The 141289-nt window shown below is 58.0% G+C and overlaps 1 protein-coding gene across 12 annotated transcripts; it reads right to left on the reverse strand.

Moving 5' to 3' along the window:
* Positions 1–18632: 18632 nt before the first annotated feature.
* ADGRB2 (adhesion G protein-coupled receptor B2) lies at positions 18633–119984 on the reverse strand. 12 transcript variants are annotated; one of them, XM_048825679.2, is made up of 32 exons: positions 119571–119976; positions 91468–92272; positions 75028–75111; positions 71542–71706; positions 66014–66178; positions 62344–62508; positions 58006–58170; positions 57328–57429; positions 56496–56602; positions 54561–54755; positions 53937–54005; positions 52929–53037; positions 52550–52696; positions 51759–51834; positions 50047–50149; positions 49391–49434; positions 44879–45005; positions 42343–42446; positions 39944–40046; positions 36677–36827; positions 35935–36004; positions 35645–35711; positions 35198–35283; positions 34181–34279; positions 27688–27859; positions 26005–26100; positions 25230–25269; positions 24251–24903; positions 22397–22432; positions 21503–21607; positions 20874–20927; positions 18633–19531 (listed from the first exon to the last, which is right to left on the reverse strand). In XM_048825679.2, the coding sequence occupies exons 2-32, from the start codon at positions 92255–92257 to the stop codon at positions 19361–19363; spliced, it is 4620 nt and encodes a 1539-aa protein (XP_048681636.2). In that variant the 5' UTR covers positions 92258–92272; positions 119571–119976; the 3' UTR covers positions 18633–19360. The 12 variants fall into 12 exon arrangements, with proteins under 12 accessions (XP_048681636.2, XP_074977479.1, XP_048681637.2 ...); XM_075121378.1 differs by lacking the exon at positions 119571–119976 and adding an exon at positions 118955–118978; XM_048825680.2 differs by lacking the exon at positions 119571–119976 and adding an exon at positions 118229–118593.
* Positions 119985–141289: the final 21305 nt, after the last annotated feature.

Consider the following 141289-nt stretch of genomic DNA (forward strand, 5'->3'; position numbering starts at 1 on the left):
CCAGAGCCACCTGGGGAATAGGGAAGGGAGGCTGGGGCCAGGATCAAGGCAGGATTGGAGGGGGCAGAGCTCCTTCAGTGCCAGGCGGTGGTAAGGCCTGGCTTCCCCTGGCCCATTTCTGCCCTCTCCAAGCCATCACAGGCTGCTCCATCCCCAGCCCCACAGAGGGTTAGAGGGCGCCCTGCAAGTGGGAGGTTGTTTCTGCAGCAGCCACTGGGCCCAGACCTTGAGTGCCCGCCAGGCTGGCTCAGAGGCAGGAGGACTTCACACCTCTGGCTGGCAGTGGCATGGCCTGCTCTCTTCAGGCGTCTCCTCGCTAGTGCAAACTCTGGGCGCAGAAGGGGTTGGTCTCAGCCGGCAACACCCCTTCAAAACGCTCCATGGTTTTAACAGCCCTCCATGGACTCGCTCCGGCCAGCCAGAGACCCAGTCTGTCCCTGGACCCCAGCTCGTCTCTCTGACCCCTGGTGGCGAGAGCTCCTTCTCCCCTGCAGCTCCCGCCATCTGGAACAGCCACGTTCCAAAGCCCCCTCTTCCTTACCTCACTTGTGTCTCAATTTCTGATCCCTACGGCTGAATATTTCCACGGGCGGGTCTCGGGTCTCCAAGAGCAGCGGGCATTGGCTGCCCACAAACCACCTGAAATTCCCTGGGCAGAGAGGAAAAAATAACCGGCCTGTGTCCCAGCCAGCAGCTAGAGACACCCCAGGGGCTGCCAAGCCATGCACTGTACTCCTGCATGTGTCTGCAGATTATACGGAAACTGCATCTGATGTCACTAATTTGCTCATCGATTAATTACCACGTGATTTGCGGTGTTTAGCTCCTGTGACAAGGCAGAAATAACCAGTGAGCGTCTCCTTGCCATTTGCACAGCCTTGGCCTTGGGACCCTTTGCCCCCGCCTGGGAAGTGAAGGGGAGACGTGCAGAGATGGCTGAGTCAAGGGCCAGTGTTAATTTAAATGCCGCTGTGACAGTGACGGGGCCAGACTCCCTGCTGGGGTCACTTTGCATTGCTCCGTGGAAGTCAGTGAAGCTGTGCCCTTTCCACCGGCAGAGAGTCGACCCGCTCCCAGGTTATCACCCTGGGCCGTGGAAGGATAATGGAGCATTGATGTGGATCCTGTGACCTGTCTAAACTCCAGTCGGACCCAGAGCCAAACCCCAACCCAGCTCAGAAATCCAATGGGAGTCTCCCAAGACTTCCAAGGCCAGGAGAATCAGGACCCATTGGGAATCCACCCATCACACCCTGGAGGGACAGGCCAGGTTCTCTAATGGGCTGACCCCACCGTGTCATCTCGAGATCCATGCACCCTCCCCTTCCTCTCACTACCTCAGGACCCCAAGCTCCCCCTCATCACCAGGAACCCCACCTCCAGCCAAGCCTCCGCTCCCTCCAACATTGTCTGGGGGAGGGTCTGGTTCCAACCACCCCCACAGCTCCTGACTCCCGAGTCTCCCTGTTCCACCTGCCTTCCCCTCTCATCAGCTCTCATCTCAGCATCCTCTCCCCCTGCGTTTCCCATTATTCTCCTTCAGTGCCAGCTTATTCATTGCAGCCCCATTATGGAGCTGAAAGCCAACGCGGCAGCACCACCTGCCTGCAAATTGGCTCTTTTTTTGAGTCTAGATGCTAATCTAATTGCTCTTCGGCAAAGAAACTTTTATGCAAAGGGGATGAGTTTTGAATTCAGGAGAAGGGAGCTGGGGGGAGGGGGGTTCATGTCTTCTGAGAGCTCAAGCTCTGCTTTGCTCAAGGGGGAAGAGCCAGGCAGCCGCTCCCGTAAGCCAGAGGCAAGTCTGTGCATTTGGGGAGGAATCCCACAATGCCTGGGGCTCTGAGCCACTCCCAGCTGCAGAGAGCCCTGCAGAGGCCAGATAAGCAGCATGCAGTGTCTGGGGGGAACATGGGAGGGGAAGGGAAATAACTGGTTGTTGCAGGAGAGCTGCTGGAGGCTACCGTCAGAGATGAACTTCCATTGTCCAAGACTGACCACATCTTGCAGGGACACTGAGGGGCAGCTATTCCCAGGGGGCACCAACCCGTAGTCACTCGTGTCTGCAGGGGCCACACATCCAGCAGAGGTGGGAAAGATGGGCTTGGGATCCAGGCACGGGAAGGAACTCAGGCAAACCTGGGCTCTGGGGCCAGCTTGGCCACAGATTTCCTGAGGCTCTGGGCCTCAGCTCCCCATCTGCGAGTTAGGGACAACCCTTCCTTCCACCCTTTAGACTGTAACCATGTTGCGGCAGGACCCTCTCTGGCTGTCTGGGCAGCACCAAGCAGGATAGAACCCCACTCCCAGCTGGGGACTCCAGCCACGACTTCAATACAAATACCTAGTGCCCCAAGATACAATGGAGTTTACAACTAGGACTACGGGGGTGGGGAGCTGGGGGGGAGAGGACCTCGGCCCTATTTGAAGTGTAGGGGAAGAGCCTAATTTAGTTTAGTGTCAAGGGAAATCCTGTGATGGGGGCTCTCTAAAGCCACATCTACACTCTCGGCACCATGTTGCCACAGCTGTGCCGTAGCAGACACTTCCTACAGCGTGGGAAAGGGGGGGTTCCCATCCCTGTAGGAACTCCGCCTCTCCAAGGACGGTAGCCACAGTGACAGGCATTCTTCCATCAGCCCAGCTGCATCTACACTGGGGTTGGGAGCAGCGTAGTGATGGCGCTCAGATGGTGGAGTTTTCACGCCCACACCTGCCATAGCTAAGCTGACCTCACTGAGGGATTCGGTCACAGAGACCCCCTTGGGACTGTCACCCGATGTGCAGAGACTACCTCTGAGCCCATTTTCTCTGCCAGTTCGGGACTCCAGAACCCTGCCTTGTTGAGCCAGACACCAGCCTGCTGCAACGCTGATGCAGGGTCTGAACCATGTCCCCAAAGCTGCAGGCTTTAACTGAAAACCACTCAGCAGGTACTCCTGTCTCCAGTGCCCAGATACCCAGCTCCCAATGGGATCCAAACTGCAAATAAATCCGTTTTACTCTGTATAAAGCTTATACAGGGTAAACCCATAAATTGTCTGCCCTCTATAACACTGATAGAGAGATATGCACAGCTGTTTGCTCCCCCGGTAGTAATCACTTACTCTGGGTTAATTAATAAACAAAAGTGATTTATATTAAGTATAAAACGTAGGATTTAAGTGGTTTCAATTAATAACAAACAAAACAAAGTAAGTTACCAAGCAAAATAAAACAAAACATGCAAGTCTAAGCTTAATACATTAAGCAACTGAATACAGGTAAATCTCGCCCTTAGATGTTCCAATAAGCTTCTTTCACAGACTAGACTCCTTCCTAGTCTGGGCCCAGTTCTTTTCCCTAGTACAATCCTTGTTAGTTCCAGCTCAGGTGGTAACTAGGGGATTTCCCTATGACTCAAAAAGAAAAGGAGTACTTGTAGCACCTTAGAGACTAACCAATTTATTTGAGCATAAGCTTTCGTGAGCTACAGCTCACTTCATCGGATGCATACAGCCTCTTTGTTCTGTTCCACCCCCTTTAATAGCTTTGACACAAGGTGGGAATCCTTTGTCGCTCTCTGGGTTCCCACCCCTTCTTCTAAATGGAAAAGCACCAGGTTAAGATGGATTCCAGTTCAGGTGACATGATCACATGTCCTGTGAGATTTCATTACCCATTGGCTGGCACACAGGTATACAGGAAGTCATACAAATAAACAGAGCCATTTACAACCAATCGTCCTGGTTAATGGGAGCCATCAAGATTCCAAATAACCATTAATGGCCCACACTTTGCATAATTAAAATAGGCCCTCAGAGTTATATTTCATATTCCTAGTTTCAGATACAAGAATGGCACATTCGTACAAATAGGATGCACACACTCAATAGATAAGCTTTGTAATGATACCTTACAAGAGGCCTTTTGCACAAAGCATATTCCAGTTACATCGTATCCACACTTACAAACATATTTTTATAAAAATATATGGAGTGCAACGTCACACTCACTTCTAAGCGTAGAGCACCGGGGTGACTTGTGGGACAGTCATTAAAGCGGCAAACCAGATGGGCCTGTGGAGATATCACAGGGACTTTCCATCAGCGGATGGGACAAAGCCCTAGAAAACAGACTGGAGGGAAGGGCCTGGAGCTGACGAGGCAGAGCTCTGTCCTCTCTGGTTTCTGAGCTCAGATATCTGTGTGGAATAACTTGGTGCACAGCCTTGTACTGCCCACTAACCCGTGGGTGCTTTGGAAATGCTTGGTATTTCCCACAGCAATTAGAGTCTAAGCCATGACAGGGAATGTAACAGGGCAGCTTACTTTGTACCGATAAAGGGAGGTGCAGCTCTGTCCCCACAAGGTGCTCATGCAAATCTCAGCTCTTCCATTTCAGCCTGTCGCGTACATTTAGCTATAAGCCGTGGCAGAAGTGCATTGTGGGGGTGCGCGTGCAGGCTATGGATTCTGCATGCCAGCTCCAGGTAGTGCAGGACATGCTCCAAGGGAAGGACACCAGTTTACGACTTGAGAGACGTTGGTCCGCCACTTCCTGTGTGACCTTGGGCAAGTCACTTAGCCTCTGTTCCCATGCAGCGATGGGGGCCAGCTACTGACATCTCTGCAGTAGCGGCAGCTGCTGTAGCACGAGTTTGTGCAGGCAGCCCTCAGACAGGTGCTCAGCGGGGCATTGTCCTGCGCCTGGCCCAAGCCCCACTGCAGTCACCGGGGGCAGGCAGCTCCAGGAGCTTTGGACCAGGTGGCGGAGGCTTGTACCTAGCACAGCTTGGCCTGCTGGGGCTCTGCATCCCGAGATTCAGCCATTATCCAGGCTGGAGCTGGCCTTGCAGCAGGCAGACCTCCCCTCCCCCGCAATGCCCACTCTCCTGCCCTGCAGCTCTGAAGTAAAATCCCTTCACTTTCTTTAAAAGAAACAGCCCAACAAAAGCCGCGTGGCTCTGGGCCTCTCGCCCCTCTCTCTCCGGGAACCCTCTGAAATATTCAACAAGGCAATTGTATCTCAAGGCGCCAAATGCACTTACGTTTCTTTAGACAACGAGCCGGGCCAAGCCCCCCCCAGAGCCCACCCGTCCATTAGGGCCAAGATGGAGCCGCTCGCTCCTCTGCCATTTGAGAGGGGTCAGCTCCTTCCGTGGGCAACGACCCGCAACTGCATTTCCCAGGCAAAATGCTCGGCCTGGCTCTGCGATTGGACAGGGACCTGCCAACCCTGCAAGGGCCCCCGGAGCGAGGGGAGACGGGGGCCAGGGATGGGAAGTTAAAGTGCTGGGGAGGAAAAAGGAAGACTGGGGTGGGGGGGTAATGGGGAGCTTGCTGAGGGGCTGATGCTGCAGAGAAGTTAGCCTGACTCTGTGCAACAGGGATTGTGACCGCTGGCCTGAGCTCCTTCCCCGTCTCTGCTGCGGTCTCCGGGCTAAACCCTGGGCAGGTCACGGGCCCAATCTGCATAGGGGCTACTGCAATTGATCTGGGGACCCTCCTGAGAGCTTTGCACCTGGATAAGAACCTTGGGGTGGGCTTGTCTATATGGCAGAGGGGAGCCCAGAACTGAGCCCTGCAGAGGTAGGATCCAGGCGTGCTCTGGGGCGGAGAGCAGGTGAGGGAGAAATGTGGAGGGGGTCAGCACTTCAGATGCCTAGCCAGAAGCAGGCAAACTTCCCCAGACCGCTAGGGAGCTGCAAGCTGCTCTGGAGACCTCCTGAGGGCAGGCTCCATTCAGGAGCTTGCCACAGCGCCCTGCTTGAGGGCAGGCCGCAAATGCCGCATAGGGTGGGCCGGTCGGTGCTTCAGCCCCTGTGCAGAGCTGGGGAGGCCCAGGGGAGAGGGAGGAAATGGAAAATGCTGATGTGCCCCAGCCCCCCAAAGTGATGAGCGGAGTTCAGACCAAAGGCCCAGGTCAGTTCTTGGGACATCCAGGCCCATCGCCCTCCAGGCAAGATCCCAGGCAGCGCCCGTCAGCGTCAGAGATGAAGATCAGAGCTAGACCCTCTCGTTCAAACGCCCCAAAATTTGGCTCTGCCTCTGGATATGGCCACCCTGCTCCGGCCGGGCATGGCTGGAGGTGGCAGCACCTACCGAGCACAGCCGGCTGACGGGGCCAACGTGAAATCCCATCAGTGGGTCTCAGCCCCCTTCCCAGTGGAGCAGGTGTCCCCATAAAATGCCACGGCCACAGCTGGCACCATTTGGCAGCCTGAGCAGGGGGGCAAGAGGCTGTACGGGCCACAGAGACAGGCTGGCTGACACCTTGGTGAGGGGCCGGGCACGCTGGCGGGGCTGCCCGGGGGGAGACTCATGCTGGTGCTGAGCCCTGCTCTGAGGCTAGACAAGAGGCCTGCTGCCTCCAGAGGTGCCAGCCTGGCACGGAGACCCCCAGCTGGTGGCGTTGGCGACCAGAGGGTGCACGTCACCTGCTGTATCAGCCAGCGCTTCGGAACCAGGAGACTGGAGAATCAGGGGCCCCTTGCCTCTGCCCTGGCACCTAACAGGGCCCCCTGCACATTCCCCTCCTGAGCAGAGGTCTCCCTGGCTGCCATAAGGTCTGTCCAGTGGCCCTACGCCCAGCAGCAGGGCCGTGTCCAGAGCACACAGTGCTGGGGTTGTTCTTGGCCTCCCAGGGCTCGGGGAGCAGAGCGTAAGTGCTGGCCGACACCAGGAAATTAGATCAACCCAGCTACATCACTGTGGAGACAGTGCTAGGGCGATGGAAGAATTCTTCCGGCAGCCTAGCTACTGCCTCTGGGAGAGGGGGGTTAACTCCAGCAATGGGAGAACCCCTCCTGGCTCTGCAGGGAGTGTCTGCACTGAAGCACTAGTGTGGCACAGCTACCGTACTCCAGCTGGGCCACTGTACCGGTTTAAGTGTAGACCTAGCCTAAATTAGAGCAACCCTGAGGCTGCTCTAAGTGACACTGGGGGCTGTGCAGGGCAGTGCAATGTAGAGAGCACAAAGGTGGCTTAAGCAATTTATTCCCCACTCTATCCCTGCCCTAAGTGCAGGGACAGAGTTTGCTGGCAAAGGACAGAGGGGCCACCCAGCAAACCCTGCTCACGTTGGGGGCTGCCTCCCACCCCCTTTCCCAAAGGCCCCTGATTGTGCAGCAGTATCACTGCCAGCTTCCTTCAAAGGAAATGTTCTCCTTCCATCTCCATGGTGCTGTGGGCTATTTCCCCCGGGCTCACTGCCAGGATCAGAGTTGGGAGTGAATTGGCCAGGGCCCTTTCATACACTTGGCCTCTCGCTTCTGTCTCCATGTCCATCTCCATTCAGCCATCAGCAGCGGAGCCAGCCTTACCCCCAGTAGGCCCAGTCCTATTTAACAAATTTGTAAGTGATCTGGAAAGGGGGGTAAACAGTGAGGTGGCAAAATTTGCAGATGATACAAAACTACTCAAGATAGTTAAGTCCCAGGCAGACTGCGAAGAGCTACCAAAGGATCTCACAAAACTGGGTGACTGGGCAACAAAATGGCAGTGAAATTCAGTGTTGGTAAATGCAAAGTAATGCACATCGGAAAACAATCCCAACTATACATACTAAATGATGGGGTCTAAGTTAGCGGTTACCACGCAAGAAAGATCTTGGAGTCATGGTGGATAGTACTCTGAAAACATCCACTCAGTGCGCAGCGGCAGTCAAAAAAGCAACCAGAATGTTGGGAATCATTAAGAAAGGGACAGATAAGACAACAGAAAAGATCATGTTGCCTCTATATAAACCCATGGTACTCCCACATCTTAAATACTGTGTGCAGATGTGATCACCCCATCGCAAAAAAGATACATTGGAATTGGAAAAGGTACAGAAAAGGGCAACAAAAATTATTAGGGGGATGGAACAGCTTCCGCATGAGGAGACATTAATAAGACTGGGACTTTTCAGCTTGGAAAAGAGACTACTAAGGGGGGGTATGATAGAGGTCTATAAAATCATGACTGGTGTGGAGAAAAATAAATCAGGAAGTGTTATTTACTCCTTCTCATAACACAGGAATGAGGGGCCACAAAATGAAATGAATAGGCAGCGGGTTTAAAACAAACAAAGGAAGCATTTTTTCACACAATACAGAGTCAACCTGTGGAACTCCTTGCCAGAGGATGTTGTGAAGGCCAAGACTATACCAGGGTTCAAAAAAGAACTAGATACATTCATGGAGGAGAGGTCCATCAATGGCTATTAGCCAGGATGGGCAGGGATGGTGTCCCTAGCCTCTTTTTGCCAGAAGCTGGGAAAGGGTGACAGAGGATGGATCACTTGATGATCCCCTGTTCTGTTCATTCCCTCTGGGGCACCTGGCATTGGACACTGTCAGAAAACAGGATACTGGGCTAGATGGACCTTTGGTGTGACCCAGTATGGCTGTTTTTATGTTTTCACAGCTCACCGATCTGTGGGTGCAATGAGGCAGCTGGAGACACGCAGCCTCCCTGAACACCTGCAAGCGAAGGCGGCTAGCAGGGCACCACGACATCCCAACAGAGGCTGTGGAATTGTAATGGCTGGATTGGAGCCTGCATTGGGCCCTTTTTGGTCGGGGAGTTTCAACACCTTAATGTCTCCCCTGCCTTGATTTCCCCCACCACTAACACAGCAGCGCAGCAGTCAGGGGTGAGCGCACCATTGGTTTAGGAGCGTGGGCTCTGCGGTTTGGAGGAGGAGCTGCTGGGCTTTGATGGGATGCAGCTTGAGCTCTGTTCCTGCAGCTGCAGCTAGTAAGACAGACACTAACAGGCACTAAGAGCTGGGGTAGATCAGCATGGCTCCTGCTGAACCCCCCGATCTACACCAGCTGAGCAGCTGGCCCAAGGTGTTACCATCTAAGTGCGGCTCAGTGCCTTGGACCCAAACATAGGAGGAGGGATTTGGACTGTGAACTCTGTTGCCGGGAGCTCTCTCTAGAATGAGCTGAGACCAAATCCCAGCTGGGAATGCACCAGATCTTGGGGCCCATCTGTACTTCGGGTTGGTAACTGCTGTGGGATGCAGTGTTCTGTACCAGGCCTTGCTCCCCAGGGCCTCCCTCCCCATGGAGCTGAAGGGTTTGGACAAACAAGCTGCTGCAAAGATTTGCTGTGTGTGAAATCAAACACCCAGCAATGGCTAGTCACAGATCAGGGCAGATCCCAGTGCAAGCTGGCAGACGGGGATGGGCACTGTCTTGTGAAGTCGAGATGCCAATGCAGGCCAAGGCTGGGCATCCCCCTCCTCCCCGGTTTGTAGATGGTCTTGTACAGGAGGTGCCCAGATTTCTGCCTAAGGGAGGGCACTAGCTCTGCATTGCGGTGCTCAGATTGGCACCCAAGTACCCACTGAAAGTGCCAACCTGACAATCTGAAAAGGGACAAGGCAGGGCTCCATATCCCTTTGCCTACAGAGCCCACCTTGGGTACAGCGTTAAAAGACACAGTAACTGAGCACACAGAGGGGCAGGGGACAGCCGCATACGAACAAAGGGGAAATCGTCCTTGGCGCTGCTTATGGCCCATTTCAGCCCCATGCGGTGGAGGGAGAGCGCGCCGTCTGCTCTGAAGCTCTCCGCTCCCAAGGGGATACGTGCAGGGCTCCCTCTCAAAAAGCCTCACAGAGCAGAGGAAGCCAGGCAACGGCCTTGCGGGCACCTGGCCTGGTCCGTCTTTCACCTCTCGGCTCAGACTGCCAGCCAGGGGCACGCGAAGGGGGGGAAATCTACAGGAAGGACCAGCTCATTACAAAAGCAACGGGGGCAGCTAACAGCCCTGTCACTAATTCTAAGCCATCCTAACGAGCTGGGACCTCTCCATCTCAGCCCGCTGGCTCCAGTGCGGAGCCCCAAGCACTGTGTCACCCCCTGAACTGCACCCAGCTGCCCGCTGAGCTCCTGGCTCCTCTGCTGAGTAGCTGGAGTAAGATCTGGTTGGAGGCGCACCGGGGCTGATAGCAAACATGATGTCCTCTGACAAGCCCTAGTGTTTCCTTGGCAATTAGGACTTCCTTGGCTCTTCCTCTGGCTGGGTTACATCGCCCTGTGCTCCCGGCAGCCAGGCACGAGAAAAAAGCTTTTGTCAACACTTTAACGCACTGTTTAGCAAACAGAGGCTTATTAACTTGTCAGCACTGGGGTTGGAGTCATGCCCACCCCTGGCCCCCGCTCTTCATTTCATGCTATTTTTGCCTGCATGGGGGTAGGGATATTCGTTATGCTCCTGTTGAACTTGGAGGGGGGGCAAACGAACCGAGAACAAGAGCAATGGCAGGGCCGGCGGGAAGCTCCTACATTTAGAGGAGGCGAGATTTGGCTGGTGGCGCCTGGAATTGGCGAGTGGGTTGTGCCGCACGCACAGAGCTTGAGCGCGATCAGAATCAACTGCCCGAGCGGATGCTGGGCAAGCGCCAGATTTACACCGGGGCCACCAGAGCGGAGCCCTGAGAGCTCACGAAAGCGCCCTCCCCCTGCACAGGCATCCTTGGAAAAATAATCCTCTCTTGCTCCATCATCAAGATCCTAGACCCTCCCTACTGCCCCATCAGCCACCTTTAGAGAGTCCCTGGCTGGTGGCAGATGGCCTCCCTAGCACAGCCAGGCAGCCCCAGGGAGCCTTTGCACCAACATGACTAAGAGCTGTTTTGCACCCAAGAATGCTGGGAAGAGAAGGGAAGCCGGGGTGAAGTCAGTGAGCAGCTGGAGTCCCCAAGAGGTGAGTTCAGGAGCAAGCGTTCACTGGGGCTGGGTGTAGGCCGGGCTGCTATTACCCCGTCTCCATCCACATCCAGGCCTGTGCCAATCTGCCCGCACCCCCTGCTCCTGCGGAGGTTGCTGGGGAGAGACACACGCTGCTCGTGCTCAGCTCTGTGGGGCTGGGCGGCTGGAACGTGACTGATCTGTGTGTGCAATTCGGGCCCCTGAGATGTGGGTCTATGGCATGCAATGCCATCTGTGTACCCTTCCCTGCTGCACTGAGGCTGCGTGGGTAGCACATGTCCCCTGGAAAGAGCTGGGGACCCTGCACAGAGACCAGAAAGGACCCCATGGCTTTAGCAGGCCACCAGCTCACATTGTGGCTGGCAACCAGGGTGCCCGCCCCCTTGCACCCAGAAAGTAACTTCATGCACCAGCCAGCGCGTTCAGGGGGGTCACCTCATCACGTGTGCATGACGGCACCCTGTAGGGGAGGATAAAAGGCCTATTACGGCTAGCAGCTGAGGGGGAATCTCCTCTAGCTCAAGGACTTCTGAGTTCTCTTGTCAGTTTTGCAGTTGACTCGCCTTGTAGTTTGGTTGGGCCACCAAACCCTCCCTCCATGCCTCAGTTTCCCCTTGTGCAAAAAGAGAACCTTACGGCTGGGCTTGTCCTGGAGGCACTGTGGGGCGGGGGAGAGTGTTTGTAAGGGGGCCCAGGACACAAACACCCTCTCTGACGATGTGATGCAGCAGGGAGGGGGGGAGTGTTGACCTGGGAATGTGCCCTGGGGATGGGAGACCTGAAAGCCTGTCACCTGAGCCGGGAGGGGGAGGTAACACCTCTGCCCAGGAATGTGAAGACAGGCTGCAGGAGAGAGCCTGCTGGGGGAGTTTAGTTTCAGTTTGGGGCTGGGTGGAGGAACACAGGGAACCCCAGGGCTGGGGTCTAAGCTCCCTGCTCCCCCGGAAGGACTTGACTGAGTCATCCTGGGTGTACCCACAAGCTCTGTTTTGGACTGTGTTCCTGTTGTCCAATAAACCTTCTATTTTACTGGCTGGCTGAGAGTCTCAGTGAATCCCAGGAAGAGGGGTGCAGGGCCTGGACTCCCCCACACTCCGTGACACCATCTCATCTGGAGGCAGCCACCTGTGGACAGATGGAAGACCTGCAGTCCGTCAGCCAGGCCCATGAGCGATGGCTTAGCAGGGCTGCAGGCGTCGGCTGCCTCCTGATCCAGCCAGCCAGAGGGAAACAGACTGTTTGGCCTAGCCGGGGTCTGAAAGACAAGTGCCAAGGAGCCGTTCATGCTGCCATCTGCAGCTAGCTTAACCTTGAGCTCCCGTGGCCATCTGCTTCATGGGAGAGCCGAGCAGAAACACTGGCCCTCTTGGGAGCCTTCATTTCGCTGGTGATGGCTATTGGGCCAGGGAGCTAGGGATCAAGGGTGAGGTTTGGGAAGAGGGGATTCAGAGAGGGGAAATGATGATGCTAATTAAGTCATGCCAGGTGCATTGAGATCCTTGGATATAAAGCGCTAGAGACAATGGAAGGTTATTTAAGCACTGCCCCTGCAACTAATGATGGGGAAACGGAGGCACAGACCAGTGAAGTGACTTCACCCAGGAAGTCCCTGGCAGAGCTGAGATCGAACCCAGGAGTCCTGACTCCCGGCCCCCTGCTCTACCCATCCGCCGCTGGCACCAAGGTGTCTCTCTGGGGCGGAGGTTCCGCAATCCCAGTCGCTCCAGCTGCCCTCGGGGAACGGTGCGTAAGGAGCGCTCCGCAGGCGGTGGGGGGGAAGGGTGATGGAAAGGAGGGTCCAACCCCTCAGCCAGAGCCGTGCCTCTGTCACACCCTTCCAGCAGGTCACGCATACATTGCGGCTCGCTCCCACCCACGTTAAGGCAAGATGGGAACAACAAATGGCTTATTATGAATGCTGCATTTCTCGTTAGCTCGGCGGGGGGCAGCAGCCGTCAACAGCAACACCGCGCTCTTCTAGAGCCTTCCATCTGTGAAGAGCTTGACTGAGCCGTTCTCCACAGACACATGCGCCCCCCCTCCACGGGTTGGGGAAGCATTGCTCGCTTTTTGCAGATGGGGAAACTGAGGCAGGGGGCAGTGACTTGCCCAAGGGCACAGAAGATGTTGACACCGGACCAGGGAATAGCCCTCAGAGAGATTCTTGGCACCCAGATTGGTGCTCACAGCCTCAGGCCAACCCTCCCACTCTTTGGCAGACCTTGTACTCCACGGTTTGTCTAGCACGTGATCACTTTGGAGCGCTGCATGTGACCAATTCCTAAATTCCAGGGGCCGCCCTTGGCACCGATGAGCCAAACAGTGTTGACCTGGGGGGCAATCAGAAAACCAAAGGGGGGCTACAGGGTCTCCTGCCATCCGTTTAGCACAGCCGGTGCTTCGTGCACCTCTGCAACGGTTTACAGAGCCAAAAACTGCTCGACAGCCCCATGAACACCGCCCAGCATAACCAAAGCCCTGCTCAGGCTCTCGAGAGTGGGCACCCGGAATGACTTATTTCCCAGGCAAAAACAACAACGGGGGAAACACAGGCACTGGGGTGCAGATGGCAGAAGGGGACCCTACTACAGGGAGAATGGAGGGGACACAAAACCTCTGACAGGGGGAAGGAGGTGCACAGAGCCCCGGGTATCAGAGAGGAAGGGGGGCTATGGTGGTGGGGACACTCTGGTGTGGGGGAGATTTGGGGACATGGGTGTGAGGCTAACAAGGCATGGGGGTGCACCAAAACTCCAGCCATGGGGGACCCATGCACAGGGGCACAGCACACAGCACCCCTGAAGAGGGAGAAATGGGGGAACTGGACAATAGGGGGAACTAGGGGAGCTGCAGGGAATAGAGGGAACCAGGAGGGTGAACACAGGGAGATCATGGGAGGAACAGAGCAGGCAAGGAGCCCAGGCATGTTCAACCAGCTTAGCCAAGAGAAGCTACAAACCCTGCAGCCCTCCAGTATCACTCCACTCTCCTTGTAATTCATCACACGGGACATTTCACCTGCTTTTCCAGCCCAGCCCCTTGCTTACCTGCAGCTTCCGCCCAGAGCTGTCTGCTCTGCTGGGCCGGCTGCATTTCTCCCACAGTTCAGAGGTCAAGGCTCTTTCAGGAGACAATTTGCTCAGCACAGACAGGCAGGACTCTTAGGGACAGGGGGGGTGCCTTAAACGCTCTCCTTTTATACAGGCTGCCTTGCAAAAGCTCCGCCTATTGGGGTGGAGCTTGGAGCAGTGAATCCAATAGAAAATGAAAACAGGTGGATTCTTTGATCCTATTGGCTAGAAGAGGCAGGGAGGGCTACCCACCATATTTAAAAGACACAGGTCGGGAGAGACTGGGGTATTGACCAGCTGCAATGTCATAGGAAGCCCATGGGAGGCCAGCATGGCTGGGAAAATTAGGCCCAGGATTCCCAGCTGCATAGAATGCTTGCCCAGCAAGGCCTGCGTCTCCCCTCGCGTGCCCCAGCTGGCTTTGAGGCAGTTCGTTCTGATTTACGCCAGTGCCCGTAAGATCAGAATCAGGACCACAGTCTTTAAAGGGACAACAGAGCATCAATACTGCTGAGACCAGGGTGCCTCCCTTGTAGATGTATCATGGGGGGGAGGGGTTAGTTATTGAGGGGTGTCTGTTCTATTTTGGGGGGGGGGTTCTATATAAAAAGAGATCTCATCTCCCTTTGGGGAGTGGGTTTCCCATTTCCCCCACTGAAACTATTGTTCTGCCCTGTGTCCCTGCTAAGCATCTGTCTGTCCAGCCTAGATAGTGGGAGCAGGCCCATCACTATGGTATTAGACCAAGGCCTGTATCGTTTGTCAGGCCAACAGAATATCATTGACTTGAGCTGATTCCTTAGGCATTTGTCTGTCTGAGATGCTTATACAGCCTTCATGCGCTGAGCCTCTCACATTTACCCTCACTACGCCCCTAGGAGGCAGGGCAGTGCTGTTATCCCCACTGTACAGATGGGGCAACTGAGGCACGGAGAAGGGAAGTGATTTGGCCAAGATCACACAGGACATGTGGGGCAGCATAGGGACTTGAACCAGAGCCTTAACCACTGGGCCAGTCTTCCTCCACTCAACCTCTGCGTTGGGAGCCGGGGTCTGGGATGGCAAACAAGGGATGTATTTTGTACGCTAGCCCCCAGCCCTTGGCCGAGTGCTCTTGCATTTGCATTCCTCTCCCATGTTGAGCAGCCTCCTCCTACCCCGTTTTCCGCCCCCGCCCCACTGCAGCAAAGCAGTGGAACGCCGGTTACATCGGAAAGGGCACGTGCAGCTTCTCAGCTGGTATGGGACGGGGTGGGAGAGGAGCCGGAGTCCTTCTTAACAAGTTAAACGGGAAGCGATAAGTCACAGGGCTGCCTGGCTGGGCCCAATGGGCCCCCATCCCTCAGCCCCACAGATGGGCCAGGGGCCCCCAGCCGCCTTGGCCCCGCAGGCTGCAATGCCGAGACAAGCTTGGGGGCAGCACAGGCCCTTGCTGAGCCGCTCCCAGCTCCATGACGGTGCGCACCCCCACCCGTGTTCAGCGGGGCAGAGCTCCCCCGCACTAGCTAAGGATGGGCTGGGTTTGGCGAGCACGCACGGGACAGTCCCCTTGGGGTCAGAGTGCCCGGTGAGCCGGCAGACCCCCCCGCCCCGGCTCTGCTGGGGCCGCTGGCAGGGTGTGGGCCTGGAGCAATCACATGGGGGAACCACAAGAAACATAAATCCCTGGGTCCCAGGGCAAATATCCCACCATCTGCAGGGAACCACGGAAAGGACCAAGTCGTTTTAAGGGGTCGTCCGGGGCTTGGCTTGCAGATTTGCCCCCGTTCCGACAGCAGTGGTGCTGGAGGCGTGCAGCAAAGTGATCAGCTCACAGCTTGGGGCTTGCTGCTGGCCACAAACGAGCCCTCAGCCCTGCCAGGACCTAGGGACCACCACCCAGCCCAGCCCTGCCAGCCCACACGTACCCCGGGCCATGACCCAGCCACATCCCTGCCAGGACCAGCCCACACGTACCCCGGGCCATGACCCAGCCACAACCCTGCCAGGACCAGCCCACACGTACCCCGGGCCGTGGCCCTCACCTCTCTCTCAAATTACGCGTTCCTCCGCTTGCACCCCTCACACGTACCTACGCTGCAGTGTTGAGCCCCTTGGCCTCAGCCCCAAATCCCGCGCCCTGGCTGAGCCCAGCCTCTTCCATTTCACACCCTGCCCCGCCTGCGGGCCTGTCCCCACCTGCCTGCGCTCGGCGGGGTGAACGTGCCCCCAGCAGGGGCAGCGAGCCGCACGGCCCTGGGGACAGAGGGCTCACCCTGTGCTGGGACGGTGGCTTGAGGCAAGCAAATGAATTGGACGCAGCCGCAGCCTCCAGCCACGTTCCTCCGCCCGGTGACTGCAGAGGCCTTGCGGCAGAGCTGGGGCCCGGCGAGAAAAGCAACAGCAGGGTTCCAGGGTAGCTGCCCACTTTCTACCTGCTCTGCCCCTGCTGAGCAAGCACTTTCCTGGGCCTCCAGCCACCGAACAAAATGCAAACTGTCCTGGAGACTCCCAGCTGTGGGGAGGGATCAAAAACAAAGGGTCCAGCCAGTCCCGCTGCAAAGGAGCCAGGCAATTCTGTGGGCATGAAATTGCCAGAGGTAGCAGAGTGGGGCTCAGCGAGGCACGTGTGTGAAGCAGGTTGCATCCCCCTGCCGTGGACGGGTGCTGGGCTCCTTGCGCAGGAACCCACGCACCAGCTGCAGGGAGCAGGAACCCAGTTCAGCTTGTCAGGAGGTTGGCCACGTGGTTAAGGCACAGGTCAGGGCGCAGTGCCCCGCTAGGCCACTGACTCCATGTAACCCCAGGCCAGTCACTGCTCGCTGCCTCAGTTTCCCCACCTATAAAACGGCAGCATGGCTTCCTGCATGACCATGAGGGCTCGCCAAGGCTTTGAAGCTGAAATACGCTAGTGAGGTGCTCCAGCTTGATTCCCCAGCTCCCAGGAGCAGGGAGGATCTGCAGCCCTAGATCTAGGGCAGACCATGGGTCCCTGCTTTCAGCCACCGTATGATGGGAATGCACAGGGGCACTTCACAGCAGGAGAGAGAGAAACAGGCTGCTCAGTGGGGTTTTAGGAACAGTTTTTTGGCTGCCCAGGGGCCTGTGCTGAATCCTGCCTTCCCCAGCCCCATGTATGCCATTGGCACCGGCTTCAGCTCCCTCTACCAGCAGCCTTGCCCACTCCAGCTGCTGCGCCCTGCCTGGAAACCAGCAAAGGGGCGTATGGATGGTGCATAGCCTTCGGGTACCAGAGGGATGGAAGGAGCGGGACAGGGAAGGTGCAGTCCCCGATCCCGTCCCCGCACAGCACCAGCCCTGCAGGATGATGGCGATGCTCCTCGCATGATAATCCCGACACGTCAGCCCACCGGCCTTTGAGCATCTTCTCTGGGCTGTACCCCCCTGCAGGCCCAGTGAGAGCCGGCGGCAGGAGTGAGCAGATGGGGGGAGCATTCACCCCACAACATGCATGTCTGTACTGTAGGGAGAGCAGGTGGTGAGGACATGGGACTAGGTACCTTTGCCTGGGTTTGAACCCAAGAGCTCGGTGCTGCAGGGAGCAGGGCGGGGCTCAGTGCAGGGGGCTCTTCCCCCACACGGTCAGGACTGACCCCAATTCCCCAGTGCAGTGCTGGAGTGCTGGGGGGGGAGGGCTCAGTGGGGGCGGGGCTGTCCCATCAGTCCATGCTGACCCCAATTCCCCAGTGCAGTGCTGGAGTGCTGGGGGGGGGGAGGGGGCTCAGTGGGGGCGGGGCTGTCCCATCAGTCCATGCTGACCCCAATTCCCCAGTGCAGTGCTAGCTGGCACTGTGGCGATGGTGTGACTGATGATACAGCAGGGGGCACCCTCCCCCAAGTCAGTACCAGACCCACTGCCCCAGCATGGCACCGGACATGCCACCCTGCCGGAAGAGCCGCCTGTCCCGGGAGGCCCTGCCCACTCATGGCTATCCTAGGGGCATGGGACATTTCTCCAAAGGAAGCAAAGCGCCCACGGGGCGTGTTGGTGGAATTCTTGGCAGCTCACCAGTGGTGCAATGGGCATCCCCACGATCGGGCTCAGGCACTATCAGGGTGGCAGCACCACCAGGCGGGGGCCGATGACAGCATCTCTCTGACCCCCCGCACCCTGTGTCTCCGCTGCAACCTCCCCCGTCTCCCACCCATCACAGCTCCGTGCCCCAAGAAGCTGGGGGTTCCCTCGCTCTCCCCTTGGGCAAGATGCCCTTTGGCTCTGCAGGCAGGCGGGCTGTGTCCAGCACGAGCCCTGCGCCCACCCTCTCCAGCCGGGGGTGGAGCTGGATGCGCCTGAGCCTGTCTGCTCCTGGGCAGCCTGGAATTGGCCCCAGGAGAGGCAGCTGGAAATGGGCAATGGCTGCAAGGGGACACGTGGCAGGAGCTGTTTCCTGCCAGGCTAGGGCTGTAGAAAGCAGCCCCGTCCTCTCACACGAGCACCAGGGGGCGTCTCCTCTTCCCACCCCAGCCTTGTGCCTTTACAACGGGAGAGCCGCAGGGGGGGGTGCAAAGCGGCCCGAGGAAGTAAAGGACGCAGATGGCAGGGGCAGCAGCAGGGCACGTGCCCCATGAAGCGCCCGCAGCTGGAGTGCAGGCCGGGAGCACATGCAGGTCACCCTCCTCCACCCATGCAGCGGGAGCCGGCTGGCAGGGGCTCCCTAAGCAGGCAACCAGGGCTCTGCTTCCCCCGCATCCCCGCCTGGCACTGCATGAGGCTGGCGTGTTGCAAGAGGGAAACCAGCCCCGCCAGCAGCACCCGCTCCACCCCAGCGCAGTGCCCAAGGCAGCCGTGGCTGGCGCCTGGCCCCTGCCCACCCCAGCGCAGCACACGACGCCCCACACCACGCAAAGGAGGCCAGCGCCCCCGGCCGCAGAGATCCACAGAGAGTGAACTTTTATTTTCAACAAAGACAGCGCCTGCCCCATGAGATAGAAAGGGGGGGTGCAGGGAGGGGCCCCTCCCAAGGTGGGCTCTGGAGTCTAGGGGATGGAGAGAGCCCCCTCCCGCCTGGGGGGAGCAGGCAGAGCGGAGGTGTGAAGAGGAAGAACAATGGCGGGCGCAGCGAGCGGCAGGGCGGGCGCCCCCCGCGGCGGGCAGGGGGGTGGGGCTGCTTCCATGGGGCGTCGGTCCCAGGTGCACACGGTGCACTGCGTGAAGAGATGCCCAGGTACAAAAGAGTTCGGAGCCGGCTCCCCCGCCAGGACGCGCCGCACAGAAGTCGGGTCCTGCCAGCGTCCGCAGAGAGCGGAGCTGTTGGCACTGGCGAGGCAGCAGCGGGCGGGAGGCCGGTTGGCGTGTGCGTGTCCGGGTGTGCGTGGCCCTGTGTGCGTGACCCTACAGCCGTGGGCGTGTGTCTCCAGGGGTGCGCGCGTCCCGTCGGTGACGACGTCAGAAGGGAAGAGAAGAGAAGAAAGCCCACAACAAAAGGCGAGAGGAGGATGGTGTGCCGGGGGGAGGGAGGGAGCACGGCCCCCCCCAGGCGGGGGGGAGCAGAGTCCAATGGCCGAACGAGGAAAACAAAACCCCCCACAAAAGGGAAACAAAATCCGATTGTCCTTTTGTTTGCTTCTCCCTTCTGCAGCGCAGCGTGGGGCTCCCCCCGGCTCACACCTCCGTCTGGAAATCCCCTTCTGACACGTCCAGGTTCATGCACGGGGGCTCCCAGCTGGCGCATTGCAGCTCCAGCTTCTCCCGCTGCTTGGGGGGCAGGGAGCTGAGCGTCATGGCCTTGAAGGTGCTCCAGCTCGTCTGCTGCTCCTCCGGGCTGGTCACTTCCTGTGCAGGGCGGAGGAAAGAGACGCATCGGGGATGTAACGGAGCAACAGCACTGGTCCCGCTGGGGCTCAGCTCCCCCTCTGGGCCTGGGCAGAAAGAGAGCTCCGTTCTCCCACCCTTGGCCTGCTCTCCACAGGCTGTGATCACTGGGGCTGTCTGTCTCCCTGGGGCTTGGCAGCTGGGTCCCTGGGACTCGCTGTGATATGGTCATTATTAGGAACAGTTTGGCTACTCAGCCTGGCAGCACCTGCAGTGGAGAACTGGGGGGCAGGCCCCCTATGCCAGCCTGGCAGGGTAAAGGGGCCTTAGACTGGGCAGGAACCCAGAAAGCCACTCGGGGGAGGCCACGGCTGGCGTAAGGGCTCTGCAGTAGCCCAGGCCCCTGTGCAGGGTTGCCGTGAGAGTGCACCGCACCACGGCCAGAGGGGGCCCCGAGCAGCAGCACGGCCCTGGGCAGAGAGGGAGCAAAACGCAGCCAGCAGGATGTTTTGCACCCATTTTGCGCAGTTTCGAGGGGACACCTGAGGGGCAGGGCAGCGGGGACCCAGGGCCGGGCAAGGGGAGGATGGAAAGTCCCCCGCTCCCCTCTGTGTTCCTGTTCCCTTCGCAGGGACCAGCTAGCAGGCAAAGGGCCAGAGAGCAGATGATTTGGAAGCCACCTGGAGAGAAGGACAGGCCAGGGTGCACGGCCAGAGGACAGGTGGGTGGAAGGCCTGGGCGTAGCCAGAGGGCAGGACGGCGGGAAGCCAGGACACACAGAACAGCCAGAGACTGGGCAGGATGGATGGGGCGCGTGCCCGAGGGCGGGCGGGCAGGACAGGGTGCACAAGGGCATGCGGATGGGCAGAATGGATGGGGCGGGTGCCCGAGGGCGGGTGGCCAGCATGGGAACGAAGCCTGGGACAACATGCATCTGAGCCCCAGGTGCCTTTGCCTGAGATGAAGATGGAGCCTGGGGAGGGGCCCCTGGACGAGAGCCAGGAGGGTGTGGAGACAGCATGCTGGGGGGGAGAGACATATGACACAAGGGGGTGGAGATGGGGTGGGGGGGCGAGGAGGATGGACAGACAAGCTGGGAGGCTTTGTATGAACTACAGGGTCACGCCGGGCAGCACCGCGGGAGGCCTTCATCCTGGGACAGAGCGAGGATGAGGATGGGGTGAAGACGCTGACGTGCCAGGATCCCTGTGAGCAGATGTGACGAGGACTCAACGGGGGGGGATCTGCGGGGGCACAGGGCTCCCGAGGGGCAGCAGCTCTGCCCAAGGCCCCCGCCCAGGGAGCCCCCCTCCCCAGGGGCTGGTGCTGCTGGACCCGCGGCTGGGGGTGTCCAGGCTCTTACGCTGGATGTGCTCTTCTCCGCCCCGGCCGAAGAGACGCTCCACCGCTTCTCTCTCTGGGGGGAAGCACAGGAAAGGCAGCTGGCGTCAGACACTAAGGCACAGGCCCCCCCTCCCCGCGGCTGAGTCCTATGGCACCGGCTACTGGACGTCACCCACCTCAGGTGCCTTATGGGTGGTGTGAGCCCCCAGGCAGCCCCCCGGCTTGGGGGGAGGGGTGGGCTGTGACGCGCAACGATATTGACCTCACGATTCGACCATCTGCCTAAGCAGGTGCCCAGGGGTCCCTCCCAGCAGGGGGAGATGAAGGGAACGGGGTGAGCCCCCCAGCCTCCGTGGTCCCAGCCTTCCCAGAAGGGAACAGCCTGGCAGTGCTGGCTGCGGCGAAGCGACTCAGGCCAGCAGGAGGCGCTGTGCAGCACAGCTAACCGTGCGCGAGCGAGGTACGGATGGTCATGGTGCCGTCCATGCGAGACAGCCAACACCGGCCGGGGAGCGACAGTGAAGGGCTTCCACAAAGGCCAGCGACCGGCAGCTGCCTAGGTCAGTAACGCAGCCCTGTGCCCATCCCGCCCGCTGCTGCGCGGGGATGTAGGAACAGACCAGCCCTGCCCCACGCCGACAGCCTTACCTTGGCAGCATTGGTAGCAGGTGCCCGGTACCGATCCATCGTGTGGAATTTCTGGTTCAGCTCACGGTAGAGTTCGGAGTGGCGCTTCCTCGTGTGCATGACTTTCTGCAAAGGGATTGGGGGACGGGGAACGTACATACGTCGAGTCAGTGCCGTTTCCACGGATACACAGCATCATCCCCCTCACCCCTGCTCCTGGCCTATGGGAATAATGGTTGTTACTTTACTCGCTACAGCAGGGGAGCTCACACACTGGATTTCTGTAGGACCCACGAGAAACAGTCGCTATCATTGGTTTGTGTCTGACGTTTCTTGGCAACAGAGTGGCAGGAGGGACTCCAGCCCCCTTTCAGGACTCCCCCCGTCACCCGCCCCAGCAGACTGAAACAGTCACACACATGCAGCAGGTCAAAATTTAGGTGCTTAAATTCCTCGGCGGTTCCCCCTTCCCACCAGCTGAAATGACCCTGCCTGATTGGGAGCATCAGCTCCCTCCATGAACCTGGCGAAAATATGCCCAGCACCCCTCCGGCGTTTTCATCAACTGTGAGCGCTCTTTATTGCCTGGTATAAAACTCCCCAGAGCGCAGCTCCTATTTCACCGGATTCTGCTTCAATTGGGCCAGGGATGCGGTTGCAGGAGGGAAATAAATAAAGGAGATTTTATTTCCCAAACCCAGCCGAGCTCCTTGCAGGGCTCCTCCCCAGCCCCCACCTCTCCGCAGAGACCAAGCACCAACCACCCTCGATCCCTCTCGGCTTCGGGCAGGACGGCGCTCACCGTGCCACGGGTCCCCCGAAGCCCAGAAGGGAGCTCCGTCACCGCGTCGGTGCCAAGGCACCAGGAATCGCCGCATGAGCAGCAGAAGTGGGGTGGGTCTCAGCGGCGCTTACCTCGAAATCCAGATCTGAGTATCGTAACCGCTTCCTCTGGGGGTGAAATATACGCGCCAGCCAAACCAAACCGAAAAGGGGGAGGGGGAAAAAAGAAAGATCTTTATTGGTCTAGCCGGCAAAGGGGGGAAGAGCATGCGCTGGGGTGAGGGGCTGGGAGAAGGATGCCCATTTACACCTGACTGAAGTGACTGCTATTCTCACTGACGTCAGCAGGAGACACCCCAGTCTGCAAAAACTCGGTCCCAGGACCGGAGGGCAGCAAAGCTCCCCCTTTTGGCTGGATTTCCCATCGCGGCTCCCTCTGCTAGGATGGCCCCTCCCCTGCCCTCATCTGCATATGTTAATTAGCCACAGACCCCTGATAGGCTAGCAGCTGATATCTGGGCTGCCCAAAGTGTTAGAGGGGTGGGTACCACCGCTATGGCAACCGTTACTATAGCGTCTGTCCATCTTTTAATGCAGTTAGCCTCCCAGCCCCACTCTGATGTGGAATGTGGGTAACAGCTACGACCTCATTTTAGAGCTGGAGACTGAGTGACTCGCCCCATGTCACACACCCGGTCTGCGGCAGAGCGAGGAATTAAACCCAGGTCTCCCACGACCCAGCCTGGCGCTCGAAGCACTGGGCCATAGCAGCAGACGCTTGACCCGTGCTGGGGTGAGGATCACTCCAGCCCTGGGGGCTTTGTGATTCCTTGTTACTACCTGGGAGGGACGCTAGGTACCTGGGCAGGCCCCAAATCGGACCTGCTTTAAAAGAGCACCCAGCAGGGAAATGTCCTCTAGCCATGCGGCTTCTGTCTCTCTTTGGCAGCAGTCACTCTGTCACCAAGAAGTTGAAAGCGATACGAACCCGTTACTCACACAGTGCGGGCGCCGTTCATCGGAGGAGGTGAAAGCACCAGCCAGGTATTAATTTAACCTCCCCGGCCAGGCCAGTAGCATTATCCCCACTTGGCAGTTGGGTAAACAGTGCGGTGAAGTGGCTTGCACAGGAAAATTAGTGGCAGAGCCAGGACGAGAAGCCAGGAGCCCTGACTCCCGCAGACCCCACTTCCAGCCGCAGACAATAGCCACCATTTTGACGTGTCACACAGAAAAGGGATGTACAAGCGCCCCCTGGTGCTTTGCAGCCAGTGGTTAATTAACACACACTATTCCCAGAGTGGGCCTTTGTTCGAGGGGGGACACCGGCCATGGGGATGGGGCTCAGCCAGGCGAATGCACCGGCTCCTTCTCCTGTTCAGATGGACGTTGGGGAAAAGCAGTGAGCTAAAGGGAAGGTAAATGCAACAAGAGACAAGTGCTGCCTCCGGGCTCCTCCCAAGGGATGAGACACACCCCAGAGCTGGCAAGGAACTGCTCAAAGCTGGGTCACCGCACGGATGTGCACTGGGTGGGACAGTCCTGGGTACAAACGAATCCCAGCAAGAGCAGGAACAAGAGCCCCCTGTGTGTCACAGCACTATCAGTCCCTGAGACGCAGCTTCGCACACCCTGCTGTGCACACGCTCGCTCTCGCACACACCTTTGCACGTGGCCTTGCACACGCTCGTGCATGCGGTCGGTCACGCATGCTCAATAACGTTCACTGTCTCTTTCATATACTTGTTGCTGTTTTGCACATGCAGTTACCACTTGTGCACTCTCACACACCCACACCTGTGCATTCTCTTGCACAAACACACGTATTCACACACACACACTTTCTCAAACACACACAGTTGTGCAGCCCCTTGCATGCACACACCTCACTACAGATGTGCACACTTTCGCCTGGTCCCGGGCCCACCCGCTCCCCCTCAGCCACCCAGGGCAGCGGGCTCTGGGCCCGGGAGCGGGTGAGCTCACCTCGAGTGACCCCACTTTCATGGCGGAGCCTGGCACCGTGCGCGGCATGGTGCGGCTGCGCTCCGTGAGCTCCGAGGCCAGGATCTGCCGGACCGTGGGGTGCTGCTTGAACTGAAGGCCATATGGGTGCTTCACCGTCCCGTAGGGCTGGTTCAAGTTCACATTGATGTGGTCCACTGAGACAAAGCCGGGGTAGACCTCCGACTCGGCCGCACGGTGCCCCTTGCCCACGTGTGGCACCTCATCCACCTTGATGTTGAGCTTGCCCTCCTCCCGGCCGAAGGGCTTGAGGCTCACAGTCCGGCGGGGCAGCACCATGTAGTCGCTCTCTAGCGCCGGGTCCGGCGCCCGCATCCAGCCGTAGTCGGCCTGCCGCAGGTTGCTGTCCGTGCACAGGTAGACGGGCCCCCGGCTGTCCAGGTTGACGTCCTTCTTCGCGGGCAGGTCGCTGAGTTCGTTCAGGCCCTTGTGCGTCAGCTTGGGCACCTGCACCAGGATGCCGGTGGGCGGGATGTTCCCCGGGAGGCTGGAGAAGCCCAGGCTTCCCTCAGAGCTGGGGTGGAGCTTGGGATCCTCATCGCCGTCCAGGGAGATGCGTGACAAGGTGCCCGTGATGGTGGAGGGGTTACACGCGTTTACCTCCTTGAAGAGGACTGGCCGGGGCAGGGAGAAGAGGAGACGTGGGTCAGACGTGGACAGGCAACGTGAGGGTGTCTCCCAACCTCCAGGGACACTGGGATGGGGTCAGACTGGCCCTGACCTAAGTGGTGTTAATACCAGGCTGTTAGCCCCGTACGGGGGGGTACCCACCCCCATGGCGCCTGGCTGGCGCTGCTCCTCTTAGCTCCTCCTCCTTGATGCTAAGCCCCAAGGGATGGCATGGATCTTGGCGATTCATGTCCCTGGCTTGGGGGTGGGGAGGGGACACAGCACTGCCCTCCCTCCCAAAACACCCCACAGGAGCAGGACCAGGCCTCACCTGTCTGACACGCCAGGTTAACGTCCTTTTCAAAGTCTGTCTATAAGAACAGAGAAAGAGGGGGAGAGAGACAGAGCAGGGAGAGAGAGGGAGACCCGGAGGGATGAATGCATCACAGGCGGCAAGCAGGGCCAAAGGAGCCTGGCAGCAGGGTCCCCGGGGGTCTGGCTACACTGCAGCCGGGAGGGGCGATGCCCAGCGTGGGCAGACAGACGCATGCGAGCTCAGTGCGAGTAGTGTGAATGTTACGGCCCTGGCTAGCCACCGAGTCCAAGCCCTCCCGACCCGCTGGGTACGAGCTGGGGTGGCTAGTCTGAGCTACCGCCAGGGCCACAGGATCCATGCTGCTCGCGCATAGCCCAATCTGCACGGGCTCCGTGCTGCCCAGTCACCTCTGACCAGGGCCGCATGCCGTCTGCTCGCCCAGTCCTGCCCAAGCCCAGGCCCTGAGCTGTCTGCTTGTCCCCTTGCCGCCCCAGCCCGAGCCCCGGGCCGTCTGCTCCCCTGTGCCACCCAGCCCGGGCCCCGTGCCGTCTGCTTGTCCCCTTGCCGCCCCAGCCCGGGCCCCGTGCCGTCTGCTTGTCCCCTTGCCGCCCCAGCCCGGGCCCCGTGCCGTCTGCTTGTCCCCTTGCCGCCCCAGTCCGGGCCCTGTGCCGTCTGCTTGTCCCCTTGCTGCCCCAGCCTGGGCCCCGTGCCGTCTGGTCGCCTGGTGCTGCTCCAGTCCAGGCCCTAAGCGGCCTGCTCGCCCGGTGCTGCCTGGCTGATGCTCACTCACCATGATCTGCACCTGTCCGTTCTTGCAGGAGTCGGGCGAGTTCTCGTTCTCGTCGCTCTTGCACACGCCGATCTGGCACTTCACTACGTCCTGCACCTGGGCGAAGCAGAGGCCGCGGTTACTGCCCTGGGGGTTGGCAGTGAAAGAGGACCCCTGCTGCCCTGCCCCACTCACAAATGATTACTAGGATCTGTAAGCCAACTGGCTCTACCCCAGCCAATCCTCACGCCCCGCCCAGATCTGCCCCTCTGATCCCCAGCCCCCCCGCACAGCATCCCCTAGCCTGCTGCTGGGCAGTAACTGGGGGCAAGGGGAGGTCAGTCTCCATATGCTCTTTGAGGCCTTGGACCCTGGGCTGGGGCTGACAGCTGGAGATCCAGGGGCATGGACACTTGCCCGCTTAGAGCTGGACTGAGCCCCAACCCCTGCAGAGGAGCCAGCGTGAGGGCAGGGCCCCCTTAGCCCCTCCATGCAGAGGGAATTTCACCACAGGTCACCGCGGTGTCCTCGCAGCCACCTCTCGCTCTCCTGCATCTTGTGGGACCTCTGCCCCGGCATTGCCATGAGCATCTTTCCTACGCCCTCCTGGCACCTGGGCAGTGACAGCCGCTGGGCCCCTGCCCTGATGGGAACCTTCCACCAGCAGCCGGCCACAATCTCTCCCTCCCTGAGCTCCATGCCCATCTGTAACGCTGACCAGCTCCTGCTGCCGTTTGAGCTGTTACCTTGGAGATATTTACAGTCTCTCCAGAGACTCCTCTTTACTAGACTCTATAAATCCTACGGCCCTTGGCTCGTCCTCCTGACCCTCCGCTCTGGCCGCCCTGCTTGGCATTCCAAGGCGAGGCTGCTGTTGCTAACTTCCCCAGGTGGTTACAAGGACGGGGCCATTAGGCCATCCCCGGTTTGCGACAGGACAGGCCAGACGCACGTAACGATAGATCTTGCACGCGCACTCTCTCGCTGGCCGCATTTTGTGTTTATAGAGCTGCCTTCACAGTGCATCATGCTAAGATAAATGGGCAACCCAAGGGAGCTCCAGAATGCAGAGGGACGGGCTCGGAAGGACGTGGTTCTCTCCAGGCGGATGATGGACAGAAATCCACCCCCTCCCACCCTTGGGAGCTGGGCGACTCCATTAAGATTTAGCGTTGCATTTGGAGCAGAAAGCCATATTTTGGACTGGTCTGGGATAGCTGCCTCCAGCCAGGACCGTGGGCTTCGATTACGCTTTGCCTACTGTCTCCACAACAGTGCGTCGTGCTTACACGCAAAGGGCCCCCTTTCCACAGTGGGACCCCGCCCTGCCCCTGCATTCCCACCCGCTGTTTTGCACAGTCAGCGGGTGTGCAAACCCTCAATCGCTGGCAATGGGGTGTGCACAGAGCGCAGGGCTACTTGTTCCGCCAGGGGTGTGGGGACAGACTCACTGAGACCCCTTTTTCTGCAGAAGGAGTGGAAACCATTGTGCAGCCGCTGGCGTGTGCAAGGCCAGGGGTTTGCACGTGCAAATCTGCGTGTGCAAATCCAGGGGCAGGCCGAGCCACAGACAGCTGGAGGAAGGGAAGGACAGATGGAACCTTAGCCCCCGGATCAGACCAGCAACGGAGTTAGAACGGCCCCTGCCAGGGCTGTGGGCGTGAGCGCTGATGGCGGGGCAGGGCAGGCAGCGCGGGGCCCCACCTCTCGGCGTAGGAAGCAGTGCACCGTGATGATGACGAAGCCCTGCACCGAGTTGAAGACGGCGAAGAGGACCTGGAAGAGGATGGAGCGCCGGTCGGTCATGGCGAGCACGGCCGACATCCAGGTGAGTGCCAGCAGGGGCAGGACCACGCAGGAGCTCCACAGCGACGCCCTGGGCGGGGAGAGGAGGGACGAGGGTGAGACTGACAAGCCCCGGCGCCAGTCGGGGGGGAGGCTGCTGTTTAAGAGGAACGGCGGCCGTTCCCGAGGGAGCTGCGGGAGCCCAGTTGCCAGCGCTGTGGGGGGCTGAGCCAGTGTCCCAAGGGCTAGGAAAACCAGTGAGTGCTTTCCGCCTGCCCTCACTGCAGTCTCGCTGGTGAGAGCTGAGAGATCCCGCCTGTCAGCCAGGCTGCAGGTTACAGTGCGGGCACCATCCGACAAATCTCCCGCTCGCAGCCCCCCTGGCACTGTCCCTCCAGGCACAGCCCAGCTGGTTCGTGGCCTCTCTGCCTAGTCTGCCAGACTGTGAGCCAGCTTCTCTGATGGGGGCATGGAAGAGAGACCCAGCAAACGCATTTCAGGTAGGCCAACACCATCGTTCTCAGATTGATCTGGATTTGACCCAGGCTCCTAATCCCATTCCCCTGAGCTGTTCAGCACTGCCTTCCCAAACTGCATTAAGGCCCAGAGTTTTAAAGGTATTTAGGTCTAAATCCTATTGACCATCAAATGGATTCTGACTCCTAAGTGCCTAAATCCCTTCTGAAAAGGAGCCGGAGGCTCCTAAATCAATTAGGCGTTGCAATGCTGAGTGCAGCAATGCTTAAACACCTTTAAAAATCTGGGCCTAAGAGCCCCATCACCTCCTGGGGTGAGAAAGACCTGCATCTGCTGAGGAAGCTTGTAGCTTTGCCTGCAACGCCAGAGCCCATGCCCCAGCTTGTGTGGATGAAGCATGCAAACTCCTGCAGAAGTGAGCCAGGCTCTGCATGCAGAGGACAGAGCGGCAGGGGGAACGGCTCATGCACTCAGCTCGTTAGATTTAACTATCTTCTCATTCTAACCTCTCCTCTTGCTGCTCTGTTCAGCTGTTGAAAACTCATTAAGTGACAGGCAGAAGGCAAAGCCTCCCGGAGATTTAAGGGAGAGAAGTTGCAGAGTTGGGAACGGAGAGCCCGGCCTTCCTTGCCATGATACGGGTCTCAGCTAGCCCCGGGACTGCATACGGCCCAAGGCACTCAGATCCTGGGCTTGGATTACAGCTAAAAGGTCCTTCCCCACCCAGCTTTAGGGGGAAGCTGAGATAGCAGGAGGCAGGGATTTCCCTACACCCCTGCATGGGGTGTTTACCCCCCCGAATTTCCCCAACCCCCACCCCCGAGTTTTGTGAACTAGTTACATGTTACATGCAGTGTTGCCAATTTAGTGATTGTTTGGAAATTTCATTTGAAACTAAAACATGTATACACACTTTAAAAGCATATACAGTGTATGATAAAATACATGTATCTGAAAAAGTAGAATAGATTTGAAAAGTATGAACATAGACTAGCTTCCTTGTACAGCTGTTTATGACAATGTCAGTGCATTCATTTCGGTGATGTTGGCCAACCTAATAATTTCAAATTATGATTTGTAAGCAAAGTCTAAATGAGCTCTCCCTGACAGCCAGTGATGAGCTGGGAGGGAAAGGCTTCAGGATTGGATTGTATTTACATGCACACCTAATCTACCTAGGTATCCAGCAAACAGAGCGGTGTTGCCCAAGTGATAGATTTTGGCTGAGGTTGGGTTACAAATCACTTGAATGCAGGGGGTAGGGGGGGAATGAAATGTTGTTATTCTTATTGTAGGAGTAAAGGGCAGTAGAATTGTCCTTAGCCTGTGCTGATTGAGGGCATCAAGAGAGAGGGTGGGGACAGCTGTTTTGCTTGATGGTCTGCCTGAGTCCCAAGTACTGTTTGACCTGCCCCTCTCCGCTGTTTAAAGACAGAGATGATTAGGCTCCACAGATAGTCTTTGTTTTGTTAAGTGACCACTACAGCTGAAATCACTGAGAATCAGGCCTAAGTGCTTAGGCCAGCTGTGGGACAGTGTTTCTGTGGCAGAGACGGCCCAGTCTGCACTTGCAGCGAGGTTCCCCCGCTGAGAGCTCAGCTGAAATCACGGAGAGCCGGGTGGAACCTCAAGAGACCAACTCTCAGAGGTCACAGCGGCAGGTGGCAGCCGAAGGTGACGGCGCAGGGCCATTGGCAACAGAGCGATGGAGTGAATGGCGGCACAACGAACAACAGTGGCCAGAGCGAACAGTGAGCAGCTGGAGGAACGAGCGAGGCGCCTTCTTGCCCCCCACCTGGGAGGTGAACTCATGTGAAAGCACCTCTGAACGCTGAGTCTCCACTGACCAAGGACAACACCGGTGAGTGTTAATGAGGCTGTTAAGAATGCTGGAGACACAACACAGTTCATGCGAACAAACATGCCGTGGCCTCCTACTTTCTATTTAAGCAAGAGATACCACACACTGCAGACTGGAGGCCAATGTTAAGTGCATTGTCACGTGTTCATCCTGAAGTTGAACGCTGGTTCCGAACACGACCAGCAAATGCTCACTGTCTTTCTGCAAGAAACTCAACTGACTGGCTAGACATATGTGGTGCAACAGTGAAAGACTCAACAGTTGAAAAAGTGAAGACCTCTCTCACCACATTCAGAAAATTTGCATACATGGCTGACGAATGCACCAGTGCAAATGGTCATCAAGTATTAAGTCATTGTGTATGTTGATGTCAGGGGTAGGCCAGTAGATACATTTCTAGATGTTCAAGTGATAGAAGAAAGATTGGCTGCATCTGTGACAATCCACATCTTAGAAGAGTTAAATGCTTGTCAATGGGACCCCAAACAGATGGCTGCTTGTGCATATGATGGAGCTGCAAACTTCTCTGGAAGACATGGTGGAGCACAAGCTTTGCTCAGAGAAAAGAGTAACCCTGGTCTCTCCTATACACACTGCAGAGGCCATCTACTCCAACCAGCGCTAGTACAAGCTGCAGACTCTTCAAAAGACATTAAAAAAGCTATAAATTTAATGTCTTCATTATATTCTTTTTTCAGCAAGAATCCAAAAAGACTGAATATCTTGGAAGATACAGAAGATACACTGGGACTGAAGTTCAAATTAGTCCAACTAGGAAAACCCTCTGGCTTTCTCATGAGCGATCCTTGACTGTTGTCTCAAAATTACTCCAGACATTATTACTGGCTTTGGAAAGTATCTAGCAAGATGGGATGGAACTAAGTAGTGAGGTTGATGGATTGCTTTTGCTACTACCTTCAGAGAAGACTATTGCCATTCTCTCCCTTGTAAGTCTACTGTTGAAACCACTTGGGTCACTAAACAATGCCATCCAGGCATCTGCTACAACAGTAGTAGATCTTTGTCCAGCAATAGAAGCTACATTTGGATCAATCCGAGAGCTATCCACTGAAAAAGTACTGGAAGAAGCAAAGACTTCAGTCCAGAAGTTGACTAATGAAGGCATTTATATTGAATCCTTAAGTGAAAAGGCAAGAAGTGTTTGTTAAGACAACTGAAAAAGTACACAGACTTGATTCTTAAAAATCTACAACGACTTCTAGATTCTACTCAACCTCTACGTAGCTTTTACAGATCCCTGTCTTATAAAACACGACAGTTGAGTGGAGTGAGGCACTACCAGCAAATGGGCTGCCATGTGCTCAGGACAGAACAGAGAATTTGAACACAGAGTGGAATATCATCCGACGAACGAATGAAGATTTGACTTCAACTTCTCTTTTATCATCACTAGTGGCTCGACCCGATCTTTACGCTCTGTTTCCTGGGCTGAAAGAAGTAGGAATGCATCTCTTGCTACTCCCAGTCACAACAGCTACAGCGGAGCGTTCTTTTTCATCATTGAACAGAATTTTGTGTTTTGAAAGAAGTCGCCTTCTGCTTGGTCATGTGAATGAACTGATGAGCATATCAATGGAAGGAATGGAAGTACCGGACACATGAGAAGCCACCAAAGATGAACGCATTCAATTCAAGAAGTTCATTAACAGAGTTGTGCAAAATTATAACAAGAAACCAAGAAGGATGTAGATGGAGTGCTCCACAGAAGGCTTGAGTAGCTAACTTTAATTTGTGTGATGATTTTAAAATCTAATAAAATGGTCATGAAACATTTTTCAGTTTTTACTCTGGTGCCACACAGCCCTCCTTCACCCTCACGGTCTCACCCCTCATCGGCCCTGACCCCCCCCCCCCCATTTTAATTCCTGGGGAAAACACTTCCGGGAGGAGAATGAAACCTGAGGGCCAGGTCTGATCTCGAATGCGCTGGGCTCCAGTTCCAAACTGCTCCACACCTTGGGCCAGATGTGCAAGGAAGCGCTTGGTGCACTTCAGTGAGCTGAGTCATCATTTATACCAGTGCAAAATGGGCACAAAAAGGCCTTTTGGGCCGATGCAAAAACATGGACAAGGTGCAGAGCAGGGCTGGATGAGACCCACTGCATTTACACTGGTGTGGCTACTGGCTGGAGTCACTCCTGATTTGCACCAGCATGCGAGAGAATCGGGCCTGCTGGGGAAACCAGCAGGAGGGCCTCCCTCCTCATTTCTGGTGGCTATTGGCCTTTCTTCCACTGAGCCCTGTATTCCTGAGACAACATTCCAGGCGGAAAGCTGATGCCAGATGCCATTAGCAGTGATGCAAGATAAGCCAGGGGATGGCACAGAGTGTGCGCGCACGTGCCTCTCTCTCTCGCCATGAATAGCAGCAGAATAATGAGAAAGGATTCGGGGGAGGACGCGGGGGAACGAGATGATAGAGCACAGACAGATTAACCATGAGAGCAGCCTCTGACATGGAGATAGCCGGCTAGCAGCTCCCCTGCACCCCAGCCATGCACATGGACTGACGATGGCGGAGCACGCCCCCACGCGGGGAGTCTCCAGGGGTTCACTCCAGGCCTCTGGGGCTGGGCTGGGACCCCACAAGCATCGTGAGGATTTTGGATCAGGGGGTGCAGAGCAGAGCCCAATGTGGGAGGGTGACGCATGGGTTAGAACAACGTGTGTGTGCGGGGAGCGAGATCTGGGGGAGTGTGTGGGGGCTGCGGGGTGCATGATGCATGCGGGAGTGCGGGGGGCTATGGGAGGTGTATGGGGGCACATGTGGGTGCAATGTAGGTTTGAGAGCCTGAACCTTCCCATTCCTGCATTCTCTGCCCAAGCACAAGGACTTCGATCTTTAAAAAAAGGATTTTTTACATTGTGCTTTTGGGGAATTTCCCCAACAACGTAAGGCCCATTCAGTGTGGCCATGTCGCTCCCCAGGGTCTCTGGCTGCTGTCAGCAACCCCACCACCAGCGTCCCAGTGTAAGGGGTTCTGGCACCGGCAGCCCTGCCCCGGGGCCTGGCTGGGAACATTCTCATCAGCTGCTGGGTTCGGCCTCCGGTCATGGGGAGCGAGGGTCCCCTCCCGCTGGGGTGGCCGGAACCAGCCTGCATCCCAGCACAGCCCAGACAGCGCCGGAGACTGGACTCAGCTTCCCTGGTTTCCGCACATGCTGCCCTCCCTCAGAGGGCAGCCAGGCCCCCACGGGACATGTCCTCAGCCACCTCTCTGCTGTGATTGCCCTGGGGATTCTGGTGGCAGGAACCACTCGGCCTCTGGACTGTGACCCACCAACCCCCAGAAACGGACCGTCTTTTCATCACTGCTGCCATGGGCAGGATTCAAACCAGTGGTGGAGAGGGGAACGGCTCTGTAAGGCACTGCCAGTCCCCCTGAGCCATGGAAAAGGAACTTGACCTAGCCCCCCACTCCTGAGCCCCATGTCCCACCACCACATGGGGTACAGGCTCCCTGCAGCAAGGACGGGGGACGTATCAATCCCCCGGAGCTTTTTAGCTCTTTGCTACCTTCCCACACTGGCTGCCCTCTTCCACTCGCCCCCAGCTGGTCCCGACTCCCCACCCCTGCTCATCTCCTCGTCCCCTCTTCCCCATCACTGATCCCCTTTCCCCCACAATCCGCGCCCTCCCCTGGGTCTGGGACCCCACCCCCTTAGAAACCCTGCAAGGTCCCAACATACAGAACACAAAACAACCCAGCCTGGAGATCTGGCTGGTCATGGCTGCAAAGCCCCCGTTCCCCCATTCCCACCCCTGCCCAGGGAGGGAGGGGGGGCGAGCCCCGCCCCACGAAGGACCTGCATGCACACACACACACAGCCCCAGGCCAGCCAACGCAGGCCGCGGAGCAGCCCCGAGCACACGGCATTCTCCAGCCCCGGGGCGGCAGTGAAACGGCTGAGCGCCCACCAGGCAATGCCCCCTCCCTGCCGTCCCCCTGCGCCCTGGCCGGCGGGAGAATGCTGCGCCCCCAGGTCACGGGCAGCGTGGCCACACACGCGGCAGCGCGAGCGAGCACAGAGAGGAGCCAGCGAGAGACTAACATGGCGCTGCTGGCGGTGGCGGAGGTCAGGGCGGTGCTGGACACCACGCCGCATTTGGTGCATTTCAGGAGCAGGCGGCCGCAGGCGGGCTGCTTCCAGCTGAGCGCCCCACCCCCCACGGGAGAGCCATGCGCCGGCCAGGGGGCAGGGAGGGGCGGGAAGCGAGGGCACGAGGCAGGCGGGAGGGGACGGACGGACACATACACCAAGCAAATGGGAAAAACAGAGAGAGAAAGAGAGAGAGAGAGAGAAATTGTTAGTTGCAGGCCGGCACGCTGGATGGTTAGCGACAAGCACGGGGCTGGCAGCGCTCGCTGGGGGGCTCTGCAGTAGGATCCCCTCTTTCCCTGTACGACGGGCATGCCCCCGCCCAAGCGCTCCCCGCCCCTCCCCCGTGGGGGAGAGGTTCGGCAGCCTGGCTACCCGCTGGTAACGGGTGCAGGGCCTGGGCAGGAGCCGTGGGCACGTCTGGGTAACAGACAACGGGGCAAACACTGCCCACTTGCTGCGGCAGTCAGCTCAGTGCCACCCCCCATTCTGTCTCCCCAGGCCTCCAGCTAAGCCTCCTGGGCGGGGCTGGGGGAGAGGGTGCTGATGGGTGGCTTGCGTGTCTCTCTTAGATCGGAGGAGGGCTCATCTGTAGGGTGGGGATGGCATGTCGCTGGAGCTGGGGGTGAGGGGCAGCTCCTGGAAATCCACACTCCACCCACCCACCCCGCTTAGCTATGTGAGCTGGGAGCCTGCTGAGGACTGGGCAGACTTCACTTCACTTGTGAATGGCTGGAGCCGAGCCCAGGTGCAGCCAGGGGGTGTACTGACACAGCCAGGGTAAGGAGGGGGGGGCTCTTAACACCCTGAGCCTCCAGCCTCCCAGAGCAAACGGGACATGGACTGTCTGCCACTGCCCCCACTCCTCCTGACTGCACCTGGGCCTCCAAGGGGCAGAGGGTATTACCTGCCTGTATGTGCCCTCCCGCTCGCCCGCCCCACCCGGGGGCAGCCCTGGGGGGCACTTACCCGGCCCGCTGCTTTTTGGACTTATCTGAAATGCCGTCCCGAGACATGAGCTTGTTGAAGACAATGATCCCAATGAGCATGTTCACCTGGATGCGGAGGGAGAGACAGAGACAGAGCCCAGGTGAGGGGCAGGGTGGTGACCCCACACAGGGGACCCAGCACTGGGCAGCGCCCTCCCCTCCTGCTCTGCCCCCACCCCAGGGGAAGGGAGGGACTGGGCTTTGTGAGGATCATGGGAGAGTTCAGAGAGATTGTGGGGAGAGCTCAGCGGCAGGGTCTGGGCTGGGAACGGGCTGGGGTCAGGGGAGGAGAAACAGGGTCGTGGGGTGCGAAGGGGAGGGGCTCCCTGGGGCTGGGGGGCGCCAGGGCCCGAGGGGGAGACGGCAAGAGACAGGGGTTGGCTCTTTTCTTCAGCCAAAGACGTGCTCCCAAAGGGCAAACACCTACCAGCACGATGACAGCAGCGGGGCCGACGAAGGCATAGAGCAACCCGCCTTCCAGGGAGAGCCAGCAGCTACAGCGGGAACACAGCGCCATTAGGGGAGATGGAATTCCCTCCCTATGCCGCCCCGTCCACTCCCTGCCTCCCCACACTGACCATGGCCCATCTCCTACCTCGCCCCGCCCCGCAGCCCCCAGCTCTTGCCAAGTCTGGTGTCCCTCGCAGCGCAGAGCCGGGGAGCCCCTGCGGCCCCAGCCCACCGTGCACCCCCAGCCGGGCTCATTCCAACACTCACTAGCTTGCTGTTCCGTAGCCTTTGGTCCGAGTGAAGCCGACAGAGACTGCAACCACCAGGGCTGGCAAACCTGGGGAGGGAGAGGAGACAATGGCCAAGATCTGCAGAGGGGCTCAGCACCCACCTGCCCCACTGACACCACTCCCTCCATTTCCTCCCCACTGACACCAGTGCAGCATCCCGCCCCCGTAGCGAACAACTGCCCTGCTGCCCCCCTGAACAGTAAGAGCTGCTGGGAGCAGAGCCGGGGGAAGATCTGCCCCTGCCTGTGTCTATAGACCCAGGGCAGCAGCTGGAGAGCAGACAGAGCATGCAGTGACTGATGCACCAGCAGGGGACCCCAAGCCACCCAGCAGCGATGGGGGACTGGGATGTCCAGCTCCAGCACGTCTAGACGTGAAACAGCGCAGCGACCCACGGCGCCTCTGGGTTCAATCTGCCCTGATGAGAGCGGGGCTCGTCGCACGGCTCAGGGGCTGGGGTGAGGGTCAGAGCAGGGACTCCTGGCTTCTATTCCCAGCTCTGCCACTGGATTTGCTGCGTGACCTTGGGCAAGTCACTGCCTTGCTCCGTGCCTCAGTTTCCCCACCTGTGAAATGGGAGTGATCATCCTTAGCTCACCCCAAGGCGGGGTCTGAGTGTGACCACCATTAACTCATGCGTGCAAGTTCTGACCACTAGACCCCGCCCCTTCCTTAAGCAGGACCCGCTGCTCGCGGGGAAAGCGAGCGAGGCCCCTTACCCCATCCCAGGCATAGGAAGCGCTTCCTGACCAGGCGTGTACGGATCCTGCCGATCACAGCCAGGTAGGACTGCCAGGCCTCGGTCAGCACCCAGCAGAAGGACGAGAGGAAGAAGAAATGCAGAAATGCGGCTGTCATGGTGCAGACGCCCTGCAAGGAGAGAGAGATGGCAATCAACACAGGCACACCGCATGGAGGTGTGGGGTGCTTGGCGCCTCTCGGGATCTGGCCCGAGTAGAGCGCTCGGGCTCCCCACACTCCCTGGCATTGTTAATAATGGGCTGGATTCCCCCTGAATTAGATGGCGTAAATCAGGAACAACTCCACTGAACCCAATGGGTAGGAGCGGTGTAAGCCAGAGGGGAGCTCAGCCCAGTGCTCTCATGGCTTGGATGCATCGGGCACTCAAATCTCTGGTAACAGGTGTGACGCTGGCAGGTTCCCACGTCGAACACTGACAGCTCCAGAGCTGGACTCCGTCTGGCTCACCTGTGTGTTAGCACGGCTCCAACAGGTATGAGATTGTAAGAAAGCTTGTGAGTCGCTGCCTGAATTAACCCCACTTATAACATCCGTATCCCATACTGTACGGTAATATCTCAGTGGTTGTATTCTGAGACTCTGAGACTGTGTAAATCACCAGACAGGAGAGAGACATTAATTAGTGTGACATTAATTAGGCCGGTCTTCCCAAAAGGAGAGGTCCATGGATACCAGACGGACCACTGGGGGATGGTGCACCTGGAATTTCCCTGCCTACCCTCCACAAGAGAACAAACGAGATTTCAGAGTAGCAGCCGTGTTAGTCTGTATCCACAAAAAGAACAGGAGTACTAGTGGCACCTTAGAGACTAACAAATTTATTTGAGCATAAGCTTTCGTGAGTTACAGCTCACTTCATCGGATGCACAGAATGGAACATATAGTAAGATATATATAGATATACATACAGATAAGTTGGAGGTTACCATACAAACTGTGAGAGGCTAATTAGTTAAGATGAGCTATTATCAGCAGGAGGCAAAAAAAAACTTTTGTAGTGATAATCAAGACGGCCCATTTAGACAGTTGACAAGAAGGTGTGAGGATACTTAGCTTAAAGAAATAGACTCAATATGTGAAATGACCCATTTCAGAGTAGCAGCCGTGTTAGTCTGTATCCGTAAACAGAAAAGGAGGACTTGTGGCACCTTAGAGACTAACAAATTTGTTAGTCACCTTATAGACTAACGGACGCATTGGAGCACGAGCTTTCGTGGGTGAATCCCCACTTGAAGTGGGGATTCACCCACGAAAGCTCATGCTCCAGTACGTCTGTTAGTGTATAAGGTGCCACAGGACTCTTTGCTGCTTTTACAGATCCAGACTAACACGGCGACCCCTCTGAAGCTTGAATAAATATGTGGACATATTGACTCTATTTCCTTAAGTAATGACAGGTTTCAGAGTAGCAGCCATGTTAGTCTGTATTCGCAAAAAGGAGGACTTGTGGCACCTTAGAGACTAAGTGAGCTGTAGCTCACGAAAGCTTATGCTCAAATAAATTGGTTAGTCTCTAAGGTGCCACAAGTCCTCCTGTTCTTATTTCCTTAAGCTAAGTATCCTCACACCTTCTTGTCAACTGTCTAAATGGGACATCTTGATTATCACTACAAAAGTTTTTTTTTCCTCCTGCTGATAATAGCTCATCTTAACTAATTAGCCTCTCACAGTTTGTATGGTAACTTCCAACTTATCTATATATCTATATATCTTATTATATGTTCCATTCTATGCATCCGATGCAGTGGGCTGTAGCTCACAAAAGCTTATGCTCTAATAAATTTGTTCGTCTCTAAGGTGCCACAAGTCCTCCTGTTCTTTTCGCAAAAGAGATTTGGTGCCCTGCTCTCCTTCTCCTCCCCAGGAAGATGAGTCATGTGATTCCTCCCATCAGCGGAGTTTGCAGCTCAGGGCACATGGCAGGAGGGGGATAAAAACCACAAACAAAAGGAACTTGGTCTCTCTGTGCTGCTTGGAATCTGGGAGCCAAATGTTTCTAGGCACGCGCAAGAGATCCCCAGGGACTCAGCCTGGGTTAGCCCTAAGGGACATGTAGAACATGCTCATGATAGAAGCTTTTATTGCCTTTTGAAACTTAAGATTGTAACTCATTTGTGTGTCTGTTTAACCTTGTCACTGCGTCTCTGGTTTCCTTTTCCTAGCTCATAAATCTTTAGCTAGTTTATTACAGGACTGGCTACAAGCGTCTCTTTGGTGTGAGATCTGGGGTGCAACAGGGGTCCTGCTGCAGCTAGATCCCAGTCCTGGATGGGCATTGTGTTTATGGGGGGGAGTGGATGGTGCATTCCTAATCCCTGTGGGCCACCTCTTTGGTGATATACACTGTAAACACACACCCGAGCATTCGGCAATAAGGGAGCACTGTGCCCCATCACTGTGGCAGTCCACCCTTTGTGTAGAGACCAGGGGCTGCTCTCTGGTCCCCATCGCTGCAGTGTCTGAGACCCTCATGGATTTATCCTCACACCCCTTGTGCAGGGAAGGATTATCCCCGTTTGGGGAAACTGCAGCACAAAGAAGGGCAGAGATTCAGCCAAGATCCCACAGCAAACCAATGGCAGAACTGGGGACAAAAACCAGTTCCTCTGAGTCCCAAACCAGGGAATCATCCACAAGACCAGCAAATCCAACCCTCTCTGAGAGACAGCACAAGCTCAGCATTTGAGGGGTTAATCCCCTGGCACCTAGGCTGGGTTTGCCCAGTGTGAAATCCACTGGACGTGACAAAGCCTCCATGAGATGTCAATCCCACACTGACTTAATCCAAATCCCATCTGCCTCTCCAGCCAGCGAGGGAATCCGGGGAGAGAACGCGCGGTCCTGGGGCCCAAGCCACGCCACAGAGATGGTATCTTGCTGCGACCATCAGCACACAAATGTTTCAGCACACAGTCCTTCCTTACTGCAGGCAGGGCCAACACACAGTGCTGGGACACACACTAGGACGCAGGTGCATGCTGCAAAGCAATTCAGAACAGGGGACTGTTCAGCAGGATGCATCGATTTAAAGGCCACATCCTGCCATGCCCACAGCTGTCCGGCTGCAAGGCCCCAGGGAAACGTCCACCAGGTGCCTGTCTCTCTCCCGCTCCCCTTGCCCTCTGCAAGGAACACGGCGTGCCCTCACCAGGTGCCCAGCCGGGCAATGCCCCTTGGCAGCTGTAATGGGGCAGAAGCCAAGGAGGCCTAGGCCGGACTCTCACCTTACTGAGCATATGGGACTGGCCCACCAGGATCAGCACATTGGAAGCCAGGATGGAGACGCAGAAATTCAGCAGGATGATGGAGCGCTCCGATTTGATGAACCTGCAGGGAGGGCAGAGGGAGGCAGGTTGAAGGGGTCCTGGGGCTGGGCCCCTTGCAAACATTCTGGCCTGGTTTCTCTCTAGACCTAAGGTGGAGAATGCAGGAGATGCTATGATGCAATAGACTAATGGCCTAATCAGTCTGGTAGCCCGTCTCCAACAGCGGCCAATGGAGATACGTTAGAGGGCAGCACAGACCTTCACATAGTGCGTGGAGTGTGTTAGCAGGCAGGGGACTCCGTCCTGACCACCCCACCCCCACTGGGGATCAGTTTATGTCCTGAAGCATGAGGATGGAGAGTTTATTTTATCCTAGGGAGTGTGACTCCAGGGGCTACCCCATTCATTTAACAAATACCCAGGCTGGGATGAAACACCTGCACTTCCACGGCACCTCGGGAACACACCATGCTACACAAACGTGAACCAATTAGGCCTTCCCACATCCCTGCGAGGTATGTGAGGGTAGGTCTCTGCTGCAAAGCGAAGGTATGACTCCAGCCCAGGTAGGCATACCTGTGCCAGCTTTAATCTAGCTGGTACCTAGGGTCCCTGGCGGGCTTGTGCTCTAGTTGCCAGCCTGTGCCAGAACATCTACCCTGCTACTCATATCCATGCTAGCTAGATTAAAGCGAACATGGGTATGCCTACCCTCGCTACCATCACAACTTCACTTTGCAGTGCAGACGTACCCTTAGGGACACAGGGACGGCTTCACCTCTGGCGGAACTACAGCCCCTTCTGAAGCGGAACGTGGCAGCCATGTGAGGGTGCCCACCAACACAGCTCAGAGGCGATTTAGGGAAGCAGCCGATAAAATTTCCCTGAACTGAGATGTAAAAACGTTAAATACTAATTTCAGCTCTTTGACTTAATAGCATCCAGCAGCAGAGAGTCCCACAGGTGAACGATCCATCACAAGGGGAAGAAACCAATTCCTCTTCCCCCCCATTTCAGATGTGTCTGAGCCCTTTTACTTTCAATTCCAGGACAGAGCAGCGAGCCCCACAGCTCTTCTCTGTGGCAGGCGTCGTTTGTTGATAAACCTCCACCCTAACCGTCTCTTCCTCTCCTCCTTCGCAGACCGAGGTGCTCCTCCTGCAGACACTTCCGTGCATGCTTCCTTGTGCACCTAGGTGGTCCCATCGCATTCCCTAGCAGGGGTGTGTGTGTGTGGAAGGGACTGCAGGATTGGGAGCTAACCTGTCCTAGGTGGAGCTTGCAAAGCTGACGAAGGGATTTGGACTCCTGGTTCCCGTTGCAGTGAACAGCATCAGCACTGAAAGCCTCATGCCTGTACAGCTCCTAGCACAACGGGTCCCCGAACCCTGCCCGAGGTTGTTAGGTGCCACTGTACATTAACGGCCCCCTGACTCTCTCCTCGGGTGGACCCTCCCCCCGCATCTCCGATGGTACAGCCTGGGGATCTCAGACCTTTTCATGCCTCGGCAGCAAGGGAGGGCTTGATTCTGCTGTCCCTCTTGCTGGTGTAAATCGGGAGTGACTCCGCTGAGCGGCACTGCTGCAAGTGAGGCAGGATCAGGCCTTGCAGAGCCCTCCTGTCTGTGCCTCGTGCTTGTGATAGAATAGCCGTTCTAGCAGGGCACTACCATGCCCACCATTGTCTTTCATGTGCTAAGAGCTTTGTTCTTTTCCTGGAACAATACATTCAATCACGCAGTGGCTAAGCTAGTGCTCTTTCCCTCCCCACCCCCTACTCCCGATGTCTCTTCCTCCCTCTGCTCTCTCGGCACACGCTTCCCGGCTGCCCAACCCTCATCTCTTCCCCTCCCGTTGCATCCTTCCTGCCAACGTGGCCTCTCCCCCACCGCGCCTGCTGCGCAGGGCCCTGCTCGAGGAGCACTGCCCTGGTCCTTGCTGGCACCCATCTCTGGGCCTTGTTCTGTTTCTGCTCAGTCCCTTGGGAGCCAACGGGGCAAGGACGGGCCCCCCGTTCATAGGGCACCATGACGTTCTCTCTATTATCGCCCATCTCCTTTCCACTTGATCTGGCCCCTCGGCCGATTTGACCGTCTCCCCCAGGATGCCTGGGGCGATGCTCGGCTCGACGTCCCGGCAGGTTATAGCTGACTCGGCCACTGTAGAAAACCTTGACACAAGCTCGGAGACTGACACTGCTTCAGTGCCCCCAGCCCAGCCGGCTTCCACCAAACAAAAAGCTGTCAACCGTTCCCCCCAGCCACCCAGCGGCTGTCCCCTCCTGCTGGCAATGCCCCGGCCTCTGGGCTGGTGCGGAAGAACAGAGGGAGAAGGGTCCGGGGATGGGGCCGACCTACCTCCAGAAGGTGGCATAGATCACCAGCAGGGTCAGCAGGGCCATACAGGAGACAGCGCAGCCGATCATGAGTGGGACGGAGGGAGTGCCTGAGGGGTCCATGGCCTGCCCGGGAGGAGAGAGGGAGAGAGGTGCTGAAAACGGGGAGGGGGGAGACGTCCCGCCGGAGCCAGGCTCAGAGGCTGGAAGGAGGGAGCGCCCCTGAGCAACAGGGGATGGAGCTGCCCAGCACGGGGGGGGGAAGGATGGGTTCGTTGCTGCCACAGGGTCCGCGCTGCCCCAGGGCTGTATCACTCGCGCACAGCCAGTGTCCCTGGGGTCCTGGAGGCTGCTCCCTCCCCACCCCAACCCCGGGAAAGCCCAATGTGCCCATCACACACCTGAAAAGCTCCTTCCCCAGTGAATGGGGCAGAGCCCAAGGCCTACGGCACCAGGCCTCTCTGCCCACCGCTCCCCAGCCCCAGGGGCCCACCGGCTTCCCGCACGCTGGGGCTTCGGGGAGGGGGGCTTCACCGCAGCCTCTGGGCTGCCCAGGCGCGTTCCTGGGGGCACCTCTCCATCGCCCTGCCAACCGGGCACGCTCCCAGAATACCAATGGCCCAGAGCGGCCCCAGGGAGCTGGGTGGCGCTCGGCTTCGGGGGGCGGGGGGGGGAGGGAGACCGCCCCGTCTGTGAGCGCTGGAGGGGGGAGCAGGCCTCCCAGACATGAGGCAAGATGGCTCAGTTCACATCCCCTCCCACCCACCCCTCCCCTCCTCACACGTTACCGCCTGGAAGACCTGCTAATGAGCCTTATAAATCCCACCAGGCAGCCTGCCTGTGACTGGTGCAGAGCTCTGATCTCACCACACGCTGCAGTGCGGGGGGGCTCCGAGGGGAGACCAGAGGAGTGTGGGGGGAGGGAAGAGTGGGGGCACTTCCCCACTCTCTGCACAGCTGCCCCTGTGCTAAGGGGGTCTATTCATGGGGGGTGGGGGGAGGCTGGGCTTTGCATGACGGGAAACCTCCACGCAGCTGGGCATGGGACCCCTTCAGCATAGCTGGCCCCCCTCTCGCTATGGCCCTCACCACCGCCGGCCTCTCCGCAGCGACAGGGCAATGCCCCTTGGTGTGAATTCCAGTGCCCCGGTGTCCTGTCCCGCCCCTGGGCTCACAGCTCTGTGCCAGGGCTCACTCTCCTTTGCCTTGCCGGCTGAGCGAGTCCAACGTTCGGGGCCTCAGACTGAGAGACAGCACCTGGCTCTAGGGCTAGCAAAGCCATCGGAGCAGAAGCACGGCCCAACAGTGGTGGGCTGATCCAGACCCACCACTGCCACAGGACCAGGACCCATAAAGCATCCCCCACCCTGTACCCATAGCCCCAGGGGAAGACAGGGACACAATGCCCTGTCTCCCCACCCTGTACCCATAACCCCAGAGGAGTTCAGGCCAAAATGCCCCCCACCTCCCGCATACCCATAATCCTGGGGGAGGACAGAGACACAATGCCCTGCCCCCACCCCCGTACCCATAACCCCGGGAGAACAGGGACACAATGCCCTGCCCTCTACCCTTTATCCACAACCCTCGGGGAGTTCAAGGCCAAAATGCCCTGCTCTGCCCTCCTGCCCCCCGTACCCATAACCCCAGGAGACAACAGGGCCAAAATGCCCTGCCCCACTACCATTTGCCCATTACCCTAGGAGAAGACAGGGCCAGAATGCACCCCTCTCCCAGCCCCTGCACCCACAACCCTGGGGGGAGGCTGAGCCGCAGCAGGTGCCCTTTGTTGGTGCCACCCCCACCCGCCCCCAGTGGGTTCCTGGGTGCCACCCAGCTTGGGCCCATTGCTCTCAGCACGGGATAAAGCGGCGCGGGCTGGGGACAGGCGGGGGCCTGCGAGGAGCACCGAGCCCAGGCCCAGATTCTCCACCAGCCTCTGGCACAGGGAGAGAGCCAGAGCCGGGGAATGTGAGAACAGCAGCAGGAGAGAAGGGAACAGGAAAGGCTCAGCGGAGAAGAGGCAGCGGGATGGCACAGGGGGCATCCCGGGGGGCCCAGCACAAGCAGCAGCTGTCCCCTTCCCAAGCTCTTCCCTCACGCACGATTCCAGCCTGTCATGAGCAACGGGGGACCCCCCATCTTATCCCATCTCCAGCCAGAGCATCAGCTCTCCCCAGAGCCTCCCGCAGGCCCCGGCAGACAGCACCGCCCCCTCCTCCCCACTCCAGCATCAAAAAGCCACCACCATCCTCCCACTGGGGTGGGGATGGCTGGTGGAGTTTGTGCACGTCCCAGCCGCACTCTCCAAGCAGGGAGGGGTTATTGTTACAGAGCCCCAGAGATCCGCGCTGGGTCCCACCTCCCAGCATGGCACTGTCCCTGCGACGCTTCGGGACCACCCCCTACGATCAGACCCCCCTCCGCACACAACCCAGCTGGCGTTCCCGACCCTGCAATCCCACCCGGCTCTGGCTGCCGGTTCCCGTTCAGCCCAGGCCCCGCGCCAGCCAAAGACAAGAAGGGAAATTTGAGGGCGCTGGACTGGAGTCACCTACCAGGTCCTTGGGCAGCTGGGCAAGCACGGCGTAGGTGGACAGGTGGCTACACAGGCATTTGGTGTGAGCCGGGAGGGTCTCCAGCGTTTGGCAGCTCTCAGTGTCCCAGTTTCCAGAGCCAGCATCCCTGATAATGGAATGGGAGAGCAGGAGAGAGAGTGATTTAAAATGATCAAACACACAGAGCGCCCCCAGCCCCTCGGCTCCTGTGCCGACTTAACCCTTCGCTGGCGCTGCCCACCCGACGGCCGCATTGGGTCCTGCGGGGGGGTTTTGTCTGAGCGGCACCAGGGCACTGTCTGGGCGGCTGCTTTCGCTCATGACCCAGATGCTGGGGCAAAACCCTGCCCTTCCCCCCTCCTTGCCCCGGGCTGCGCTGACGAAAGCCAGCTCAGCTCCATCCCCCTCCCGCTCTTCCCCGCCCCCCAGATGATGATCCCTGGGGGAGCTGAACACTGCACACAGGTCTGATTTAATCTGAAGGCTCAGGTTGCTGGCTGGGGTCGGGGGCTAAACTCCAGCGAGGAAGGGAGGGGAGCCCTGTCCCAGGAAGGGTGGATGGAGGCCAGCCAGGGGTCAGAGCCAGCTCTCACCCCTGGGCTCTTCCATACCCCACCTGGCTTTGGGCTTTTTTTTGTTCAACCCACATGTATTGAAAGCTAACGAGAACAGAGGGGAATTAAATGAGCCAGGCCAGGATCCAGGCAGCTGAGCCCTGAGTGACGCCGCCCAGGAGGGGGAGCACCCGTGCAACAAGGCATTACAGCGTGTGTGTGGGCAACTGCACACGGAAGAGCACACCTGCGAGGCTGCGCACGCGTGTGATACAGGGCACGATTCCCTGCACGCACGGGCTCACAGACACGTGGCTGGCTGCGTGCAAGGTCAGAGGTGTGCGCACAAAGGTATGCAAAGCTGCCACTCCCAGCCAGCTGGGGACACCCCTCCGCCCCCGATCAGCCTGGAGTTCACCCCTGGAAATTCCAACTGTGGCCTGAGCAACGCTTGCCCGTTCTGGTTACTTTAACCAACGGCAGAGCCAGCACTGTCCCCCCCGCGGGCCGGGGGCTCCCGGCATTAACTGAAGCGGGTGGGGCACCCTGTGCTGAGTCAGCCAGCCACCGATGCAGCCAGCTGGGAGATGCCTCTTCACCCCCACTTCGGCTCCCTCTCTCCCCCGCCCCCTGCACTTGCTCTGCTGTTTAGAAAAGAAATGGGAGGGAATGGAGCCAGCTGTACCAGGCCCTTTCCCCGCTGTCTGGGTCTAGGAGCCTGCCCGCCCTACCCACGTTCCTGCCCTGCGTGTGTTGCCGGTGCCAGTCACGGGCTCAGGAGCGCTGGTGCGATTGCCGGGAGGGGGGGCTGTTTCTGGCGGATACATTTTGAGCGTACCCACCTTCCTGCAAACCCTACTCTGCCGGGAGGGGCCATTCCACAGGGTCTCCTGCTGACCGGGACACGCCCTGGTGCCCCGGCAGAAATGTGCGATAGCATCAACTTTGAAACACAGGACACCAAGGGCCCGCGGGCCCATGTGTCGGGCGGGTGTGCGAAGCCCTGCATCTGGGCATGCGAAACCAGCAGTGAGGGGCAACGTGAGCCCAACGCCACCGGTGCCCAGGGCTGGAGCCCCCAGGCTCACCCTGTCCCAATGGCTGCACCCCATTCCCTAACAGGGATGAGCATTTACAGCCCAGAACCCACGGCTGGCGTTTGCAGAGGTGCCAGGTGCCTGCAGTGCCCGTTCGCTTCTACTGGCATGCCGGGTGCCCAGCTCCTCTGGGGACCAGCCTCTGTGACAGCAGGCATCATGGACAGGCCCTGGGCCCCACTGCCCCTCACTCTGCAGAGTACACAGCACTGCCATGCGGTAACGGGGGGTTCAGGGCTGGGGGAGCTGAATTCAGAGCTACCCAGGGCTGCTGGTTTAAGAGGCACCCGGGCGCCAAGCGCTACCATGGCTACGGCTGGGGAAGATTTTACCCTCCTCCAGGCAGGCATCCCGGCCTGGAAGCCTGCAGCAATGGGCCCCTCATGACTGCTACCAGAAGGGACTGCAGGCAGCCGGAGCTGTGGGATCTCCCTGCAGCTAGGGCAGGTTCTGGGCCTTGGTGCCCCTTCTGAGCTGGTGCCAAGGTTCCTGCCCCTCTGACTGCCCAGCCCCCCGCCACATCGAGGGGTTGGCAACTACCCACTCCGGGCATTAGAGAGCCCTTCCTGGGTGTTGACTAGCGAAGGTGCCGGCCCATCACTTCAGAGATGCCAGCGATACCTGCTCCCTGCGGTGGAGCGTGAGCCGTGGCTGCTGTGGCTTGCCACGGCTGACAGCGTTGCAGCGAGGTTGCTCTGGCAACCCGAAGGGAGGCTGCAGGGCCGGGAGGCTGCGCTTGGCTAGATCCAGAGTTAGCGAGGGCCAGAAGGGACCCCCGGGATCATCCCGCCCGACCCCCTGCCACGCAGGCCACCGAACTCCCCTCAGGGACAGAAAGGGGCAGACAATAACGAGGTGCTAAGGCCAGGAGCAACTCCCCCCCCCCTTGGTACGGCCCCACTGGCCCCCAGCTCAGGCAGCACTGCCATCAGAGTGCACGGCCAGGACCAATGGAGGCCGCTGGCTCCCCCTCCCCGTCTCCCCCATGCCACAGCAATCTGCCCCACTTTATCGCTCTCCCTCCTAGCGCCGCCCCGCCCTGGCTCTCTGCTCCAGCCCATCGCTAACAAACTGCGTCTGGCAAGCTGCAGGCACCAATCTCCGGCTGCAAGCGGGTGCTAATCAATACTGATGTTAGCAAAATTAACCCATGGCCACAGGGGGCTTGGCCTTGTTCCAGTCTCCTCGCCCTTTAAATGCGGACATGACTGCCCAGCCAGGACAGGGAGAGGAGCCCGTTTGATCTCGCCTTGCTGTATAATAACCCGGGCACCAAGGATAACAAGATGGGGAGCTTTGCTCGGGGCTCTGCCCGGGATAACAGGGGAAGTTTCAGCTCGGGGGAGCGGACAGCACCACACAGGGCCCCCCACATCTGGCTCACTGGCTCCCTCCAGCCAATGGCCAGTCCCCTCCTGTCATAAACCTACAGCTAAGGGTAGCATAAAATCCCTCCTTTACTTGTGAAGGGTGAAGAAGCTCAGATAACCTGGTTGGCACCTGACCAAAAGGACCAATAAGGGGAGAAGATACTTTCAAATTTGTGGGGGAAGGTTCTTCTTTGAGTTCTCTCCGGAGACAAAGAGAGAGACCAAGCAAGTAATCTAACTCCTACTGAATGATACATCTAAACTTACAGAAATAGTAAGTAATAGCAAGGAAATGCGTTAGAGTATCTTTTGTTTTAGCTTGTGAATTTTCCCTGTGCTAGAGGGAGGGTTATCACTGTTTTTTGTAAATTTAAAGTTTTGCCTAGAGGGGAATCCTCTGTGTTTTGAATCTGATTACCCTGTAAAGGTACCTTCCATCCTGATTTTGCAAAGGTGCTTCTTTTACTTTTTTTCTTTATAATAATGTTCTCTTTTTAAGAATCTGATTGGGGTTTTTAGTGTCCTAAAAACCCAAGGGTCTGGTCTGTGCTCACCTGATTTACGTATTTGGTTGGTAGATTATTTTCAAGCCTCCCCAGGAAAGGGGGTGAAGGGGTTTGGGGGGATATTTTAGGGAAACAGGAATTCCAAGTGGTCCTTTTCCTGAATCTTTGTCTAACTTACTTGTTGGTGGTGGCAGTACCCATCCAAGGACAAGACAGGATTTGTGCCTTGGGGAAGTTTTTAACCTAAGCTGGTAGAAATAAGCTTAGAGGGTCTTTCATGCGGGTCCCCATACCTGTACCCCAGAGTTCAGAGTGGGGAGGGAACCCTGACATCCCCAAACGCCAATGAGGTTGCGGTGGGGAAGGCACCAGAGCAGCGGAGGGATTTACACCCCGTTAACCCTCCAAGCGTGGGGGTCCCCTTCTCATCCTCCTCTCCTCCTGCCAAGAAACCACAGGCTCGCCTGGCTCACCCACGACCCCCCTCACACAGTCCCTGGTCCTGTCCAGTCAACCTGCCTCTCTGTATGGGGCTCAGCAGCCAAGGTGGGTGGGCAGTGCCTGTGGGGCGCCTGGGGGCCCTGGCAGCGTGTGGTGTAGGGGGGTCGGGGAAGGTTTGCAGCAGCAGGGGGGCAGGGAGCCTGCCCTCTCCACGTCACCCGCCGTTTCCTGTCGATTGCGCGCGGCCCGGCTGACACTGCAGGGAGGGGAGGTGGCTGGCTCTCACCACCCCGGATGTGCATCCATCTCCCGCGTTCTGCGGTGGGAGGACGGTGTGTAGTGAACGCCCTGCAGAGAGCCCGGCCTCCGGCACCGAGCCCTCAGCTACCCAGGAAAGGCAGGTGGGTACCAGCTCCTGACCCTGCAGGGGACCAGGCTCAGGTCCTGGTGCAAGGGCCTGCCAGGGGCTGGAGAGACCCTTTGAGACCCCGCCGCCATCCAGGGAGGCCCCCGAGAGACAGGCCAGGCCCAGAGCTGCACTCACGCTTTGGAGTAGTCCCAGGTGACGCACTGTGGGTGCGAGGTGCCCTGCAGACAGACAGAGCTGGGTTAGCAGAGACCCGGGGCTGGGACAGGGATGCCCCTTCTCTCCCCGCCCCCACTCTCACCTGCCCCTCTCTGGCTCCGGCCATGGCGGGCGGGAGGCGCTCTCCGATCTGAGCAGGGCCTGCTGCCCCCGCTAGCCTCATGACTACCTGCCCGCCACAGCACGGGCCCCTAGAGAGTGGCACAAGGGAGGGCACCAGCAGGGGCCGCGGCGTCTGGTGTCACAGCAGCATTGAAGCCAGGCAGACTGGTAACACGTGGCCATGGAGACTTCCTCCGCAGGCTCCAGCTAGGGCAAGCGGCAGCAGCTCCGGCCTGCGCCCCACTCGCCCAAGGTCAAGCCAGCCTCTGTGGGTGGGGACTGAGGGGCACTGAGGACCGGAATAGCCGGTGGTATGGGTCTGGATGGCAGAGCACTTGCACGGCTGAGAGGAGGGGCGGGCACACAGGACTGGGACAGCAGGAAGGCTGTGGGTGGAGCAGGTGCCCACAATAGCAGGGCATGCAGGGGTGGGTGACGGGTGAACATTTCTCTCCCCTCACGATGGGGCCCGGCGGACGGCTGAGACCCCCCTCGGAATGCACGGCACTTACATTGAGCATGTGGGACAGGTCCACTGAGATCAGGGGCTCCGTGGGCTTGGTCAGCGGGCGGACGGTCACGGTGAGCACTCGGGACGTGACGGCCAAGGGGCTCCTGTGGAGACAAGGGAACGGGCTGGAGCCAGGACACAGTGCAGGGCGGTACAGGTGTCAGGACAGGGCTCTCTGGGGGCTGGCACGTCCTGCTGTTGGTCACATGCGTGTGTGTGTGAGCGTGTGTGCACACAGCGTTACAGGACTGTCTTTGTCCAGACAACACCACGTTGTATGATCTGAGTGTGCATCTCATAGATATTTAGGTCAGAAGGGACCATTATGATCATCTAGTCTGACCTCCTGCACAACGCAGGCCACAGAATTTCACCCACCCACTCCTACAAAAAAACCTCACACCTATATCTGTGCTATTGAAGTCGTCTCCTTACACACAGGATGTATAAATGGTAAGTAGTGAAGGGACCTGACCTCTGCCGTAACCCAGGCCATGGGACTACCCTGACTTTAATTCCTGTTTGATCTAGACCGTACGTTTTAGAAAAACTTCCCAGCTTGATCTAAAAATTGCCAAGGATGGAGAATACACCACCAGCCTGGGTAAGTCGTTAATTACCCTCACTGCTTTCCAGCCGGAATTTGTCTCACTTCAGCTTCCAGCCATTGGACCTTGTTGGATCTTTGTCTGCTAGACTGAAGGGCCCATTATCAAATTTCGGCTCCCCGCGGAGGTACCTCCAGACTGCGACTGAGTCGCCCATTCCCATTCTCGGGGTTAGGCTAAACAGGTCAAGCTCCGGGACCCCAGCCCTCTAAAGCACGTTTCCCAATCCACTCACCATGCTGCTGCATATACACCACTGGGTTTGGTTTTCCTTGTAGCTGGGCATTGTGTATGAATGTACGACTCCTTGATTGTGCGTGTGTGTGTGTGGATATACACACCTCTTCTGTAGGTAGGGGTGGAGGGTGTGCACAGGTGCAGTTTTGTTTGTGCACGGGTGAAGTGCGTGTGTATATACACACACGCACGTGCCCATGAGCGCATACAGCCCTCTCGGCTGCCCCACATTTCAGTCCTGAATTTTCCCCTTCCCACACAAACCTGCTGCTTCTCTCTCTTTCTCCTTCCTGTTTTTGGCTACTGACAGCAGAGGCAGGTTGAAGGAACCCTTGTTTGAGAGGCACTGGCTCCCCGCCTTGCATCTCTTGTACAGCAGCCGGCTAAGACATGGACTGCGGGAAGGCACTGCCTGGGGATGCTAAGTTACAGAAACCCAGACAGGTGCCTGCTCTCATCTGCTGCCCCCTCGCACCTCCAGCACCCACCTCCTCTAGGAACCAAAGCCTCTGCCCACATATGGCGCCATCTGTGCTGTCTTGTACCCTCCCCCAGCCGATTCCCCCAGCCCCAATAGGGTCCACCCTCTCCCTTACCCGCACTTGATCCTGAATCCAGGAACTAGATCTGCTCAGGGCTCGATTCTTCCCCCTAGCCCCTCTCCCCACACACTCTCAGGACATGCAGCAATAATTCCAGTGGGGTCACAGATCAGGGCCCACGGCTGTGGATCGCCCCCCTGCAGGGCCCAGCCTTGTCTCACCCCCCATGGCTCCATTTCAAGGTAACGAGTGACTCGGGACCCCACCATCCCCTGCCCCATTTGGAAGCCCTGGTTACTGTCCCTACGCCCCAGCCACCCACCCACCTGGGAGGAGGTAAGATGAGCCCCAGAGTGCGGTACAGGATGGCCCCGATCACGAAGTACGATGACTCGTCCATTTCTGCAGAGAGACGGGAAGGGGACAGAGCCACGGTGAACAGGGGTCAGCACCCGTCCCTGGGGTCCGGCTCCTCCCATGCCCCCAGCCTGGGGACAGGGACCCAGCTGGCCCTCCTGGAAAGGGCTGCAAGTCGTTACGTGCCCCCCTTTTCCAATGTGCACCCTTCCTCATGGCCTGGGAATGCAGACAGGCCCCTTCCCCTGCCCTCCGGCAGTTGGAGGTGGCTCCATCCAGAGGAAGAGGTTACAGTGGGGGAATGGAAGCCAGGACTCCTGGGTTCTACTCCCTCCCTGCTGTGACTTGCTAGGGTACGTTGCTGAACGGCTCCATGCCTCTCTTTCTCCACCTGTAAAAGGGGGTTAACGGTGCCGACCTGCAGCAGTGAAGTGCTGGTAAGGGGAAGGGCTTTTAGCAGCCGTCCCCAGCTCCCGCCCCAGCACATGCCAGTCCAGCCATGTCTGTGTCCCAGGGTGCACTTGGCTACCCAGCCTGCCTCTCTTCCAGGGCCCACACATGAACAAGGACACCTGCATCATGCACACGCACATGGGGCTGCAGGCACACATACGCATTTGCAAACCTGCATGCAAACACAGACCTCACCCCTGTGCACACACAAACCTACACACTCGTAATCACATGGGAACAAACACACAGACACGCACAAACAACAGCCCCTGCTGCTCTCCTCCCGGGGGCCCCGGCCCCGCCTTACCAGAGGAGGAGAGGCTCAGCACCGACTTGGGGATGAAGAGCTTGTCCTCCGAGTGGCGGGCCCAGTCCTTCATGCCCCGGCGCCCCTTCATGGGGAAGTTGATGTCGCTGGAGACGGCCGAGACGGGCTCTCTCTGGATGCTGATCACTGCCAGGGCGGGGACAGGGAGAAAGGGTCACTTCCAGCTCACGCCTGCCTGGGCACATTGGCCAAGCTCAGGATGCCCCGGTGCCCCTGCCCACGGGCCTCCTGACACCTCCACGCCCCCAGGCTCCCAGCCTCTCTGCTGCTGCACTGCCCAGCGCTGCACTGGCCTGGACCCCTCATGCCCCCCTCAGAATAAAGCAGCCCCAGGCCCCGCCCCAGCCTGGCCACTCACCCAGGTTGTCGGTAACCACGAGGGAGCTCTGGAAGGCCTTCAGCGCATCCCCCACCAGGTGGATGAAATCTTCCACCACCTTCATGAGGTGCACGGAGCCGGGGGACACCTGCGGGCACAGAGAGGGGGAGAGGCTACCGCAGGGGCCCAGGTATGGCGGGGAGGGAGGGTAGCTCCTTGCCACTTGCCCCCACTGACAGGGAATGGGACCTGGACGATTCCAAAGGGTCCCCCCAAATCATCCCCCCCAAATCATCCAAAGGGTCCCCCCCATATCATGTGCAGGGACACCCCAACTTCCCAGAGCGTGGGGGAGGGGGGAGAACAGGAGCTAGCGCTGATCCAGGCCATGCTTAGCTTTAAGGGAAGGGGGGGTGCTGTGGGGAGGGGGTTCCCTGCCCAGGCAACAGCCCCAGCCCTTTCATCCAGAGCTGCCTCCCCCTCAGCCATGCCAGAAACTGCCCCCCACAGCTCCAGCGCGCCCCGGTCACTCCGACCGCCCAGGAGGCTCCGGCCACCCACAGGCAGGGAGCTGGGCTCCCCCAATTCCACGGGGCCACCAAGTTGATACTGGCAGAGCCAACCTACTCCCCCCCCCCCCCTCCGTATAGCTATTCAGAGACCCCGGCCCATGGGCTTCCCCTCCCCGCCAAAGCCTGGACCCCCTGCATAGATATGCCCACAGCTCCCCCTCAGCCTGCCCCACCTCCCCAGGGCACCTCAAGCCAGAGACCCCTCCCCGCAGGCAGCCGCCAGCCCAATACCTCCCACAGCCGTAGACGAGGCCCCAGAAAAGCTCCCAGACCAGGTGCCCTGTAGACGGGGCTCCTCCTCGCCCCTCTAGCCTGGGCAGGGCACTGGAAGGGCAGCCCCACAAGCTAGGCTGGCAGCACTGGCACCATGCCGCCCCCCGCTCTGTCGAGAGCCTGTCACAGCCACAGTTGCATGCGCCGGCCAAGCGCCTGCCTCCCTGGCCGGCTGGCGCCCGTCCCTGAGCAGCCGGCTCACCTGCTGGGCGTCCTCCCACTTGTCTCTGTTCTCTGAGTCCACCATGTAGCTGACCACCTGGAAGAAACGCTGCAGGGAGCGGAGAGGGGGCGTGAGGGGGTGGCTCTGCGGCGCACGGGGGCATGGGACAGGGGGCTTCCCCTGGGCACGTCCGGAAGCCTCGACATTCCACTGCCCTGAGAGTACCCGCACCTGCACGCCCAGGCAGCCCTGTCACCCACACCCCCAGACGGGACCCCCCAGCTCCAGCTGGGATTCTTCCTGGCCCACCTTGGTTGCTCCCAGCCGAGGGTCACCAACTCCCCCCACCCTCCCGGTGGATGCCGAGCATCTAGACCAGCTCCCCCCGCACCAGCTCGGATCCAGGCCACCTTTGGCTGCTGCTTGTCAGCCAGGCAGCGCCAGCCTGGGAACGGGGCACCCCAATGCACAGAAACCACAGAGTCAGACACAAAAGGGGTCATGCCAAGACACTAGGGGTGAGCCCCCCACGACAATGCCAGACAGAGGGCAGGGAAAGGCAGCCAGCAAAGAGCCCACGTTGGCCTTTCCATGGTGGCCCGGCCTCCCGTGTGGGACCTGGGCCGGGCCCCCGGCTCTTCGCAGGGGCTGGCCGGGCGGTACCTGCACGTCGTCGGAGGAGGGGATGTAGGTGGCCCTCTTGAAGGTGTCGGTGACGTTGCGCAGGATCTCCACCGAGAAGAGCAGGTCCCCGCTGTAGTACGTCCTGCGGGCCATCAGCTCCAGCAGGCTGCGCACCACCTGCGACATGCCCTCGCCCGCCAGCATGCGCTGCCCTTTGGCCAGGTGCTCCCGCAGCTTTCCATGCAGAGGGACAGAGATGGGGGAGGGGGGAGATTACCCAGCAGCAGGGGGTTCCCCAGGTCCCTCTCCCAACCCACCCTGAGGCAGCAGCCGGACAGGATTTCTGTCTGGGAATAGCACAGACATCCACAGGAGCCATCAGGGTGGTTACCCATGCCCCACACCCCCCCACACATGGCCCGTCCCGGGGAAGTTCCCTGTGTCCCACCCCATCCCAGGAGCCACCATTGCAGGGCCCAGGGAAGGAAGGTGCCATACCCAAGCCAACCCCTCTCCAGGCCCCACACCGCAGCCCCTGAGCCCCTGTGGCCCCCCAAAGGTGGGCGTGGGGCCAGTGGATTAGAGTAGGGGCCAAGGAAATCAGGAACATTGGGTCCTAGTCCAGCTTCTCCATTGAGTCACTGTTCAGGGTGAGTCACACCCCTAACCTGTGCCTCAGTTTCCCCATATGTCAAATGGGGATAACGCTAATCAAGGCAGCTCCTTGATCTACCGCATCAGAGCGCTTGGCCTTGCCAGGGAACGGGACAGACAGCAAGAATGGGGAAGATGGCAACACAGAGGGATAACTAGCATCAGCCCCCACCTCTAACCCGGGGTGGGTGGGGGAGGGAGCCGGGGCAAGGACGTTAATTAGGTTCCATTGCAATGAAATATTCATGCAAAGCAGCAATTTGGCTGGCGGGAGTCAGGGGCTGCTTGGCTGCTCTGTACTGGGGGAGCTTTTGTCTGCCAATCCCGAGGGTCAGCCGGTTTCTGAGCACACCCTCTCTGGGAAAGGGGAGGGGGAGGGATTGGACATGGGGGCAGGCTGGCTTTGCAGGGGCTCCCCTCTCTCCCTTTAACAAGGCATACGGTGAGGACGAAACGGGCATGGGCGGGTCCAATGTGCGTGGCAAAGCCACACAAGGCCAGGAGATCAGAGCCCATTGCGACAGGCATGCCTGCGAGGTCTGCCTGGCGAGCCCGGCATCCTGCCCAGCCAGCGGGATTGCGGCCAGACTGGAGTCGCGGGTCAGTCCCCATAGCCTTGAGCTGCAATGGCTCCTTGGGCAGCTTGTGGGACTGGGGAGGGAAGGGGGCAGACAGCAGCGATCCAGGGGCTGGAGGGACTGATGAGGAGGGTCGGGTCACAGGGGATGGAGACAGCTGGGGCGCGGGGCTCCCAAGGATGGAGTGGGGCTCAAGGGCTGGGAGAACTGGAAGCCAATGGAGGAAGGACAGATCTGACAGCGCATCAGCGGCCCCAGCCCAGGGACCTATCGGCCCAGCGGGAGCCCCGTGGCCAAGGACACTGGCCCGGGGGGCTCGACCGAGGGGACGAGGCTGATCCCGGGGAGGAGGAATGAGGCACCTTCTCCTGCAGCAACGACTGCAGCAATCCCCACCTTTGGAGAACGCCAGATCAAAGCCGCCCCCCGACCAGCCACTTCAAACCACGGCCCAGGCACCCGAACCCACTGCAAGCCCTGGGAGCCCCCAACCGGCCAAGAAACAAGAGCCCCCTCAAGGAAATGGCCCCTGCAGTCAGGTGGCTGGCGGCACAGGGCACACGGGGGGCGCTCAGCAGAGCGGGCAGAGCGGGGGGGAGGGGGCTGGCTGGGCGGCTCGCTCTGTCCCTGTGCAAGGGAGGCTCAAAGCAACGCGGCCAGCAGTGCCAAGGCCGTCCCGGCACGGCGCCAGCGAGAGAGGAGCGGGGAGAGAGCGCGTGGGCCCACCGGAGCGTGCACCTACTGAGAGATGTAGGTATCTGTACTCGTGGGAGATGCAGCGGGCAAAGCTGGGCACGCCCCAGTACGCCACCCCGTGGGCATTCAGCAGGCACCGGCGGCTGGCGGATCCTAGACAAGAGGGGAAAAGAAGCATGGAGCACCCAGCCTGTGCAGCCCGAGCGCCCCCAGCCCCTGCCCCCACGCCGCCCCCCAGCCCCAGTGCCCAGCGCTCACAGCCCCCACGCCCAGCTCCAGCCCGCAGCCCCATTGCCCATAGCCCCTGCCCCCCAGCTCCAGAGCCCACAGCCCCAGGCTCAGCTCCAGCCCTCAGCCCCTGCCCCTCAACCCCAGTGCCCACAGCCTTCCAGGCCAAGCTCCAGCCCCAGCAACCACCTGCAGCCCCTGCCCCCCAGTGCCCACAGCTCCCCAGTGCGCCAGCAGCCCCTGCCTTCCAGCCTCAGTGTCCACAGCCCCCAGGCCCAGATCCAGCCCCAGTGCCCGCAGCCCCCCCCAGAGCCAACGCACACAGATTCCCCCAAGTCCCAGGACCTGCCCCCAAGCTCCCAGCCCTAGCAGCAGCCTGCAGCCACCCAAACCCCACCCAACAAGGTGCCATGGGGAAGCCAGGCCGGGGAATCAGCTCTTCTAGGAAGGCAGCAGAATTACTCAGGGGCCAGCAGCCTTAGCTCAGCTTGTTCTGGGGAGTGCAAGGGGGTCCCGGGGAGCAGGCAGGGTCATGAGAGAAAAGAGCCTGCTGGCAAGAGAATCCCGTAGCCCACATGCCTGGCCCCCCTCCCCATTCGGCTCTCAGCCCAGGTGGGAGCTGGGGCAGAGATGGTGCTGTGGCCACTCACCGGTGGCGTTGGGTGGGCATTTGTTGTAGATGATCTCGCCAGCGGCTGTCTTCTTCCAGGTCATCAGCATGACGTACTCGTCCTTGCACATTTCATGGTAGGCTGCCAAGGGAATGCGAGGGTGAGATGGGCCCCCGGATGGCTGCTCTGCATGGATGGGCCACTAGACTGGTGCGGGGGGAGGGGGGTGCCTGCTGGGCAGGACTAGCAGGTATGTGGCCGGTCAGCTGGTGGGGTGGAGGGAGGACAGGCTTGAGAGAGGGAGCTGGACGGACAGCGGGCGGCTGGAAGGACGGATGCAGAGACGGTGGGTGGGTGGAAGGACAGCCAGACAGGTGGAGAGATAGCGGGTGGGTGGAAGGACGGACAGACGCATGGAGGGACAGCGTGCGGGTGGAAGGACAGACAGACAGATGGAGGGACAGAGGGCGGGTGGAAGGATGGACAGAAGGTGGGTAGGTAGAAGGACAGATGGCTACAGGGAGCGCAGGCAGGTGGAAGGACAGACGGACGGGCTGGCTGGGTGTCAGGGCAGGACAGAAGGAGGAGGAGCTGGCTGGACGGAAGGCATCACACCAGCTGGTCAGAGAGAGGCAGAGTCCTTGGGTCCCGAGGCAGGGGGAGCCCGCGTGCTGGGCTGGAGGCTGAGCAGGGGTCGGCAGACTCTCCACCAAGTACCTGGGCACTTCTTCTCATTGCACGTCTTGACCTCCTCTCCAGAGCCCTCGCACGGGTAACCTTGCATGCCCGTGCCCTGGCACATCCGGAAACGTCTCTGCCAGCCCGTGTCGCACGTCTTGGAGCACAAGCTCCAGTGGTTCCATGGGCCCCACTTGCCGTCGGCTGCGAGGGGGAGCAAGAGATGCATGTTAGGGCCCTGATGCAGGCAGGGCAGGGACCAGACAGACAGACAAGCGAGAGGGACTGCCAGAGACTGGGACACGGCCGCGCCAGCCCATAATGACTTTAATCAAATATTCTACAGATTATTAAACCCATTAATCAATCGTTTCAGCTTCATTTCAACCAAACGAGACAAATGTCCCCTTGTGTCCCAGGGTGTCCTCGGCTAATTAGCACCACCCCCAGCATTCCTGTCCTTTCAGTCCCAACACCCCCGCGCCCCAAGACCCACGCTCCCACCCTCTGCCTGCTGTGACGATGTGACGCAACAGGGAGGGGGGAGTGTTGACCTGGGAATGTGCCCTGGGGATGGGAGACCTGAGAGCCTGTCACCTGAGCCAGGAGGGGGAGGGGGAGGTAACACCTCTGCCCAGGAATGTGGACGGAGGCTGCAGCAGGGAACCTGCTGGGGGAGTTTAGTTTCAGTTTGGGGCTGGGTGGAGGAACACAGGGAACCCCAGGGCTGGGGTCTAAGCTCCCTGCTCCCCCAGAAGGACTTGACTGAGGGGTCCTGGGTGTACCCACAAGCTCTGTTTTGGACTGTGTTCCTGTTGTCCAATAAACCTTCTGTTTTACTGGCTGGCTGAGAGTCTCAGTGAATCCCAGGAAGAGGGGTGCAGGGCCTGGACTCCCCCACACTCCGTGACACCTGCCAATCCAGGGGAGCCCAGACATAGCCTGCCTGCTCTCCCCAGGACCCCCTCTGCGGGCCCGGCTCCAGCCACCTATGCAGCTCCCCATCCCCCCTGCCTCTCCTCCTGATGCTCCCTGGTTCAGCCCATTGGTTGTACCCCTGCAGGGCTGGGGGGACCTCCACCCCCAAAGGGTCAGGGTCCGGTGCCACAGCAGAGTCCAAGGAGACGCCGCTGAGGTTCGAGGCATCGGCCAATGGTGGGTCAGTATCGCTGCCAGCCTTGCACAGATGGGGAAACCAAGGCACGGAGCAGGGAAGCGACGCACCCTGGGACTCTCAGCGAGGGGGGTGGGTTTCGAAGCCAGGCTTCCCGCCTCCTAGCCCAGCGCCCCAGGCTTTGGGTCACGCCGCCCGGCCTCGCCACTGGCACCCAGATCCAGGGGGCGGAGCGTGCAGCCTTCGAGCGGCCCAGAGCGGCAGGTTTGCAGCGCCGCCCGCCGATCTCGGAGCCTTGTGGGGCTCAGCAGCTTGGCTCCGGTCTCCCTCCCCGGATTGTCTCTCCCCCCTCCGAGCAGCCTGGATGTGCCACGTGACCTGCCAGGAGCCGGCGCCCCCGACCTTTCCATGCAGCTCACGGCAGCCAAGTGACATTTAAAGGTCAGCAGGCACGTGACAGCGGCTGCCCTTGCTTTGCACTGGGCCGAACACCTGCCCTCCCTCCAGGGCTGGGTGCACAGGGCCTGTCTGGACCCACCCGAGGGGCCGGGGCTGACTGGGAATAGGGGGAAGGATCAAGGCCAAGCCAAGAGCATCGTCAGGAGACCTGCCCGCCCCTGTCCCGGGGCCAACTCTCACAGACCGGCTCACCCCGCGCTGGCTGTCAGGTGCAGGCTGGCAGGAAAGGACCATCCTCTGCACCGAAGGGCCACCCGCGAGCGTGAAAGCGGGAGAGAACCCTGGGTCTTTTGGGCCGCCTGCTGGACTGACAGCAAACCTCCCCCGGCTAGCGGCACGGCTAAGGGTTAAACCTCTCTGCGCGGGAGCCTGGAGGCTTACGCTGAGCCAGGCCAGCATCTCCTTGGATGTGTCCTTGGTCCTGGCAGCAACTGACCAGCCACGGGGCCCTTCGTCAGGGCATCTGCTGCTGCTGCACGCGCGCACGAGTGGTTCTGGGCGGTTGTGAAGGTTCACGCCTACATGTTCAGCTCCCCACGCTACCGGGCGTGCTCGTGCATGGGCGCATTCCCAGAGCTACGTGCCGAGTCCGTGCACCTGGGCCAGCGGGCTCCTAGTGCCATCGCGAGCGCTCGCACAGATGCTTGTGCGCCCCCCCCCCCCCCCCCCGTGGGAGCCATGGACCCCTGGCAGGCCCACGATGCCGCCGTGCCATGGGGCTAGCGCTCGAGCCCAGCTGGGAGCCACAACTATCACCAAGCGAGCAGGAGCCCCCAGGAGACGGAGACGGGTGCTCCCCAGCTCTGGACGTACCCTGTCCCCCAGCTCCTCTGCTTTAGCTCTCATAAAAGCTGACCGATTAGCTCTGTGGCGGGGAGAGGCAGCCGGGGCCCATCTGTCACCGTCGCTTGCTGATGGGCAGCTCCATCCCCACTACTTGGGGATTAGCGTTCCTATGGAGCGCAGCTGGTGCCGCAGACGGGTTCACGGGCCCTGTCTGTGGCTCAGTTTAAATGTGTTTATGCCGAGTCTGGGACCCAGCCCAGGGCCTGCCATGGAGCAGAGATGCCAGCTGCTGCGGTGGCCACAGGCTACGAGGGACAGCCGGAGCTGCTGGATGCAGAGATCCCGAAAGAACAGCTGAGACCGGGATCAGAGACCCAGGACAGCAGCGGGCTCGGGGAGCAGGACAGAGCCCATTCTACAGCGAACACCGCACAAACCTGGATCCGGGAGACAGGGCACCCTGCACAGAGGGTCAGGCAGCTCCTCCCACTGCACATCAGCAGTGGGGCGGCTCAGTGTGAACAAACCCCCACTCACTGGGCAAACCATGCCAAGCGTGAGGACACATGGACCCCCCCCCCCACCCCTGCACAGCACCGCTGCTCACACACATTGCGACGCCCGGGGATCCTCCAACATGGCACCACCGCTCACACCCACAGTGACGCCTGGGGATCCCTGCACCCCGGCACGGCACCGCTGCTCACACCCACAGCGACACACGGGGATACCCCCACCCCAGCACCGCCGCTCACACTCACTGCAGTGCATGGGGATCTCCTGACGCGGCACCGCTGCTCACACCCACAGCGACACACAGGGATACCCCCACCCCAGCAACGCCGCTCACACTCACCGCAGTGCATGGGGATCTCCTGACGTGGCACTGCTGCTCACACCCACAGCGACACACGGGGATACCCCCACCCCAGCACCGCCGCTCACACTCACCGCAGTGCATGGGGATCTCCTGACGCGGCACCGCTGCTCACACCCACAGCGACACACAGGGATACCCCCACCCCAGCAACGCCGCTCACACTCACCGCAGTGCATGGGGATCTCCTGACGCAGCACTGCTGCTCACACCCACAGTGACACACGGGGATACCCCCACCCCAGCAACGCCGCTCACACTCACCGCAGTGCATGGGGATCTCCTGACGCGGCACCGCTGCTCACACCCACAGCGACACACGGGGATACCCCCACCCCAGCAACGCCGCTCACACTCACCGCAGTGCATGGGGATCTCCTGACGCGGCACTGCTGCTCACACCCACAGCGACACACGGGGATACCCCCACCCCAGCAACGCCGCTCACACTCACCGCAGTGCATGGGGATCTCCTGACGCAGCACCGCTGCTCACACCCACAGCGACACACGGGGATACCCCCACCCCAGCACCACTGCTCACACTCACCGCAGTGCATGGGGATCTCCTGACGTGGCACCGCTGCTCACACCCACAGGGACACATGGAGATCTCCCCACCCCAGCACTGCCGCTCACACTCACAGGGACACCTGGGGACCCCCCAACACGGCACCGCCGCTCACACCCACAGTGACCCACAGGGACCCCACCCCCAATGTGTCACTGCCACTCACGCACCCCACGATGCACGGGAACCCCCCCTCGACAGGGCACTGACACTCACACCCACCAGGATGCACGGGATCCCCCGACACAGCACCACCACTCACACCCAGGGCAATGCAGGCGGCCCCCCCCCCAACACAGCACCGCTGCTCACACCCAGCTACCGAAAGGGGGCATTTACCCACGCAGAGGTGCTCCTACTCTCCCGCCAGAGTCCCTGTGCAGGGGTTGGGCCCCAACATGCCAGCACCTGCCACATGTGGACTAGTCTGCACCAAAGCAACGCCCAGCACGGTGTCCCCAGCTTCTCCGAGCTCTGACGCCCTCCCCGTGGCCTGTCCCAGCCACGCCGCGCCCTGCTGCGCCCAAGCCCCCTGCCCCCACACAGCGTAAGGAGCGCGCGTGAGCCTTACTTGGGCAGTTGGGGCTGATGCACTCCCTGGCGTCGGCGTGGGCTCCTTTGCACTCCGCCCAGCCGTGGCCCGAGAGGCTGCATTTGCGCGTGCGCTGCTGGGTCCCATTGGAACACGACACCGAGCACCGGCTCCACGAGCCCCACTCCAGCCACTGACCTTCCACTGCCGGGGAAAGCACAGGAGAGAAGGTGGTTAGTGCGAACAGGAGCTGGGGGGACGGGAGGCAGGGGCAATTCCTCTTGGCCCCGGTGTCCAGATCCAGGCACGAACCTCGTCCTCCCCTATCCGGTTATGAGCTTCGGCCACACATTGGCAAAGTGTGCATCACATCCCGCTCTAGTGGCTGGCCGGTTAGAGGGTAATGGCCTACTACTGCTGCCAGCTAACAGCTGCTCCTAGAGCTGAAACTCCAGCTGCCTGTGTTGTGGTGTTCGAGGTTCTGGGTTCACCTCCTGCCTCCCCGCGGTGGTTACGGTGCTGCCACCCAGGCAGGGGTCACCAGGACTCGGCCCGCTCCGGTGGCTCTTGTTCCCCTGCACGCCAACGGTGCTACAGTTCTGCAGAGCGCTGCCGGGTAACAGCCTGCTGCTCCCGCCGTGGGCTGCCAGTGCTTCCGGCGAGAGAGCCCCAGGCTCCAGCCACGGAGGGTGGGGGGCGCATTGCAGGGGGACTCTCTGCCTTAGCCCCAGGAGTGGTCCCGCTGCAGCGGCTCAGCGGACAGCAGGCCAAGACACACTTCGGCCTGCTCCCACCAGCTTCTTTACAGGAAGCACTGGGGGGTGGGGGTCTGTGGGCATCCCCAGGGTGACCCCGGGCTGAGACGTGTGAGCAGCATCTCCGCTGCACGGCAGAGCCGAGATGCATCCGGAGAGCGGAAGGATCCTGCCCTGACTACGCCCCCCCACTTCCCCCACACCAGCAGAGCAGGATGAGCCATGAATCCTCCCGCTAGCCCTTAGCAAGGCCCTTACTGGGGTGCAGAGCAGACGCGACTCCTCCCCTCTGCAGCTCCCGGTGGCGCTCCGACCCGGCATGGATCTTCCCCCGGGGGGGCAGAGGGGGTGTCCTGCCAGGCCCAGGTGGGAGGGAGCGTTAACGAGCCGCCAGGCAGCACCCGGGAGAGCTCCGAGCCCCGGCAGCCCAGAGCAGCAGGCTGGCTCTGCAGGAGCACCCGCAGGTCATCTAGGCCCCCGTCCGCCTCCTGAGCACCCAACTCCCAGCCCCTGGCCTGACCCGTGTCCTAAAACCACCACCATGGAAATGCAGCGGATCCGCTCACTGAAACCAGGAAGGAGAGAGAAACTAACTGACGTGGGGCTCGGGGATGGCCCTGCGCGCCAGGGGATGGATCTGGGAGACAGGCCCGGGTGGGGCAGGGTGGAGGCTCAGAAACAAGCGAATACGTTTCCTCCCCATCGCTCTCGATGCACTCCTGGCCCCAGGCCCCTGTTGGGATCACACAGCTATTCGCCCTCCCCACAGGCTGGTACCAGCCTGTCTGGCCTGTCAGCCGCCCAACAGGGCAGCGAAGAGTCAGCTGGCAATCTACTGCCACAAAATCAATAACTGGATGAGAGAGAGAGAGAGAGAAAGCGCTTCGGGCCAGTGACGGGGCGGGCAGTGGAGCAGGGCCCATCGACCCCAGCTGGGGCAGTTGTTCTTTGCCTCCCCTCATTCCCGTTTCCTCCTGCTGGCTCCTGGTGGGCACCGTGGGGCTCTGGGAGGGTTCCCACCCCGGCATGCCATGCCATCCCCCGCCCTGGGCCACTGCCCAGCTCTGCCCTGGAGGGAATTGCTCGTTAGCCCTGGACACAAAGCTGCTTACAAACGACCCACCTGCAGCCTGCTGGGTGCTACTTGTCAGCTTCCCCCCCCCCGACAGAGATGAGCGACACCCGCCCACCATGCTGGGTCAAAGGCAGAGCCCGGAGTGACCCACTGCAGCCCAGGTACTGTGGGGCAGCAACCCTCCACCCCTGGGCCTCTGAGCTAGGGAGACACCCTGGAGACATGAACAGCGTTCAGGGGGAAGAGCCCCCACATCCCTGATCTCTTGGGGAGTATCCCAAGGGGCCGTGTCAGGACTCAGCACGGAGGTGGGGGTTCCACAGAAAGGGGGAGCCCCTCGTCCTCTGCTCTCCCCCGGCCAGTGACGGGGCGGGCAGGAGTCACCGCTGACAGAGCTACACGCTGCCCCTCCTTTAAAGCAGCAGGCACAGATGGGGCGGCCACCCGCAGCCTCGCTGGCAATTTCACACCTCGGCTACGTCCACCGGCAGCCCCCGCCCGCTGGGGAGCTCTGGCTGCTGAAAGGGAACTGGCAGCAAAGTTCCCTGATGGGACAGGCCCAGAGCCCCCCTATGCCTGGCACCGCTCCCAGAGGGGTCTACTTACAATCTCAGCTGGCCCATTGTATGCTCCTGCCCCTATAGGGCCCCTTCTCCGAATCCCCACAGCTCCTCCCCCTTACTCTGCCCTATATGCCCCCTCACCCATCCCACAACTCCATTCTTGCCCATAGAGCTCTGCGTACCCACATCTCATGCCTCACTACAGCCCCATCACATCACCCTCCTTTGCCCTCACACCTCCCTCCTCCAGCGCCCCAGGGAACAGCTGTGGCCTCCCGGCGCGCACAGGGCCTGTGAGCTAACAAGCCAGGCTGGGGCATAGCACGATATGCCACCCAGATGTCTCACAGTCCTGTCTCAGGAAGACTCTGCTCCCGTTCCTCCTCCCCAGCCCCTGGGGCTCTCCCCCTCCCCACAAGGGGCTGGAATCAAGGCGACCCTCTGGGGACGCTCAGTGTATTTCACGTGCATCCCGCACGCACACAGAAATGTCACTTGCTGAGCCCACCGGGGCCCCGGCCGAGCTGCCACATGTAGTGAGATGGCTGCGTTTGCTGCTAGCCCCCGGATCACAGGCACTGGCCCCATCGGGAGCTGGATGCAGGCCATTCAGCCCCAGAGCTGGGGAACCTGGGCTTTAATGTGGGGGGATGTCTGTCTAAGCTGGAGTCACGTATCCCCCTCCCAGTCACCCCAGCCGCCCTCTTCGCTCGCACTCACACCTCGCTCCCCTGGGTCACCCCCCGCCGGCCTCATTCTGACCAAACTCCCGTCCGAGTCCCCTTCCAACCCGCTGTCCTAGCTCAGGGAAAGGAACAAACGGGCATGCCTCGTCCGCTCCCCAAATCATCCCTCTCCAGCACGACATCTGCATCCCGTGCCACAGCCCTATCAGTCCCCCCGCCCGCCCCTCGTGATCCCCCCACACACACACACGTTGCTCCCTGCGCTCTGAGCCTGCATGCTGGCTAGCGGATAGCTGAGGGGCAGCCGGGGGACGGAAGATGACCTCGGTACCAGTCTCTCTAGGCTGTTCCCAGGGCTCCCAGCCCCGGGGGGAACCTAACGCATAGGATCTCAAAAGGTCTTTGCCTTTGATTTCAGTCCAAGCTGGGAGCCTAAATACCTTTGAGGATCAGAGCCTAAGTGCCCTGAGACCGCCCAGGGACGGGAGCTGCCTTTTCTGAGCGTGGCGTGGGGCTGTCTCTGGGGGCGAGGCTACCTGAGGGCTTCGAGGGATGGCCAGGGAAGGCAGGCAAGCGGGAAAGCCGAGCGGGAAAGCGCGGAGGAGAAGAGCCAAGGAGCAAGTTACTAACCAGGGCAGATTGCGATATTGCAGGGCTTAGTCTGCACCTCGGGGCCCTCGCAGGCCTTCCCGCCGTGCTGCGGAGCTACGCACTGCCGGGTTCTCGTCCTGGCCCCTCGCCCGCAGGTCACGGAGCACAGACTCCACGGGGACCACTCCTCCCACAGGCCGTGCACTGCAATACAGCACACAGCAATCACGCCTCCGGCCCAGCCCGCGCGCAGCAGACGGCATGGCGGGGGACGGGGATTGGGGGCGCTCCGTCCCAGGAGTGCAGGCCCGCACCCAAAGCAGCGCCCCCACGGCAGAGGGAAGGCCTGAGCTGCTGCACTGAAGACCTGGAAGCACTTGTGAAACGGGGCTCAAATCCCACCGTGGCCAGGGAGGCATCACAACCTCGTTCTACGGGTGGGGAAGCTGAGGCACGGATCAGTGATGTGACTTCTCCAAGGCTACACAGTGAGTCAGTGGCAGTGCTGGGAACAGAACCCAGGAGTCCTGACTCCCACTCCCCTGCTCTGACCACTGGAGCGCTCCTCCCCCCCCGGGACTCAACGATCACAAGAAATGTTCAGAGGGCAAGGGGGCCACAGAGATAGCGGAGGAGCGAGGGTCTGTCTCCCACACAGCCAGGTCAGACTCTCCTCCAGTCCCTAGTCTCAGCCACACCCCCTAGTATAACCTCCTAGCTAGAGCACGTTAACCCAAGGCAGCCTTTTCCTTCGGGCTGGTTCCAAAGGCTGCGGTGGCAGTGAGGTGGGGCCAAGAGTGATTAAAAGATCCCAGTGAACGCTTGACATGGTGGGAGATCAGCAGACTCCAAGGCCCAGGGGATCTTTGGGTGATGGCCACCACACCAGGGGGTGAACCGGGGACCTCCTGAGCTAACCGCATGAGCTGCCACAGCAGAAGTCAGGACTCCTGGGTTCTATTCCCAGAGCCGCCACTGACTCGCCATACGTCCTGGGAGGAGTCACTTCACCTCTCCGAGCCTGTTTCTCTCGCTGAGCCTATAACAGACCCACATTCTCTGTGGGCATTGCACAGGGGTGGAGCTGTAAAACGCCCCCCACTGGGTTACAGCGGGCACCTAACGCCCTTCGGGCCTGTCTACACAAGAAACGAGCACTTATCTAACCTCAGGTGTGAACTGAAACCGATTTAGTGCAAGCTCCTGTGCAGACACCCTTAGTCCAGTTTCGCTTAAGTCGATTAGGAACAGGTTTATTTACGCCAAAATAACCTGAAACCAGAACAGCCACATGTGGCTTTGCTCCAGTTTAACTAAAGTGGTTTCAAAGCCTATTTAGATTAATAAAGCCTAAGGCTACAGGGGACCTCTGTGATCCTCTGGTCGGCCTTCCTGTGTAGCACCAGCCAGAGAAGTTCACTGAAATAAGTTGAACTAGTGGCACCTTCCCCTGCAGACAAGGCCTTGAAAACCTGAATGTCCGGCTGCAATCTGATGCGTGTGGATGGATCCACGTGGGACCCCACTGGCGACCCCAGGACCCTGCCTAGCTGTGAGAATCCGGTCACAGACTCCGATGGCAGGACCACACACTAATCGGGTCACAGGGTCATGGCCCGCTTGGGACTTATTAAAAAAAACATCTGATGAAATGAGTAAACATCTGATGAAGTGAGCTGTAGCTCACGAAAGCTCATGCTCAAATAAATTGGTTAGTCTCTAAGGTGCCACAAGTACTCCTTTTCTTTTTGCGAATACAGACTAACACGGCTGTTCCTCTGAAACCTAAAAAAAAATGGTTATTTTTCAAAATTCCAGTTTCTGATTTTTAAAAATAATTCAGGTTTGTTAAAAATAAAAGAGTCAACAAAGGAACTGAAGGACTTGTGGCACCTTAGAGATGAACTAATTTATTTGAGCATCAGCTTTCGTGAGCTACAGCTCACTTCACCGGACGCATTCAGTGGAAAATCAACATCCGATGAAGTGAGCTGTAGCTCATGAAAGCTGATGCTCAAATAAATTGGTTCGTCTCTAAGGTGCCACAAGTCCTCCTGTTCTTTTTGCGAATACAGACTAACACAGCTGCTACTCTGAAATAAAGGAACTATTGCACGGGGGGCGAGAGGGGGGATGCTCCTGCTCCTCCGCTGATGTTTATAGGGGTCTTGCCAACCACAGTGAAACCAATGAACCAAGGAGGGGAAAGCAGTGAAACCGACTAGATGCAAAGGGCCAAGTTTCCACTGGTTCAGCACCGGCAGTCAGAGCCCTCGTGCTTTACATTTCCATGGCTCCGCAGGCAGTTTCAACACCTCGCCCATCTTCAAAGCCTTTGCATAGCATCTTTAGTCCTCAGGGAAGTGAAGTGAGCTGTAGCTCACGAAAGCTTATGCTCAAATAAATTGGTTAGTCTCTAAGGTGCCACAAGTACTCCTTTTCTTTTTGCGAATACAGACTAACACGGCTGTTACTCTGAAACCTGAGCTTTCTGAGAATCAAACAGCAGTTGGGAGGGATAACCTGAAAGCTCCGGGAAGAGGAGGAGAAGACCGAGCCATCACTGAGCTAAAAGCCTTCAGCCTGGAGAAAAATCTCCTCCTGGACTAGAGGAGGGGACACAGCCCGCGTCAGCCCGTGGCTGGGGAACGCAGAGGAGAGTTATGACATGACAAGCAGACTCTTTCTGCCCACGCTGTCATTTTATGACAGCCAGGAAGCCCCCAAAGGGGGCCAGACAGGACCATCAGATTGGACTGAGAGAGAGAATCCAGCTGCAGGGAAGCAAAGGCCCTGATCCTGTAATGACCGTGGCTCCTTGAGCCCACCCGCAGCTCATCCGAGGCCACGGCAATAGGAAGAGGTCAACTCTCAGAGCAGCTCCTACCCCCGCCCCCACACAGCCCTCCTCTTGCTTGTGGGGATTGAGCCCATGACAAGACTGTTGGGTTTTTTATTCCACTAGCACTTGCAATGAAATGAAGCCAGGCTTGGCAATCAGACTGGGAAGATCAGGAAGGGCCAGAAGGGTAGAAGATGGGGAGGCCCTGTCTGGACTAGGATTCAAGGCGTGGTCTTAGCACACACCTGCTAACACATATGGCAATCTAGGGCGGACAATAAAAATAACACCGAGCCCTTTTCGGCCCTAGCTCCCATCATTATCCCCACTGTGTCGAGGGGGAAATCGAGGCAGAGAGCTGGGAAGTGACTTGCCCAGGGTCACCCAGCAGCGGAGCTGGGAATAAAATGAAGGTCTCCTACATCTCAGCCCAGGGTTCTACCCACTAGGCCACACATGCCAGGCTGACTGAATTAAAGGCCAGGCTCCCCAGTCCCCAGGCTGTAAGTCAGCCAGTTTAGCACGTGTGAAAGGCTCTCGCTTGTAAGGTCACACCTCAGTCCCTGGCCTGGACAAGGCCCCTGGGCAGGTGGCTGAATGAGGGAAAACACCGATACCACTCACAGGTCTGCAGCAGAACCAGTGTGGTGCCTAGCGTCCTTCCCAGCCTTGGAGCCCCAGACCAGCCAAGGCCAGCGACATGCTGGGCCCAGTCCTCTCAGCTGACGTCTGTGGGAGCGGAAGATGCTCAGGACCTGGTCTGGCAATTCAAGGGGCTCCCCGCGCTGCTGGCCACTGAGCCTAGGGGGACCAGATGTCCCGATTTTACAGGGACAGTCCCGATTTTGGGGGCTTTTTCCTATATAGGCACCTATTACCCCCCACCCCCATCCCGATTTTTTACACTTGCTATCTGAGCCTGAGCCGAGATGGATCACTGAGCTGGCTGGGTGCGTGTCAGGTAGGGAGACTTGCCCCTACTCGGGAGAAGCTGCCCACCTCTCTCTGAGCTCCCAAAGACAACACCACCCCGCGGGGCGGCTAGGCTAGCCCAGTACGGAGGCAGGGGGTCGGGTGGGTCTGTAGTCGGACGGCCAGCCCGAGCCGCCACGGACACAGGGCTGTTTTTGGCACCTTCGCTCGAGCAGAGCATGCCTGGACACATCTACCCGAGCAGGGAGTCACCCTCCTGGCTGCTGTGTAGACATGCCCTGAGTGTAACAGCACAAGGCACAGGACCAAGATGTCCCTGGCAGCCAGGGAACCTCCTCCCAACGGGCTGGCCATGCACAGCCAACACTCCAAGCTTCATGTGCCGGCTACCTGTGCTCTAACCCTGCAAGCCGGTGCCGGGGACACGGGAGCTACAGGCCCCGTCCTTCCACGCCACCGCATGCACCATCTCTATGGGATCCAGACAGGCGCCGTCCTCCCCCGATTGAATCCCTCCTTCTACCCAGGCAAAGACTCGTTCCCTACCCTAAAATACCTTCCTCCCTGCTGGGGGCCTGTGTGGGGCATTTCCCGCAGCAGAGAGACACCACCTGGCAGGGGATTGCTGAGCGCTTTGGCCGGGTCGCCAGCCCTGGGAGTTTCAGTTCGTGCCCAGGTTCAGCAGGGGAGAATCAGGGCACGCCTGGTCCCTGCCTCACTCCCCACTCGGGGGCTCTGGTTCTGTCCTGTGGGTGAAGGGAGCTCAGCCCCATGGCACTGCCTGAGCCTGCAAGCAAGTGTCGCGATGGTTTTTGTGGGTGCCTGTCTCCACTCGGAGCTGGGCTGAGAACCCACCTAACTCACCGCACCAACGTCATCATCAGGATTATCTGCTTAGCATATCAAGATCCCGGCTGGTCAGCGTAACGTTAGAGATAAATACACCACGCTCACACATGTCAGCGCCTCGTGCGTGAAGCCAAGGTTCAGTCCTACAGAGGTGTCCCCTGGGGGACAGGATATGGGCTACACCCTGCGTCCTGCACGTCTCTCGCTCAGGCCAACGGATTAACTACACTGGTGTAAATGAGAAATCACTTCTCCTTACCACGACAGAGTCACTCGGGATTCACGGCAGCATGAGCCAGCTCAAAGCCCGGTTCCGCATCCCCTTTGAGAGCTGGATCGGGATCTAACCCCGCCCACGCTGCACTGCCCCAGGACAGAATCCCTGCCCCGCGCCAGCACCTTGTGAGGGGCGGGCCGGGGTTTGGTCTCACATGCCCCAGGTCAAGTGGCTGTCCTGGAGCCAGTGGCGTTTCACCCCTCCCCGACACAGCTGAGATCAGGATCCAGTGGGCGGATCCCAGAGCAGGAAACCAGGCGTAGAAAGGACAGGAGTTTCTCACTTGGCCCTTAGGATGTCCTGCTGCTGCTCCCCCAGGCAGGATGGGAATGGCTCACGGGGAGGCTGGGTCCCCCATGGGAGGGTGGTGTGGGGGCTGGGAGAGAGACCATCACTCCAGCTCAGGAAGGGGGAAAGAGAAGCCTAGGGTCACCCCGTCCCTGCCATCCTGATCCCCACAGCTCACCTACCTGGCAAGCTGACGCTCACTGCAGTCTGGGACGGGTGGCTTTGCACATCCTAGCGATACAGCATCTCTGCACCCCCATGGGGCCAGTTTGTGCCCGTGGCACAGCCGGTGGGTGAGAGGTGGGGGCAGGGGACCCTAGTTATGAAATGGAACCAAGTGCCACAACTCCCCCCTCCACGCTGCCAGCCCCCCTGTACCTGGGCAGGTGGCTGTGTTATTGCATATCCGCGTCTCCCGCAGCAGCCCGCTGCACAGCGTCCCGTAGGGAGACGAGACGCAGGAGCGTGTGCGCACCTGAGAGCCCTGCCCGCACGTCAGGGAGCAGACGCTCCACTGGGACCACTCCTCTGCAGCGGGGTCTCCTGTGGGGAGAGAGGGAGAGACACGCGTTGGCCAACCGGCCTCTTTCAAAACGCAGTGTGTCCCCCAGCCAGACACAGACACGCACACAATGCCCAATTGGCCTGCGGAACTCACTGCAACATGCTGTCATTGAGCTTAGCAGGGTTAAAAATAAAGGGACTGGACATTTATCTGGAGAGCGAGAGGAGCCAGATTTACACTGGGGAGGCTTAATAAAACACAGGAGCTTTGGGAAGGAATCAAAGCCCTCCTGCCCCAGGGCTAACCTCTAATGGTTCTAACTAATAGGGGTCAGGAGCGAATTTCCCAGGGGGCAGGTTATCCCGGAGCTGCAGGGTTTATTGCACCTTCCTCTGAAGCAGCTGCTGCGGGCCAGTCGGAAGCAGGACACTGGGCCCTGATCGGATCCAGTCTGGCTCCGTTCCTAGGAAAGCTCCATGGCCAGTGGCGGTTGGGCTGGCAGGCCCAGCAGCTGTTTGGCTGCGTGGGCCCAGGGCTCCATTTCTCTTTCTCCCGTGAGCAGGTGTGATATTGACATTTACAACAATCCGACTCTTATTAAGCTTGATGATCCGTTTGAAGTTACTGGACAGGCCAGCAGTAGGGATATCCATTCAAATTAAGAGTGAACGTACGCAGGAGGCCTGGGAAGGGGATTATTATTTGCTGGAGACAGAGAGAGCGGAGATTAGCTGGAACGGGGCTCCCAGCAAGGTGCTCACACACTCAGTCAGAAATTAAAGGGTGGGATAGAATTTTGAGCTGTTATTACCCATTACAGGCTGGGTCCTGCTCTCAGCTCCGCCGGTGTAAATCAGAAGTAACATCACCGAAGCCAGTGGAGTCAGCTAGTGAAAATCAGCATAAATACTGACCTCAAAGGAGCTGCGCAGATTTACACCAAGTGACGATCTGGCCCGCTGACCTCAATGGAGCTAGGCCAACTTACTGGGGATCTGGCCCACTAGATGCAGGGTATCCGGTACACCACCTGATTCGTTCCATGGTACTTGAACGCCAGTGTGTTATCTGGCACGGTTTATTATCGTAGGGTTGCTGGTGAACAGTGGGGCTGTGCCCTTAATTTACTACAACTGTAACAATCCATGGCACCTTGGCAGCATTTTTAATCCATGTATCTCAGTGCCCATCGGCTTGATTATCAGTCGTTTGTTATTGTAGGGTTGCGCGTACGCACCACTTTGTTGTTATGAAGCTCCTAGGCAGGAGCGCTGGGGCCGGCCACACCACTGCAGGGCTGGACGCTGGTTTGTTATTGTCGGGTTGCCAGGGCCGCACACACTCTTGTAGTACTGTAGAGGTTCCCGTCCCAAACCGGGAGCTTTAATTTACCACAGGTCAGTGCATGTTCGCGCAGCATCAGGTTCTGTTCAGGTCTCACAGACAGCGAGACACCCAGACAGTAGGATAAGGACCCAATCCTGCTCCCAGCAAAGTCAATAAGTTTGGCTGCTGACTTCCACAGAGACAGGACTGAAAGGGGCAGGGAGGTGTCTGCTATAGGACAGCAGGGCTCTTCTGCGGGCCCAGCGTGTTGGCAGGCATTGATCTCACTGGCAGGGTGGGGGACTCGTTAATGCCAACCTGAGTACAAGGAGGACGAGCAGGAGCCAAGACAGAGGAAGTCCTGCGAGGGAAAGCTGCTCCTGCCCCTACCAAAGCCGGCTGCAAACCCCCCCTTGGATTTCAACAGGGACAGGATCAGGCCCCTACATGGGAGCGATCTCCAAGCCGTGGGCATGGCAGTATCTGAGATCCGCAAGCCAGACTCACTGCACCCTGATCACTCCTGCCGATTCAGGCTCCATCCAACTTGCCAAGCACAGAGCAGCCCACAGCCTATAAATCCGGGAGTGGGCAACAAGAGGCGCTCAAATGACCCCGTTGAATTCGCTAAATAAATACGTTTGAACTAAACAATTAACAGATTTTTTTTTTCACTCCTCTAAGGAAGGTGCAAAGAAAATACAGACATGGAGCAAATTAAGTGGGCGCACGGGCTGGGAACAAAGGAACTCGCTCCATCTCCAGAGATCGCGCAGGGCACATGTAAATGGAAGCCAGACAGTTGTTTTTAAACTGTCAGGGTTTTCTCCTTAATTAAAACGCACAGAGCTATCATCATCCCCGGGCTGATTTATGGGACAGCCCGGTGGAGAACTGGCTTCCCGTCACACACAGCCTGCTGCAGAGTGCCACTGAGGCTGGTCAGTTTGGCCCCTGCTCCATCCCAGAGGTGGCTGCCTTACAACACTTAGCATTAATGTTCAATGAGCTGTGCAGACATGAGCTAATTATACCTCACTGCAGCCCTGGGAGGGAGGGAAACAGTATCGCCCCTGGGTATTTTCTTGGTTTTACACATGGGGAACTGAGGCAGAGGGGCAGCGGCCCAGATCTGCAAAGGTACTAAGGTGCCTAATTCCCAGAGTGATGTGACAAGGCCACACAGTAAGTCAGTGGCAGAACTGGGATTAGAACTCAGGGCCTCCTGCTTTTTTAGAACCACCAAAGGGCCCCAATCAACAACAAGGCCCCATTGTGCTGTACATATTACTATTCATTGTGTTTATTATGGTACTGCCTTGGGACCGTCCAAACTCATTGCGCTAGGCGCTGTACATACGCACAGCGAGACAGTCCCTGCCTGAAAGAGCTTACCATTTAAACAGCCAAAGGGTGGGAGAAAGGAAGCCAATGGGAAACCGAGTGCAGAGAGATGAGGTGACTTGGCCAGGTCACTCAGGAAGCCAGTGGCAGAAAAGGGAACTGAAGCCAAGCCTGCTAGAGCCCAGTCCAGTGCCCAGCACAATGGGGCCCTAGTCTCTGCCTGGGACTCCTAGTAATACAAATAAATCATCATCACCATTAACCCCAAACCCCGCCTTGCTATCCTTCAGGGCAGGTTGGGTGGGGCCCTGGCCCTACCGTCTGGCTAGAGAAGTCCCACAGAGCTTGGCTCTGGGCCAAGCCTCGTCCAGGCCCAGCAAACGCCACCGGCAGCTGCTGCGTTTGCTTGGGGGCTGGCGGCACTTAGGGAAGGGCCGATGATGCTGGAACGTCTTCCCCAGCCTGCGGGTAGATTCGTTGCCTCCAGGGGAGGCTGCAAGTCTGTCCATTTCCCCCAGATTTCCTGCAGGAAGCACACACCTGTGTGTGTCCGGACAAGATGGCCCACAGGGACCGGCCAGCATTGTGCAGGGTGTGGTACTTCCCCAAGGAACTCGCGCCCTGGCTACCCGTCTCCCGGTTTAAACGCACCGCCTCACCCACAGAACCTGCCCTCCCAGCACCGTTACCTGTCTGGGCCATATGAACCCCGGGTTCGTCCGCCGACCGCGGCCACTGTGTTTTCACCTTCTGATTCTCTTCCACGTCATCGCCTGAGAGGAGGAGAGGGAGACACTGGTGAGAGAATGTGGGGGGGCGGTGGTATCTGTGTCCTGGCCTACAGGAGTCTGGGGCTGCTACAGGGGTCTGTGCGGGCTGCTCACGGCAGACCTACACTGGGGGAATCCTCCCCACCCCAGTCACTTGTGGGACCTTTACGCCATGGGACTGGTGGCCAGAACCGTATTAGTATCCCCATTTTACAGACAGGGACACAGGAACAGAGAGATTTCCATGATTTGTCCGCGGTCATGCAGTGAACAGGGGGCAGTGCTGGGAAGAGAACCCAGGAGTCCTGACTGCCAGGCCTGTGCTCTCGCCACTAGACCAAAGGCCTATGTGCTTCTCTTAATGGTTCCTGATTCTCTCGCCCTCTTCCCCTGCTGTCAGCTCCTCCCTCCCCCAGCACACAGGCCTCGCTCTCTCAAACAACTCAGGGTGCAGGTGCTGGGCTGGGCAAGGGCAGACAGGCGGGGAGCAGGCGAAGCCACCTCCAGATCTCCGAGGAACCGTTCCTGTCCCCACCCGCAGACCTCGCAGCTTTTGCCCTGGCCAAGGAATTGCAGTGATGTGTGAGCCTCTAATACACAGCAGTACACTGCCCTCTGCCTCTGACCGCACTGCCTCACTGCCGGGCACTGCCCCCTGCTGCAGCATCACTGCGCCCAGCCTCTGACCTCACTGCCAGGCACTGCCCCCTGCTGCAGCGTCAATGCCCTCCACCTCTGACCGCACTGCCTCACTGCAAAGCACTGCCCCTGCTGCAGGATCACTGCGCTTGGCCCTGACCTCACTGCCGGGCACTGCCCCCTGCTGCAGCGTCACTGCCCTCCGCCTCTGATCGCACTGCCTCACTGCAAAGCACTGCCCCCTGCTGCAGCATCACTGCACTCTGCCTCTGGCCTCACTGCCGGGCACTGCCCCCTGCTGCAGCATCACTGCCCTCCGCCTCTGACCACACTGCCTCACTGCAAAGCACTGCCCCCTGCTGTAGCATCACTGCACTCTGCCTCTGGCCTCACTGCCGGGCACTGCCCCCTGCGGCATTGTCACTTTGCTCAGCCTCTGACTGCACTGCCCACTGCAGGGTGCTGCTCCCCCACTGCAGCGTCACTGCTTTCTGCCTCTGACTGCACTGCCAAACCCTGCCCCCTGCTACTGCATCACTGCGCTCTGCCTCTGACCGCCCCGCCCCACTGCAGGGTGTTGCTCCCACACTGCAGCATCACTGCATTCTACCTCCAACCACACTGCTTCACTGCAGGGCCCTGCCCCCACTACCCAAGGCATGCAGCCTGCATTGCAGTCCGCCACCCACTGCCTCGTGTTGCCATTGAGCAGCATTCACAGCATCCCAGTCCATCACCTCACTGCAGATTCTGCCTGGCACACTCTCGCTCCATCCAGCTCTGAGCTGGCACCAGGGCAGGCCCAAGCAGCGGGGGTTCCGGCCGGACTGGGCTGGGTTAGCCGGGTGCCATGGGTGGAGCCATGGAACAGCAGGGGGGGTGGGCACAGATGCAGCTGCAGAGCTAGAGGCGTGGGGGAGGACGAGGCCTGGAATAGCAGGGGGAGCTGCGGGGCCAGACTGCGATGCATTGGCAAGGTGGTGTTACAGGGTAGGGCAGGTCTGAGATGCACCCACCAAGCCTGACTCTGGGCAACAGAGTTAGTCCCCTGACACTTAGGAGACCCCATGTTAAAATAAACCTTCCAAGAGAAGGCTGATCTTGCCCCTGCCGAGCGGGGCTCCCTTCCCCCTCGGGGTGATTCGACCCTTTGCACCGTCTAGTTCTTTGCTAAATCCCTTTGCGGATCCCTGCGATTTCATCTGGTTTGCACGCTTCCCTCTGGAGGCCAGGCAGCCGGCAAGGCTCATTTCTGGAACGGGCAGCACCCCCGTGACCTAGAGCCACCGTGCAATGGATTTAAGGAGCTCCCATAAGCACATCCACTCTGGAAAGCAGGCACACCACTGCCCACTTGGCCGGCCTGCTGCATGCTCGTGGAGTACTTCACTGCGGTAGCACCGGGAGGCCCAACGGAGAACAGAACTCCTTTGTGCAAGGCGCGGTACACACACACCCAGCCAGAGATAGGTCCAGCCCTGAAGAGCTTAACAATACACAAAGGGTGGGAGGAGAAGGGGAACCATAGAGAGCAAGACTTGCCCAGGTCAGAGACAGGAAGAGAACCCAGGAGTCCTGAGGCCCAAGCCCTGCCCACTGGGCCATGCTGGGCACATGTGGCAGCCAGACCCTGGGCAGCATCGTCGCAGCCTTTGCAAGGGGCAGGACGAGGATGCCAGCAGCACACAGGGTCTAGTGACAAGAGCTATAGGTGTCGTTCCACACACCGGCGAGCTCACACAGCCCCTGCAATGGGGAGCTGAGCTGATCGCTGACTGGCTCACAGGATTTACTATGCACCAGGGCAAAGCAGATAGCAAATGCTACGGAGGCAGGATGCCCGGGTCCCCTGCTTGGATGCTGGGGGCCCGGGCAGGGCCAGGCAGAACCTGGCCCCAGCTCTGTGGTGTTCCTCCCCCAGCCCCTGTCGGCGAGTTTTGCAATACCAGGCGCGACGCGGCTAGAGGCAGGTGCACAGTCCAAGCACCTTCCTCCTGCCACGTCCTTGGACGCACAGAGCACATGCCAGGAGAGGGCCCTCCTGCCGGAGAGAGCCGAGCGCGCGGCGTTTCACAGCCTAGCTAGCACCCTCCTGCAGGACCCACGTCCAGCAGCCGGAGCACAAGAGAGACGGACGGGAGGCTGGGGGGGGGGGGGGGGGATCCACGTGAAAAGCCAGCGAGAGGCACGGCTGATTCCGGCCTCGTGGTGGACAAGGCTGCAGTGGCTGAGGCCCTGGGAGTCTGCGTATCCCCCCCGCCAGCAGAACACAGTGCTCCCACCCCCCCGCCCCAACCACGCCCTCCAGAGCCGCGGCCAAGCCAGGAGCCTTCCACCACTTCCCTGAGAGAACCACGTCCTGTCGGCCCTGCATCTCCCCAGCAGCTAATGTCACCTGGGGCCTATATTCAGCTAACATTTTCTTTTGCTCAATTTCACCCAGGCCCCCTGTTGCATTCCTCCCTCCCCCACCCCCAGGGTGCGCACCCTTTCCCCGAGCCCCCTAACAGCTGGGCCTCCCTCCTCCAATCTCAGATCACTGTGAGACTTTGGGCAGCTTCAGGCCTTTAGCTGCGACCAGCCGGGGAGGCTGCCCTCAGAGTGTCAGCTCGGGCAGTCTGGGGGAGCCAGGGGTTCCCCTCGCCCAGCAGGGCTGGAGGAAATGGGCCTACTCACGAGGGCTGTGCAGCGGATCCCTGCAGCCGAGCTCCCAGAGAGGCGCCTGGGACGTTACTGACTTGAACTGGGATTGTATAGAACAGTGTTGCAACCAAGATCCTGTAGTGGCGCCAAATCGTGTATAAAGAGGGTCAAACAAGGCGTCTAAGACGAGGTGATGGTTGGCTGGTTCGGATTATGCTGTCTGTTTGCGTGAATCATTTTTGTATTTAAAGATATAAGTTTTGGCTCTCTACTGTCTGTATTCCAAACTAATGCTATGCTTCTGGGGGACACCCCAGACAAGCTGGTGTCAGCTCTACCTAGCCTGCTGGATGGCCCATTAGGGACCATCAGCTACACAACTGACCCACTGAGAGAAGGCAGACTCGCCTGGGGACTCAGCCAGGTGTGCAGGGACCTGCCTATGGACAGAACTCTGAGGTGTTTCCAGGCCATGTGAGGGGCAGCTTGTCTTTGGGACAAAGAAAGAGACCACATGGCAAGAGACTATACAAAGCTGCGGCAGCTCCTCCATCTTGTCTTCAGTCCTGCTTCTGACCTCTGGAGGGACTTTGCTACACTGAAGTTTTGAACCAAGGACAGAAAGACCCATCCCAGCTGTGGGTGTTCTCCAGAGACTGGATTTGAACCTGCCGTTTATTCCATCACTGCTACAAGCCTGAACCAAGAACTTTGCCATGACTGTATGTCATTGATCCCACTTAACCAATTCTAGCTCTCATCTGTATCTTTTCCCTTTTATGAATGAACCTTTAGATTTTAGATTCTAAAGGATTGGCAACCGCGTGATTTGTGGGTAAGATCTGATTTGGGGCTTGGTCCTTTGGGATCGAGAGAACCCTTTTTCTTTTACTGGGGTATTGGTTTTCATAATCATCTGTCCCCATAACAAGGGACACTGGTGGAGATACTGGGAAACTGGAGTGCCTAAGGGAATTGCTTGTGTGACTTGTAGTTAGCCAGTGGGGTGAGACCAAAGTCTGCTCTGTCTGGCTGGTTTGGTTTGCCTTGGAGGTGGAAAAACCCCAGCCTTGCGCTGTAACTGCCCTGCTTCAAGGAATCGGTCCTGAATTGGCACTCTCCATTGGGTCCTGCCAGAACCAGACTCGTTACAGCGTCGCAGCAGAATTCAGCTCAGACTGAGCAGAAGGGATGCGGGTTGGACTGGGGTGAGCATCTAAAGGGCTCCCATGTTCATCCTCTATAGATCCCGGACCCCCCAGCTCTTCCCTGCACCGGTCCCCTGCGAGCGAAGGTCAGCAGGCAAGGCGCCAAGCGCTGGGATCCCAGCCTCGCAAATGCCCACCTGCCCCCTCTGCGAGCCCGGCCCCTCATCACCCACCCCGTGTGCCCCGCTGACGCGGCAGCCGAGAAGGGGGCCGCGCCCGCCCCGGTTTGATTTGATGGCAGTGTTCTTCGCTCGCCACCTGACAGATTGCTGCAGTGAGGTGCCACAAATTGATGGCTTGGCTCACCAAAAATAACAAGAGATCCATCAAGGGTGCTTAGCGTGAAATTAACAGGCGTGTGGATGTGCTCATCAAAGACGCATGCCAGCCACAGGAGCGGGGGCACCTTTGACTCCTAGGCCCCCCCCCAGCTCTCCCACCCCCCCCAACTCCTTATCCTTCCCTCACACCCTCCCTCCCCCACCCATAGGACGACAGCGGACATCTTGGGGAAAGAGTCTCCTCTCTGTGCCACGGCTGGTGGATCCCTGCGTCAGCCTAGAGAGGGGGGAGCCCGCAGACAGGACCGCATTCCCAGTGCAGGGCTCCCTAGCACAACTGCTCCCTCGACTGCAGGCCTCAGTGCCGGGAGCTCTGCTGAGCAGACCCCCTGAGCTACACGTGCGATGCCACAAGCTGGCAGCAGTAGTAGGCTGTTATACTCCTTTGTGGAGCAGCCGACGAAGAGTGACATGGCACTCAGCCAGCATGCAGCATGGTTCTTTCCCAGCAGAGGCCTGCCTGTGTAGCTAATGCCAGGTGTATGGGGGCACACAGAGCCCCCCGGCTTCTCCCCCGGCCGTTCTCTGAGCAGGGTACTTCCCTCTGTGCAGCTGCAGGGGGCAGGGGGATACTAAAAAGGAGTCCCCCGTGAACACACATGTACACAAAGCACACACGCAGATGCACAAACACACACGCTCCAGGACATGCACTGATGCATGCACGGACCCACACACACCAACACATACAAACACGCTCAGACACATGTGCAGGCCACCGTACTGGCTCTAACAACCTCCTCCCCTCCCACCCCGAATGGATGCTCTGGGAGGGTTTGCAAGGCCATTCCCTGCACTGCCCAGCCAGCTAATAGGAACCAGGCAGCGCCTGGTGGTTTCACTCGGTGCAGAAAGCTTTGCTGAGCCCCGTCTGTCAAGGGGAGCGTGCAGGGGTGCTCCCCTCCTGTTATCCCATCTGGCCCAGTGCAGGGAGGTTGGGAGAGGCTCTCCGGCAGTGGCTATTGCTTTCTGCTGTGTGCATCTGCCCGTCTGCGGCGCTCCCAGAGCATGGCTCTGTCACTGGCCTGCAGATGCTTCACGCCACCGGAAACAAACAGCAGCGAGCTCCGGCGATGATATTGACCGGCATGAATATCACAGATAACGGTCCTGTGCAGAGACGATTGGAAAGAGGAGGAACCCCCCCCCCCCCGCTTCCAGAACTCCTGTTAGGCTCCCAGCCGCTGCCAGTGATGGCCCTAGTGCCACCACCCTGGAGAAGCGGGCTTCCAGCAGCGAGACCTTCCCCACAGCACCGCCCTGGCAAGGCCGGCTGGGCGTGGAGTGGTGCCCACTTCCTAGCAGCAGTGCCCCAGCAATGGCAGCTGAGATTAGTGTAACGTGAATTTCCTCCCAGCAGTGCCCTGTGAGAACAGGGCAGCAACAGAGGGCAGAATTGGGAGTGAATCCGTTCCAAAGCCCTCCTCCCCAACCCACACACCCCCACCAAAACTGGACTTGCCAGATGCCCATTGCGGTGCCTGTCCTATACCCACAGGAGAGGGACCCTTGGCCTCCCCCACCCTGCCTCCCCACGGGGCGGATGCTGCTGCTAGGTGGATTAGGCACCCGTCTTGTCAGTATCTCTGCTGTGCATGAAATACACTCAGGCCGCTGACTGTGCTGATACTTATTGGTGCCATAAAGGGACCCAAATTTACTGACTGTTGCTTCCGACTCAATCTACTCCGTGCCCCGGCGCGTCCCCTTTGGAAGGGCTCAGGACACACGAGCAGGGAGCGTCCGAAGATCTCCCCAGCTCTGGGGAGTTGGGAGCAGCAGACGGGGGGACTGGAAGGTGGATAAAGCCACCAGCTGAGGGAGAGTCCCACGGGGGGAGTGCCGCTATGCAGAGCCAGCCACCCGCTTCCCCACTGGAAATGATCAGGAGTTATGAACGGTGCAGCGAGTGCCCAGAACAAATAATAAATTCACAGGATATATGAGGGCACTTTCCCCACTTACGTTGAACAAAGAAACCAAATTCAATTTCCTTTGGAAAGTACTAAATCCCGGGCTGTCGCCTTGCAGAGCCTCCCGCGCCAGGGAACCAGCCCCACCTGTCCCCTCCTTCTCAGGTCCCTTCCCTGCCACATCCGACTCTCATTCCCCTTGCTTGGGCTTTTGCCAGCACAGCTCTGTACTTCGGGTCTCTGGCTAATGGTTCTCAGTGGAGCCACCTGTCTCCTCTGCCGTTCTGCCCTCAGAGCCACGGAGTTGGGTCCTGGGAGTGAGGGAGGGGGCTGTGCCAAGGACAGCACTGGCAAGAAAGAAAGAAAGAAAGAAAGAAAGAAAGAAAGAAAGAAAGAAAGAAAGATGAGGGAGGAAGACCAACCGAGAGAACCATTCCTCGAGTCATCTGCTGGGGCCCTAATTTCTCCACGGGGTGTGAGTAACAAGCAGAGACTCCCATGCACACAGGAAGCTGGAAAGCTGGCCCAGAGGAGCTGGCAGGAGGCCCTGGTGCAGGAGCACATGGTGACCCCATGGCAGAGCCTTGCTCCATGGGCAGCACAAGGCGAGGAGCAGAAGGGACAAGGCCCCACGGGAGACGATTGGGTCCCAAGTTAGGAAACGGCAGCAGATCCTTCCCCAAATCATGAGCGAAATGACCCAGCTGCCTCTGGCAGGGCTGGCATCCCAGCCTGGGAGCAACAATGCAGGCACCTTGCATCGGGGCAGCCAGCACAGAACTGGTCGGCCACAGGCACCGCCATGCTCACGAGCCGGAGGAACTACCAGGGACACCACGGCAGTGAGTCTCCGTCATTTTGATCTAAATAGTTTAACATGCAGGGAAATCACATCCCCAGCTGTGGATCCCCATCCACATCTCGGCTAAGTTCATCCAGCCTCACAAATCTCTTAGGCAGATCCCAGTGGAAACTTGGACTCTTCACATCCTATCTAAAGCAATGGGACTGTTAAACAGCTACTGCGCTGCGCCCCAGAGGTGGCTGCATTTCAGTGGCAGGAGAAGCCACAAGATTTCTCTATAGATTAGAATGGATAGACAGAGGGGAGTTCGAGTCTGCTACCCTGAATTGATGGGGGAGGTGGCGTATTGCAGGGCGGAAGTCAGCCATCGCGTATAAGGAGCTAGAAAACGCCAGGCAGAAGCAAAGGAAGGTAAAAGGGTGCAAAGGGGGAGCGATCCCCCGGGACTCTCCAGCTGCTTTGCCCCGATACACGGAGCAGAACAAACACAACGTGACCGTGATCGTCCACGTTTGCTTAACGGAAACCCCGGCTGGGCAAGGGCTGCAAATACCCTCACGCCACGAACAGCCAGGGCTGCGATTGGAACAGACACGACAATGCACCCGCAGAGGGCCTCCCCACCGACTTCCGTGCACCGCACAAGCCTCCCAAAAACTGTCCCCCCAGACTCCCCCAGACACAGGCCCCACAGCCCCCCCAATGAAGTCCCCCAATGCACCCCCATAGAGCTCTTCCCGACTCCAACCGCCCTGCACACTCACCCCCACATGCAGGACCCACATTGAGTGCCAAGCACCCTGCTCCAGCTTGGCTCGCTCTGCTCCCCGCAGGCAGGCCCAGTCCGACGGCTTTCACAACAGGCCCCTTCGTGAAGTGCTGGAGCCAAGAGGTCTCTGCCTGTCCCCCACATTTATCTCCATCTGCCCCCTCCTGGCTTGCTCTGCCTGGGGCTTTCTTTAGTCATCAGCTTCCAGGAAAATCCACTCTTTTCACCTCACAGGGGTGTGTGTGATCACTGGACAATCTGCTCCACCGTGCATTTAGCGGTGTGTTGGGAGTACCTCTCCCAGCCCTTCAGACCAGCTCTGTGCAGCTCAAAATCTGGGCTCTCCCACCAGCAGAAGTGGGTCCAATGAAAGATCTTACCTCCCCCACTCATCTCTGCTCAGAGGAAGGCAGAGAAGCACTTCATGCTGACACCAGAGTGATCCCCATAAGAAAGAGGGGAGAGGGCAAGTCAAACACACACCCTGGGCTCCCCTCACCCTCCCCACGGGCTAACGCTCCCCCAGGAAGGAGGGTGACTGAAGACAGAGAAGAGCTGGCAAGCTGCCCAGCTGCTAATGGCCTGTTCTCTTGGGCACCCGGAGATACTAAGACCCGGGGCCCCACCGCTCTGATCATCTAGCCTGGCTACCCAGGTGACACAGGCCAGAGCAATTCACCCGGCGACTCCTGCCGCCCCGGCAATGACCCTCCGCAGTGATGTACGCGATGGACAAAGCCGAGCGCGGCTGGCCAGCCTAGCGGGAGATCTGTCTGTCGCCTTATCCAGCCTGTCGTCGGGGTATCTGAGCCTCTCCTGCCCAGCACTGCAGGTATCCTCACATCCCCTCTGAGACAAGCCAGTATCATCACCTCCTCTTTTACTGATTGGGAAACTGAGGCAGGCATCGAGCCAGGAATTGAACCCAGTCACACGGGTCCCAGCCCACGGCCTTGCCCGCATGGCCTTTCTTCCACCACCAGTACCATGGCTTTGGCACCTTCCCGGGGATTGCACCAAGCCCACCCCATCAGGATACGTCTCCCTTTGGTCCGTTCCATCCGATCATCCACCCCCCAGGCCCGGCTGCCACCTGCCCAAATCTCACACGCTTCCCTGCTTGTTCATCGCCCTTCCGAAGCCAGTTCCTGGCAGCGTGGCGGTTGCCATGGCTACCCGACAGCTTTCAGCCACCTCTCGGCAGCGCTGCGGTCTCCCACGTGGGTGGTGGGACTTGGGGGGCGGGGCGGGAGGACAACTGCAACCAGCTTCTTCCAGCGGGCTCGGCGGGATAGCGCCCAGCAGGATTCGCACTCAGCGCTCTGCCCCCCACAGCATGCGGGCCCCGCAGGCGCAGGGGGAAGTTTGGTCTCCCCAACCGAGATGAAGGGCTTCGCGTCCCAGGCTGCTGGGAGTGCATGGCCCACCTGTGAGCCTGGACCAACAGAGGAGGCGGCTGCAGGGGGGACCAGTCCGGCATCCTCTCCATCACACCTCGCCGCCTGCCCCTTCTACGCCTCCGGATTGGCGCCTCCCCATTTCAGCAGCAAGTGAACCTGAAAATTCAGAGCAAATCCGAAGCAGAATGCGCCGCGCTGGCTCCGAGACGGAGCCGCCAGAAACACACCGGTCCGTGTGGCTGGGTGGCTGAACTAGACACTGGCCCAGGCTCGCTCCAGGGAGCCCTGGCCCGGGAGCCCTCCAGGGTTAGCAAACCCAGCTCCGTTCTGCCTGGTTCAGCTTCCACCCAGGGCACTGCTGGGCTTCAGTTCCCATGGGGACTTTCCAGCGGCCCCAACCTCTGTGCAGATCTTTGCCAATCGGGGCTGCTGTACAGGGCAGGGCTGGGGTCCCTTGGCAGCCCCTTCCCCCCGCCCCCCCGCTGGTGATGCTTCTTTTGCAAGCACCAGTGTTTTCTCACCGTGGCACAGATCCTGACTGTGCTCTGGAGGGAGGCAGCCGTGAACAGCTCCAGGCGTGGTCACAGCTAAAATCCCCCTCCCTCCCCCCCCAATCTCACACTCACACTCGCCCACAGCCTCTGGGCTGGCACGGAATTTGCCAGGCTCCTAGGGATGATAAAGCTCCGTGCAAACGTGGGCAGCGCACGGATGCCGGAAGGAAGCGTGTGTATATGCATGTGCATTCACAGCAGAGTAAGCGAGCGGGGGGGGGGGGGGTGCACGCCCACGTGCAGGGAAGGCTGGCAGAGTTCACATGCAAGTGTGTCTTTGTGCTTGCCCAGGAAATGAAGGCCTGCAGCAGATCCTCCACCGAGGGCCTTCTGCCCTGACACAACAGCCCAGACCCATCCGGGGACGGGGCATAACCAAGGAACGACTCCGCTCACCACCGAGCACCGCCCCACAGCTCTCTGAGCCAGTTTCAACCCCCTGCCCTGCACTGAGCTCCGGAGGAGCCAGGCCTGGTCCCATCGGGAGCAAGCAGGCCGGGGGGAATGTGTGGCTCTAACTCCCTGGGGGAGGCCTGATGAGATCACGGCTGGGCCTCTGCCAATGCTGAATAAAAGGCCCAGCATTCAGCCCCACAGCCCAGCCTGCCATGGAGAACCTGAAAGGCAAACAGGGGGCTATTCTTAGCAGTGTCTCCATGAAGCCAGGACTTGGGGGGATGCCAGGTGTGAGTCCCGGCTGGGGCAGGCTAGGGCCCCCCCCCGCAACCCACCACCTTCAGCGAAAGCCGCGCTCGGGAACATCAACAACTCTGTCCTCTCGTCTGCCGCGATGCTCGCTGCTTCTCCAGCCAGGCACAGGCAGGCTTCCCGCTGCAGGGCACTGGAGTGAGGCCGGCTTCTCTGTCGCCAGCTGTGGCCTCACACGCATGCACACAAACTCATCACAACCACACACACACACACACACCCTTTTCACATGCTTGCTGACACTCTAACAACAAGTTGGAGGTTTATCAGACCTAGCACATCAGTAGCTGTTCTCTCCCCAGATTAACCCGCGTCTCTTGTCAGTTCCTGGATGCGCTGCCCCCTGCTCTCTGATTGTGCATAAAGAAGATCCTGTGCATTTGTGTTTGTGTCCAGGTGTGTGCCTAGTGCACAAAAACACACACAGCCGTGAGTGTCTGAGTGTGCATGAGACCGTGCACGAGCATACAGCCATGAAAGGGAAGTGCAGAAGGCAGAGGAGAATACGCACAAGCACATGGGAATAGAAATACCTGCAGCAGCAAGCCAAAGAACACCCGAGGGAAAGCTGGGATGTGAGCGACAACGCGCACAAGCATGCAGCTATGCCAGGTTGAAGAACGTGCACGAGAGTGAGGGAGCCACAGCATGCACAAGTTTGCAAATGTGAAAAACGGTGCATTGCGTGCCAGTGCGCAAGAGTGAAGGATGTGTCTGGGACAGCGTGCCATGCCATGCACAGGTGGGCTAATGTGAAAGACGGTGTGCAATTGTGTGAGAAAGAAGAGTGCGTGTGAGCGTGCAAGAATGTGAGGGCGAGATCAAGCACACACGCGTACACGAGCGTGCGGGAACGTGCGGCGCTCCTAGAAAGGTGGGAGCCCTGATCCATCCATAAGCTCTGTATGGCAGAGGGGCTGCTGAGCTGCGTGAGAAGGGAGGACAGGGTCACAAACCGGGGATTCAGGACAGGTGTGCGAGGGACGCAGTGGCACTAAATGCCAATGCCCAGCAATATGCCAGTCCGGTAGTGGCCCAAATCCGGCAGCCGATCCCGCGAGCAAAGCTGATGGGGCCGGGCGCCACATGCCGGCATCCCAGCCCGGCCCAGGCCGTCGTATGCTCTGTGGCGCGAGCCGTCGACGCGCTCCCAAGGCCCAGGCTGTCTCCAGCAAGCCCTGCCAACCCTGCCCATGATCATCCTGCCAATAAAATGAATTACCCCTGCGACTTCATCTCTACAGTAACATTTTACATCCAGGTGCCTTGTGGGTTTAATTGAATGTCAAACATAATTTGGCGAAGTTCAGGCAACTGCCCTTCCAGAACAATCAGCGCTCGGGCACGCACAGAGACACAGGAGCCTGCTCAGAGCAGCAGCCTCGGAGATCCCCAGGGGGCACGAGGGGGCCTGGCGCACGACACGAGCGATTGAGCCAGGCAGCTCTGCTGGGCACCCCTCCCCTCGAGGCCGCCCACTTGCAGCTGGCCCAGGACAGCGCTGGCTGCTGGGGAGCTGGCCTGCAGTGAGTTTGGAGGGGGTCTCTGCCCATATGGCCGTACCACAAAAGCCGTCACCCTGACAGGCCTGGGCTGGCAGCGAGAGACCAAGGACAGACTGCACCCTGGAGATGCCCACTGCACTCCAGCGTACCCTGGGATCCGGAGAGCTCCAGCCTGCTAAACATGGCCCATGCTGCATATTACCGCAGCTACAGCCTCAGCACAGAGCAGGGCCCCACTGTGCCTGGCTCTGCACATACACACAGCGAGAGACAGCCCCTGTCCCACTCCTGTGATCTACACAGACAAGACAAGCAAGGGATGGCAGAAAGGGCATAGCCTCCCTCCCCAGATGCAGAAACTGAACCCCGAGAGATTCAGCAAACATTTCTATCCATACATATGTAAGAAACCCTGCTTACAAATAAACATGGATATTCTCCATCAAAATTATCAACACACGCAGGCAGAATGCTGCCCAAGCCAGCTACCCAACAGGCCGGTCGAGAGCACACTAGCCTCTTCCAGCAGGGAACCACAGGGCGCCTCTAAGCTGCAAAAAAGTCAAACAAACACGGGGCAGCAAGTCTCAGAGCCTGGGGCAATTGACTCAGGCTTGTGCTACAGGGCCAAATCGAGTAGCGTAGACGTTCCTGCTTGGTCTGGAGCCTGGACACTGAGACACCCCACCGCCGGCTTTCGGAGCCCAGCAAGAACGTCTCCACCGATGTTTAGCTCTGTAGCGCAAGCCCCGAGTCAGGTGATCCGGGCTCGGAGACCCACAGGGGTTGTTTTTGGCTGGGGTTTTTTTTTTGGTTTTTTTTTTTTTGCACTGTAGACGTACCCCTAGACAACAGGGCATCAGCGCCCACTCTTGGAAACCCACACTGTCCCAGGGCTGCCCGAAGCCAACCATGGCATTACTCCGCAGACAGCCTACGGCCCCCAGTACTCACACACAGAGGGCAAGGCAGCGTGCTCCCAGGACACACAGGGGGCGCCGGCTCTCCCAAGCCCTGCGGGGACCTGTCCCCATCCCGTGGGCTCTGCAGGGCTCCAAGCGCGAATCCCCCCAGGGAAAGCATCTGCGCCAGGCAGCAGGCTCCTAGCCTTCCGTCTAAATCTGCATTTGAAAAAAGCACACCAAGATCTCGCGTGGACAGAAGCGGTTTATAACCACGTGGCTGGAGGAGAGCAGGAATTATTCGGAGGGATTTGCCCAGGAAGACGTTTAGCTCCCAGTGGAAACACTGAAGCCCAGTAAAGAGTAGCCAGTAACGCTACAGGCCTGAGCCGATGAGGATAGCAGGAAGCAGCGCCCCAGATAAGGATATGTCACTGCCAAACTGCTCCGACGCCCGTCCCGCCAGCCCTGGCACCTGGGGGAACATCTGGCCGGCTGCGATGGCCCACTGGGGGGCTACTCCTGGCCACAGCTCGCAATTCCAGTACCAAGGCAATTCGGATCTCGCACTGTTTGATTTACACAATGCTGCCGCTGCCCACCAAACACACAGAGCCCTCAGCGGCCCGATGGTCCCCATATGGAGGAAGTGACCCAGAAATATGGACTAGCGCCTACCCCTTAAAGCAAGGGGCACGAGTAAGCTGAGTGCATAAGCCAGCAGGGATGCCTCTCTGGTTACTGGCCACTGGTCAGAGGGCTCCAGGGCCCAAAGGGCCGATCCACCAGCCAGCTGTCACTGAAGAGCCTGGCAGCGGAAACAAAGAGCCAAGAATCTGAAGAGCAAGGTCGCAAGGCAAACAAAACTCCGGCAGCATCTCAAACGGACATTTGTTCATGTCAAGAAACCACAGCATAGTTCGTCATTAATGTCAGTCAAGGGAGGACCAGGGCCAGAAGAGCAGGGGGCACTGTGGGTCTGGACTGAGATGCCCTGGCGGAGCTGCCCCAGACTGGCTCGAAGGGTGGGGGCCGTGGCAGATGCTGACTGGCCCTGGGAGAGGCGACCGTAAGCCCCCCCTCACACTTCTCTAGGAGTGGCTCAAAGCAGCAGCAGCCCACAGCACGGGCCACCCAGCCCCACTCTGCCGGGGCCGTGAGAACCAGCCCAGCCATCGGGCAGGGAGGCTCTGACGCTTTAATTTCACTTTAGGTTCATGAGATTCTGCAACAAGCAAATGGCCTCATTCCTCCCGGTTAACAGCCCACAGAGCTCTGCCGTGCACCTGTCTATCCGGCCTGGAATAACAGGCACTTGGCCTGCTGCAGTCAGGCGTAATTGGTCACAGGAATGGGTCATTTTACCTGTCAATTGTTCGCTGCATCTCCGCCAGTGCGGGATGACAGGGCCTCCTGCCCCAGGCGCTCCAGTCATCGCGGCAGCCGCAGGAAGCTGGGGAGAAGCCCCCAGCCTCAGGAGGGAGCACAGGGGCTGCGCTAACTGGCTGGGGACGTGGGGCAGGACCAGCAGGGAAAGGCACCCCAAGTACCTACTTTCCCATTGCTGGGGGAAGAGGGGGAGGAGGAGAAATCGCCATGGCCTGAATTCACCCATCCCAGGGGTAAGTTGAGGTGGGGGGGCAGAATCCTGGGACCTGACCAAAGCCCTTGGATTCCCGTCTTTCCATCGACTCCAGTGAATGGTGCAGCCACCGGCTGGGTGCAGGGCTGGATCCCCCCGCCCACTGCCCTCCAGTGCGCACCACCTCTTCACCCCCGCCCACCCCCACCCCAGTTGCTTTTCCATGCCTTCTCTCGGTGTGTCAGATGATGCCCCGGATCCACCCCCGTGAGGGGAGTGCAGGAGAGACAGGCAAAACTCCAGCCCTGTCTATGGGCACAGTTGCCCCCTTGTGCCTTTCACTCTCTCCTCCTCGCAGCGCCAGCCTCAAGCCTCCCGCAAAGGCAGCTGGGAGGGACCGTTGTGATGGGGATGAGAGATCCAAGGCCTGGGATTTAGGAGAGGCTGCTGGGAGTCCCTTGGAGGCTGATGGGTCTGGGCTGGGCCTGAAGTCCATTCTGTCCCCTGATGGACTTAGCACCCCACTGCACTTGGCCTTTCCCCTTCCACGGCGCCCTGGGGGAAGCGCACGGAGCCATCTGCACCCAAGAGAAACGCCTCGGAGCCGGGAAACTGCAGCAGGCCAAGAAAGCTGGCAGGACGCTGCAAGTTGACGTGCTCAATTCTTCCCAGCCATCAAACCTTTCCCCTTCGCCAGCCTGAAGCCAGGCAGCTCGGCACAGCCAGAGTGCACGGTTGTCGCCGGGGGCCCTCTGGGCAGGCTCACGATACCCCAATGTACCCCAAAGCTGCCAGGTCCCATCACGCAACAACCTCACAACCCAGCAGTGCATCGGGAAGCAACACATTGCGCCTGGCTTGCGCTGCAGCAGCTCCCTTGCACACACACCCTGCACACATCTGCTCCGGGAGCCGGGGGCGGAGCTGGAACCGGAGTCGAGCTGGATTCCTTCCAGGCCAACCGGCAACATGAACTCCCAGCAAACACAAGGGCAGGATGCTAACAGACCGAAGTCCATTGTGGACATCGCTAGGACGGACTGGAGCTGAGCGCTCTGGTTATAAACCAACTCCACTAGCTCCTCGTCTCCGCTCAGCACAGACTGGAGCCAGACGGGTCGCTAGCCGGATGCACTAGCCCGCGGCTGTAATCACTAGAGATGACCACTACCGTGCACGAGCGCCGCTGCCCTCTACTGGATGGCATTACAACTGCCCACGCTGGGCAACCTGCCCCCCAGAGGGCTAACAGGGGAAGTAGATTGTCGGCGGCAGAAGGGGCCAAATTCCATCCCCCTCTCAGCACCCAACGATCAAATGGAGCCCGAGCCGGCTGTGGCTCCCTTCCTCTGAACCCCCCGCCCCCCCCCAGGCCCCGGCGCCCCCTTACCGTATTTAATCTCCGGCGCGTATAAATCGTTCGCATTCCCAGAATGCAGCTCGGTCATGCAGCACTGGCTGCTGCTCGCGGCGGCCGGGGTGCCGGCTGGTGGCAGGGCATTGGAGAGGGTCTCGTTTGGCCGGGGCGCCGGCGGGGCCTCGGCCTGGCAGCTGCAGCCCGCCTGGGTGAGGCCACAGCGCTGCCCCCCCTGCTCCCGCAGCCGCAGGCACTCCTCGAACCAGCGGCACAGCACCCCACAGGTGAACTGGCTGGAGTTGATGTTGTTGATGAGCAGAACCTCCACGAAGCGGAACTGCAGGGCGTCGGGGGCCAGCAGCCGCGGCGCTGCCTCCGGCTCGGCAGCCAGGCACAGCTGCACGAAGTTCTTATCGAAGTGCAGGAAGGTGATGGGGCTGGCGCCCTGGCACAGCTCCAGCCGGGCCTCCCCTTCCTCCTCCCCGTCCTCTGGGCCCCGCAGGGGCAGCCCCGCGTCGCCCTGCAGGCCGCAGGTGTAGTTGGCGAGGTAATGGTCGAGTGGCAGCACCATGGGGGAGAAGTGGGCGCACACCTGCTCCTCCCGGTTGAACTTGAGGTACAGGGAGTACTTGGTGGGGTCAGGGTTCTCCAGGGTCCACGAGCAGCCGGTGGTGATGGTGGGGAAGAGGTCCTTGAGCGAGAACGAGCCGTAGAGAACCCCGGAGGCCAGAGCTGAGCAGGCGCTGGGAGCTGGGTCGAAGCCCCGCGTTAGCCACAAGAGAGACGATATCACAGACAGTAAGAGGGGACCAGCAGGGGTCATCCTATGTCATTTGCCCTGCAGGAGAGAGAGACAGACAGACAGACAGAGCCTTACTGAGCTGCAGCAGAGCGAGGGGCTGTTATTACAGCAGAGTGCCAGGGCTCCGGAGTTAGGACATTCTCTTCCAAGTGCCGTAAAATCCACATCCTTACCCGTATCGCCTTGAAACTTGGCATGCCTCATGGGCACATGCAGTAGGGCTAGTGATCTAAATTTGGGGTCATTTGAGCAAGGGATTCCTGAGATACCCACCCCCTCCAAATATATACATTACGGTAGCCTGAGCCTACAGCTATGCTAGATGTTGTACAGGCCGGTAACAAAGGGGATTGGCCCTGCCCAGGGCACGGAGCATCTGCCCCGCTGGCGGGTAGAGCAGACAGACAGACGGGGGGAGGACAAGGGAGAACTGGGCAGGGGAGCGGCAGAGCATCCATTCCTGACCAATGCCAGGCAGCAGCATCTTGCGGGCGTCGCTGCAACGGTGGGATTTAAGGAGTTTAAGGGAGCGGAGCTTTATGACTCTTGAGGGGGGTGATTCCGATCCAAGGCCCCCCAAGTCCCTCCATCCCAGTCTCCGTCTCCCACTCAAGTCACACACCCTGCCATCCCCCACCCATGAATCCTGCAGCTTACGCCGTAGCGGGGGGTGCGAGAGAGCTGGGGAACAAGGGGGTGCCCCACAGCTGACCCTTCGCCCACAGGCTGGCCAGGGAGCACGGAGCTAACGAGGGCACCTGGCACTGACAACAGGTGCGAACTGGGGGCTTCCTAGGGGCTGAGGATAATAAAGACTGCTCCAGGGACACAGGGTTCTAGCCATGAGTCGGCAGGGAGCGGGCGGCGAGGTTAGAACAGGACACCTGGGTTCCAGTTCCAGCTCCAGCCTGACTCACTGGGTGGACTCTGGAAGTCGCTTCCCGTCTTAGAGCCGGCCTCACCGTTTCCCCACCTGCAACGGGGCGAATGCCACAGGGCGCCTGGGAGGCTCCGCTCGTGTTCGCCAAGCCCCCGGTTCACCCTTCGCGGGAGGAGGGTGGAGAACAGCCGTGCTTTCCTCTGAGAGCAGGAGAGCGCCGGCCGTATTTCCTCAGCGCTAATCCCAAACCACAAACCAACCCCCCGTGGCTTAGCCAGGCGCCCGCTGCCGAAGGGCCGGCGTCTCCCTGCAGCTCCCAGCCAGGCACCACTGACCCAGACCCCTTTCTCCAGCGGGCTTAGCCTCTGCTCACTTGGCCACCAGCCTCCACAGGTCCTGCTTTACCAGCTCACAGATCATCCCATCTGAGCCTCTGACAAGCACAGGCCAGAGACCCCCGGCCGCTTTCCACTGCTCGGTGCCGGCCCCAGCGGCTCTTTTGGCTCCTCCCGGGGCAGGGACACAGGGATAATTCGCAATTTATGCCCACATGCTGGCATGGTTTGTAATGTGGTCGCGCCAGGCCCTCGGGCTGCAGGGGGGCTAGGAAGCAGAGATTCTCCATGCCGGGAGAGACTCTGAGACTGGGATGGAGGGACTTGGGGGGGCCTTGGATGGGAATCACCCCCCCCAAGAATCCCAACAGAAATCCCAGTGACACTGCTTTCTGGAGATACGCCGCGGGCAGCGCCAGGGCCTCCTGGGGCCCTGTCCACCCACAGTACCCGCAGCTCGTGCTCTAGGCAGCCCGCAGCCAGCAGAACGAGGCGAGGGAGCTTCCTTCACACAGATTCACTCAGGGGTGTTCCGGCTTTCCCCGCTCTCCACACCAGCCTCCTGGAGCTGCCAGTGCCCTTCCGGGGCTGTGCGCACCGCCCGCCGGCCCACAGGCCAAGAGGCAACTAATGGGAGTGACCAGCACGTCAGGGGCAGGGGAAGGTCCCAGCTTGACAGCCCAGCAAACAAAGTGCTCCTGCCCAGAGTGGGTGCTGGTAGCTCAGGCTCCCGCTGGGTCCCCAGGGCCGTTGTGCCCCTGGCATGGAGGCAGGCAGTGCCAGATGCCCAGCGGGCTGCGTTACAGCGGCACTGGGCCCCAGCGCCTCGTCGCCCTCAGCTTCCCATCCATCTCCCATAGTGAGGAGACACACTCGTTACCATCTGTGCCCGGCGGGTCCTTGTGAGCTCAGCCAAGGAGATGGACCCAGCACTGGAGCCAGACTCACCCCTGTCCAGGGCTGCCTGTGTGAGCCCGGGGCCATTCCCCGAGGTGTAAGCTAGGCCCGAGAGCTGAGCCCAGGCACCGGAAGGCAACGCTGATCCCTTTGGAGCCAGGAGGGTTGGTGGAGGTGTGACAAAGCGGGACTTGTTCTTAATGTTTCCTCTGAATACTGTAGGGGTGCCTCAGTTTCCCCTAGGCATTGCTTAAGTCTCTAGGGGGTGGGATAAGGGGGTGTAATTGTTGCAGAGCAAAGGGCCAGTGTACATAAGTGGCCAACACTCTGTCCCCTGGCCACTGATGGCCTGGCCCTTCCCCCCTGCAAGGTGAGAGCTAAAGGGTTGGAGAACAAAGGAATCCGGTGACCTCCTGGCATGGGAAAGCGACAAAGCCCAGAGGAGGAGGGGCTGGAGGGTGAGTCAGTTTGGGGCTGGCTGGGGACGAGGAGTGAAGTGCAGACGTGGTTGTCTGGCTCACTGCCCCCCTCCAAAAAATGGACCCAACTGAGGGGTCCTGTTCTCTGTACCTACAAGCTCTGTTTTAGACCGTGTTCCTGTCATCTAATAAACCCGTTTTACTGGCTGGCTGAGAGTCATGTCTGACTGCGGAGTTGGGGGGCAGCACCCTCTGGCTTTCCCAGGACCCCGCCTGGGTAGACTCGCTGTGGGAAGCGCACAGCGGGGCAGAGGATGCTGAATGCTCCCAGGTCAGACCCAGGAAGGTGGCAGCCATGTGAGCTGTTTGCCCTGCAGACAGGCTGCTCCCAGAGAGGAGGAGACCTCACCAGGGTCCTGCCTGGCTTCATAGGGAGCAGCTCCAGAGCATCGCCCGGGGACCCCGTGACAGGAAGGCAGGCCCCTGCTGGCAGGGAAGCCACAGCCCAGCTCAGGGTCACAGACAGGCCCGTAGCTGTGTGAGCGTCTGAGTGAGTGACGGGGCGGGGGGAATCCAGGGGACGCGCCTGCAGAGCCAGTCCCCCCAGCAGAGTAGGGGCAGCTGGCATCAGCCCAGACACTGAGCCTTGCCAGAGACGTGCGCAGGCCGGGTGGGCAGGGAAAGCCCCTCGGCGCCCCCAGGCCTAGAAACAATGGCCAGGGGCTCCCCGAGGCTCAGAGCACAAGGCCGCAGGGCTCTCCTCCCAGGCCAGGGGAAATCTGCAATCACGGCCCAGCGGCCACTCCAGATAGGCTGTGGAGCGACAGGATCCCTGCGGCGGGGGTGCCGTGCGCCATGCTCTGCACATGGGCACCGCCAAGCAGGGGCGCTGCGTGAGGGGGCTGGGCAGGGACACAGGGCTGATGCTTCGGCTGGCTCTCTGGAAGTGCAGGGATCGTCCGTCTAGGGGGGCGAACGGGGGGGTGACGGTCGCCAGCTTGGCCAGCCCCGGGGATCAGCCTGGCCACCCAGCCCCAGTACCTATCACACACACGCGTGTTCCACCACCGCAAAGCCTCTTGCCCAGGCACAAGGATAGCATGTGGACGCGTGCGCACACCGAGAGGATCGAGGGCCCTGCCGGGCGTGTCAGCCCAGGTGAGCACTCACAGAGGCCCACGCGATCAGACAACGACGCGGTCACCTGCCACCTGGCCCTGGCTCCGTGCGGGGACTCGGGGAGCCCAGTGCAGATCCCCACCACGCAGGGCGAGGCACGGGTAAGGATGGGCCTCCCCGGCTGAGAGACGAGGCGCCCCATAGGCTACCAGACACTGGAGAGAGGGGAGGGCAAGGAAAAGACTGAAAAGGACTAATGGACATGTATGCCCCACTGCCAGGCCTGCACCAGCCTCTCCCTCCCAGGGCCCCGCACACAGCCCCTCCCCCTCAGCACCTTTCTCCCCCAAGGGCCCGTCACTCGCTACAGCCCCACAACGGAACCAAGCACATCTGGCTCTTCATTCTGTTTGTCCCTCTTCCCATTGCTGTGAATTCCCATGCTGCCTGGGCCCCAGGCCACTGCTTACTTCCCCTCCCATGCAGTTACCCCCCTGCCCCATGCCTGCCCCACTCGCCCCCTCGGCATCCGATCACAGCAAGCACACGCACAAGCATTCCACGTCTCCCAGCACAATCGTGACAGCTGCTTCCTTCCCCACGCCCTGGTGTTTCCACCTGCTTCCTCCCCCCGACCCCGCCACCAGCCCAGGCAGGATCCGTCCCTGGTCCGGATGAGCAGTGCCATGGCTGGTGGGAAAGGAGGGGAGCCAGGCCAGCTGACTGAAACGGGAGGAAAACAAGCCTCTCGGAGCACCCAAAAGGTTTACCGAGCTGGCATCTCCAATCTGTCCTGCTGCCACTCCCACTGTGCCAAAGCAAGGCTCCTCTCGCCGTCACCCCACTGAGGAGATGGATGGCGTGCCCACCTCTAAACGGTGCACAGATACCGTGCAACGCTGCCCACGACAACAGGCGGGCATAGCGCCAGGCCGCAGCAACGGAGCCTTCTTGTTATTTCTTCTTATTTGTTACAGGCTTTGAACGCAGCAGATGGCTCTCTCAGCGCTTTGCAAATGCATGTGAGCCAAGTGCCCACGGCCCTGCGTGGGAGGGGTCCTGAGCGTCCTTTCACAGGTGGAGAAACTGAGGCACAGAGCAGGGCGTGACTCGCCCAAAGTCGCACAGGGAATCAGCATAGATCTGGGAATAGAACGCAGGACTCCTTGCTCCCAGATCCCTGCTATAACCACTTAACCATACTAGCCACTAGACTGCGCTCTCTCGCCGAGCCAGGAAGAGAACCCAGGAGTCCTGCCTCCCTGCCCCCTGCTGGAGCAGAGCGCCTGCCGTGAAAAGCACATGTCAGCACTGCCTTGGGCCGCCCACCTCCCCTAGGGCCATGGATTTCCCTTCCTTAATGTGAGCACAGGAATCAGAACCTGAAACCAGCCCTGGTCATTAGCAGCCCAATGTCATTACCATCTGGCATCTCCAGTGCCCTTCTGTCTGGGTCTCGGCGCCATTTGGAACATCATCGGAGGGCACCTAGAGCTGGCCAGCCCCCCTGCTGGCAGCCAAAGCTCAAGCGGGTTGCAAAGAACTCCCCCAGGCACTGGGAAGGGATGAGTCACCGCCACAGCCCCCCCCCCCCCCCCCCCGCTGTCTGCAGGAATTCACAGGGGCTCCGAGAATGACTGGAGCTTCCCCACTCATCTCCCAGAGGGGAAACTTACCCTGGGATCTCCGCTCTGCATCTCCTGGAGGGTCCCAAAAGAGGTTGGGACATTCACAGCCCTTCCCCCCAATCTCAGCTTCCCCAGCCCGGAAGCAGGACAGAATCAGAGGCTGCCCGATGCTCGCCTGACGCAGAACCACCCCAGCCCATGCCATGGCAGAGCCCGATGCTGTTTTCTCCTTTCCCGTGAATTGTTTAGATAATGGCATACAGAGAACACTTATTAAGTCTGCGGATGATACCAAGCTGGGAGGGGTTGCAAGTCCTTTGGAGGATAGGATTAAAATTCAAAATGGTGTGAAGTAAATAGGATGAAATTCAATAAGGACAAAGCAAAGTACTCCACTCAGGAAGGAACAATCCGTTGCACACAAACAAAATGGGAAATGATGGCCTAGGAAGGAGTCCTGCGGAAAGGGATCTGGGGGGCCATAGTGGATCACAAGCTAAATATGAATCAACAGTGTAATACTGTTGCAAAAAAAGCGAACATCATTCTGGGATGTATTAGCAGGAGTGTTGTAAGACATGAGAAGTAATTCTTTTGCTCTACTCCATGCTGATTAGCCCTCAGCTGAAGTATTGTGTCCAGTTCTGGGTGCCACACTTCAGGAAAGATGTGGACAAAGTCCAGAAAAGAGCAACACAAATGATTAAGGGTCTAGAAAACAGGACCTAGATTGAAGAAGATTGAAAAAACTGGGTTTGTTGAGTCTGGAGCAGAGAAGACCGAGGGGGGACATGAGAACAGTTTTCAAGAGCATAAAAGGTTGTTACAGGGAGGGAGGAGGGAGAAGAATTGTTCTCGTTAACCTCTAAGGATAAGACAAGAAGCAATGGGCTTAAATTGCAGCCAGGGTGGTTTAGGTTGGTCATTAGGAAAAACTTCCCAACTGTCAGGTGGTTAAGCACTGGAATAAATTGCCCAGGGAGGTTGTGGAATTTCCATCATTGGAGATTTTCAACAGCAGGTTAGACAAGCACCCGTCAGGGACGGTCTAGATAATTAGTCCTGCCACGAGTGCAGGGGACTGGACTAGAGACCTCTCAAGGTCCCCTCCAGTCCTATGATTCTATGATCCAAGGGCACCGTACAGGACGCAGGGATCGCAGGGATGGTATAAATGGCCACGGGGAGAGGATCCTGATTGGCTGATTTAAGATCTAGTACAAGAGGCAGTGCCCTGGAGAATTGGGCACATAGTGCCAGCTCCAGGCTATCCCACTGCCCACACAACAGGCCTCAACGCAGTGCTGGAGGGCCCAGCCGTCTCCTCTGCTGAGCTTGGTTAGCACCAGCCAGGCTGCTGGCATCTCTCACCAACCGGGGTCAGCTCTGAACTGGGAGGTTAACAGGCTTCATAGCCCCTAAACCACCCGGCATCTTCACCAGAGCCGCCTGGCACAGGCTGCAGCAGCAAGGCCCTGGGGGAAGGGAGGGAGCGAGCCGGGCGAGCGCTGAGAATCAGAGACCAAAGGCATGTCCCCCTGCTAAATACGGAACACAGGGGCAGCGTCTGCTTGGCAAAGGAACAAGCCAGGACCCGGGATGCAGTCACGTGGCACCCCTCCCTCCCCCCGGACCCAACAGGTACTGGGTCAGCAAGACAGTTCTGGGTCAGAACGTCCTCAGTGTCTGGGGCCACGGCGACGTGAGTCGCATACGTGGACACCCCCACCCTGCACACACACACACACACACGCACACACACACTGCCCCTGCCTGCAAACGCGCTGTGTGCACACCCTCGCCACCCGCTCCCGTGCACACACCTGCATTTACACACACAGCCACGGAAGGACAGCAGAAAGCCCCCTCCCCACAGCCCTGGCTTTGCTCCAAATTGCTGCACACGACATAATCGCCGCAGCCTTTTAAACGCTCACAGGGCACTATAAGGATGGACGGCTTCAGCCAGGGTTTCGCCGGCTCCATCAGATGCTCCCCGGGAGAATGCTCAGGAATTAATGCAATCCGCTGGCTGCGTCTCTCCAGCCCCCCTCGATCCCTTCCCCTGCCCTTCTGCAAAGATCACAGGCAACAGGTAATTTGGGGCGAGAAGCAAGTGAGCGAGTGCCCCCACCCCGTTCAGCAATGTAACGAACCAGGGCAAGAGCCCTTTTAATTAACAGCTGACTCTGGCGCAGGGATCAGGGAGGCCGTGATGAGCTTGTTATCCTGAGCTGCGCTTCACGAGCCGCCACAGCCGTGCAGGAGGAAACGGATACTCGCATCCCCCTCGCCATCCCAGCAACCTTGCTACTGCCAGGTCGTTGGTTCAAATCCGGCCCAGGGCAGCTGGGTTACTGGTGAGCGGCCCACGTGCAATGAATCTGCTAGGTCTCAGTCCCGTTCACACCTCGCCTTGATGACCAAGGACTGGGTGGGCTAGAGAGACCTGAACTCCCAGCAGCGAGGCGCTCAGATACTGCAGTGACAGGCTCCCGGGGGAGTTGCAGGGAGCCAACAGGCTGTTCCCAGTGCCTGAGCCCCCTCCCCATGGGAGAGCAGATAGGGGATTCCAACTCCTCTCGCTGGAGTGGAGGCAGGGGGGAAACGTAGCCAGTATCCCTACCGGTCTCGGGGAGATAGCCACACCGGGCTTTTGATAAGCTAGGGGGAGAACAGACCAAATGCTACCGACTCTCCTATTTCCCACATCCTATCCCAAGTGAGCACAGCAGGGACTGACGGATCGGTGGCTTAACAGAGGAAACCTTCTACCAAAGGCACTGGGGCCAAGACAGCGTGGGGGGCTCTCCGGAGGCAGGAGGACACCTCATCAGAGCGGGAGTCTGCGAGTACACTGAGGCTCCTGCGGGCACCTGTTGTACATTAACGAGGAACCAACGGATCATTAAAAACATATTTCTTGGGAATGATCCTAGAGCTGCAGCTGCTTCGCCTCAAACGGGATTTTAATAACTCATTAATAAAATAACGGATGGCAGCTGCCTTATTAAATCAGGGCGGAAGCCTCGCTTTTAAGAGGGGCTTTGCATCTGCGACGTGAGCTGGGCTGACCTCGGAGCCGAAGGAGGCTGCAGCATTCGCCCATGCGTGACCTGAGACGCAGCCAGAGTAGTGGGGAGAACGCGAAAGGTGGGAGATTTGGGAGGGAGAGGATCTGTGTGGGGAGGTTGGGGCAAGGCTGGGTTGAAAGTCACACCGGTGCGAGGATGAAGGTTTGTTCTATTCATGCGAGCACAGCGCACCCAGAGCAGAGAACAGGGACCTTTTCCAGGGTCCGATCTCACAAGAGCCACCAGCGTGAGCCCGACGTTGCGAAAGATGCCAGCTCTCTGGCGGCACGACACACCTGCCGGTAATGTGCAGCTGGAGACACTCTGGCTGCTGCAAGGGGGTGAGGGCAGGAACAGGGAAGCTAGCGAGCTTGCTGCAGCATTGTGGTTGGCAGCGCCAAGGCCTCAAAGCTAGCCAGAGTCAAAGGAACTCTGGTGGGGCTGGAAATCGCTGCCAAGCCCGGGGCCTGGAGCAGAGGATGCTGGAGTCCCCAGCTCGCGGGTAGATGGGAAGGTGCTGGATCTGACTGGAGGTGGGAGGAATATGCCCCGGAAGGTTGACTGGTTTAGCGAAGCTTTGCAGAAGGATGCGAGGCTCGTGGCTTCACGGCAGAACTGGTGGGCAGGATGGGGAGCAAAAACAACACATGGTTTTGCAGAATCTGGGTAGCTGGGGACTCTTCCTGCAAGGTGCTGACCCCATCAGCGCCTGGTGATTTCAAAAGGAGAGGGGGCCACACAGCACCACACAGGATAGGGCTGGGGAGCTGCAAAAACACTAGCAGGGAAGTCCAGATCTGGGTCCCAAGAGATCCAAGCCCCCCTAGAAGAGAGGAAACAGACTTACTGGTTACATGACCCTAGGGAACGCATCTATCAAGGTCTCGCCAGCAGCAGCCGCATGAATCCCAGAGGAGTTCTGCTTTGGAGGCCCGGACTGCGCCTTTCCCCGCCCATCCTTTGAATTCGGAAAGCTCAGCAGCTCCCCCCAAGACAGGGTCCCTGCATGGGGAAAGAGGATCCTGGTCTCCATGGTACAATGCTTGGGGTCAGAGTGCTACCAAAGCTCTGGTAACTCACTTATGTCCGCAGACCTTCCTGCTGGGCAACAGCGTTACCACAGCTGGACACATGGGTAAACTGAGGCATGGACGGGCAACGTGACTCCCTCAAGGTCACAGACAAGCTCAGTGGCAAGAGAACTCAAGAACCCCTTTGATACATATGTCCGTGCACCCATCCAAACTCAACCCCAGCCCCCACCGTTTGAGACCTAAGCCCCAGGCAGCGACTGGAGGCTCACAGGCCTAAGTGAAATGAGCTAACGAGTGCGTGGCACAGAAATACTATTATGAATTATTTGCACTGCCGGAGCACGTCGCGGCGCTAGTCCCTGGCCAGGAGCATGCAGTGCTAAGCTTTGTACAAACACAGCACACAGACGGTCCCTGCCTCAAAGAGAACAGACCCCCGGAGTCCTGACACACGGCACACGGCTCTAACGACCCCATAGTAACTTCTAGGGAGAGTCACAGAAACCATGGGTCCTGACCCGCAGCCCGAGATGCCAGCCACGAGATTGCACCGTCTTCCAGAGAGCAACAGAACCCAGCCGGCCTGACACCCAGCCTCCTACCCACACTCCTGCGGAGCCAGGGGTTCAGCCGGGCAAGACAGAGCCCCCATCTGCCCCGGCGCACACTCTCGTCAGCCTCCACGCAGCTCCGACTCCAACTTCGCCGCTGCGCTTTCCACAGGAACAAAACCCTTTTGTTCGCCAGCGTCATCCTCGCACCAGCCAGGAATGGGGTAGAAGTCGGCGCCACCTCCTGGGACCAAATCAACTCCGTTCCCTCGCGTGCTCTCTGGAACCATTGCTGGGTGGGCAGATGCCAACCGGCCCTCGCCACCTCCTCCTCCCCACCCACCTGCCAGGCCTATTTCTTGGCCTCGCAGCCCGTTTGCCCAGGCCAGTCGTCTGCTAGCTCCTCCCTGCCAGCTGGACCCCGGGGGCAGTGCCCCTGGGGGGACAGGGACACAGTTGCAGTCAGTACCCCTTGCCGGGCCATTGGGATGAGAAAGACACCTCCCCCAGGGAGGAAACACTGGAATAAAAGCTCCACGAGCCGCATTGTAAGGGTCGGTCGCTGGTGCCAGCCATCCCAACGGAGGAGCGAACCCGTCCCAGGCTCCCCACCCTCGCCCAAGGGACCCCACTGAAGTGACCTCTGGTTCAGCCAGTGACTGGACCCCTGCGGGACGGGGCTTGTTCCGCAGCAGCCTTGGTGCCGGGATTGTAGCCGATCAATGGTGGCTGCGGGTCCCAGCGAGCGCACGGCTGAAGCCAGGACGTTCCGTCGTGTCTTGGGGCGCGTGCTGCAGCGTGACGAGGGCCCCGTGACCCCTGCCTTGTAACAGGAGGACGCTGCATCACACTACCCCTGCACTGCATCGTCCCCCTGGCTTCGCAAGGCCCTGCCGTGTAAGCGGCCGTGCCACGAGGCTGCTCCCCCACGCCACGCTGCCAGAGGAGACTCACCATGGCGTGATGCTGGCGCCCCGGGAGAGGAGAAGGCCACGCCACACGATGCCACGCCCATCACAGATCATGCCTTTGCCCCACCAGGCAATGGCCGGGCAGGCCCCTGGTGGCTGGGGTTTTAGGCGAGAGCAACTCAGGGATAGACAGATCCCAGGCAGAGCCTTGGAGCCTCCTGTCCCCGGTCGTGCCGTAGGCAGAGGGAACCTCAATGCGAGAGCTGACGAGGCAGTGATGTAGCCAGCTCCTCGTCCGACAGGCAGGCCGGTGCTCGGCCCCGCGAGCGTGGGGAAAAGTGCTCCCTCGGGAGCATGATTCTCCAGCTTCCCGGCTCTTCCTTTTCATTAGTTCCAGCAGAGCGAGCCCTGGACGTTTATTCTTCCTGACGGCTCCGTATTGGCACTGCCAGGGCCAATTCCCCAGGCTCCGCGCGAGGCCCAGGACTGGGCAGGGTCCCGGTGCAGGAGGCAGTGGGCCCCGCCCCCATCACCATGGGGGAGGGTGGGCAGAAGGGGGAGCCAGCCACGCTAGAACCGCTGGGAGGGCATTCACCAGGAGGGTCGCTTGAGAGCAGCAGCTGGAGATCTACCAAGCGCCCCTCCCCAGGGGACCATGTGCACAAGTCCTGGCACTGTGCACACGCAGCTGCCTGGAGTGGGCAGGGGGGTCAGCAGGGGGCGCTCTCCTCTTCAAGTTAGTGCTGATCCAATACTCCAGAAGAGCAGTAGGGGGCGCTGTGCAGATGGAGGCATCATCCATCCAGGAAACACGCCGAAGCTCTGGGTTCTGGTGTGGATGTTGGAGGCCCTGTGGCTCCTCACGGAGCAGCACAAATGACTGCCCCCAGGCTGCATGCAAGATGGGGGGCTGCAGGCAGAACCCACAGGAAGGGAGACAGGCCGGGAGGACACACAGAAGGAGGCAGGAGCAGATATTAACTGAGCCACTAACCCAAACCTGGCCCATGCCTGACCTCTGCAAGGAGAAGACTGCAGCCTGGCTCCTCCTCGATGCCACGTGGCCTGGCATACCCTGGCCAAGGGCATGGCACAGAACAAACCAGCCGGGAACAAATTCCTCTCCCACGTCTGGTGTCTCAGCTGGGAAAGCGGCACGAGACGCCTGCAGTGAGCCGGTGCCCCTCCTGCGCCAGCTGTGAGTCACTCTCCCGGCCCTCGCTGCCATCTGGCAGGACTAGAGACCGGCAGCAGGGCCTGGCTGACCGTGCCTTGGCCGCTGGGGCTGAGATCGGGACCGGGGGGAGATCACGCTGTCTGAGGCTCAGCCCAGACAAGGCAGAGATGGTCCAGGGAGGGAGGGGGCAGGTCGGGGGCGGGAGGAAGAAGTGAGGCATTCAGGCAGGAGGGCTCCACGCTGGATTTTATTTCTCTGGAGACCCACGGTGGGCACCTTATAAATGGAAAAATAACCCAGCTCTCGAGCAAGGGCCTCTTGCTGGCTAGCGTCTCTCCTCGTTCGGCGGTTGTCAGCCCAAGCCCACACGTGACACTTGGCAAAGCAGACCAGCTTCGACTGCAGGGATTGAGAGACTGAGCCCAGCACAAACAACAGCCTGGGGTCAAGTCCCCGCCTCCAGAGCCGGGATTCGAACCCAGGTCTCCCAAATCCCAGGGGAGAGGCCCAGGCACTGGGCGAAAGGTTTTCAGGCAGAGCCTCCTCCTTAGCTTTGCGAATCAAGCCTGGAAAGTTTTTGTGTGGCAGACTCAAAAGGGTTCATTTCCATGGTCCTGAAACGTTTGCTTTTTCGTTTCAGCCACACCAGCTGGGTGACAGTGACACGAGTCGGTGAAAGGATTCAGCCAAAACCAACGTGCATTTTGCAGCGCAAAAATAAAGAAATAAATAAAAGGTTTTGGCCCAAAAACCCTGTGCCCAGCTCTAGCGAGGAGCAGAGTGTAAGAGCCCACGCAGAACACACCACACCACACACAAAGCCGACTACCCTCACCCAACCACACATCCCCCCACACACTAGCCTAAGTACCCTTCTGCAACCTCCCCCCCATGCACACCCGTGGGCACGCACTCCTGTGTATACTCCAACACATACACCCAGTGCAACACAACGTGGACAGCCCGCTCTCTGTCTGCGGCCAACACGAGCCTGCAGGAAGCACTCTACCATTACTTTTGGAACATCGGTTCACAGCTGGGTTGGCCACAGTACTTTATTTAAAAGGCAGAATTTACTTTGACACCTTTTATGATTGGCAGCTCCCCCTGTTTTAGGAGGAGAAAGCTAATCCTTCCCAGCCCAGGCCAAATCAAAGCTCACAGAGTTCTCACTTGGAAGTACCAGTGAAGGAGAAGCCCATGGAGAGGCGCCAGCCTCATTTGCCAAATGCAAGCATCTACCCTCTGCACAAGGCATGCTGGGAACTTGAACCCACAGCCACTAATATGAGGGGCAGGAAGGGCCATGCCCCCAGGCTACCCATGACTAAGGGCTTGGTTTCCATGGGGAATCTTACTAGCATAGCTCTAATGCAATGAACTATTCTGGAATATCTCCCCATGCGGACGCTCTACGCCAAAATTATTACAGTACAGCATAATTATTATACAGTAGTTACTTGTAACCCACTGATGGTGATCTCCAAGGAGAGGGGAGGAAAAATCCTTTTGCATTTGATCTTGCTCTGCAGTTGCCAGCTCCTGCGATATCTGGCATGTTTCTTCAAGCCCCAGCTCCTGGAGCCCCGGGATCGCATCAGAATCTCAATTTGCATTTACGAAACAAAAGCAAACAAAAGTTTGAAATGTGTGTATTTCAAACTGAGTAATTCTTTGGGTACCTCCAGCCGACTGCACAAGCTGATGGGGAGATAGGTGGGCAGGAAGCTGGATTTAGATTGTCGACTCTTTGGGGCATTGTCCATACCATTTACTGTATGTCCGTATAGTGAGCTTTGAGGGACTGGCACGTCGCAGGGTCCCAGAGCCCGGGCAATGACACGCAATGACACAGCCCCGCAGCCTGAGCCCTGCGAGCCCCAAGTCGGCTGGCATGGGCCAGCTGCAGGTGTCTAGTTGCTGTGTAGCCATACCCCAAGCCAGCTGCGGCCTCTAGGCAATACTCCAATGTCAATAACAGCCAGTAGGAGGGGCCTCAGCAGGATTTGCACATTTTTGCCCACACATGCACACCCACCCCTGCATGCCTTCTCCCCGCCCCCCAACGTACTAAGGAGAGTACAATTGCAGAAGAGGAGACCTCACTTTTGTGGGTGAAAGCTGCCCCCGCAATTTAATTGGGTTGCAAAGTCCTGCGCTCGCATCTTCTGCCACCAAACAGAGGGTGCCAGTCGGGTGGCTGGAGCTGCGATCCCTTGCATCTGTAGTTCAACCCTCAAGATTCAACAGCCACCCCTCCTTCTCAAGCCACCCCCCCACTTTCCCTTAAGCCGCTACCTCTCCGGACCAGCCATGAGCAGCAGGCAAGGGAGCGGGAGCCCAGCCCGGCCTGGCTGTGAAAGCGTCTGCTTTGCAGCGATAATGGGAAGGTCACTCACAGGGCGGAATGTGGGGCACCGGAGACTCACTTTCTGTTTACAGGTGTAAAGAATCCATTGACCTGGGGCCCCCGGCAGGATGGCTGCCCATCCCCACTCCGTGGAGCGGCAGAGAGAAGCAAGTCAGACGGGGACACGCTATGCACTTTGCCGAGGCCTCCCCGGGCCTCAATACTGCATAGAAGCATTTCCGCACCCTGGCGGGGCACAAGATGCAGCCTCCTCCCCTGGCCCCAACGCCCTTTCCCACAATAATACAGCGTGAAGCAGCACAGAGCCACCCTCCGAAAGTACCCAACAGCCACACTCCTGACCCTGCCTTGATACAGCCGCTGTCAGCCACTAAGTGCCTTGCGCACTGTGCCGGCTGCCGTACGCGTCACCCATCACGGAAATGCAGCGACCTCTGGGGTGGGACGTGGCAGCTCTAACACCACACAGCAACGCTACCCAACCATTTAGGACAGGAAGGGAGAGGAAAATGGTATCTCTTTGAAACCACCCCGGCCATTTTGATGATTTAACTGGGAATTGGTCCTGCTTCGAGCAGGGGGTTGGACTAGATGACCTTCTGGGGTCCCTTCCAACCCTTATATTCTATGATTCTATGATTTTGACAACCAGGGTGTAGTTATCCAAACGGGCCATCATAGTTAACGCCCCCTGCTCCTGCCAAATGCATCCCTGGCTCTTTAAATCATCTCATCGTAACCTTGGTTTTCGGTCTCTCCCAAAACTACAGCGTGGTATCGCCGAACAATGGGCTGGGTCACCGGGGTCAGCGATAACTCAGAGGAGAGCGCCCCCTGCTGACTCACCCACTCCCCTCCCTGCAGCACAGCGCCCCCTTGCACAACACTGGGGCATGGTGCTTCAGACTGACTCAGAGGAGAGGGCAAACCCTTGCCAAGCCACTCAAGCCATCTTCGCTGCAGCTGGTTCTCCCTGGTCTAAATCCTCCGAGACTGCTCAGCGTGTAACATCGGAGGAAACTGCAGCTGGAGGCAGAACAGCAGCAAGTAAAGCACAGACAAAGGTCAAAGATCAGAGAGCCCCAGCAGGGCAGCTGGACATCACCCTGCCCAGGGAGACGATGCCCGATCCATACCCAGGGCCCTGGTAAGGAGCCTACAAGGCAGCAGGGGAAGCAGAGGATATCTGAAGCCCCAGGCTGCTCATTATTTCTGGGGTTTCCTTTGCAGCCCCACAGCATGTACACAGTGACACTGGAGGGGTCACCAGCAGGCGCCCGAGCCATGGAGGGCACAACTGGAAGGGGGCAGGGAGCAGCAGCCAGGGCTGGATAATACGTGGCTGGAAGGGGGAGGGCTTTAGCAGCCGATGCCGTGAACTGTAACGAGAGACTGTCCCGTCAGTGGGGACGACAGGCCGCTGGGGAAATCAGCTCCACAGTGGCCTGGAGATCTGGCCAAGAGCCTTGGCAGGAGGGATCCGTGCACTGTAGGGAGGGAGGCCTGTCCCTTTAAGGCGTCCAAAATGAAGGGACAGCTAAAAGGCCACCCAAACCCCTTCCCCAGAGGAAACCGACCGGCAATCAACTTAGATGCTGCATGAACATTCCCAGTCACTTCCAAACGCTCTACATGGGCCAGAATCAGGCCAGGCGTAAGTGGACACAAGTCTGCCAACCTCCAGGAGCCAGACCCCCCTTGCTGGTGTAAATCAGGGGTAGCACCAATCATTTCACTAAAAGAAAAGGAGTACTTGTGGCACCTTAGAGACTAACCAATTTATTTGAGCATAAGCTTTCGTGAGCTACAGCTCACTTCATCGGATGCATCCGATGTAGCTCACGAAAGCTTATGCTCAAATAAATTGGTTAGTCTCTAAGGTGCCACAAGTACTCCATTTCTTTTTGCGAATACAGACTAACACGGCTGTTACTCTGAAACCAATCATTTCACTGGCGTTACACTGATTGACCCTAGCTGAGGATCCTAATCAGGCCATATGGGTAAAGAGCGCCTGCCCATTTGAGACTCTCTCTCCAGACTGTGTGGCATGCCATCTATTAACCTGGCCCAGCCTACAGACTGACCAGAGCAGCAACGATCTGAAACTGCTGCCAACCTTCCTGACCTTCAACATCCCCATAGCATGAAAATTGATGCTCTCTCTGTCCCCCCCGATGGTGTGAAGCTGAGTGGCTCAGACGGCCACCAAACCTGGCTCCTTTCTGGAATCAGGAGGAATTCCCAAACACTGGTGGCTCCTCGCTGGCTGCCTCGCGATCGCAATTCATGTCAGATCTTTCATTCTGCTTCTGTCCCTCTCGTTTCCCATTGCGCTATAGAGCCAGTTTAGGGTTTGGGGGGGTTTAATTAAAAACCACATTTAAAAGCCAAGAAAGCGATTGTGTAAAACTGGCTTCCTGGGGTTCCTGCTTTTATCCTTGTGCTCTGGCAATTTCAGAGCAAATCCGTGGCACACGGCTTGCAGATCAAAAAGGTGATTTTTTTTTGTTGCTGTCGCAAACTCAGCCGGACGCCTGGATTCTTTCTACCGCCTAGGACGTCGCCACTGACAAAGGCTCGGCCATCAGAAGTCGGCTGCTCCTCCCTTGATGATGCGCAAAGCGAATGCCCAAAAACTGGGCTGGGAGCATTGCAGCACACACAGGAAGACCAGGTTGCCGGCCCAGAGTTTATTAATTATTTGTATTCGCAAAAGATCTAGACATTCCAGCCGGGATCAAGGCCCCACGGTGCTGAACACAGAATATCCAACCCAGATAAGAGGTGTGGGCTCCACACTGCTACCCCAGCCGCCTCTTTCAATCCTGGGTGCCAACAGTCGGTACTGAGGCACTGGGCCGGATTCACCAGCCGCACATTGCACTGAAGGTGCCGTGCAGGTCCAGCACTTCGGAAAGCCTGGCCATCGGCTTCAGGGCCTCCAGACAGCACCCGACTGCCACATGTCTGAAGCTCATGGGCCAGTGCAACCGGCAGCTAGCGCAGGACTTGATGGCACAGGGGAACATGTACGCTGGGGGGAAGGTTCTTGTTTGACATCAATGGGGCTGCCTGGGTGAAACGGATGGGCTGGATGTGGCCCCTTCGCCGTGGGGCAGTGTCCCTCCCGCGCCCAGCCTGCAGCCTCCGTTCTAGGGGGGCTACATGGCTGAGGTTTGACCCAATACAACCTATCAGCAGCCTCACCTTCCGTTCGCGGATCTGTCCCATGGAGATGGCAGGTCCCAGCAGGCAGTGCGCTGCGAGCCCGGCTGGCCAGAATCATGACAAACCATTAAAAGCCTCGCTTCTAATCCCCACCCTCCAGCTCTGCTACACGACCCCCGGCCTGTGTATCGTAAAGGACGGTGGTAAAGTGCCCATTAAAATCTTGTGCCCTTGTGCAGCACCCAGGATCTCGGCGGCTGCCCCTCTTTAAACCCGTTTCATAGAAACCAAGGCACCCAGGACAGTGATTTGCCCAAGATCATGCCGCAGCTCAGTGGCAGAGCCGAGCGCAGCCCCCAGGAGCCCTGACGTGCCGTCCCCTCCGCTAGACCATGAAAAGTTACTCGCCCAGACACAGGACATCCCACACAAAACGCAAGAGTCACCTCCACGCACACCAAGTCTCCCTTCGCCAGGGCACTGCACTCGGCGGCTGGGCAGGCTGCACACAGGGTGGGTGCAGAGAAGGGGCTGCCCGCCACGTTGCGACGGGAGAGGCAGCTGTCGCAGGGCTTGGCAAAGGGACCTACCCGTCAGCTGGTGCAGAATTTGAACCTCCCGGCCGTGGCCCAATGCAGCGCCCGCCTCTGGAGTCTGCAGGCACCACCGAGCGACCGGCTGCGTTCGTCTCAATGAGGCGTTCGCACCAGCCCGCCCCAGGTTCACCGCTGCAGGTCTAGGGCTCCACAAATCACAGCCCGGCAGGAGCTAAATACCCTCCCCCACTTCCAACCCCCTGCAAGCGCCAAGCATTGAGGGAGGAGCGGGAGGTTTGTCGGGGCATGGCTGGGCATGTCTCTCTCTCCCCTCAGCCCTGGACGCTAGGGGTGAAATTCAGCCCCACGCAGGGGGCAGCACCAGGGCTAGGCCCAAGGGACCTCGCCCTAGCAGGGCTTATGTGGGCCGTAAGAGGAGCATAGGCCTCATGCTGGCCCTGTGCCCGGGGTGAATCCTTTCCTCAGAGTCTGCGGCAAAGCCACCAAGGCCCCTGCATGCTAAGGCCTTGGTGAGATGAGAAGCGGTCTGGGCCCTCTCCAGAAACACAGCAAGGATCACGGCACATATGGCCGGCAGTGGCCACCGCCATCCACCTTGTCAGCACTCAGCTCGGAGGAGAACTGGGTGGGTCGCCTCGGGGCCAGCAATTCAGGAAGGGGCTCTCTGCCCCGGAGAGTCCCTGCGGCTGACCCCAGTGCCCCACTACCTTGCCGAGGGGCACTCGACGGCATGGAGCGGGACTTGTCATTGCCTTACATCGGTACTACAAATGCCTCAGAGCAGTGCTGGGAAGACGCCGTACAGCTGGAGGCATCGTCTTCTGGATGAGACACAAACCAGGAGTCCTGACTACTCCGGGACGTTAAAGCTACCACTGCATTCCCCCCAAGCATCAGCGTGCCCCGGCCAAACTCCTAATTCTAGCTGTCTACGTTGTCCTTGCCGAAGCTCTGCATCATGCATGCCCCCTTCCCTAAAATCCCGGAGGGAAACGCAACCTTCCAGGGGATGAATTAGGAGGCAAGATGCCAAACTGGAATCTCAGCAGCAAGGTAAAAAGATCAGGGCATGCTTCTGTTTACACACAAGTCTCTTGACTATCACACCTATATTGCACTTACATTGGTGTAAATCCAGAGTAACGCTACTGACATTGGCAGAGGTTCAGCAGCATAAACATAATCAGAATCTGGCCCCTGATCTTTTAATTGCATAGTATAATGATCTTCAGTGACCTAGTATCTTACCTCCCAATGGAAGCCAAAGCTCTTTTCAGACTAAGGAATTTCATCACCTGCTCCTGAAATGCAGCCATCTCTGGGGTGGAACGCAACAGCTGTTTTATAGCCACACTCGGATGCTAACTGGGGTTTTAGGGATAGAAAGAGTCTATCCACCTGAAACTGCCTGGTGGTTTTAGGGAGGCACAATGTAATTACCTAGGAGGGTGAAAACCCCAACAGTGGCAAAAAGTGCCAGGGGATCTTTAACGACCACAAGTAGTCAGGCTGACCCTATAAATCTCATCTTTAAACAAAAATAAACCACAATTCTAGCAGCGTCACGCAGGGCTGACTCAGACAGAAGAATGCATCATCAAAATATCTGTCATGCAGGTGCATTAACTCTCCAGAGATCTCCTTCCAGGAGGAGAGAAACCCAGCCCTTCTGAAACCAGTTAAAGTCTCTGGGGTTCATCTCTCTTGAGGGAAGGTGTTAAATACCTGCCTCACACATGATTATTCCCAGCTGCAGCACGGGAAGCACAGAAGACAGCTTCTTCCGGCTCAGCCTGCACAGAGGTTCCCCAACGCTTCCCAACAAGAGATGACGCCTTCGTTCCATGTAGGGGCAGTTGTGACTACAGAGGCCTCAGTCAGGATTCGTTATTCACAAGGTTTTTGGGGGAAAAAATATAAAACATCTATAGGAAACCCGAAGTTAACTCAGCAGCAATTAACCTTCAGCTTGCTGGGATTCCCCCAACCCTAGGGACTCGGATCAGGCTGCGCATGGAGCCTCTGGGTTCATTTCGATTTTTCTGGACTAAGGCCGCATTCAGCACTCTGGGTGCTTCTGACAGTCTTTGAAAAAACACAGGTACAAACAAACAGACCCATCAAAATCAAATCACGCCGATATAGAAAAGTTAATTAGCCCCCCACACCTCCAGGCTGCCCCACTGTCATTCCCCAGCACTCCTTATGGCACAAAGAGTTTGTCAAGGAGGAAGGTTCTGCAGTGTTTCCTGAAGACAGACAGATTTCCAATTCCCCCCGTCTCCTCCGGAGGTTCATTCCACGGCCGGATGCCCTGGAACGAGGACGTTTTGTGCCCAGCTTTCATGCCCTTCATCCCGTGCTATAAACATCTGCCCAAAGTGAAGACTAACAGAAATGCATCCAGGATGTTTTCCTTTAAAAAGGCCAGGGGGAACAATTTAAGGAGACCCCACCAATGTGAAAGTCTGGAAACTGTGTGTGTCTCCTCTTGTTACCAGTGACTCCAGAGAGAGGGGAGAAACTGGGTAGAGCAAATCTCTCTCCAGGTTGTTTACTTGTGCACCGGACAAGTCAGATTCACTGCACAGGCCCCACGTCTGCAAACACATACGTAACTTTACATGAGCGAGTTGCCGCAATGAGCTCAAGGACACAACTCGTGCTACAGGCCCGCATGTTGACACCCTTTGTCCGACCAAAGTCAATGGGACCATTTGAGTAAAACGCTACTTATGGTATCAGAAACTCCCCTATTTGCAGGATCGGGTCAGAGCCAGCTAGAAAGGGAGACCTGGATAACTAAAAAGGCCCATATAAACATCTCCACAGGGAGCAGAAAAACCCTTATAATAAAAATTAAGGATTTAAAAAAAAAAAAAATCGGGACAGACTGTACCCAACAGGTTGAGTCAGACACTGGGGTTTTTTTCTCTCCCAAACTGACTCATCTAAAAAAAATCCCAACACTTATTTCGACAGTGACCCTTGAAAGCAGACATTGTCCTGCAGCGACTGTGATCCAAACACCGTATAATTATTAATAATAATGATTTTATATTGCGGGAGTGCCTAGGACCGAGTCACGGACCAGGTCCCCTTTGCTAGGCGCAGAGCAAACGCAGAACGCAAAGATTGCCTCTGCCCCAAAGACCGACAGCCCCAAGGACTCAGCCGAGGCCTTTCCAAAGATTTCAGTGGGAGATGTATTGTATCTTATAGGCAGCAGAGGGGACCCTGAAAGTGAAAGGGACCTGCAACAAGAAGTGCGACTCCCTGGGTGCTTGGAAAGCACCTGGCACCCTCGTCCTGGCTGTCCAAAGGTAACAGGAGGAGAACAAAGCTGTTCCCTCTGGCCCATACATACCGGCCCTCCCTACAGGGCTGCGTTTCCAAACCCCCGATTTCCCCTCCCTCCAGCACAATTTTAAAAAACCCCTTGTCATGGAGTGTGGGGGAGTCCAGGCCCTGCACCCCTCTTCCTGGGATTCACTGAGACTCTCAGCCAGCCAGTAAAACAGAAGGTTTATTGGACAACAGGAACACAGTCCAAAACAGAGCTTTTGGGTACAACCAGGACCCCTCAGTCAAGTCCTTCTGGGGGAGCAGGGAGCTTAGACCCCAGCCCTGGGGTTCCCTGCGTTCCTCCACCCAGCCCGCAACTGAAAACTAAACCCCACCAGCAGGTTCCCTTCTGCAGCCTCTGTCCACATTCCTGGGCAGAGGTGTTACCTCCCCCTTCCCCTCCTGGCTCAGGTTACAGGCTCTCAGGTCTCCCATCCCCAGGGCATATTCCCAGGTCAACACTCCCCCCTCCCTGCTGCGTCACTTCGTCACACCCCTGCCCGATTGTGTGACGACCACAGACGGACCTAACTACTCTTTGCTGCTGGCATCAGACCAACAATCGGAAAGAGCCTCTGTATGATGTAATTACTGCTCCTGGCCCTGGTGAACCAAATCCATCTCTAGTGTGACTCCATTGAAACCACCGGCAAACCTGGCCCAGTGTCTCGAATTCTCATAGCCTGAAGCCATGCCCAGATCTGCAACATCCCTCCTGGGGAGAGTGCGTGTGCGTGCACATGGTAGGGAACAACACCTGCTGTGGGGGTTCCAGCAGGAACCGTAGGCTCTCCATGGTGCCTGGAGACAAGTGCTTGCTTCCCCTCTCTCTCTCTTTTTCATCCCTTCCTCTCTCACTCCCCCACTCCCTCTGGCTTCCCAGGCATGCTGCCACCACCCTTCCTGAGCAATGCATCCCGGCAGTGAAGCCAAGCGGTAATTAATGGCGCTGTTTTGCCAATCACTGGATCAGACTCGCTACCACTGGCAAGCACAGGGCCTTTTTATTTATTTTACTTAACGGCTGTTGGTAAAACTCCACTCCGAGTGCGAGGCCTGGAGCCGGAGCGACGAAATCCCCTCCAGGCTTAAGGACAACGCTCTGCCAGAGAACACTCCGTTCATCCCTGCCTCCCGCCCGGTGCAATTTACAGGTGGGGGGCAGGGGGTCCATCTAACCAATAGTCCGTAGCAGGAATACAGGCTAGCAGGAACTGTATAAAGTGGCTATTCTCTTTGCTCTGCAGGAGCCTGATAACCTCTCTCTTTCTGTGTCTCCAAAACACCCCTCCCTTGGTTATCTTCCCAGCCTTCTTCGTCACTACAGGAGCTCAGGCCAAGGCACTGAGGAATTGATCCAAAGCCCACAGAAGCTGATGGAAAGAGTCCCGTTGACTGTAGGCTCCGGAACAGCAGAACCTGCTCGCTGCATCAGTCATTCCCAAGCTACTTCGCTAGTCCTAACCCCAGCCATGCCTGGAGCTGACCAACACCCAAGCTGAGCTGCAGAAGAGAAAAGAGCCCACAGCACTCCTCGGATTGGATATTTTGTAGATGGCTCCGTGTTCCACATCCCAGTTTGGTCACAGCACTGGCCAAAAGCCCCTCTGATGAACTATTCGGTGGCCTGCATGAAACAAGCTACACCCAGCTGCTTGGTCAAGTTCTGACAGGACATCAAGAAAGCAGAAGGGGACAAAGGGACAAGATGGTAAGGCTCTGGCTCTGCCCATAGCCTGCTGAGTAACCGTGGGCAAGTCACTTTGTCGCTCTGTGCCTCAGTTTCCCCACCTGTAAAATGGGCGTAATGATGGGACTGACATCCTTTGTAAAGTGCTACTGATCCGAAGCACTCTGTAAGAGGTAGGTGTTATTACTATTAATAAGCTGACAGCTCAGATGCAGTCCTGTTCCCATTAGATGTCTGTCTGGCGGCTAATATGAAATGGGTTTGCTGGGCCTCAATCCACATTCCCCATGATGAGATGTCTGCATCAGAAAAAACACCACCACACAAGGCCAAGGGCCAAACGGGATCCGAAGGCTGCACCATCCTCCCACCCTGAATGGGGTCCCCCGCAGGGAGGAGTTGGGGAGGAAGGTCAGGGTTGCAGAAGCTCCTCACTACTTTTAGGAATTAACCCCTAAAACCATCAGTCGGGCAGAGGGGGAGAGACACCATCCAGGACTAACACCTCCCCCCCCCCCAGCTCCTCTCTGATCATTCTCATCACCCCAAAATCGCACCATCAAGGTCATGCCTCACCAGGGGCTCGAAACCCTCATTTTCTTTGCAGGTTTCTCCTGGGGCCAGATGCCAAGGCAATGGGCACGTGCCCACTGCATACACAGGTAGATGCTGAGAATAAGCCACACAAAACCCAACCACCTTGTCAGCCCCCGGCTCATGCCCAGCTCAGGGAAACGAGCACACGCATGCATCTTAGGACAACACCCCACTGGGCCGTGAGGGGAGACAAATCACAGAGCCAGAGGTCTGCTGCCGCCAGCCTCCAGTCAAACCCGCCCAAGCCAATCACAGCTGCCCTTCTGGGACAAGGGTAGGAAAGCCAGCCAGCTAAGTCCCTGGTGGCTCGGGTATCCCCACACAGCAGGGTTACGAACCACATTCATAATCCGGGCCACACGCTCCGTCGCATCGCACGGGCTTCTGTGAGCGTCACAGCGCTGGGCGTGGAAGCCATGCTCCATGCGACCACATTGGGAGATGCTGCCTGCCAGGCTGGATTCTGGCTGCGCTTCATGTCCACCCCACTCCTCCGGATCTCTGCACCCCCCATCCCCATCGATTCCGGATGCACAGATGGCGCATTTCTGCCAAGATGTTGCTACAGTCAAGGGGGGGAGGGTTGGTTTAAAATATTCACACACCCACCCCGAACCTTTCACCGATGGGGTTTCAGCCTCCCATGCCCTGCCACTGCTTAGCTGGGCTGCACGATCCACAGGGCAGAGCATAATTAATTCCACATCCCCTTATCGGTGCAGAGTGAAATGATCTACTAAGAAGCACCAGACAGGAGTCCGAAGATGTGAGTAACGATCTGCCTTTGCCTACGGCAGCGCTCCCCTTCGGGCAGAATTCCCCCTCCCCACCCCGCGTGGAGGGGACGTCCTCTCCAAGAGCAACAGCGAGGTGCACAAGTGTCCTTTCCCTGACTGCACAATTACACTGCATGTCCCAAGACATGTCAGTGACTCCAGTGAGCTCGCAGAGGGCTGGGAAGCACTGGCGCAGAGAGCATTCAAATCTGACCTAGAAAACCAAAGGGTCGCTCAGGCAAGACGTTAGTAAGCGTCCCTGCCGCAAAGCAAGCGGGAGCAGTGAGCTGTCAGGGTCCTTGCCCTCTGACCACAGGCATGGTTCGGGCTGGAAGGAATACAAGCATCTGACGCTGCAACAAGTTACTGTCTTTAAACCAAACCGTGATCGATCTGCGCACAGGTCCAACTGCTCTCTGCTCCCAGCCGCTCCTGGAAAGAGAACTCCCTCTCCGCTACCCATACCTGCCCCCCCTTTACACTGCTCACACAAATCCAACACACACATATGCACAGACACGCACACCGTGCATGCACGCGTGGCAATATGCCTGCATACACACCTGACAACATGCCCATGGTGCCCAGAGAAACGGATCCAGCCTTGCAGACCCAGTGCTCACAAACCCAGGAATGCACCCCCACAACACATGCACCAGCCAGATCTAGCCAGGCACTCGCACCCTCATGCTAGTGCAAAGGGACCCAAGCACACCTGCCACATCCAATAGAAAGGCCGTATGCCCATTCTACAATACACACACTCAGATACACCTACACCCTGGTGCTAGGACAGACCTGCAAAGCACACTTACACACTACAGCAGTGCAAACAGCCCCAGCAACGCACCTGCCTGCCAATGCCTACGCACCCAGTACCCTAAGTGCACGAGAGCAGAACCCACAAATCCAACCTACCGGCTTCAAAAGACACAGACCCCGCATGGCAAAGCCATTACCTGCCAACAGAGAAGGAGCTGCACGCGCTAATTCAGCCCTGGCTGGAATCGAGTGCATCTCAAGGAGCGTTTCAACCCCTACATCAGGGCTGACCTTGTCCCATCTTGTGCCAGGGCATTAAGAGCAATTCCAGCACACTTTCAGCCTCACTCCAACTCACGTCTACACACATGCAGTGGGACATGGGTGCCACACACCAAAGCACGCCGCACCAACGCACACCTTTCCCCCACCGCCCCCGCCGTACAAGCACGAGCATCCAGGGCACTCCCGATCCAAGCTGTGTCAAAACCCCGACCTCTCTTATTCTGGCTGACGTGCCACGGATTGTTCATCTGGATCGGGAGCCTTTACACCCACACACACCCACACCCCCACACCCCACACCCACACTCCCATGTGTCTTGCTTTCAAAACAGAAATGCGTCCGATTGATACGTGTAACGAGAGCCCTTCCAGATGGGCAAGTCTGGGCAGCAAGAAAAAAAATAAATACCCACGCAGAGCTGAGGGTGCCATCTCTCGGGGCGCCCCTAGCAGGAGCCAGAGAACCCTTTCCGCAAGAAAATTCGCCCAACGCCTTTTCACGGTAGGTTTTTTTTTTTTTTTTTTTTTTGGCTGTAGAGAATTGAGAGTCGATTTAACGGACAGAGCCTGGGAAGCTCAGGAGTCCCTCTCTCTTTCCCGTCTTCTTGAAAGTCGGCCCCCGATCGGAAACCTAAAACCCCCCACGTGCAAAGAGATGGTCAAGCATCCCCCCAGCTTCCTCGGAGGAGGAGGCCGGTGTGTCGCTTCCAGCCAACTCCACTCCTGTGGCCGCTCAATCCAATTCAAACTTCCCCACCTCACTAGGCAGCCATCGGCCCCCCGTGGAAAGGGGGGGAGGGGGGGAGGATACTGTCGCTGAGCCCCATAAGCAAGAATCCTGCCTGGTCTCCCGGCCCCACCGGCGTTTCCAACCTTCGCTGAAGGAAATCACAGCCCGGCCGAACACGCAGACTATGAAGATGCGTCCACAAAATGCCACCCCGGGGCAGGTCTCCGCGTGCTTCGCCACGCCGATTCCCCTCCCGCTGCGTTTGCACGAAGAGATCGATCCCCCGCCCCCCACAAGTCATTACAAATAAAAAGCAGTCTTGTGTTTTCGCATTGCATGAAACCCGGGGCGGGGGGCAGGGGAAGGGGAAGGCGGCTTGCTGCTGCAAAGCGGACGGGGAAGCAAAGACCTGAGCACGGATGCATCACTCCGGTCCGCGGGAAACGCAGCAGAGACAGCGAGGAAGAAGACCCGAGCCAGTTGCAAGCTTCGCCTTCCCAGACAAGCGGGGGGGGGGGGAGAGGGGGGGCACACCAGGGGAGCATTTATTACCCGCAGCCCCCTCCTCTAAACCGATCGGCCCGCCCTGCCACGAAGCAGAGCTGCGAACGGCCCCCGCTCAAGGGAGCCCACTGGCCACGCTGCAGTTTGGTGTTTGTAACCGGCACAGGACCCATCAACCCAACTCGGTCCAGGGCGCGGGGGGCTTTTGGAAGTAAACTCGGGGCGCCCGCTCTCTGCATCCCAGCGAGTCCTTCCACCCCCCTCCCCCCCCCCCCGCGCCCGGGGAAGAGCTGGAGGTGGAGAGGAGCCGGAGGGGGGGGGGTTTAATTCCGCAATAAATTACAGCAGCCTCTAATTGCCATCATTTTCCCAGTTGAGTAGTAGGCGTGATGGCGGACGCCCGCTGTCTGGGGGGGTGGGTTTTTTTTGGGGGGGGGGGAAGAGGCGCACAGTTTGGTGGCATGCCACCGAGCATTAACTCTTCGCCGCCCGCTGCCTCGCTTTCTGGGGGCCCCGCTCACCTGGTCTCTGCTAGCAGTAGTTTAAGCCCTTGCAAGACGAGGGGCCCGAGCCGCTGAAGTTTGCCATCCCTGAGAGCCAGCCTGTGCCTGCAAAACGGGGGCGGGGGGAGGGAAGGGGGGGAGGGAGAAGGTCCCTGTTTAGGAGGGCTCCGTCCGCTGCAGCTGCTCGCTCCGATCTTCACCCCCCCCGCAGTGTGAAATGAGGGGGGGCCCCCGCAATTAGCAAAAACAAAACAGCAAACCCTTTCTCCGGACAGGGGTCCCCCTTCTTCTCCGGACAGGGGGTCCCCCCCCCTCCTCGCCGCAACTACTGCCCGCGCGTCCCCGCCTCCCCGGGGGCTCCCCGCGGCAGGAGGCGGCGCCCGCAGCCGGCGCCCAGAGCCCGCCCGCGGCGGGGTTGCATCCTCAGGGGCGGGCAGGCTCCGGGTCCCGGCCCGGCTGCGCCCCTGGCCCCGGCTCCCTGCGGCAGGGCTGGGTCGGCGCGCGGGCACGGGCGGCCTCGGCAGCTCGCGCCGGGCCCGGGGCTGGGGAGCTTGCGCGGAGCAGAAGAAAAAAACCCGGGCGGGGGGGTGTGGGGGGGGCGAGTCCCGGGCTTTAAGGAGGCCCCGGGCAGCTCACGGCAGAGCCGCGGGGGGGGGGCCCGGGCGCAGGGGGGGGGCGAGGCTGGGCGCAGCGGGGAGATGCCTGCGCCTGGCTGGGGCCGCTTGGCTCGCTCCGCTCCTCCCCTTCTGCTCCCTGCCCGGCCGAGGGAGCAGCGGGATTTAAGGTGACCCTGGCATGTTGGCTGCAGGGGGGCGAGGGGGGAGGGGGGGTCCTTTCCCCATCCCTCCCCAGCCTGGTCCCTGACAGGTTCTGGCCCTAGCTGGGGGGGGGGGGGGGTCACGGGCGCCGCCGTGTTGCGGGAGCCGCGGGGGTGCGCCCAGGGGTGTGGGCATAGCCAGAGGTGCGCCGCGCACAGGTGGGCGGCGGTACCCGCGCAAAAGTGGGCACGGAGCTGCGCCTGAGGGGGGAGAGGTTTGTGGGGCACGGGTGTGTTGTGGAGGGGGGGGCACGGTGGTAGCGTGTGCACACCTCGGTGTGTCTAGGCATGAGCCTTTGCGTGGCCAGGTGTGTTGGTGAAGACGTGCTGGGGGGGACGGGGGGGGGTGTAAGTGTGTTGACTGCCCAGATCAACACAGGCAGGTTGTGTATGGGCACGGGGGGGGGGGCTGGAGCCTGTGTCGATACGCAAGTAGAGAGCACGCAGGACACACGTGCCCCTAGTGTATTTTTTTTTGAGGGGGGGGCTGTGGGGCACAGATGTGTTGACGTGAGCTGCGTACCCTTGAGCAGATGTGAAATGTGCAGCGTGGGTGTCCTGAGAGCTCAGACGGGCACACCGGTGTTGTATCACGGGTGTAGGCATGCACGGGTGACATGTGTGCCCAGATTGGGTGTGTCCATGCCTGGAGATGTGTGCCCGTGTGCTGAACATCTCCACGTGCATCCAGGTGAGGTCTAGGTGCACATTTGTGTTGTGCGACCGTTCCAAATGCAATCGCCCGACAAAGACACGGCCCGGCAGCGGGGATGCTGACAAGGGTCACAGAGTTCTGGCTGCCTGGAACGAGCCTGGACTCGGGCGGCCTGTTTCTATGAGGGTGCCAGGAAGTGTTCCTGGGCCAGTCAGCACAGAGCGACAGAGATCACATTGCAACCGGGCCCAAGAGCCTCCCCGCATCTCCCATAAGCATCAACAGTGTCACAGGGGAGCAGCCTGGCTTTAAACTAGACTGATTCCCATTCCTTAGCCCCAGCCAGATCCCCATCATCTCCAGGGACTTCTTCAGCTGGCAGCTTCCCAGCCCTCCCTCTCCTCTGCTGGGGTTGCTACCCAGCCGATGCTCTTCAAACCCCATTGATTGTTCGCGGCGCAGAAGCAGGGTGGTTTTGCTGTGTGGGCAATTCTCCACCAGGGGATTGGAACAGCTTTCATTTGTGACGTCGGCCCAACAGCAAGGGGTCACTCAGATGGCCGGGGCAGGGGAAACGCTCAATAATTTCACAGGCAGGGGGAGGATGCACAATAAAACCGCATTTCCTTTGTAGTACATCACACCCCCTGCACCTATATTAAGGCATGGTGTACAGAAACAGCTGGGATTTCTGGGCACTGCTGCCCTCTACTGGAGAATATCCAAACTGATCAATAGTATCATGGTCCCTATACTGTTTACGGTTAATGGAAAGTCAACTGACAAGAGACAGACTGGGTCAGTGGTTAGAGTGCTAGCCGGGGACTACGATTCTTTTCTTCTTCCACCAGCTTCCTGTGTGATCTTGAGCTAGTCAGGCCCTGAGCCCCGGCTCCCCATGGGGATAACTCTACTTCTCCATTTCACAAGGTGCAATCAACCTGCATTAAAGATTTGAATCCACATTGGTGGGTTTCTCTAACTTAACATTTTGACAGGGAGAGGTTCTTGGCCTATTGTCCAAACTCCCACCCAGAGCCCCAGAGGACAGGCTGCATCTGGTTCCCCCCACACACCCCCGGACCTGTCCAGCTTGGGTAGCCCTACCCAGAGTTCAGTCTTTCTCAACATCTGCACAATGTGCCCAGTCGTTCGATGGCGTCAGCATCAGCCAGGTGAAGAGCCTGGAGCCCGCCGTAGAAATAAGTCAGCGGGCACTCAGCAGGGATATGTGATAGTCTGGCATTGACCGCAGCTGCATTGTGGGTCGTTCGAAAAACCCCATTTAAAGAGATTGGCTGCACAGCTGTCCTGCCCTGTTCAGAGATGACGCCAGGTGCCTTGGCAGATCAGAAGCTGGTGGACGGATGGTTGGGTCAGTGACGAGAGTGTGATTAACGATTGTCGTCGCTGGCCAGTCATTGCGCTAAGCACATTCCCCCGTCATGCCCCGTGATGGCATAAAGGGCGTCTAGAAGACAGGCGAGCCGGCGGGTGGTTGAAGAGGTCTGCGTACAAAGGCCAGGTCACTATTCTCGCAGATCCTGGCCAGCAGCATGACAGAGGCCCACATAGCTCAGGATCGCAAGGGGACACAAGCCTGACAAAGGTGCAGGCCGCAGGGAAGGAACAGTTGTGAGGTGTTCAAGCCCTGGGAGGCAGCTAACTATGATGAACAGAATGGGGGGAGGAGGGTTATCCTTCCCTTTGCATTGATGAGAAAGTCATTAGGATGGGAAATACCCCATAACAAATAGTCCCAAATACAGTTAATTGCAATTAATATGATTGTAAGAGGGAATATCCCAGAAGAAATACGCTCTCACTCAGATAATTGCAGCTTGCCTTCACCATTAATAATCCCTCAGTCAAGGTACAAGGGTCTTTGTTCATTTGATGCACTTTCTGTACTGAAAAAACACCAGCCATCCAAAAGCAAGTGTCGTGAAACCACAGCAGACAATGCCTGTGATTGAACAGTGTCGTCTGTGTGTGCTGGGAGCTGACGGCCCGGCCTGGTGGATTGGCATTCGTGTCCCTGTTCCACGCTCACATTCACCCCCTTAGCACCCTGCGTGATCTCACAGCCTGGTCCTACGAAGGGCAGAGCACCCTCACCTCTTACTGACTGTGGTTCAAGGCCAGGGTGCTCAGCTCCATTCAGGATCAGGCCCTCACGCCATGTATTCCTGGAGGGAAGTCCTGAGCCTTTGGGCAGCAGGATAGCACAAAGCCTTCGCTTTTGCCTCTGGCACAATGCCCCGCGTGTACATAGAAATACAGCACAAGAAGAGACCAGGGACCAAATTCCCTGTTGGTGCAAACTGGCACATGGAAGTCAATGGACCTGGTCCAGCTTGCACCAGCAAAGAATTGGGTTCCAGATCTCAGGCTCCTCCCTTCAGTTCTGAAACACAGAGGCTAATTCCTGCCTCCTGGCACTACCCCGCCCCATCCCCCCCAGCCAGGCAGAGGAAGGGATCTGTGGCTTTTGGAGCAGGAAGGGCCCAGCAGTATCCTCACTATTGCCAGGAGAACGGGGTGCTTGCTCCAGAGCCACAGCTTGGTTCCGGAACCATTGCAAACCCCTTTCCTAGGACCAGCCCTGGAGGGAATTCCACACTGCTGGCAGGTCAACTGCAGAGCCCAATATCCTCTCCTCCTCCAGAGCAAGGGAAGCACAGGCCCCAGGGAAATCACCCCCACCACCTCCTCCTGGCCTCTCTGCCTATAGCCTGACTGGAGTGACTGCTTGATGGGGACACTGCGGAGTGCGGCCTGAGACCCCACAAACTCATTTCCTAGGAGCCACTGGTCACGCAGCTCGTTAGACGGCAACGGCTTTCAACGGCTAGGACCTGCCAGGCTGCATCAGATGCGTGAGCCCACCTAGCTCAGTGTCTTGCCTTCGACTTTGAGCAGCACCAGGAAATTCCCCGGGAAGGAATATCCCCTGCCTGGAGGGAGAGCTTCTCTCACCCTCTGGGCTCCATCCTGACAAAGCCGTGGCTTGGATTCCCACCAGTGACCTCGAGAGGAAAGGCTCAGTGACCTCCTCCCAGACCCCGTCAACTCATCCATTCCCCTCCCCTCCGAAAATTAAAGTTCTCAGCAGCATATGATGAACAAATTAATGCAAACTGTAAGGTACCATACAACCAGTGTAACCAGTGTGGCACAAAGGGCATAATTAAAGCAGCTGCAGAGATTATGAAAGTTGTAACACTGGGGCTTTGTGGGACTAATGGAAATTAGACCTGTCCATTAAGGCAGTAATAACTAGCCAGGTTTACATGGGTCTCCTCCGTGCCTGGGCATTTATTATTTATTTTATTGTTTATTCATTGCACTCGTTCCTAAAGCACCCATCACCGTCTGACGCGAGCTCTCCGAGCTGAAACAGACCGACGCAAACTTGAGATGTAGCAGCTTCCCCTTGATGCTGCTGGTTTGAGGGGCTTTTTGCCCCCAGCCCGCTTTGTTCCCCCATCACCACCCAAATTCCATGCAATACTCTGCTATTAACACATGCTGCTTACTTGCCATCCAGGCTCACTCAGACAGAAGGAGAGGGCCAGGATTTTCAGCACCAGAGCTGGTCGGAATTTTTTGGACATCAGAAAATGCTGATTTGTTGAAACCCAGCCTCGTCACGGGAACATTCTAGATTCAACCCCACTTCTGTGGAGAAGGCTTCGCAGGTCCAGGATGGAATTTCTGATTAAAACCAGAGAGAGACCAATCAACAGCCCAGCGGTCACCACACTCGCCTGGCACGTTGGATAGCCAAGTTCAAGTTGCTGTTCCGAATCATACAAAGCAGGGACTTGGACCTGGGTTTCTAACTTAGCAGGTGAGCGTCCGGCCCGCTGGGCTATTGGTTATTCTGGGGCTGGAATCTCTCTGGTTTTTCCTGACAGCTTTCAGAATATATTGGTTTCCTCCCTGTGCAAACCAGTTTTTTTCAAAATCTGAGAAATTTCCAAGGGATTGGAACCCCATTTCTTCCCCTCTTCCCCCCACAACTCTGTTCAGCACCCAGGAAAGGGCAAGGGTTTCCAAAGAGCTTGGCACACTGGATACCAAGTTCTTTTTGAAAATCCAAACCTTGTTTAGCTGCCTGCCTCCGTGGAAGCTGAGCTGATGGAAATCCGGGCTTGTTGGCCTAGATCCACAAAAGTAGGTAGGCTCCTAACTTCCATTGATGACCTACCTTTGCGGATCTGGGACTCAACCCCCTTTTAGACACTGCAATAAGCAGCCAGATTTTCAGAAGAGCTTAGCACCTAACAAAACGGGGTCTCAATCTCCGATAGGACGTCTCTGGGCTCTACTGCAGGTCACGTAACGATAAAGGAGCAGGCCCCAAGAATCTCTCCACTTGCTAATAATTGCAACCTCCCCTTCGAATCTCTTTTCATAAACTTTGCTCCGAAGAGCAGGGGCAAAGAAACAAAAGCAGCAATAAAAGGGAGATTTGGTTTGCAAGATTATCTGTTTTAATGGAAAAAGGTAATAAGGACCCAATGAAGGTGTCTGTGTGAGGCACCTTAAAGAAATTTACGATGCCTGGTCACTACCACTGCCCAGCCTGTTGGTGCATACAAATTGGTGCATCTCCTCCATGCAGCGCTCTACACTATGGGCCACCGTCAGCTGAAAGGCGATTTAAGGCTTTGTTTTTCCAGTGGGGGGGAAATATGAAGGGAAACAAAGGAGTTTAAGTGCCGCGTGCACATTAAACAGAGGAGCGGTAATATGAAAATGCCCTAGAATAAATTTCAATTTATGGGTTTGTCAAGGACCAAGGAACACTGCTGCGGTTCTCAATCCAACAGCAGCATCCCCAGTGGTTCCAGAATAACATAAATACCATCATTTAAGCCAGGAAAGTACATTTCAGCAGGGGGGGGTTTATTTCCTTTCCAAGTGCCGCACGATCTGAAGAACTGGCCGCCAGTGACGGTGCCGCCCTCTGTGCTGAAGGGGAAAGAAACAAACAGAGCAAGAACCGGGCTGAAGGGAATTATTCATGCCTCCGGGCCAGATCCTCTGCTGGTGGAAATCAGCAACGCTCTGCTGAAGCCAGCGCTTCTCCCTGGCATTAAACTCAGAGCTCTGCCGATTTACATCGGCGGGGAGACTGGACCTCTCCATTTAAGTTGTAGGCCTGCTTAGCTAGGATAAAATATCAACCATGACATACATTTCTACAGCACCTTTCACCCCAGCACTTCCCAAGTGGTTTGCCTCACTCAAGGGGTCAGCTTGCTGAGCGCGTGGCTGGCTATGATAAGAATAATAACGCACATAGCAATAACAGCATGTGTGTTGCAGGCCCTACAGCATGGAGAATCTAAAGTGTTTGGAAAATTTTTGAACAAATAGACACACAAATGTACAGAGGAGTCCCGTAACCCACTACTGGAGTGCATCCTCCTCTGGCATGAAGGCGGGCAGCTGATTTGTTTTTTCCAGTTCCAGTGCCAATTCAGTAAAGCACATGCTTAAGGTCCATTGATGTCAATGGGACTTAAACACATGCTTAAAATTAAGCATGCGGTTTAGTTCTTCCCTGAAGTGTGGCCTAAGAGCACATGGCAATGCTACAAGAGAATACGGTATGCAAATGAATCTGCATATGGAGACACGGTGCAATTACTCCAATTGCAAGAAGTCCTGGACCCCAGGCTTGCACTCCTGCTCTTGCAAACAGGGCCTCCAGTCTCCTGAATTATTTCCCGTGGACAGGACTTGTTTTACGTCTCATCGGAAAGGCTGCCCCTCCCACATTACAGCCTCCCACCTTGCGTCTTCCCTCCTCCCCCCCGGATCATTTGTTCCACCCCGACTCAGAGGGGAGGGCGCCTTCTCCTGAATCACCACAGCTGCTTGCCTCTCCTGACCAATTTCACACGGTCTCAACAGGGCAGTGCCGGGAAATTGGCACTTCAGATCTTAAATGAAGATCTGGGACCGTGAAACGGGCTAATGCAGATGGACACGGGGGCAGTTACACTACAGTCTGCGTCGTGCCTTACTGGGCTGGAACGGGCTCAAGTGACAGAGCTATCGGTAGCAAATTCCCTCTAGCATTGCCGAGGCTTCCTCGGTGCCAGAGAGATTGCAGCTAACCGGGGCGACGCAGCGACAGGCCACAGAGATGACTAACACGCTGGCAATTCTTAGCAAGCAGGGGAGATTAAAAGAATGAGATATCTATAGCGTGGCCAAAGGATGGCTTGGCAGGGGAAGAGCATTTGACGGGTGCAAACAGGATGGAGGGGATTTTTTTTCCCCAGGTGTTCCCAGTGAGGATGAGCCATGCGGGGGGGGGGAGGGGGAGGAGAATTAGGCTAGAAGTTCAGGATCAGGCCCTTAGTAAGACCCAGCAGCATCCCCTTCTTGATCTGTTTGTTACTTTATGGGCCCAATGCTGGTGCCACTGAAGGCCTCGGAAAAGGCACAGGGCGGCAACCCTGGGCATGTCTGTTACTCATCCTCACTCTCTCAGTGAGTCCGGCCTTTTCCATACCAGGACCCCTCTCCCACCAGCCAGGACACCCCCCAAAATCCCATTTAGCAATACAGGCAGGGCAGGGGGGGTCCCAACTCCCCCAGTCCTTGTTTGCAACCCCAGGGTTCATGACTCCTGATTAAGAATCCCTGCAGACTTCAGTGGAAGCTGGATTTCACCCCTAGTGCCTCGGTGTCTGGCAATGGATCATTTTGCCGCCACAACAATTCCTCCCCCGAGCAACGCTGAGCCCGCTCCCCAGTATACAGGGCCCCATCTTTCCAAACCCAAGTGGCTTGTCTATCAAAGCGAGAACGTTTCTTCAAGCTCGAGGGAAAAGGAGCTATTTCGCCTAACGGACCGTGGGGGGTGGGACACAGCAGAGACACCAGGTGTGAACATGGAGGGAGTTTATCAAAAGTGACAGAAGCCTTATGCAAGCATGGGGCAGAGCTGCCGCTATTAAAGGCAATCGGGGGGCAGTGCAGGCTAACAAATACCTACTGTGCTGTCCAGGAAGGTGCAGATAATAGCTAGAGGGGAAGGACGGTCTACTGGTTCGGGCACTGGCCAGAGACCTGGGTTCAATTCCCTGCTGTGCAACAGCTGCCCTGTCTGGCCTTGAGTAGATCATGTCATCCCACTGTGCCTCAGTTTCCCCATTTGGAAAGTGGAGATAATGGCACTGTTCTCCCTCCCAAGAGCCTGCAGTGCTAAGGTCCCAGGGCCATGTAAATAGCTATGATCGCTGGCAGCGGGAAGGGGGGGGATTTATGGCGCCATGCTCTCGGCTGGGTGTGGGTAGATTGTTATCCCAAGGGGCGCCCAGCTTCACCCATCACCTTTGCTCCCGCTTGTCACGGTTCATTTGCCTCAATTCCCTGGAGCCGTCAGGTTGCAGCTCCGGCAGGGCGTGCATGGAAATCCGCTGCCGCTGGATTATCCGGCCCGCCGTTAGGGCAGCGGGGACAGCACTCCATCCCTGGCACGCTCTCAGCAGATGCTGACTCACTGCAAGTGGCTAATGGGAGCAAACAGAAACGGATCCCCCCTCTTCACTGCGACGCTCCTGGCATCTGCGTGAGTTCAGCACAGGCGCCTGGCAGCAGTCTACCTTAGAGCTTCTCCCTGGGACGAAGGACTTAATGAAAGAGGAAGCTACAACAGACGGGCTTTATAACACCCAAGAGCCAGGCGCTTTATTCCATGGGTCCCAATACGCTCGCTGCACAGTGTATAGGCTGCTACAACCTAGTTAGACCCCAGACAGCACGCGCCGTTCAAGGGTTTAAGAACATCTCCCTGTCTTGGGTTGCGTGCTGTGGTAGCCGTCTTTTAATCGTGTGTTTAGCTGTGCCGCTCTGGTTCCCTCTGTGAAGCTCGGGGGCTTGTCTCTTTTCCACCCACTGAAGTTGGTCCAATACAACACGTTACCTCACTTGCCTTCTCTCTCTCATATCACCATCTCTCATCTGAGGATCATGGACTATTTTACCAACCTCAGCTTCGCCACAGCACCCCCAGGGAGCAGGATGGTGTTATCACCCCATTTTACAGGCAGGAAAACCGAAGCACGGAGAGAGGAGTGACTCCCCAAAGCCCTGCACAACAAGTCAGTGGCAGAGGGAACCCAGGAGTCCTGATACCCATTTCTCTACTCTAACACCCTAGCAACCACCTCCCTTTTTATTCTCCCCCAGAGCCTTTTCTCATTCCCCTGCTTCTCTCTCTTCATCTTGTCCCTGAGCCCACAACGCACCTATTTCCAGCGGTCCAAAATGCAACAACAGGCCAAGAGCTCCTAGCCTCTAAGGGAAGAAATCCAACCTTGCATCTGGACATCTGAGCCTTCCTCTCGCCCGTGCTATGAACGAATCGTTCAAATAAAGAACACGCCTGCAATACAAGCCACTGCTCCAGAGCTGGAAATGTTGCATAAATATTCATCTCAATTAATATACATGAAGGCTGGAGCAAGCGCCACTTAAGCCTTCGGTGGGAAGTGTTATCTTTTCAGCTCTGAAGCTGTACATTTAAGGCAGAAATCCAACAGATTTTCAAAGCAATAAACCAAAGCTTTAGCTGCTCTAATGTTTGGGGGGAGCAGCCTTTCCCATCCCCCACCACCCCAGAGCTCACCACTGAGGGAAGGTGCACCTTCAAGCCTCCAACTAAAGGGATTTCTTTCAGAGAAACCTTCCTGTGACCATTTTCCAGGGACACCAAAACCCAGATTCTCTCCAGCTCTGTTCCAGGCAGCGTCGAACCGGGACGGGCCTGCTTTGGCTGCCAGCTGGGACAGAGAGTCGCAATACAATCCACAGCGCCGGTTTGCTCAATCGCAAGGTTGCCCAGTGATTTCCTTAGGAAACCCCCTTGTTGTCAGCGTGGGGGTGTACCTCCGGCTAGTGGCTGGATCACAGGATGCGTCTATGGGCCTGATTCTCTTTGGCCCAGCGCCTCATCGTCATTCCCACCCGGGCAAAGCGGGCATAAAACATTACCTGCTCACCAAGCAGGGGTGTAAATCTAGACTGCCTACGCGTGCCGTGTACTAACTGGCCACCTGGGCCCTGCTACCACGCACTAAAACCTCCTTCGCATACCTTGACCTACTCCCGTCAAATCAGGCAAGAGTCAATTCTTTCTTTCCAAGGCAGACAACGTCAGTGTGAGTCTCCGAGGTGAGCCCTGTGACCCTGTGTATCTAGGCATCCTTGGGGCCCTCGCTGATTTAGTATCCAAACATCTCATTGCTCATCGGCCCTGCTGTAGCTATGCCATAACCTTGCAGTGTAGACGCAGTTAAAAGAGGGTTTTCCATCGATGCAGGAACCCCACCTCCCCAAGCAACGGTAGCTACATTGACACAAGCATTCTTCTGCGGACATAATTGTGTCTACACTGGGGTTTAAGTTGGCATAGCTCCAGTGGTCAGAGGTGTGGGTTTTTCATACCCCTGACGGATGCAGCTTTGTCAACCTACTTTTTAAGTATAGACCAGGCCCAAGGGAAATTAATCCAAATTAAATACAGGTATGAATTCAAAGTGGATTAGTGAAACTGCATTAAACCCCTGTGTGGAGTATCTCATGCAGATTGAAGTGCCCTTAATTTAGTTTATCGTCTTACTTTATTTCCAAATTCTGAATAAGTGTCCACACAGGGGTTTAATGTGGTTTCACTAATCCACTTAAGTTCATTTGAATTAATTTTCCTGAGTGCCCCCATGTAAACAAGCCCAGAGGGACTTACCCAATGAGATAAGTGGCAGAGCTCAGAACTGAAATCAGGTCTCTGACATTAACACCCTTGCTGGGTACTTCCTTTGCAGTGCGTTGGTAGCCCAGAGGTGGCACATCTGGCTCTGGGATCCCCTGCCTGGAGTGGGCCCCGAGCTGCGTCTCTGCTCGCATGGAAATGCCAAGTCCGTTAGGGTTTAGAATTCAGGAGTCAGTGGGATCATGCAGGATGTGAGTCAAAGCGCAGTCTCACCCATGGCCTTTAACATGGTAGCTAGTTGAGGGGAGGGAGGTGTGAAAAGCCCAGGCCTGACGCAGAAATGCACCCCTGCAGCACGGCAGCAGTGTCACTCAGCCAGCAACCAAAATCCCAAACAAAAACGCTTGACATTTCAACATCCCTCGCAGCCCCCTTTGATAAACGGAGAACCGAACTAGCAACTTAACGGGGGGACCATCGCTGGGGAATCTAACAGCTCGGAGGTGCCATTAGCTCTGCGCGGGGCTGCCTGTGCCCTGCGATGCAGCGCCCGGGAAAAGGAAGGAGTCCCTGTTCGTAGAACCCTCCCCGGTCTCACGCCAGCCAACCGCCCAGCCCCGGGCCGGAGCACTCCCTGCCTCTTGCCTGGCTGCGTCATTCACGCCTGTGCAAAGTGGCTGTAAACGGCGTGCGTGCAGAGCTGTGACGGGGGAGCGTTTCACACCCACGCTGCACAGGCTTGACCGCCGCACACGCATATCCCCAGTGCCCGGCGGGGAGAGCTGCCGGCTCCTTGGCCCCAGAAAACCTGCCTGGAGGCACTTTGGCCTTCAGCGTAGACTGCATGGCTGGCCTTTCACCTCTCTCCTGCCACCTCATCTGGCACAGGCCTCCTTGATGCCCTTTCCCTAGAACTGCCAGCCAGAATGGCTTCCTCTGCTCCCTGCAAGCTCCCCTCCCCCTCCTCTTATTTACCTCTAATTGCATTACAGGATCAAAGAGCCTTGCGTGGAGGAGACAGAGGCGTATAGAGAGAGCTGGTCCCCCAGGAGGAGCAGAGTGGGGACAGCAGATATAAAAGCGGCACTCCACTCGATTGTGATTGTCTCAAAGGCTGTTTCAGCTCCAGAGAGCACTTCTTGGAAAGACACTACAAGAACCAAAGTCCTTTTAGGCTGTAAGAGCCCCCGGAGAGGGAGGCGTGTGGAAGCTTGGATTTGGTTTTCATCTAGCACTCTCTGCAGCTCAGGCCTAATGTGTTTGCAAAAGCACTTACGGCCCCCTGAAATGCCCTTGACTCCCACAGGCACAGGAACCATAGAGACCTGAGCAAGGAGAGGCTGGCTTGGTCGGTGTTATTCCCATTGCCAGGCCTTGGCTTTTCTGAATTTCCTGTAGGTGACTTGGGAAGGTGGCCTCAGGCCGACATTTAAGGCTTGTAATTAAACAGTGTAGAATTTGTAGTAGAAACATTCCCACGAGCCTCCTTCAATCCGACAATTGGGCTCAGTAAAGGGGTAACTGAGGAAAGTTCCCTGGCCTGTGTTATACAGGGGTCAGACTTGATGGTCGGAATGGTCTTTTGCAGCCTTAGACTCCAGGAACAAAGACCACTGTGTTTCCACTAAAGGCCCCTCACTCCCGAAAAGTTTCCAACTCAAATGTTGCAAAAGTTACTCCAAGCAGAAGCGGGGAAGGCTGGTCTTGTGGTTAAGGCACTGGGCTCAGAGTCAGGGGTCTGGGCTCAATTCCTGCTTCTTCCACGTGCTTGGGGTGAGTCACTTCATGGCTCTGTGCCTCCGTTTCCCCACCTGTAAAGCAGGCGAAATGCTCTCACAGCTGGCCAAGAGAAATGCGCCCATTTGCTGATATTCTGGTAGCACGTAGGCCCAGATCCTCAAAGGTGTTTAGGCACTTAATTCCCCTTGATTTCAATGGGCATTAGGCAGCTAACCTTTGTGGATCTGGGCCCTAGAAACCCCCTAGCTGAGTTCAGGCCCCATTGTGCCAGGCGCTGTAAAGACATATAGTAAGAGATGGTCCCTGCCCCAGCTTGCAATCTAAACAGACCAGACAGCTAAAGGATGGGAGAAATGGCTGAAATACACCTGCAGAAGACTGGGGACAGTGACTTGCCCAGGGTCACACAGGGAAGCAGTGGCAGAGCCAGGAACCGCATGCAGATCTCCTGGATCCCAGTGCTCTAGCTACAGGGAGCTTTCAGGGTGTGTACAGCTACGAATGCCCCAGCGCTCTCCCTCGAGGCCCAACCCATTTGGCTGGCTGGACTTGCCGGGCATTGGGAGATGTTAAGGCAAGAGGCTAAGCCACGCAGACTGCGCCTCTCTTGCTGGCTGATGCGCTTCTGGCCATGCACAGCCTCCCTCGAGGCCTTCAGCTGCCTCCCTGGAGCTCCGTTCCTCTGCCCTTGTTAATAACTCAGTGATCCGAGCCGGGGCGGGGATGATCCGACTTGCAAATGGCCATAAATAAAGAGGCAGTCGGAGCATCTCGCAGGTGTGAGAACAGAGCCTCTGGAGACGGGCACGAGGAGGCAGCCAGCGAGGGGAGAGGGAAAGGACACAGTGCACACCCGGAAGGATGGGGGAGCCTAGGTCAATGCAGTCAGGTGCTGAGGGGGACCGAGGCGAGTGTGACTGGGCAGCAGACTGCTGCCGGCGGGGGACGGGGGACGGGACGGGGGACACGATGGGCACGGTGGATGGGGTCACAGCAGATGGGCACTGAGGGGAAGCGGGCTGAATGTGCGAGCAGGAGGGGGACTGGGTGTGGGAAATGAGACAATGGACGGACAATGGGGCACAGTGGACAGGCACTAGGGGGTAATGGGGAACAGTACATAGATGCTAGGGGGGCCATGATGGGGCACAGAGGATGGGCACTGAAGGGGGGGGGTTACGCGGGGGCAATTCTCTGTGGGACCAGGAGAGGCTGACGGAGCACAGCGGATAGGTGTTGATGGGCATCCAGGAACCTCAGATGATTATCTTGGGAAGATCCCCCAATCCCCCCATCCCACTCCTGCTCTGCCATGGCCCTCCCTCGGCCTCCCGTCGCCTGGCATTGGAGGTGCTGCCCAGCCCACTGGCCCCGCGTGGAGCTGAAATCCATAACCCTAGGAGGGTTTGTGGGCAGCCTTGGCACCCGGCACATCACCATGGAGACATCCCCACCCTTCGCACCACGGTGCTTCATCACCGTGACGACCGCCTGCAGGGCGTAGAGGGGTGCTGGGAGCAGGGCTAACAGTCGGGGGTTCGGGGAGCCCCAGCACGGCCAGAGAGTCCGGCAGCTCTCCATTCCAGCCACGGCCTGGTGGATAAAATCAATGAGAGCAGCTAAGGGCAAGGGGCCCTGGGCAGGCATCCTGGCTTGGCTAAAGGGCACGGCCAGCCTTCGTTAGGCCAGGCCAATGGCAGGACAATAGAGACCCCCAGCACAAGGAGGAGGGAAGGGCGGGAGAGACAGGAGCATTTCCTGGGGTCAGTGCGCACTTCAGAACTCCCTGTCCCCCCGCCCCGCAAGAGAGACTGATCCCAGAATGAAGCTAAACAGACGTGACAGGGGATCCCTCTCCCCTCCTCGAAGCAGGCCCCACCCAAGCACTGCCCCAGGGAGATGCACACAGCCCCTCCCTCCCCCCGGCTCCCCCCCGGTCACGTCCTCCATGGGCTAGCGCCCTGCACCCAAGAGACACGGATGGGGAAAGAGACAGCTGGCTCTGATGCACATTTTAAGGCAGAGGGGGCTCTGGGTACGGCGGTGCAGAGACAGCCTCTTCCTGGGTACCAGCCCATCCCAGAAGTGCAGAGACAGGTGCCTCCCAGAGTGGGGCGCGGGGGCTCATTGTAGGTAAGAGGCCCAGAAACGTCCCCCTACCCAGACAGGGTGGGGGCCTCCTAAGAACGGCCATACTGGGTCAGACTCTTCTAACAGTGTCCAATGCCAGGTGCTTTAGAGGAAACAAACAGAACAGGTCATCAAGTGATCTATCCCCTGTGGTCCACTCCCAGCTTCTGGTGGTTGGAGGTTTAGGGAAACCCAGAGCCTGGCACTGCATCCCTGACCATCTTGGTTAATAGCCATTGATGGACCTATCCTCCATCCACTTATCTAATTCTTTTTTGACCCCAGCTCTATGTTTGGCCTTCACAACATCCCTTGGCAAGGAGTTCCATGGGTTGACTGTGCATGGTGCGAGAACTTCCTTCTGCTTGTTTTAAACCTGCCACCTACTAATGGTGCCCAGCTGGCAGCGTGCCCCATTTCCATCCCGTGGGATTCTGGTGGGGAGGCGCGAGGAGACAGCACCCGCCAGTGCGGGACAGAGCAAACAAAGCACCAACCATGGAAAATTCCACTCTGGAAAGGGTCCCCCGCCCTCTCGGCACCAGGCATGGAGAAGGGGGGGATGCCCTAGCTCAGAAAGAAGGAATGACTGGCGGTATTTCACACGCCATCAGAAGCCCAGACATTAAATAGCTCCACCTCCTCAAAGGGCAATGCCTTCCTACAGTAACAAGACCATTGCAAACCACGCATTGGAGCAAATGTGCATGCAGCTTATTAGGTTCCCTGAAAATACAGGCAAACCTAATTCAAACACATTTTAGTGATAAAATGATATTGACTCCGAGTAATTAAAAATCATTTCCATATTCAAAGAGGCTGATTGAGGAGAAATGGCTTCGTCTTAATTGCTTGACGGGGAAATTATCAACTCTCCACTTTAGCAGCCTAGCAAACAGCTCTTCGCTCACTGGTGTATGCTGAATTCAAGGAGGAGGAGGGGAAGGTCGGGGCTGGGGAATGAGAGAGGGTGGAGGGGGAATCGGGGAAGATGGAGAGGTGGGGAGCTGCAGGGGCGGAGGTGTAAATGGAAAGCAGCAATGGGTCTGAAAATGAAACTTACCTTCCCACTCAGGCGGACTGAATTAGAGCAGGAATCCCTCCTGAGTGGGAAGGGATCAGAGCTACCAGAGCCTACAGGAAAACTGAACTAACGGCATGAGCCACGGCTAATCTCGCGCACAGCCAATGCCATGTGCAGACCTGATCCACAGCCCTGGCTAGCCACGGCCACAGCTAACACCAGCGTGGGCCTGATCCAAGGCTCAGCAAGTCTTCCCACTGACTGTCTATGGAATTTATCTGCCCCCCATTATTGCAGGAGATGACCGTCTTTAACATAGTTACCCTGCCAATGCCCTGTGAGGCAGGGCAGTACTACTATCCCGGTTTTACACATGGGGAACTGAGGCACAGGGAGGCTAAATGACTTGCCCATGGTCACCAGGAAGTCTGTTGCAGAGCAGAGAATCGAACCCATGTCTGCCTAGTGCCCTAACCACTGGACCATCCTTCCTCTTCAGATCTCATCTGGCTTTGGAGCAGGGAACTATGCCTTTCTAACGGTGCCCAGTTTAACCAGCAATATTAAATCAATACTCAGGTGTCACACAGGGCTTTTCCGGTATGGATCCAAGAGCATTCTGTAGGGAGTTCTGAGTGGTACCCTCAGACGGAGGCACACAAAAGGGGCAAGTGGCCAAATTACAACCCCACTGACGTGTCAGTTGCCCAGCCGAAAGTCAGCCCTGAACAGAACCCTGGGCTGCACACAACACTCCCAACAGAGATCAGATGGTTTGTACCCAAAATGTTAGTTTTACATAAGGAAAAAAAAAAACCCAGCCATCACAGAATCGAAGACCAACAGCATCACTTGTGCCATTTTAATGACAGCAGTCTCCAGCCAACGGTTTCCCCACACCTCATTTCAAGAAGAGCAGACGGTTTCTGCAAACATTTCATTATGTCCAAAACTTCCGTTTCTCATCAAAAAGAAGATCTGCTGAAAGATGTTTGACCAGCCGGGGTTATCGCACGACCCTGGGCCGATCTGAACAGAAGGGAATGGTTACCCACCAGCTCCAGCTGCTGCGACAAAGCCCACGAGTTCTGCACAGCTGTGCCGTCTTTGTCCTTTGCACGTAGAACAGCACTGATGGAGCACTCCACAGCCCTGTCCAGGGAGCAGTAATGTCTTCACGCCCATAGGGCTGCTTTGCAGTGTGAATAATTCCATGCCGGGGCGGAATTATGGCTTTTTCTTTGTCTTTTTTTAAATGTGGCAGATAAAAGGATTCTGGAGCCTCCAGCTGACACAGTTCTATTCTCTCTCCTCTCTTTAATTATACTGATGCCTCTTAACGAACCACTCTGAAGCACCAGGGCAGGCCTCAAGAATCAGCCAGCTTCCCGCAAGCAACAATGGGTGCAAGTGGATTCCAAAGGGTTGGGGCAAAGGCATGAGAGGGAAGGGAATCTCAACACAATGGATTCACTCACGAGTGGAGTCCCGGATCCAGGGTTGGAAGCAGGACGCTCTCTTCAATCACATGGTAACATCTGGCCATTTCCCAGAGGACAGAACCCTTCCTGCAGGAGCAGGGGGTGTGCCAGAGTGAGGTACATTGGCAGAGCTGTGGGGAAGTCCAGGTCTGGGATACCAGAGAGGGCTGTAGTTAGGATTGGGGCGTCTATTGGCAGAGCGGTGCGGGGAGTCCCAGGACTGGAACAGCAGGAGAGGATCACAGTGCCTGCCAGCCGTTGCAGGAGATCAGACTCAGACTAAGACCAGAAGGGACCATCATGATCTAGTCTGATCTCCTTCAGGCCACAGAATCTCACACACTCGCCCATTCCTGCGATCGGCCCAGAACCTCCAGCTGAGTTACTGACGTCTTCAAATCTCAAGTTAAAGACTTCAAAGTTACCGTGAATCCACCAGTGACTCTAGTTCAAACCAGCAAGTGACCCATGGCCCACACTGCAGAGCAAGGCGAAACCCCCCCAGGCTCTCTGCCAATCTGACCTGGGGGGAAATTCCTCCCCAACCCCAAATACAGCGATCAGTTAGACCCTGAGCACATGGGCGAGACCCAGCAGCCAGACACTTGGGAAAGAATTCGCTGTAGTAACTCAGAGCCCTCCCCAAAAGCGTCCCATCCCTGGCCAGTGGAGGTATTTGCTAAAAGCAGTCACAGACAGGCCATATGCAGTTGTAGGCAGTCTCATCATCCAAATCCCTCCATAAACAATTGCCACCAAGAATAGAAACATACAGACTAGGCTAGGAGCCCACGCACAGACTCAGGCTAGCCAAGGTGTGCAAAGGAGGATAAACGCAGTCTTTATTATCCAGCACTGCCAGCCCCAAATATTCAAAACCATGGCCTGGTTGGCTTAAAAATTATGAGTGGTGGGTTGTGGCTATCGGTCATTGGATTTTGGAGCCTTTAAGGGTCACATTTGCAAGCTTTTCTCTGCACCCGCGAGGGCTAGAAACTTATTCTATCTTTTTTTAAAACAAAAGCTGAGATTCTCCCCCCTAAATCCCGTGACTCCAGCAGCTGGGGCTTTCAGAAAAACACCAAACTATCACGAGACTGGTTTGACTCAGCAATGCTGATTCTAGAGTATCCTTTCTACTCTTACCTCCAGCCCGTTTTTGCCTTCAGGTCCCTATCCTGCTCCTGGGGAAGTCCCCGGCCAGACTCCTGGTTACTGAAATGAACGTGGGACCCTGCCCTTAAAACAGCAGCTGTCCACTCTGTTCTGCACCCGCCCAGTGGCTGAGAGACTAGAGTCTCTTTGCCTGGCTGCAGAGCTATTGTCTGGCTCCTCGTTAGCTGTGCACCTTGGGCTTGATTTCCCCACTGGAATACCCTAAGGAGCTGATCAAGTGAGGGGCTCCCGCTGATGAACTCAGGGTGCTCAGCACCTTGCAGGATCAAGCCCTGCCCATGACCTGGCTGAGATTTTGGTGCAAAGATTCAGACAACCGCGGAGCCCTGATCCTTATTCCCAAACCTTCCCCCCAACCCGATGTCCCTCTCCTTCCTCCCCTGGGACGGCAGGCCGCCCACGCGCCCTGCACCTCACGCCATGGAGATGGCAATCATCAAGACTCTCCTTCCTGGGGGCACCTGGCGCTCGCTTCCAGCAGCAGGAGCCGAGGGAGCTCATTTCCGTGCTCCACTGCCCTTGAAACAGATTAGGGAAATGGCGTCGCTTTGATTTCATTGATTTATTTTTTGCACATAACAGGATCAAGTTTTATTTCTGAGTTTCCCATGAGTGTGGGGTGCAGGGGTGGGGGGGCATAACATGGGGCTCCTCCCCCACACACATGCACCATGCACCAGGAGGACAGGGAGGGTGACCTGGGGCACGCGCACACAGCAGGGAGGATAAAACCAGCAAAGCCCCACTTAGCTCACAGCCTAGGTGTGTCCCACTGGCCACGGGTGCATCCACAATCTGCCAGACCCTCCCCGATTCCACACACACACACACGACAACAGGTTGCTATGGCCCTGCCCACAAAGACCTGAGACAAACCACAGGAACAAGGAGAGCGACCGGCCTGCAATCAGACAGCAACGGACAACAAACGCGGCCGTCTGCGTGGGTGCCAGGCGAGGCCTGGGGGCTGACGTCGCTCTCCGGTGCCTGTCTGGTTTGATGTCCAGTAATCAAAGAGGCGAAGGGGGCGGGGGGGGGGGGAGAATAAAGAACAAGACAACACAACGTCCGTGGTCTCCAGCTGGCTCCGGAAGCCACCATCCCAAACCATTGCAAATCAGTTATGTCAGCTCTAACAAGGGTTTTCTGATTTCCATTTGGTTCCACTCCAGCCCCACCCAGCCCTGCTTGTAAAGAGTGACTGCAGCAGTGCAGGGAAAGCAAAACTTCAGGAACAGAGATTAAACCCAGCAGCATCTTCCTCAACGCATCATTGGGCCGAGACCTCAAAGACTTCTGCTACCAGAGACAGCCCGGATCACACCCATGGATCCAAACACTCCCAACCCAAAGGCATTGGGCAGCGGAGGTTCCAAGCTGGCTCCTGCCATTAGAATGGGCCAAACCTCCCTTCCCACCAAGCTAAACTTCTCTTCTTCAAAAACCTTCACTAATTTCAGACCCGGCTCCAAGCACAAGGCCCAGAGAAAGGAGATTCCATGGGGGTGGGGGGACTCCAGACCCCGAATCTTGTCATGCTTGCGCCTTCCTATGTGAATGCTGGGTGGGTGGATACTTCACAGCCATTCAAGGCAAGCGCCAGAAGTAGCCAGCTGATAAGTGCTCTGGAGTTGCTTCGTTTTAAGATCCTGGGAATTGCCCAGTGAGTCAGCCCATCAGCCCAGCAAAGTCTGACTGTGGCTGGCTGCCTGCGCTGTAGAAGGCAGAGCCCTGCAGTACTGCCCGGGCCCCGTTCTGCAACGGGCGAGGAATCCTTCTGCTTTTCCATACATATGAGTACAGTGCAATTGCAGAGTCCACGCAGTCTCATTCCTGCCCCCCTGAAAGCCTAGACATGCCCCCACAACAGCAAAATCTCCCCGGGACAAATCCGAATCCAAGTCGGTCCAACAGCTCACCTGGGAAGTGGTTCTTCACCTCGAATGGGTGAGCTGTGCAGTGCGTTCCCACGCCCAGCCTCGGCTACGGCCCAGCTCTGAGCAGGGCAGTGCATTTCCCAGCCGCCTTGCCGGGAAGGTTGAGCCAGTGTCATTGCTCAGGGTGCCGTGCTCACTTCCCGGGCATTGCTAACGAGGAAGCATGTGCCAGAACCCCAGAAGCCCTCCAGAGGCCGGCGTGCAGGTGGGGGATGCACGTGGGTCTGTGCCCAATTGTACAGGGCTGGCTGCAGGTGCAGGAGGAGCAAGAGGGCAGCAATTGAAGCCAAGGAGAAGCCCAGCAGTGAGGCGAGGGGGGGAGAAGAGAGGTGCGAGGCTGGGAGTCCTATTCACGCACAGCGTGGACAATAGCTGCCCGCGCCTTCTGCAGCTCTGTCCAACCTGGCCCCGCTCCTGACTTGTAGTAACTCTCATCTAGAACTGACCCATCCAGCTGGGCCCGCTGCCTGGTGGGCTTAGCAGGGCCCTGGCGGGGGATGAGTGGGGAGACTTCCCGGGCCTTGCAGGGCTAGTAAACTCACATTGGAGCTGCACCCTTTATGTCAATGGCTCCAGGATCCCGCGCCCTGTCAATGAATGGAGATGCCCAATGGAACGCCAAAGCACAAGTGATAAGTGGTGGCCTGCAGGTAATGTAGCCATGCAGAGCCACCACCCAGCTTAGACAACCTGCTTTACAGTGAGAGACTCAAGGAGCTCAGTCTATTTAGCTTCACGAAGAGAAGGTTACGGGGTGACTTGGTTACAGGCTATAATGACCTTCCAGGGGAACAGAGGAAGGTCCAACACAATCCAACGGCTGGGAGTTGAAGCTAGACACATTCGGAGGGGAAATAAGGCATACAGAGTAATTCACCCTTGCAACAATTAACAAATTATCCTGACCAGGCATTATGAACCTGAGCACCAGTCCACTCCCAGCAAAACCCCACACTCCCCTCTCCTCGCAGAGCGGACGTGGCTGAGAACTTTTAGCACCCAGCTCTGAAAAACAGACACGCAACCGCTATTAATATT

Source organism: Caretta caretta, chromosome 19 (assembly GCF_965140235.1).
Source record: "Caretta caretta isolate rCarCar2 chromosome 19, rCarCar1.hap1, whole genome shotgun sequence".
Classification (NCBI taxonomy): Eukaryota; Metazoa; Chordata; order Testudines; family Cheloniidae; genus Caretta; species Caretta caretta.

Excerpts from the sequence above, each read along its gene's own strand:
- ADGRB2 (XM_048825679.2), bottom strand. The coding sequence starts at position 92,257 with ATGACCCCTGCTGGTCCCCTCTTACTGTCTGTGATATCGTCTCTCTTG. Across the intron at positions 50,150-51,758 it reads CTCATCTTACCTCCTCCCAG|GAGCCCCTTGGCCGTCACGT; the intron begins GTGGGTGGGTGG and ends TTGTCTCCACAG. Across the intron at positions 24,904-25,229 it reads TAACCTGGCGTGTCAGACAG|TCCTCTTCAAGGAGGTAAAC; the intron begins GTGAGGCCTGGT and ends TGCCCCGGCCAG.